Source organism: Symphalangus syndactylus, chromosome 20 (genome assembly GCF_028878055.3).
Source record: "Symphalangus syndactylus isolate Jambi chromosome 20, NHGRI_mSymSyn1-v2.1_pri, whole genome shotgun sequence".
Taxonomy (NCBI): Eukaryota; Metazoa; Chordata; class Mammalia; order Primates; family Hylobatidae; genus Symphalangus; species Symphalangus syndactylus.
In genome coordinates, this window is record NC_072442.2 from 35,193,535 (window position 1) to 35,335,474 (window position 141,940).

General features: G+C 46.8%; 4 protein-coding genes, 1 long non-coding RNA gene and 2 pseudogenes across 17 annotated transcripts; 3 read left to right on the forward strand and 4 right to left on the reverse strand.

The window, feature by feature from the left end:
- Positions 1–8,524: 8,524 nt before the first annotated feature.
- Positions 8,525–21,507, forward strand: LOC129470650 (leucine-rich repeat-containing protein 37B-like; annotated as a pseudogene).
- LOC129470655 (putative uncharacterized protein FLJ43944) lies at positions 10,808–12,286 on the forward strand. Its single transcript, XM_055258678.2, has one exon. It carries the CDS (start codon positions 11,616–11,618, stop codon positions 12,261–12,263), a length of 648 nt encoding a protein of 215 aa, XP_055114653.2. The 5' UTR covers positions 10,808–11,615; the 3' UTR covers positions 12,264–12,286.
- Positions 14,982–43,764, reverse strand: LOC129470651 (FMR1-interacting protein NUFIP2-like; annotated as a pseudogene).
- A 14,590-nt stretch (positions 43,765–58,354) lies between these two features.
- On the reverse strand, positions 58,355–67,005 carry RSAD1 (radical S-adenosyl methionine domain containing 1). Of its 6 annotated transcripts, none has more exons than XM_055258676.2 (10): positions 66,722–67,005; positions 65,981–66,114; positions 65,659–65,863; positions 63,285–63,650; positions 63,036–63,099; positions 62,261–62,408; positions 61,988–62,042; positions 61,204–61,307; positions 60,857–61,006; positions 58,355–58,488 (listed from the first exon to the last, which is right to left on the reverse strand). In XM_055258676.2, exons 1-9 carry the CDS (start codon positions 66,854–66,856, stop codon positions 60,889–60,891), a joined length of 1,329 nt encoding a protein of 442 aa, XP_055114651.1. In that variant the 5' UTR covers positions 66,857–67,005; the 3' UTR covers positions 58,355–58,488; positions 60,857–60,888. The 6 variants fall into 6 exon arrangements, with proteins under 6 accessions (XP_055114651.1, XP_055114650.1, XP_063484333.1 ...); XM_055258675.2 differs by lacking the exon at positions 58,355–58,488 and adding an exon at positions 59,777–60,573; XM_063628263.1 differs by lacking the exon at positions 58,355–58,488 and having other exon boundaries at positions 59,777–61,006.
- A 3,685-nt stretch (positions 67,006–70,690) lies between these two features.
- On the reverse strand, positions 70,691–119,689 carry ACSF2 (acyl-CoA synthetase family member 2). Of its 7 annotated transcripts, none has more exons than XM_055257535.2 (17): positions 119,448–119,664; positions 118,849–118,923; positions 84,340–84,535; positions 83,841–83,969; positions 83,524–83,577; positions 82,929–83,047; positions 82,646–82,811; positions 81,981–82,076; positions 81,682–81,839; positions 81,325–81,416; positions 80,940–81,016; positions 74,171–74,278; positions 72,729–72,880; positions 71,512–71,653; positions 71,314–71,424; positions 71,051–71,119; positions 70,691–70,838 (listed from the first exon to the last, which is right to left on the reverse strand). In XM_055257535.2, exons 1-17 carry the CDS (start codon positions 119,573–119,575, stop codon positions 70,788–70,790), a joined length of 1,923 nt encoding a protein of 640 aa, XP_055113510.1. In that variant the 5' UTR covers positions 119,576–119,664; the 3' UTR covers positions 70,691–70,787. The 7 variants fall into 7 exon arrangements, with proteins under 7 accessions (XP_055113510.1, XP_063484336.1, XP_055113512.1 ...); XM_063628266.1 differs by having other exon boundaries at positions 71,097–71,119; positions 119,448–119,621; XM_055257537.2 differs by lacking the exon at positions 118,849–118,923 and having other exon boundaries at positions 119,448–119,689.
- On the forward strand, positions 76,271–80,745 carry CHAD (chondroadherin). Of its 2 annotated transcripts, none has more exons than XM_055257540.2 (4): positions 76,271–77,255; positions 79,371–79,534; positions 79,800–79,945; positions 80,190–80,745. In XM_055257540.2, the coding sequence occupies exons 1-3, from the start codon at positions 76,482–76,484 to the stop codon at positions 79,939–79,941; spliced, it is 1,080 nt and encodes a 359-aa protein (XP_055113515.2). In that variant the 5' UTR covers positions 76,271–76,481; the 3' UTR covers positions 79,942–79,945; positions 80,190–80,745. The 2 variants fall into 2 exon arrangements, with proteins under 2 accessions (XP_055113515.2, XP_055113516.2); XM_055257541.2 differs by having other exon boundaries at positions 80,282–80,705.
- LOC134735161 (uncharacterized) lies at positions 106,409–112,657 on the reverse strand. Its single transcript, XR_010117946.1, has 3 exons — positions 112,609–112,657; positions 109,296–109,351; positions 106,409–106,715 (listed from the first exon to the last, which is right to left on the reverse strand). It is a non-coding gene; the product is annotated as an uncharacterized lncRNA (long non-coding RNA).
- Positions 119,690–141,940: the final 22,251 nt, after the last annotated feature.

Genomic DNA, 141,940 nt, shown 5'->3' on the forward strand with positions numbered 1-141,940 from the left:
TCATTTTTTATTGCATCTATTTCATTCTTCTCTCTTTTCCTCTTTATTAGTCTTGCTAGCGGTCCACCAATTTTGTTGATCTTTTCAAAAAACCAGCTCCTGGATTCATTAATTTTTTGAAGGGTTTTTTGTGTCTCTATTTCCTTCAGTTCTGCTCTGATTTTAGTTATTTCTAGCCTTCTGCTAGCTTTTGAATGTGTTTGCTCTTGCTTTTCTAGTTCTTTTAATTGTGATGTTAGGGTGTCAATTTTGGATCTTTCCTGCTTTCTCTTGTGGGCATTTAGTGCTATAAATTTCCCTCTACACACTGCTTTGAATGTGTCCCAGAGATTCTGGTATGTTGTGTCTTTGTTCTCGTTGGTTTCAAAGAACATCTTTATTTCTGCCTTCATTTCATTATGTACCCAATAGTCATTCAGGAGCAGGTTGTTCAGTTTCCATGTAGTTGAGCAGTTTTGAGTGAGTTTCTTAATCCTGAGTTCTTGTTTGATAGCACTGTGGTCTGAGAGAGAGTTTGTTATAATTTCTGTTCTTTTACATTTGCTGAGGAGAGCTTTACTTCTAACTATGTGGTCAATTTTGGAATAAGTGTGGTGTGGTGCTGAAAAAAATGTATATTCTGTTGATTTGGGGTGGAGAGTTCTGTAGATGTGTATTAGGTCCACTTTGTGCAGAGCTGAGTTCAATTCCTGGATATCCTTGTTAACTTTCTGTCTCATCGATCTGTCTAATGTTGACAGTGGCATGCTAAAATCTCCCATTATTATTGTGTGGGAGTTTAAGTCCCTTTGTAGGTCACTCAGGACTTGCTTTATGAATCTGGGTGCTCCTGTGTTGGGTGCATATATATTTAGGATAGTTAGCTCTTCTTGTTGAATTGATCCCTTTACCATTTTGTAATGGCCTTCTTTGTCTCTTTTGATCTTTGTTGGTTTAAAGTCTATTTTATCAGAGACTAGGATTGCAACCCCTGCCTTTTTTTGTTTTCCATTTGCTTGATAGATCTTACTCCATCCCTTTATTTTGAGTCTATGTGTGTCTCTGCACGTGAGATGGGTTTCCTGAATACAGCACACTGATGGGTCTTGACTCCTTATCCAGTTTGCCAGTCTGTGTCTTTTAATTGGAGCACTTAGCCCACTTACATTTAAAGTTAATATTGTTATGTGTGAATTTGATCCTGTCATTATGATGTTAGTTGGTTATTTTGCTGGTTAGTTGATGCAGTTTCTTCCTAGCCTCGATGGTCTTTACAATTTGGCATGTTTTTGCAGGGACTGGTACCGGTTGTTCCTTTCCATGTTTAGTGCTTCCTTCAGGAGCTCTTTTAGGGCAGGCCTGGTGGTGACAAAATCACTCAGCATTTGCTTGTCTGTAAAGTATTTTATTTCTCCTTCACTTATGAAGCTTAGTTTGGCTGGATATGAAATTCTGGGTTGAAAATTCTTTTCTTTAAGAATGTTGAATATCAGCCCCCACTCTCTTCTGGCTTGTAGAGTTTCTGCTGAGAGATCAGCTGTTAGTCTGATGGGCTTCCCTTTGTGGGTAACCCGACCTTTCTCTCTGGCTGCCCTTAACATTTTTTCCTTCATTTCAACTTTGGTGAATCTGACAATTATGTGTCTTAGAGTTGCTCTTCTCGAGGAGTATCTTTGTGGCATTCTCTGTATTTCCTGAATCTGAATGCTGTCCTGTCTTGCTAGATTGGGGAAGTTCTCCTGGATAATATCTTGCAGAGTGTTTTCCAACTTGGTTCCATTCTCCCCGTCATTTTCAGATACACCAATCAGACGTAGGTTTGGTCTTTTCACATAGTCCCAAATATCTTGGAGGCTTTGTTCGTTCTTTTTTATTCTTTCTTCTCTAAACTTCCCTTCTCACTTCATTTCATTCATTTCATCTTCCATCGCTGATACCCTTTCTTCCAGTTGATCGCATCCGCTACCGAGGCTTCTGCAATCTTCACGTAGTTCTCGACACTTGGCTTTCAGCTCCATCAGCAGCTTTAAGCCCTTCTCTCCATTGGTTATTCTAGTTATCCATTCGTCTAATTTTTTTTCAAAGTTTTTAACTTCTTTGCTATTGTTTTGAATTTCCTCCCGTAGCTCGGAGTAGTTTGATCGTCTGAAGTCTTCTTCTCTCAACTCGTCAAAGTCATTCTCCATCCAGCTTTGTTCCGTTGCTGGTGAGGATCTGCGTTCCTTAAACGGAGATGCAGAAATCACCCGTCTTCTGTGTTGCTCAGGCTGGGAGCTGTAGACCGGAGCTGTTCCTATTCGGCCATCTTGGCTCCACCCCACCTTACCACTTTTCTTAGTTGATTTCTTGAGGCTAATTTCTTGAAGCTAACTAAACTGAGACTGTCCTTCCTCTTTGGTAAGTCTGTTTTATTCAGATGGGCAGACAGTGTCATTTTTGAGTGACGGTTGTAAAACAGTGACAGTCCAGGCTTATTACTTATAGTCATGGCAAATAAAAAGTCAAAATAAATAAATGCCGAATTTTTTCTCCCCTCTTCAAATAGAAAAGAACGTCCTATATCATTAGGAATTTTCCCATTACCTGCTAGAGATGGATTGCTTACACCTGGTACTCAGAAAGGAGGAGAGACCCCTGGATCTGAGCAGTGAAAATTTCAGGAATTAAGTCAACCACGTTCTCATACCAGCCTGAAGGTAAGCTTTATGGTGATGAAATTATGTCAGTTTATATTTCACAAACTTTCTTATCCTAATTGAAGTGCTAGACGACCACAGTATAGTAAAATGTAATCATTTGTATACATTTAGTTTGTAAAATTGGTTTTTTAAATTGGAAATGAGCTCTTCCCAAAGGGTGTGTTTTTTACTATTTTATTTCAAATTATATAGGAAAAAAAGTGAAGCATTGTGTCATCTTGATTAGTATAGTAATGACAGAAATTAATTTCTATTTGATTTAGGCTATGTGAGTTTAGAGTAGCGTGACTAGTGAACCTAATCATATTAGAATTGAAAATCGCTATTACCAGAAAGTCTTGGTTCATGTTAGAGGCTTTCCAATTTAGTAGGGTTTCACTTATAGAAAAACAAAACAAAACAAACACACTGTTCCTTCTTTAAAATCACTTTATAGCGTAGTCTACAAAAATGCATTATGTTTAGCTACAAAGGCCTGGTGTAAATTAATTATAGATATGTTCTTGACCAAGAACTTGTCATCGAATAAGTGATAAATATAAACAATAATATGTGCTGAGTGGATATGAGCTAATAATTAACTTTTAAGAATATTTGAAGTTATGTTCTGTATATTTTAAAATGAAATATTCATAATATTAATGATAAAAGATCTTTTGTTACCTTATGAAATCTACTCATCACGAAACAGGCCACCTGCAATGAATAGAAATAAGTTACATGTATCTTATTTCCTTTTCCTGCTTTATTTTCCTCCATAATACTTATCATGGTCTAAACATGTAAAGATGGCTCTTACCAATGCTTCTAAAATACTGTCATTTACTGTATTTAGTTGCCTCTAGACTCTTCCCTAAGAACATAAATTCTATGAGGTTTATTTACTGCTGTATCCGCCTAGCACTTGGAAAAGTGCCTAGCACATTATAGGTACTCACAACATGTTTGTTGAGTGAATGATTTGTTTTAGATGTTAGAAAGAATCTTTGGGGTCAATATAAGTGGCCTTTCTCTCAACTCTAGAATGTAGAGGCATTCAGAATCATTCTATTGACCTTTGAAATGTGCTCAAAACAGTAAGCAGTCGATAAATATTTGATAGGTTTTCTCCCACTGAAAAGCATTTTTAACAACAGGGGTTATCTTACCTTTTCTCCGTTCTTGCTCAATTTGTTCAAAGCTAATAGTGCTCAGTATTAGCCCACAGGGATGTTACTGGGCAACTCTCTTTTTTTTTTTTTTTTTTTTGAGGCAGAGTCTTGCTGTGTCGCTCAGGCTGGAGTGCAGTGGCGAGATCTCGGCTTACTGCAACCTTGGCTCTCTGCAACCTCCTCCTGGGTTCAAGCAATTCTCCTGTCTCAGCCTCCCAAGTAGCTAGGATTACAGCACCCACCACCACACCTGGCTAATTTTTGTATTTTTAATAGAGACGGAGTTTCACCATGTTGGTCAGGCTGACCTCGAACTCCTGACCTCAGGTGATCCACCCGCCTCAGCCTCCCAAAGTGCTAGAATTACAAGCGTGAGCCACTGCGCCTGGCTGCAACTCTTTCTTTACTCCTGTACCACAGTGGGTCTTTTAGCCTTCCTGTAGGTTTAATAGATTTTCCAAAACACTCATCTCTCAATCGCCTACTTGCTATGTCTGCTTTCCCAAAACAAAATTAAGTAGGAGGGATAATTTTGTACAAAAAAAAGTATCCCATATGGTAACTATATTTTAATACTACCCAAAAGTGCATCTTAAGAGATTATTATAATTCTCTTTATTTTTTAATCCACTGATAGGTTATGCCAGAACTTTACTGACAAGTTATAAACCGATTAACAAATTATTAACAAATTATTAGTATAGACTTAAGCAGAGGAGTTTCTCGTGTCCTCGCTAGAGGAGGACTTGCCTTAGTATAAGGCAGGTACTCACCAGATAAAGACTCAATGAATAAGGATTTCCAGGAATGGGGTGGAGCTTACAAAATTGCAAAAGTCTAGTTTGTAAATCATACTACTAGTTGGGATGTACAGTATTTTATTTTTCACCTAAGCCCTTGTCATTCACTAGACAACTTTCTACTTTACCAGGGCTGGAAGTCAGGGGTTTAGGATTCACTTGTGGGCTATGCCACAGGCATGTCACATGCCCTGTCATTTTGGTTTCTCTGTATAAGAGGAATTGGACTAGACTTTAATTTAAAATATCATTTCTCCTGAGATTGGGGATGACCTAGCCATCTTAGGGCATGTTGTGACTTCATTATGAAAAAATAGAAGGTGTAAATTTATAATTAACATTAGTGTTACTACCATAATTTTTCTGTGAATAAGGTTAAGGTGAAAATGTCCCGTGAGAGAACGACAGAAAACTTTGTGGCAGAAGAACAGCAGATAAGGGGATTTGCCAGTGATTGTAAAGTTATGGCCCTTCTTTGTTGGTGTATTACAAATTTCTCACTGTGAGAGACCTGTGGTGAGTGAGGTTGTAAATAATCTAATAGATTTTCTAAGAATGATGCACCTAGAAAAATGTACAAGTTCTTAAAAAGAAATATTTATACATATTCTTGATTCATCACAATCTCATGGAGATCGACAAACAAGTCATGGAGATCGACAAACAAATAAATGAAATAATATAACCTCAAGTATTGTTAAAGAAAGGTAAGTAAAGAGTAATTAGTAAGGATGGGTACTCATTTTAGGGTATGAGAGAAAGCCTCTGGAAGATGACTTGCATCCTGACATGGGGATGTGCAGGTGCATGGAAAGGTCTGGAGGAGTATGTATTGAGGAAGATGAGATGGCAATTGTGAAGGCCCTGACGTGGGGAAGCACTTCAGCATGTTTAAGTGGTGGTTTTCTCTTCATCACACTCAGACTTTCAGTCCTACCTACTGCACCAACATGCCTTCTGTCAAGGGTGCCAAAAGAATCCATCGTTCCAAATATAATGGAAAATTCTCAGTCTTCATCTTACCTTTTAGTAGCATTTATATATTTGAATATATTCAGCTTCTTGAAATACTTCCTTCAATTTGCTTCCATGATTCCCCGTGGCAAACACACACTGATTTTCTTCACAATTCCTTCTCCATTGCTGGTTTCTCTTCTGCTTTTGGGCCTCTAAATGTTGGGGTACTCGTCTCCCCTTCTTTTTACTTAATCTGGGTAGATCAAATTCCATGTCTGTAAATGCCATCTATGCATCAGTGCTCACAAATTTGAATCTACAACGCATATCCCTTCCCTAGATTCTAGACCTCTGCATCTAATTGCTTTTCTTTATAGTTTCCTCACATATATATGCTTTACCTTGCCTAGATCACCACCAGTAAAAATACCCTAATTCAAGGCCAGTCCAAATACCACAGTTTACATGTAGTCTCACCGACACTCTAGAGACTAACACCCTGTTGATTGTCCTCAAATCGAGTTTAGAGATCAGTTCAAGAAGAAAGCAGAGGAGTTTTGTATTGCTTCATTAACAGGAATTTCATACCGGGGAAATGAAAAAGATTCTGAATTGATACTTGCTAATTTTATTTCAGAAAGTGGTAAAATAGCTGTGGAGAGCAGACCCAGTGAAGAGATTGTAGATGTCAGATGGGAAGAAGTACACAGTTAATTCAAGTATGTGGAGATAAAAACTCAAAGGTAACAGGGCCGGGCGCAGTGGCTCACACCTGTAATGCCAGTGCTTTGGGAGGCCAAGGCGGGTGGATCACCTAAGGTTGGGAGTTCAAGACCAGCCTGACCAACATGGGGAAACGGTGGCGCATGCATGCATCCCAGCTACTCTGGAGGCTGAGGCAGGAGAATCGCTTGAACCAAGGAGGTGGAGGTTGTGGTGAGCCAAGATCATGCCATTGCACTCCAGCCTGGGCGACAAGAGCGAAACTCCATCTCAAAAAACAAACAAACAAAACTCAAGGGTCGGATAACATAGCCAGTGTAACCATAATTCAAAAGAAGCAGCAGAATTTGGAGGATAATTTGTTTCATTCTCAGGAAAATGTGAAACTCTGAAACTGCTTTTTGAGTGCAGGGTATTTCTGGGGCTTTTCCTAAAATCTTGACCCTTGGCTCTGACCCCTTATTTGAAGTTTGGAGAGCAGAACTGAGGACTGTATTACTACAGTTGTGGACACAGGAGAAGTGTTAGTCTCCCCCGGCCCCAGGAGTAAGGGATGCTGGGCTGCTTCAACACAGGCCTTTTTAGAACTCCTTTCAAACAAGATACCAGAGAAGCGGGAAGAATGTAACTGACCTTAAGACTGATTGTGCTTCGGCTTTCAAAAACTATAATGCCTTTCAAATATGGCTTATTGCTTGGATCTCATTATCTCCCATATACCTTGGGTGGACTATTTTGCTGAAGATCTTTCTGTCAATCATTTACAATCGTGCTGCAAAATGAGGTTTCGGTCAACAATAGACCACATATGTGATGGTGGTTCCATAAGAGTATAAAGGAGCTATCTCTGTACAGGCATACCATTTTTATCTTTTTGTTGTTGTTATGGAGTCTCACTCTGTTGCCCAGGCTGGAGTGCGATGGCACCATCTCAGCTCACTGCAACCTCTACCTCCTGGGTTCAAGTGATTCTCCTACCTCAGCCTCCTGAGTAGCTGGGATTATAGGCACCCGCCACCATACTCAGCTAATTTTTGTATTTTCAGTAGAGACTGTTTTTTGCTATGTTGGCCAGGCTGGTCTCGAACTCCTGACCTTAGGTGATCCACCCACCTCTGCATCTCAAAGTGCTGGGATTACAGATGTGAGCCGCTGTGCCTGGGTGCCATTTTTATCTTTTATACAGCATTTTAACTGTACCTTTTCCATGTTTACATACACAAATACCTGCCATTGTGTTACAGTTGCCTTTAATACTCAGTACAGTAACATACAGTACAGGTTTGTAGCCTAGGAGTCCTAGGCCATGCCGTATAGCCTAGGTGTGCTGTAGGGTACAGCACCTAGGTTTGTGTAAGTATACACTATGATGTTAGCACAATGGTGAAATCACCTGACACATTTCTCAAGCTCCTTACATGGCAAGCAACGCATGACTGCATATGAAAGCTCTAAAATAGGGATTAAATTTCTAAATTAATCTCAAAACAGTCATTATTTACTATTTATGGATTTTTTTTAAAAAGCAAAAAAAAAGTTTCATTTCAGTGGGAACTTAATTTGGGGTTAGAGTGTTTCACTTAACTTTTACCCCAAAGTTGCAAAGTGTTTTGAAGTTTTTCCCTGTAAAATAATTATTTTAATTCAATTTAAATAAAACCCACCAAGGAAACTTCCAGCTTTAAGAAGTCTAGCTTCCTGTGAAATGTGAGAGGAAGTTAGCACTGATTTCAGAAATCTAATTATAACAATAGATCTATCCCTAAATGAGGCGAATCTTGGAATCCCTTCAATTTTATTTTATTTTTTTGAGATGGAGTTTCTCTCTTGTTGCCCAGGCTGGAGTGCATTGTTGCGATCTCGGCTCACTGCAACCTTTGCCTCCCAGGTTGAAGCAATTCTCCTGCTTGAGCCTCCGGTGTACCTGGGATTACAGGCATGCACCACCACGCCCAGCTAATTTTGTATTTTTAGTAGAGACGGAGTTTCAGCATGTTGATCAGGCTGGTCTGGAATTTCTGAACTTAGTGATCCGCCCACCCCGGCCTCCCAGAGTTCTGGGATTGTGGGTGTGAGCCACTGTGCACAGCCCCCCTTCAATTTTAAAACCATCACTATGCACCCTATGCCTGTGCTAGGCACTTGAATAAGATGAAGCACCTTCTTGGAGTTTACCTGCTGATAATTGTTCCAGACAGTAATAAAATAGGTAAGAATGGCTGAGGGGGAAGTCAGCTGGGTTCTAGTTATAGTCACATTTCAGGAAATTATTTAACATGCTGACTTTAACAACCTAAGCCTCTTCTCCATGTGTGTACACAGGGTAGATCTCTGAAGGGTGGCGCTGTAACTTCTAGGGTAATGGCTGTGTTGAGTTAAGGCAGGATGACAGTTCATCCTCCTCCCATGCTAGTGCAAAGGGCTCTTCACTCGGATTAAAACCTCTCCTAGACTGAATCGCCCACCCCCAACACACCTCCTACAGAAAATTTGAAGTCCTGGCTTATTCCCTGGTAGCCCCTACCTAACAGGGTGGTGAATTAATTATCAAACATGCAACAGTTTAGCGAAAATGGCAATATTTTGGAATAAATGACTGTAACGTGGGTCCTGCCTGCCACCCTAACAGGTGCCCATTTTGAAGGTCAGTTTCTCTCGCTGGAAGGAAGAGTATTCTTGGATTTCACCTTGGAGGAGGAAGAAGTTAGGCTGCCAGAAGTGAACTAGCACTTCTTTTTTTTTTTTTTAAGACGGAGTATGGTTCTGTCGCCCAGGCTGGAGTGCAGTGGTGCCATCTCTGCTTACTGCAAGCTCCGCCTCCCAGGTTCATGCCATTCTACTGCCTCAGCCTCTCCGAGTAGCTGGGACTACAGGCGCCTGCCACCACGCCCGGCTAATTTTTTGTATTTTTAGTAGAGATGGGGTTTCACCGTGGTCTCGATCTCCTGACCTCATGATCTGCCCACCTTGGCCTCCCAAAGTGCTGGGATTACAGGCGTGAGCCACTGCGCCCGGCCTGTGAACTAGCACTTCTGCAGATCCCAAGGCGACGTCCCATGACTTCCTTGGGAAGCTCTGCCGCGCCCCCAACCGACCCCACCCCACCCCATCACACCACAGCAGGCCACTGGAGTCCTGGGACCACCCCGGCCTGAGGCCCAAATCCTTCCTCACTAAGGGGAGGGGAGGGGTGCTTGGGTGGGATTGTGACATAAGATTGCCCTGGTAACATGGAGCAGATCTGGACCCGAGCCTAATAAAGGTGGCATAATGGTGTCATAAAGACAGGGCGGGGCACACGCTCATAAGGGGCATGAGCATCTCCGGGCTGCCAGAATGGCTCCCGTTGAGTGCGCAGCACCAGCCTGTGTCATGTCTTGGCTGCGTTTCTGGGGCCCATGGCCCCTCCTTATGTGGCAACTGTTGTGTCTACCAGTCAAGGAGGCTCAGCCTCTGGTGTGGGTCAAGGACCCGCTCCAGCTGACCTCTAACACCATGGGGCCACCTGAGCCCTGGTCTTCCCGCTCCTCCCACCTCTCGTGGGAATCTCCCCATGCACCTGCTCCCCCAGCAGCCCCGGGGGACTTTGATTACCTGGGGCCCTCTGCTTCTTCGCAGATGTCAGCCCTGCCCCAGGAATCGACTGAAAATTTGGCTCCATTCCTGGACACGGATTCAGCTGGAGAGCTGCCCCTGGGCCCAGAGCAGTTCTTGGCTGCACATCAGGATTTAAATGACAAGCTGACTCCGCAAGAAAGGCTCCCAGAGGTGGTTCCACTGCTGGATGGGGATGGGGATCAGAACCAGACCCCAGTTCAGCTTCCTCGCCTCAAAAATAAGGTTCAAACTGCAGATCTAGATCGGGCTGCAGGTCATCAGGCAGATGAAATACTTGTTCCACTAGAGAGTAAGGTTTCAAAACCAACCAAATTTGTTTCGCCCAAGAACCTGAAGAAAGATCTAGCTGAGCGTTGGAGCCTTGCTGAGATTGTTGGGATTCTACACCAATTATCCAAACCTCAGCATCAGAAACAGACTTTGCAGGATGAATATTCGAGTATGGACACACTGTATCCCGGCAGCCTGCCTCCAGAACTCCGGGTGAACGCAGATGAGCCTCCAGGGCCACCTGAGCAATTTGGACTTTCTCAATTCCATATAGAGCCTGAAACTTAAAATCCAGAGACCCTGGAAGACATCCAGTCCTCTTCACTCCAGGAAGAAGCCCCAGCGCAGCTTCCACAGCTCCCTCAGGAGGTAGAACCTTCAACCCAGCAGGAGGCCCCAGCTCTGCCTCCAGAGTCCTCTATGGAGAGTCTAGCTCAAACTCCACTGAATCATGAAGTGACAGTTCAACCTCCAGGTGAAGATCAAGCTCATTATAACTTGCCCAACATAACAGTTAAACCTGCAGATGTGGAGGTTACCGTGACTTCAGAGCCCAAAAATGAGATAGAATCTTCCCAAGCCCAGAAGGAGGCCCCAATACAGCCTTCAGAGGAGGTGGAACCTTCTGCAACCCAACAGGAGGCCCCAACTGAGCTGCCAGGTCCACCCATGGAGGCTGAACTTTCCCCCAGTGAGCAGGAGCAGCCAGCTCAGCCTTCTGAGTCTTCTGGGGAGGTTGAATCTTCTCCAGCCCAGCAGGATGCCCCAGCTCAGCCTCCAGAACATTATGAAGTCCCAGTTTCACCTCCAGGTCACCGTCAGACTCAGCATTCAGATTTTCCCAATGTCTCTGTTAAGCCTCCAGACATGCAGCTCACCATAGCAACAGAGCCTAGTGCAAAGGTGGAAACTTCTCCAGTCCACCAGGAGGCTACAGCTCAGCTCTCAGGTCCAGGTAATGTAGAACCTCCCACCATCCAGCACGGGGGCCCACCTCTGCCTCCAGAGTCATCAGAAGAGTTGGACGTTTAGCAATTCAATCGGAGACTTCAGTTCAATCTCTGGAACCTATTAATAATGCGAACCTCTCTCCAACCCAGCAGGAGGCTGCAGCTGAGCATCCACAGACTGCTGAGGAGGGTGAGTCTTCTCTAACCCAGCAGGAGGACCCAGCTCAGCCCTTAATGTCCCCTGAGCAGTTTTGACATTTGAAAGACCAGCAAGACATTATAATTCAGCAGCTAAGTAGACCTGAAAAGTATGAACTTCCTCCAGTCCATAAAGAGACCACAACTCAGCCTCCAACTCAGCTCTCCTCAGACTTTGGAAGTTCACTGAATGATGAAGCAATCGGTTCACCTCTAGATGTGTCATATCTACATCTAGATAGGGAGCTTACCAAACCTACAGCTGTCACTATGGGGGAAGAACCTTCTCCAGTCCAGCAGGACAACCCTCCTATTCCCACTGAACAGGCTGACTTTTCTCTAGCCCAGCCTGATCTCCCTTCTCCGCCTCTGCATTCTCCTGAAAAGATTGAATCTCCCATCCACCAAGAGGCCACAGCTCAGACTCTAGATCCCCCTAAGGAGGCAGAACCTTCTCCAGTCCACCAAGGGTTCCCAGCTGAGCCACCAGAGCCCCCTAAGGAGGTTGAACCATCTGCAACCAAGCAGGAAGCCTCGGGTCATCCTTGGAAGTCCACTGAAGAGGTCAGTCCTCCACCACAGTGGGAGATACCAGCTCAGCCATCAGAGCCACCTGAGAAAGTCGAACCATCTCCAGTCCTACAGCAGGCCCCAACTCGGCTTTTAAAACCACCTAAAGAGGTAGAATCCTCTCCAGTCCAGCAGGCAGTCCCTGCTCAGTCTTCAGACCCCGCTATGGTGATAGAACCCTCTCTGACCCAGCAGATGGCCCCATCTTTGCCTCCAGAGTTCCCTCAGGAGGTAGAACCATGTGTAACTCAGCAGGAGGTTCCAGCTCAGATTCCAGAGTCCCCTATGGAGGCGGAACCTTTCTCTGACCAAGCAGGAGGCCACAGTCCAGGCTCCAGAGTCCCCTAAGGAGGTAGAACCTTCAAGGCAGCAAATGGTCCCAGTTCAGCTTCCAGAGCCACCTAAGGAATTTGCTGCTCAACCTCCAGCTCATTATGAGGTGACAGTCCCAACACCAGGCCAGGATCCAGCTCAGCATTCAACATTGCCCAGTGTCACTGTTCAACCTTTGGACCTGGGACTTACCATCATTCCAGAATCCACGACAGAGGTTGAACTTTCTCCAACCATGCAGGAGACCCCAATTCAGCCTCCTAAGAAAGTTGTACCCCAACTTGTAGTATGTGGAGTGGTAACAATTCCAACACCAGGTCAGGATCAAGCTCAGCATCCAATGTCACCCAGAATTACAGTTCAACCTTTGGACGTGGGACTTACCATCACTCCAGAACCCACTACGGAGGTTGAACATTCTACACCCCTGAAGAGGACTATAGCTCCTCCAAAGCACCTTAAGGTGATACTTCCACATCCAGACCAGGTTCAGACTCAGCATTCACAACTGACCGAAGCCACAGTTCAACCTTTGGATCTGGGGCTTACCATCACTCCAGAATCCACAACAGAGGTTGAATCCTCTACAGCCCTGACGACTACAGCTCCTCCTCCAGAACACCCTGAGGTGACACTTCCACCTTCAGACAAGGGTGAGGCTCAGTATTCACACCTGACTGAAGCCACAGTTCAACCTCTGGACCTGGAGCTTAGCATAACTACAGAGCCTACTACAGAGGTTAAACCGTCTCCAACCACGCAGGAAACCTCAGCTCAGCCTCCAGACCCGGGGCTTGCCATAACTCCAGAACCCACTCCAGAGATTGGACATTCCACAGTCCTGGAGAAGACTACAGCTCCTCATCCAGACCAGGTTCAGACTCTGTATCGAAGCCTGACTGAGGTCACAGGTCCACCTACAAAGTTAGAATCTTCGCAGGATTCATTGGTGCAGTCTGAAACTGCACTAGAAGAACAGAAGGCCTCCACAAGCACCAACATATGTGAGCTCTCTACCTGCAGAGATGAGACTCTGTCATGTGTTGATCTCAGCCCAAATCAGAGGCTCCACCAAGTGCCTGTGCCAGAGCCCAACACCTACAATGGCATCTTCACCACCTTGTAAGAATCACCTTTCCTCAATCATCCTCTGTGTCTTGCCTGACATGGCAGCCTTTTCCTGTAGGCCTTCCTGGGCCTTCTTTATCTCCCCAAGCCGTACTGACAACTGACTTTCTGCTTTCACCTTTGCTTGTCAACTCTCCCTTCTCCTTCTCCTTTAATGTTAGTTAGACCCATTCTCCAGTCTTTTACTCATTTTCTTATCCATTCTTATTTAGCCCCATCACATCATTGCTTAACAGCTGCTCTGCTCCTATTTTCGCTTCACCTTTTTTTTTTTTTTTTTTTTGAGACAGAGTTTCACTCTTGTTGCACAGGCTGGAGTGCAATGGCACGATCCTGGCTCACTGCAACCTCCATCTCCTGGGTTCAAGTGATTCTCCTGCCTCAGCCTCCTGAGCTGCATTGAGGCTGTCTGCAAGACAGTCAAGCTGCATTGCAACACTGCATGTCTAACACCGTACATTGTCGTGAGTCCAAATTGCCTGGTGATAAATTGTTACATTATTTTAAGTATTTGTTTTTAAATTTTTATTTTTAATTGATGAAATTTTAAGCTAATGATATAATTGTTTTATTTACTCAGTCAGATTTAAACTCCCTCAACTTCTGAACTACTCCCTTGCTGGGAGTCAGGTTCTCAGTTATTATTACAAAATTTAATAGTGGAACAGTTCCATATGCATAAAGGACCAAGAGAAAGGAATGGGAGGTCTAGGGAATAACATGAACATCCACACACTGTGTACTGTGCTCTGTGCTTGGTGCTTTGCCCCCAGTGATAATTTCTTCATATAGTGCAATGTAGTTTATAAGCTGGATTTATATTCATGAGGTCTCAAGTACTCTCTGCCTTTTAGGACAGATGTAGATCTGGTTTTGTTTTTATTTTTGTTTTTACAATTTTATAAGAGTAGAAGAGATGCTGTTTTATTTGAAGGCTGAGAGCTTCTGGTTCCATAACCAGAAATTGCTACCTGGCTCTTCTAATGGAATGGAGGGCTTTTCCATTTTTAGTCCATCCAACTCTGAACTTGCTCTGAATCTCAAACTTTTCTAGTCACAGAACAAATGCTCAAGTGCTTTCAAGAGTTTTTCTGTAGATTAGGTTTATTAGCACCAACTTCATGACTTCTAAAATGTGACTTCTTGAATACAGGTATCTACCAGTGATATGGGGTGGATAATTAATAATGCTTGGCTACTTCTATAAAGACAGTGTTGCCTATTTTTCAAAATTTTTTTTTTTTTTGTCTTTTTTTTTTTTTTTAACAATTATATTCTTCCCTTCTCCCCAAGACATGGGCAGAAAAGTATTGTTAATCTCCTTTTACAGATAAGGAAAAACAAGATCAGAGGTGCTGAGTGCTGTAGCCTAGTGCCAGGTCTTCTGTCCCTGATTCTTGGTTCTCCCCAAGCCCATGTTTCTCTTTTCTCGCAATCTTTACTTCTTCCACTGGCCTTCAGCACCACCCAAAATACTTTTACTTCTGGAAAAGAAGCCCAGCTGCACACTGGCACACTTGACCTTCATGCAGTCAGAAGCTTTGGATGATTCCCCATCCAAAATATTAGTGATGAAATGAAAGCAAAGGAGGCATCTGACAAAAGTTGCTTTTTCCCTTCTGCATTTAGGACTTCAAGTAATGTTTATCCAGAAACTGCTATCATACCATAGATTCATTGTATATTTAACAACATAGGCATACAATCTGGTAAATTAACAATCTCTTAACCTACACCCTGGATCCCTGCCCAAATTTAAGAAAAGAACTAAGGTGGACACAGTGTTTTTTTCCATGTCGCATCTTCTGTGATGGGGTTGTGATATGTGGGAGCAGAGAATGGGGTGGGTGGGTGGAGCACATGCCAGACAAGGATCTATCAGCAATGGGAGGGGGCATCCACTTTAGCATCTCCACCCTGCTACTCTCAGAGGACCGCCTTTCATTGCATTCAGCTGTGATGGTAGCAAGAACACGGGCACACTGAGGATGAGGAGAGCGGGCCCTTGTGCTCTCTCTGCATATGAGGCAGGACAGCACAGGGTACGGAGCAGTCTGCAGAGAGGCCAGCTCATCAGCTCATCAGGGAAGCACTTGTCTTCCACCTTGGGCTTTGACCAAGCACTGGGCAATTGGCCCCTGGGGATCAACGGAATAACCCTAAGCAGAGTGACTCTATGTCACACTATGGAATGTTCCAAGTAGGTGGCCATGTTTTCAAAAGATGTCTTTTCCTCCTTTCATTGTTGCCATTTCGTAGGTTTAGGTTGGGTGTAGTTTCTCCTCTCTGAATGGCACTCGGACATTTGCTGACTCTTACTCTGTGTGACTGGGGCGTACAGCTATGGACTGAGTATCAAAGATGATCAGGGATCTTTCATGATGAAAACAGTCTCTTCTGACAGCTGAAGAAGCATCTGTAGGGAATCCAGAAGGAGCGTTAGTGAAGGCGTTGCAAGCCCAGAAGCAGCACACAAGCACTGAGCTGACTATTGAGTTGGAGGCGCCCTCAGACAGCAGTGGCATCAAGTTGTCAGGCTTTGGGAGTGAGCAGCTAGACACCAATGACGAGAGTGATGTTATCAATGCACTAAGTCACATCTTGCCTTATTTCTCAGAGAGAAATCTAGATGAAGAATCGATAATGTTACCATTCGCTAAACTGCTTTTTTCAAATGTACGAGATGGAGATAGGCTCCTGAGTATTTTGAAAAACAACAGAAAGAGCCGCTCACAGTCCAGCCTTCTAGATAACAAATTTAAACACCAAATATTTGCAAATAAACTAGAAACTGTTGAACCACAGGAAAACAGCCTGGCAAAGATTCACAGTTAGGCAAAAACCTGCAGAGAGTGAACAGAGTCCTCATAGGCCCAAGGAGCATCCAGAAAAGACACTTCAAAAAGGTGGGAAAGCACAGCACTAGAAAAGAACAGGATGCCCAGGCATTTGTGGACAATGCTGCCAAAGAAAAAAGGCTTGAGAGTCCAGCCCCAAGGGAGCTGGAACAGCCTCACATAGTGCAGGGGTCTGAGAAGGTAGCAGGAAACACCACCTACGCCAAGCCTTTGTTCACCCAGGAGCATAAGGCAGCAGTCTCCTCTATGCTGAAACCCTTCTCCATGGGCATGCCTTCTGCCTCTAGCCCTGCAAAAGCCCTACCTCAGGTCAGAGACAGATCGAAAGACTTAGCCTACACCATTTTAATTTTAGAAATGGCAATGGCTAGGGTTAAAAACATGGAGGCTGCTAAACCAATCGCACATTCCAGAAAAAAATACCGCTTTTATAAAACTCGCTCCCATGTGGCCCACAGAACACCCAAGGCCAAAAAGATTAAAAAGTTTAGAAAGGGCAGTTATCTCAATAGACTGATGCTCACAAAGAGGCCGCCGTTCTCTGCAGAGAAGAGCCTCATAAATTCACAAGGGGTTTTTTCATCCTTAGGAGACCTGAGTCCTCAAGAAAACCCTCTTCTAGAAGTATTTGCTCCTTCAGAATGTTTTAGAGAAAACACTAACGTAAAAGACACAGCTGTAAGAGATGCCATTGAAGAAAACGTTTTTATGGAAAACATTGTTATGCCAGAAGGCACCATCTCTGAAAACACAAACTACAATCATCCTCCTGCGGCAGCTTCCACTGGGACTGCATTCAACTTAGAGCCAACTGTTACACACACTGAGACAAAATGGGAACAAAACAACGCGGGTACTGACCTGTTCCCCGAGCCCAAAAGGTTCAATGACCCATTGCTCTCCTCCCCAGGTGGTCAGTTTGAAATTCAGCTAACCCAGCAGCTACGGTCCCTCATCCCCAACGAGGATGTGAGAAGGTTCATGTCTCGTGTTATCTGGATCCTGAAAATGGAATGTTCAGAAACCTATGTGCAAATGACCTGTGCCAAGCTCATGTCGCGAACAAGCCTCCTGATGAAGCTTCTCAGCAAGTAGCAGGAAGCAAAGGCATCCAAGGCAGAATGGGATACGGACCAATGGAAAACTGATAACCAATTAATGAGAGTGAACAGAAAGAGCAGAAGTCGAGTGAGGTGAGGACCACACAGAAACATGAGACCCAGATTTCCCATCATTTAGCATATGCCAGGACAGTGCCCACATAGGAGAACCTGGGACTCCCAGGCGATAGCTTGTCTTGGCCAGGTAACTTAGGCCATGACAGTGATCTCCCACTTTGCTCATGTAGACAGTGAAATAGATTACGGCACAAGATGAACTGTAGCTCGGGGGTGGTAGCTCACACCTGTAATCCCAGCACTTTGGGAGGCCGAGGTGGGTGGATCATTGAGGTCAGGAGTTTGAGGCCAGCTTGGCCAACATAGTGAAAGCCTGTCTTCACAAAAAATACAAAAATTAGCTGGGTGTGGTGACACATGCCTGTAGTCCCAGCTACTTGGGAGGCTGAGGTGGGAGGATCACCTGAGCCCAGGGAGGTCGAGTCTGTAGTGAACTGTGATCACACCACTGTACTCCCGCCTCGGTGACAGAGTGAGATCCTGTCTCAAAAAAAATAAAAAAGAACAAAAGAACCTGTAAGCTACTCAACTGGAATACTGGGGTTTTGAAAGGTTAGCTTGCATTCTTTTTCTAATTGTTCTTTCTTTTTTTTTTTTTTTTTTTTTTTTTAGCTCATGAAAGAAGTTCCAGGATATGGCTATAACAACAAAGTCATCTTGGCAATATATGTGACTGTAATACTAACAATTTGGATTATAATGATTTGTCTGATTGAGGTAAGGACAATAATTAATTCTGGTTTTCAGAATACAATCCTGTCTTTGTGTGGATTCAGAACCCACAAACTGAAAACCAATGTCACTTTCCCACTTGACATTCTTCTTCTGTCGTTTAAGGCTGAGGTATGCTTTGTTCGTTTACTGCAATGTATATTCTAGGATTTTTAAAGGATCCCCGCTTCCAGGAGATCTCTGTGAAATGAAACCAAGTTAATTCCACTAGACTATTTTAAGAAGTTGATAGAATAGCAAACTTTCTCCCACCCAAAACTATGTCAACAATTGGATGTACTCACCGAGTCACCCCTCACTCTGCCACTAATTTATTTCCTTGTTGCTTAAATGATGAGAGACATATAATCTCCACCCTCACGGAGTTGTCATCACCCTGGAGAGGAAGAAGGCAGCCAAAAGAGAGAAGTATTGTCTTGTGGACTTATTAGATTCACATAGTATCGTCCTTCTCCAGTGTGTAAGGCGTAGTCTAAATAGGTCCAGTTAAAGCACTACACGGTAGCCATTTTTAAAAAAATTTTTTGGTCACATTTTTAATTTCATGGGGGAGGGGGAATGTCTCATACTCCAGCCCTCCTGAGCTTAGTCCCTCTGTGAGACGTGTCACCATTTCTTGGGCACCATATGAGACATTCCCCCTCAGATTAGAGATGCTCAACCTGCATCAACATATCTAAAGCCTGCATTTGGCTACTCTGGGGCGAGTCCTGTTTACAGTGCCCATTCCTGGAGCTTGCCTCTTTTTGCCTTTTGTTTGATTACGTGAGGTATTACTTTTCCCAACAGGCCAGTGCTAGCATATTGGAAGAGTGATTTAATAAGGTGGCAACCTTGACGCTATGCTCCTAATCCAACCTTATTTGCCTCATTTACCGTTTCCATTATTGTGGTAGCCCTCCATTCCAGCCAGAGCAGCCCCTCACCATACCCCAGTCACACCATCCCCATTCTGCTCTTTTCTGTGCCTTTGTCCATTAAAATTCCCTTATTTCACTCTGCCTGTGGGAGTCCTGTGAAACTCTCCAAAGCCAACTCAGTTCGTCTTTCTGCTTGAAACCTTCCCTAAATAGACCAGGTGCAGTGGCTGACGCCTGTAATCCCAGCACTTTGGGAGGCCAAGGCGGGTGGATCACGAGGTCAGGAGATCGAGACCATACTGGCTAACACAGTGAAACCCCGTCTCTACTAAAAATACAAAAAAATTAGCTGGGTGTGGTGGCAGGCGCGTGTAGTCCCAGCTACTTGTGAGGCTGAGGCAGGAGAATGGCGTGAACCTGGGAGGTGGAGCATGCAGTGATGCAAGATCAGGCCGCTGCACTCCAGCCTGGGGGACAGAGTGAGACTCTGCCTCAAAAAAAAAAAAAACAAAAGAAAGAAAGGAAAAACTTCCCTGAATATTCCAGCCCTCCTGAGCCTAGTCCCTTTGTGAGATTTGTCCCCATTTCTTAGACACCATATGAAAGACTTCAGAGGCTGAAGTGGGAGGATTGCTTGAGCCTGGAAGGTCGAGGATACAGTGAGCTGTGGTCATACCACTGCACTCTAGCCTGGGCAACAGAGTGAGACCCGGTCTCAAAAATAGCCACCACTGAAAACTATCTTGGGATTTGAATAGGATTACCTTAAATTTGTAGATTAATTTGAGAATTGACATCTGTACGACATTCTAGGAACATGGTATTTCATGTCATGTATTCATTTCTTGTTAATGTCTTTCAGAAGAGTTTTAGGGTTTCCATCATATAGATCTCACACGTCTTTTGTTAGATAACAGATCTTTGTATTTTTGTTCCTAAATACTTCAGACATTTGTATTGCCATTGTAAATGGGATCTTTCTTCCATTTTCTAGTTAGTTATTGGTATTATCTGAATTGATATTATCTGAATGGTATATATCTGAAAAGTATTTGAGGTTTGTGTGCTGCTCTCTTGATTTTGTATCTAGCCACCATACTGAATTCTCATATTACTTCCAGTAAAATCTTAGTTGATTCTCTTAGGCTTCTTTGGCTAACATTTATTATTTTATATGCAAATAATGATAGTTTTGTCTCTTCCTTTTCAATACTTACACTCTTTCCTTCCTTTCCTTTTTTTTCTTTTTTCTTTCTCAGGGCCTTGTTGTCACCCAGACTGGAGAGCAATGGTGTGATCTAGCTCACTGTAACCTCAAACTCCTGGGCTTAAGGGATCCTCCTGCCTCAGCTTCCAGAGTGGCTGGGACTACAGACAGGCAGCGAATTTTAAAACTTTTGTTGTAGAGACAAGATCTCGCTATGTTGCCCAGGCTGGTTTTCCTGCCACGTTAGAGCAGGTTTCCTTTTTTTCATACTTTTAAGTGTTTTTTTTTAGTAGGAATTCTCCATTGAATGTTAGCTAAGACAGTCAATAAAATGCATTAAGTGCCAGCTGCATGCAAGACCCTAAGTTAGATACAGTCAGCCCTCTTCATCAGCAAGTCCACATCTTCAGATTCAACTAGATGAGGCTGAATATTTGAAAAAAGAAACAATAAAAATACAAAGAGAAAGTTCAGTATAACAACTGTTGCCATTATACAATATCTATACATTTTATTAGTGATGTCCTAAAGTACATGGGACCAGGCACGGTGACTCACACTTGTAATCCCAACACTTTGGGAGAACAACCTCAGCAGCATAGTGAGACCTTGTCTTTAATAAAAATAAAAATAAAAAAATTAGCCAGGTGTAGTGGTATGCACCTGTAGTCCCAGCTACTCAAGAGGCTGAGGTGGGCAGATCACTGGAGCCCAGGATGTTGAGGCTGCAGTGAGCTGTGATTGTGACACTGCACTCCAGCCTGAGTGACAACGGGTGATCCTGTCTCTCTAAGTAAGTAAATAAATAATGTATATGGGGGGGGTGTGTTGGTTATATGCAAATACTGCACCATTATATGTAAGAGATTGAGCATCCACAGATTCTGGTATGGTGCGGGGGCGATATCCTAGAACCAGTCCCCCACAAGGTAGCAAGGATGACTGAACTGTGGAAGAATCAAAGCATACAATTCCTGTCTTCAAAAAAGTTTCAGGTAGATGAGACTTAAAATGAATAAAAGGAATGAATACGCATTTGGAGATAGTGGTTGTTGTGATAGATAACCTTAACTGTGTTTTCTTCCAAAACAGATTCTTGCCCACAAAAGGGCATCAAAGGAACATGAAGAAGACTCATCAGTGTGAGACCCCTGAGCCCAAGTTAAGGCATCTGGATGGCCTGGAGCCACGTTTTTAAAATTTTATTATTTTTTTTTTTACTTAAATCAGTAATTACTTTGTGGTTGTGTTCCTCAAAACGAGGATTCTTAACAATAAAAATAGCTTGTTAAATCATTTTTAATGGTAATTAATTGGTTCCTGAAGATTTGACTAAAGAGAAAACTAGGCCAATCTAAGCAGAGTCCAAATGAAGTAGAAAGTCCATAGAGAATGGGCAAAAAGGAAGTTGTGGAACCACAGACACAGTAAAAGGAAAAAATTGGCCAGGCGCAATGGCTCACACCTGTAATCCCAGCACTTTGGGAGGCTGAGGTGGGTGGATCGCTTGAGCCCAGGAGTTCGGGCAACATTACAAAACCCCCAATGTGTACAAAAAATACACAAAAAACATGAGCCAGGCGTGGTGGTGTGCACTTGTAGGCTGAGGTGGGAGTATCACTTGAACCTGGGAGGTGGAGGTTGCAGTGAGCTGAGGTTGAGCTGTTATACCCCAACCTGGGTGACAGGTTGAAAGATGAGGCCTTGTCTTTAAAAAAAAAAAAAAAGGGGGGAAGACAGCAAAGAAAAAACTTTATTTTTGTGACAAGGACTCTTTCTGTCTCCGAAGCTGGAGTGCAATGGCATAATCATAGCCCACTGCAGCCTCAAACTCCTGGGCTCAAGGCATCCTCCTGCCATAAAGGCCTCCCAAAGTGTTGGGATTACAGACATAAGCCACTGTGAGGCTAGATTTTTTTTTTTTTTTTGAAGCAAGATTTGGCTCTGTCACCCAGGCTGGAGTGCAGTGGGGCAATCTTGGCTCACTGAGACCTCTGCCTCCCAGGCTCAAGCGATCCTCCTGCCTCAGCGTCTCAAGTAGTTGGAACTACAGGCATGTGCCACCAAGCCTGGCTAATTTTTGTATTTTTTGTAAAGAAGGGGTCTTGATACACTGCCCAGGCTGGTCTTGAATTCCTGGGTTACAGTGATCCACCCACCTCGGCCTCCCAAATTGCTGGGATTACAGGTGTGAGTCACCACGACTGGCCAAAAAAAGTTAAGTGTTAAAATCAAAAAGAAAATTCACCAAGCCATTTTGCATACTTTTCTGGAAAGATACAGATACATATATATATAGAGAGAGAGAGAGAGAGAGAGAGAGATCTGGACTGGACACCTTATACTATCAGTTGGGTATAACTTTGTTGCAGAAAGGACAAAGAGAATTGATTAGAGTTAAGGCACATATATAGGCACATATATATGTGTGTATATATATGTGTGTGTGTATATATGTGTATATATTTTCCCAATTCTTTTTTTTTTTTTTTTGAGACGGAGTCTCGCTCTGTCTCCCAGGCGGGAGTGCAATGGCGCGATCTCGGCTCACTGCAAGCTCCGCCTCCCGGGTTCATGCCATTCTCCTGCCTCAGCCTCCCGAGTAGCTGGGACTACAGGCGCCCGCCAACACGTCCGGCTAATTTTTTGTATTTTTAGTAGAGATGGGGTTTCACTGTGTTAGCCAGGATGGTCTCGATCTCCTGACCTCGTGATCCGCCCGCCTCGGCCTCCCAAAGTGCTGGGATTACAGGCTTGAGCCACCGCGCCCGGCCTTCCCAATTCTTTATACCACTCCTTTTTATTAATTTTTATTGAGATTTAATTTATACACCATAAATTCACCCTTTAAAATAAGTGCAGAATTTAGTGGGTTTTAGTATAGTATTCATAAGGCTGTACAGCCATCACCACTATTTAATTCCAGAACATTTTCATCACCCCAGAAAGAAGTCCCAGAATCACTGGCCCTACTCCCCATTTCCTCTCCTATTTCCTGGCAAGTATTTACTTACTTCCTATGAATTTGCCCATTTGGGACATTTCATATAAATGAAATCATACAATACATGATTTCACTAAATAAGACTTTTGTGTGTGGCTTCAAAGAATTTTTAAAAATTGAGGTAAAGTAGGCATAACATAAGATTTACACTCTAACCACTGCCCCTTCTCCCCACCTTATTTTTTTTTTTTTTTTTTTTTTGAGACGGAGTCTTGCTCAGTCGCCCAGGCTGGAGTGCAGTGGCATGATCTCGGCTCCCTGTAAGCTCCATCTCCTGGGTTCACACCATTCTCCTGCCTCAGCCTCCCGAGTAGCTGGGACTACAGGTGCCCGCCACCACACCCAGCTAAATTTTTTTTGTATTTTTAGTAGAGATGGGGTTTCACCATGTTAGCCCCCACCTTTTTTTTGAGACAGGGTCTCACTCTGTCTTTCTGGCTGGAGTGCAGTGATGTGATCATGACTCACTGCAACCTCAACCTCCCCGGGCTCAGGTGATCCTCCCACCTCAGTTTCACAAGTAACTGGGACCACAGGCACACACCACCAAATCTGCTAATTTTTGCATTGTTTGTAGAGACAGGATTTCGCTAGGTTGCCCAGGCTGGTCTCGTACTCCTTGACTCAAGTGATCCTCCCACCTCAGCCTCCCAAAGTGCTGGTATTACCGGCATGAGCTACCACACCTGACTGTCTCTAACCACTTTTAAGTGTACAATTCAGTAGTGTTAACTATATCCACACTGTTGTACAACAAATCTCCAGAACTTTTTCATCTTCCCAAATTGAAACTCTGTACCTATTAAACACTAGCTCCCCATTCTCTCCTTCTCCCAGCCCACGGTAACCACCCTTCTACTTTCTGTCTTTATGAATCTGACCACTCTAACTAAGTACCTCATATGAGTGGAATCACACAGTATTTGTCCCTTGGTGACTGGCTTATTTCACTTAGCATAATGCCCTCAAGGGTTCTCCATGTTGTAACATGCGTCAGAATTTCCTTCAAGGCTGAATAATATATCCGTTATATAGATCAATCACATTTGCGTTATCCATTCATCAGTTAATGCACATGTAGGTTGTTTCCACCTTTTGGTCATTGAGAATAATGCTGCTGTATACATACGTATATGCGTTTCTGCGTGACCATTTGTTTGCAATTCTTTTGACTGTATGTATGAATAGAATTACTGGGTCATATAGTAGCTCTAAGTTTAACTTTTTGAGTAACTGCCAAAGTATTTTCCACAGTGTTACACCGTTTTACTTTCCGCTAACAATATATAACGGCTCCAATTTCTCCAAATCCTCCCCAACATTTTTTATTTTTATTTTTTTTAAACAATTACAGCCATGCTAGTGAATGTGAAGTGGCATCTCATTGTGGTTTGGGTTTTAATTTGATTTTAATTTTTAAAATCAAAAGAATATACTTGGTCTGAGGTGGTGGCTCACGCCTGTAATCCCAGCATCTTGGGGAGCCAAGGTGGGTGGATCACCTGAGTTTAGGAGTTCAAGACCAGCCAGCCAACATGGTGAAACCCCCTCTCTACGAAAAATACAAAAATTAGCTGGGCGTGGTGGCAGGTGCCTGTAATCCCAGCTACTCAGGACGCTGAAGAAGGAGAATCACTTGACCCAGGAGGTGGAGGTTGCCATGAGTTGGAATCGCACCACTGCACTCCAGCCTGAGAGGAGACGCTGTCCAGAAAAAAAAAAATATATATATATATATATGTATACACACACACTATATATACATATATATATATATACACTTTTCTAGTATAATAAAATTATTTTACAAAAGAGGTCCATTACTAGGCCGGGCACGGTGGCTCACGCTTGTAATCCCAGCACTTTGGGAGGCCGAGGCGGGCGGATCACGAGGTCAGGAGATCGAGACCACGGTGAAACCCCGTCTCTACTAAAAATACAAAAAGTTAGCCGGGCGTGGTGGCGGGCGCCTGTAGTCCCAGCTACTCGGAGAGGCTGAGGCAGGAGAATGGCGTGAACCCAGGAGGCGGAGCTTGCAGTGAGCCGAGATTGCGCCACTGCACTCCAGCCTGGGCGACAGAGCAAGACTCCGTCTCAAAAAAAAAAAAAAAAAAAAAGAAGTCCATTACTAACACACACTTGCATGCAAAGCACAAGACACATCTAAGGGCCGGGCGTAGTGGCCCATGCCTGTAATCCCAGCACTTTGGGAGGCCGAGGCGGGCAGACCACTTGAGGTCAGGAGTTCAAGACCAGCCTGGCCAACACAGTGAAACCCCATCTCTACTAAAAATACAAAAATTAGCCAGGCATGCTGGTAGGCACCTGTAATCCCAGCTGCTCAGGAGGCTGAGGCAGGAGAATCTCTTGAGCCCGGGAGGTAGAGGTTGCAATGAGCCAAGATCCCACCATTGCACTCCAACCTAGGTGACAGCAAGACTCCTTCTCAAAAAAAAAAAAAGGAAAGTACTAAAATTAAGTTGCCAAGAATTTACATGTAGTCCTTTCTACATACACGACATAAATACCTGACACTTCATTCATTCCCTTCATTCTCCAGCCGGCCTCCCCCAGAAAAGTCTGGCAACGATTCTGACCATCGGGCACAAGAAATTACTTTTCAGTTTATGTTAGGACAACCTACATGGGTTTACATTTGGCTTAATATATAATACTACCCTACTTCTCAAATAAGTATTTAAGCATTTATTTAAAAAATGGAAACTTTTCGATTCAACCACATTTACTACTCTAGTCTCTCTGAGAAACACATGACATGCCTTACATCCTTCTCCTTTTTTTTCTTTTCCTTTTTTTTTGAGACGGAGTCTCGTTCTGTTGCCCAGGTTGGACTGCAGTGGCAGGATGTCGGCTCACTGCAAGCTCCACTTCCCGGGTTCACGCCGTTCTCCTGCCTCAGCCTCCTGAGTAGCTGGGACTACAGGCAACCGCCACCACGCCCAGCTAATTTTTTTTTTGTATTTTTAGTAGAGACGGGGCTTCACCGTGTTAGCCAGGATGGTCTCAATCTCCTGATGTGATCTGCCCGCCTTGGCCTCCCAAAGTGCTGGGATTACAGGTATAAGCCACCGAGCCTGGTTTTGTTTTTTTTTTTGAGACAGGGTCTCTCTCTGTCGCCAGGCTGGAGTGGAGTGCAGTGGTGCGATTTCGGTTCAGTGCAACCTCCAACTCCCTGGTTCAAATGATTCTCCTGCCTCAGCTTTCCGAGTAGCTGGGATTACAGGCATGCACCACCATGCCCAGGTAAATTTTTTTTTTTTTTTAAGAGTTGGGAGTTTTGCTCTTGTTGCCCAGGCTGGTGTGCAATGGCATGATCTCAGCTCACTGCAACTTCCGCCTCCCGGGTTCAGGCGATTCTCCTGCCTCAGCCTCCCAAGTAGCTGGGATTACAGGTGCCCACCACCATGCCCGGCCAATTTTGTATTTTTAGTTAAGACAAGGTTTCTCCGTGTTGGTCAAGCTGTTCTCAAACTCCCGACCTCAAGTGATCCGCCCGCCTCTGCCTCCAAAAGTGCTGGGATTACAGGTGTGAGCTTGTCCCCACGCCCAGGTAATTTTTGTATTTTTAGTAGAGACGTGGTTTCACCATGTTGGCCAGGATGGTCTCGATCCCCTGACCTCGTCATCTGCCTGCCTCAACCTCCCAAAGTGCTGGGATTACAGGCATGAGCCACTGCGCCTGGCCTGCCATCCTTTTTCATAACCCAAATAGCTTCTACCTGCTCTTCTAGTGTGCTATCACTAGTGGCCATTCTTCTGTTCATCTATTGAATATCTGTGCTAGCACTTTTCCCATGCACTAGGAATGGGAAGTTGTGTAAGACTAGGATCCTGCTTCAAGGATTCTCCCAGTGCTTATAGGTCAAAACTGCAGTCACTTACATCTTCCTTCTCTCCCTAAATAAGCATATATCCCTTTGGTAGACTTACTACTTGCTACTCCACTTCAAAAGTGAAGTTATACAGGTATCGGAATACAAGTTTTTTATATTTTGACACATAAATTTATGAATTGCCTGAAGTACCTAGAATGTAATGGGACTAATAAATCTTAGCTCCTTTCTTTACTAATCCAACTAAGATTTTCTACCGAGTGGGTTGTCTAAATTATACCTATTTCTCTTCTTATTTGGGGAGTAGATTCTTCTGTCAGGCCTTGTAGGGGAAGGATCATAGTTGTTATATGGGTAGTTAAGATTACAGAGCCTTATTTATTCTTTAAAGACTTACTTAGCATCTAATATGGCTCATACATTAGGCATGGAGATACAAAGATAAATAAGCCAGATACCGTTGTCATCGTCATGAATCTTAAATTCTAGTGAGGGAGATTTTCATTCATGTTTTAGTAAATTATGTTCCATAATGTCTAATATCAGACTCGCATCCTGGACATAGTGTAGTATGGGGAAGAATTACGGGCTTTGGAATTAGGCATGGATTTGAATCCCAGCTTTGGTTGTGCTTGCCACTTCATAACTCAGAAAGTTACTTAACCAAGCCAAATTTCTTTCTTCAACTGTAAAATGGTATTACAAGTACCTTCCTCAGCAAGGTGCTTAGAACAATAACTGGCTCTTGGTTTAGCATCACCATTCCTGTCCTATAACCAAACGACTTGGTCTACCTCAACCCTCCACTCCCACCTCGGAAGAGAACTCAAATGCTAAATAGTATAAGCTCGCCCTTTCTTCCTCAAGATACTTTTAAGAATAAGGACATCTGTTAAAATTATATAAACACAGTCTAATTCTACAAAAACACACCTTTCCTAATATTGCCTTATATAAGATTAATGCATAAAAGTGGCACAGAAAGGTCAATTTTAAAATTTAATTTTATTTATTTATTTTGAGACAGAGTCTTGCTCTGTCCCCCAGGCTGGAAGGATCTCGGCTCATGGCAACCTCCACCTCCCCGGTTCAAGCGATTATCCTGCCTCAGCCTCCCAAGTAGCTAGGACTACAGACACCCACCACCACGCCGGGCTAATTCTATGTTGGCGTTTTTTTGGTTTTTGTTTTTGTTTTTGGTAGAGACTGTGTTTCACCATGTTGGTCAGTCTGGTCTTGAATTCCTGACCTTAAGTGATCCACCCTCCTTGGTCTCCCAAAGTGCTAGGATTATAGGTGTGAGCCACCGTGCCCAGCCAACACCACAAAATATTAACATGTCTTGCTAGTGAATTTTTTTTTTTTGAGACGGAGTCTCACACTGTCGCCTGGGCTGGTGTGCAGTGGCATGAGCTAGGCTCACTGCAACCTCCGCCTCCCGGGTTCAAGTGATTTTCCTACCTCAGCCTCCCAAGTAGCTAGGATTACAGGCGCCTGCCACCACACCCAGCTATTTTTTGTGTTTTTAGTAGAGACGGGGTTTCACTATGTTGGCCAGGCTGGTCTTGAACTCCTGACCTCGTGATTTGCCTGCCTCAGCCTCCCAAAGTGCTGCGATTAGAGGCGTGGTCCACCGCGCCTGGACTCTGGCTAGTGATTTTTAAAGAGCACTAGGGATGTAGACTGAATGATTCATTATTTGTAAAGAGTTTAGAACAATGCCTGGTACATGGTAGTCACATAAATTATGTCATTAAGACCAAAACTTTCAGCCAGCCACGGTGGCTTACGCCTGTAATCCTAGCACTTTGGGAGGCCAAGGTGGGAGGATTGCTGGAAACCAAGAGTCAAGACCCACCTGGGCAACAACTTATCTTTACAAAAAAGTAAAAATAAAAAAAATTAGCCAGTCACGGTGGCATACACCTGTAGTCCCGGCTACTCAGGAGGCTGAGGTGGGAGGATGGCTTGGGCCCAAGAATTTGAGGCTGCAGCGAGCTATGATCATGCCACTGTACTCCAGCCTCAGTGATGGAGTGAGATTTCATAATAAAAAAAAGAAAAAAATACCTAAATTTTCTCATCTCCTACTATAAATATATGAAACTGGAACAGATTCATATATTACTAAAATAATTCATGTATTTCCAAGAGAATGACAGTTATTTATCTCTTACCATTTGTAGTAATGCACACAGCTTGATTCCACTGCAGATAGTCATATCCATCCTGTTTTTCTGCACACACTCCTATGCTCTCTTCTGTCTGGTTGTCCCACAGTTTCAACTCTGTAAATGAAGTAGTAAGGTCATTTCATACTTTTAAAAATATAACATGGCAGCCGGGCGCAGTGGCTCACACCTGTAATCCCAGCACTTTGGGAGGCCAAGGAGGGTGGATCATGAGGTCAGGAGATTGAAACCACGGTGAAACCCCGTCTCTACTAAAAATACAAAAAAGTAGCCGGGCGCAGTGGCGGGCGCCTGTAGTCCCAGCTACTCCGGAGGCTGAGGCAGGAGAATGGCGTGAACCCGGGAGGCAGAGCTTGCAGTGAGCCAAGATCGCGCCACTACACTCCAGCCTGGGCGACAGAGCGAGACTCTGTCTCAAAAAAATAAATAAATAAATAAAATAAAGTAAAAATATAAAATGAATGATACCTAACAGCCTCTAGCCTAAAAAATAGCAATCTCACCAAAATTGTTTTTTTCTAAATAGTAACAGCAACCATGATTGAGTCCTTGCTATACTCCAGGCACTGTTCTAATTATTTTATATCTATCTTTCTTACAGCAATCTATGAGGTAGGTGCTTTTTCTTTTTTTTGAGACAGAGTCTGGCTCTGTCACCCAGGCTGAAGTGCAGTGGCGTGATCTTGGCTCACTGCAACCTCCGCCTCCCAGGTTCAAGCAGTTCTCTGCTTCAGCCTCCCAAGTAGCTAGGATTACAGGCACCCGCCACCACACCTGGCTAAGTTTTGTATTTTTAATAGAGATGGGGTTTCACCATCTTGGCCAAGCTGGTCTTGAACTCCTGACCTTGTGATCCACCTGCCTCGGCCTCCCAAAGTGCTGGGATTATAGGCATGAGCCACTGCGCCCAGCCAGTAGGTGCTATTTTTAACATACCCATTTTATAGGTGAGGAAAATGAGGCACGAAAAGAAAAAAAGATTAAAAATGGCTAAATAACCTGATCCTGATTACCTGGCTGATGACTGGTGGAACCAGGACTCAAACCCAGGCATTCTGACTCTAGAATCAATCAATTTATCTGTCTATCTATCTATCTATCTATCTATCTATTTTTTTGAAATGGAGTTTCATCCTTGTTGCCCAGGCTGGAGTGCAATGGCATGATCTCAGCTCACTGCAACCTCTGCCTCCCGGGTTCACTCCATTCTCCTGACTCAGCCTCCTGAGTAGCTGGGACTACAGATTCCCGCTACCACCCTGGCTAATTTTTTGTATTTTTAGTAGAGACGGGGTTTCACCATGTTAGCCAGGATGACCTCGATCTCCTGACCTCATGATCCACCTGCCTCAGCCTCCCAAAGTGCTGGGATTACAGGCGTGAGCCACTGCACCTGGCACAAATCCCCTTTCTATGCTCTATTGTATCTTTACTTCATACCCTCAATTGTACTTAACACTCAAATTTTTAAAAATCCATAGTACGCTTAAGGTTCCAAGTAATTGCTCAATCTAAAAACTTCCTGTATAAAAAAAGCCCTTGACAGAAGCTGCTGCCATGTACTTGGACTTCCCAGCCACCAAAACCTTGAGTCAAACACCTTTCTTTGCTGGGTGCAGTGGCTTACACCTGTAATCCCAGCACTTTGGGAGGCCAAGGCAGGTGGCTCACAAGGTCAGGGGACCAGCTTGACCAACATGGTGAAACCCTGTCTCTACTAAAAATACAAAATTAGCCAGGCATGGTGGCATGCACCCATAATCCCAGCTACTCAGGAGGCTGAGGCAGGAGAATCGCTTTAACCCAAGGGGTGGATGTTGCAGTGAGCCGACATTGTGACACTGCACTCCAGCCTGGGCGACAGAGCAAGACCCCATCTCAAAAACAAAAAAAAAAAAACCAAAAAACAAAATAAAAACACCTTTGTTTATATAAATTAAATAAATAGCGCACCATTCTTAAAGAAGTGACATAACACACTCTCTTACCCACTATTTCCAAATTAAGTTGCTGAAGGGCTTATTTTTGAAGTCAGGAGAAATGCAGAGAACTTCCAATTCTAAGCCCAACCTCAACTACTCAGAGAGTACTACGGAACATTTGAAAACTACACTAAAGCACAAAGAAAATAATACAGATGTTCTTAGAGGATATTCCAGTAGCCCAACTGATTATTACTTCTTTTAGAATTAACTTTAAAAAAGAAAAACCCTTCACTTATAAAAGATCTTCAAATCTAATTCAAGTAAAGAAAAATGAGTGGCCAATGGACCACTAATGGACCAATCAACATTTGGCAGGAATTCAAAGAACTTGCTACTCTGGAACCTAATTAAACTGAGTATTATTTATTGTTCTAGAGGGGTAAAAATTTTAATGCAAATCTGATTAATTTCCAATCATGTCCAAATACAAAACTCAAGATGACACTTTACCTAAAGCAAATTTTTTCATTAATACCAGCAAAACTAAATATAACTACACCCATATAGGGGTATTCAGCTTATCTAAATACCACTGATTTCATATTCAGTTAGCCTATGGGTAGGGAAAATGCATAAAGAGTAAATTCAAGTTAACACTCCCATTTAAAAATGGCCTGCAATTCCACATAATAGAAATTGTACATAAAAACTATTAACCAGTTACCTAATGGAACATATCCCACACACTTTGTTGTTTTGTTTTGAGACAGGGTCTCACTCTGTTGCCCAGGCTTGAGTGCCATGGTGCAAACATAGCTCACTGCAGACCTGGATCTCCCAGGGACAAGTGATCCTCCCTCCTAAGTCTCCCAAGTAGCTGGGACTACACATTGTTGCCCAGGCTGGTCTCAAACTCCTGAGCTCAAGTGATCCTCCCACTTCGGCCTTCCAAAGTGCTGGGATTACAGGCATGATCCACCACACTGGGCCTCCCACAGTACTTTACAGGTGGTAAGAGAACATAACACAACCAGATATCCTCTCAGGCTCACACAATGATCACCAGTGCAAAATACTTCGGTGAACATTTTCTAGTAATAGTCTCTAGAGGGCAGATGGCACAGAAAACAATACCAAAAAACCCAACTCTCCTGGCAGAGGTTAACTAATGTATAATACATGTCTTAAAAAACGAAGCATTTATCTTTTTGCCCTAACATTCCTAAAAACAAACAACTCCTGTATTTACCTCCAAAGAGCAGAGCTGGAGAATAAGTGAAATCAGGTAAATGTTATCTGTGAAGATTCCTATTTTTAAACTTCCATTAAGCAATTCTACTACTTCCATTTTTAAGGAAGTAAAATGATATTAAAAGGACATCTATTTATTATACTCAATGTCTTCCAGCTTGCAGATAAGGAAAGGCATGCAGACTAGGAAATTTGCTTAAAAGTCACATAAATCGCTTTGTTATTCATCTCTGAGGCAGTATTTCTTCCAGAGAGAATATGGTAATTACCCAATTCCAACAATCTGGTATAGTCCCCTTTCCCTGCAATTGCAAGTCACTGCCTAAATGAGCCATTGTTAAAATGGGAATGTGCACCATATATTAAGTGTGTACATGCATGCATGAAGTACGCATTTCTGTTAGAGAAAGGAGGAAGAGGTAGGAAAGTACGGGAAGACTGAAACCCACTGTTCTCAAAAGCAAAAGGATATAAACATCATCGTTAAACCTCATTATTTGCTCTAAGGATTTAGATTACAGTTATGCCATACAGCGAATTTTTCTTTAAGACACAAACAAACCACATTCTAAGAAAGTGATTAACATGAGGCCTGGCATGGTGGCTCACACCTGTAATCCCAGCACTTTGGGAGACCCAGGCAGGTGGATCACCTGAGGTCAGGAGTTTGAGACCAGCCTGGCCAACACGGTGAAACCTCATCTCTACTAAAAATACAAAAATTAGGCCGGGCGCGGTGGCTCACGCTTGTAATCCCAGCACTTTGGGAGGCCGAGGCGGGCGGATCACAAGGTCAGGAGATCGAGACCACGGTGAAACCCCGTCTCTACTAAAAATACAAAAAATTAGCCGGGCGTGGTGGAGGGCGCCTGTAGTCCCAGCTACTTGGAGAGGCTGAGGCAGGAGAATGGCGTGAACCCGGGAGGCGGAGCTTGCCGTGAGCCGAGATCGCGCCACTGCACTCCAGCCTGGGCGACAGAGCAAGACTCCATCTCAAAAAAAAAAAAAAAAAATACAAAAATTAGCCAGGCGTGGTGGCAGACACCTGTAATCCCAGCTACGTGGGAGGCTGAGGCAGGAGAATCGCTTGAACCTGGGAGGCGGAGGTTGCAGTGAGTCAAGATTGCCCACTGCACTCCAGACTGGGCGACAAGAGTGAGACTCCATCTCAAAAAAAAAAAAAAAAAGAAAGAAAGAAAGTTATTAGCGTGAAACTTGAAAGATACCTGGTTCCCTTTAAACTTGGGCTTTAGGGCTATGAAAAGGAGAATCCCAAGAGCCTGGTCTCAACTATGTTAATCATACTTGACACTGTAATTTGTCTAACTTATTTTCCAGTTACAAACTGGCATCCATTACTCCTTCTAAGACTTATCAGACTCCTCTTCAAAAACAGTGCTTCTACTCATTTTAATCAAATCAGAACTATTAAATGAGCTCACTAATAAAGACACATATGATATAAAAAGCAAAGGAGAGGCTGGGTGCGGTGGCTCACACCTTTGTAATCACAGCACTTTGGGAAGCAGAGGCGGGTGGATCATGAGGTCAGAAGTTTGAGATCAGCCTGGCCAACACGGTGAAACCTGTCTCTACTAAAAATACAAAAATTAGCTGGGCGTGGTGGCGCATGGCTGTAATCCCAGCTATTCGGGAGGCTGAGGCAGGAGAATCACTTGAACCCAGGAGGTGGAGGTTGCAGTGAGCCGAGATCGCACACTGCACTCCAGCCTGGGTGAGAGAGTGAGACTCTGTCTCAAAAACAAATAAACTGTGTGTGGTGGCTCACACCTGTAATCCCAGCACTTTGGGAGGCCAAGGCGGGTGGATCACAAGGTCAAGAGATCAAGACCATCCTGGCCAACATGGTGAAACCCTGTCTCTACTAAAAATACAAAAATTAGCCAGGCGTGGTGGTGCGTGCCTGTAATCTCAGCTACTCAGGAGGCTGAGGCAGGAGAATCACTTGAACCTGGGAGGCGGAGGTTGCAGTGAGCTGGGATTACGCCACTGCGCTCCAGCCTGGCAAGAGAGTGAGACTCCATTTCAAAGAAAAAAAAACACAAAACAAAACAAAAAGGCAAAGACAAAAAAGCCAAGGAAGGAGAACATATGTTCAATAAAATTTTTTTTCAAGCACTCGGTCAAGAGAAAATAAAACATCAACACCTTTAAGCAAGTTCTCCTCACTTCTATTCTTTGAACCAGGTAGGTCAATTATGTTTGTATTTTTAAAAAACCTTTTAAGTTGGAAAAGTGAACATTTCTTCTAAATTTTAATCATAGTAGTTCCAAGGACCCTGAATTAGTTTGACGCCAGCTGCTTATCCACATTGTCATTCTCTTAAAATACTCTTAATATGAACAACTAATTCTCTTAAAATTCTCTTAATATAAACAATATACTAAATTGGCCAATAAAAATCTTTGTATAGGAAACAAATGAGTTACCTTTAGTGTGACATACAATAGCAGCCCTCAGGTCAAAAGAACCCCAGCTATCATTCCTTTCTAGGCCTCTCTGGTATTTCTGTTCTTTGGTAGAGCCTAACAAAGTGTTCGCAGAAGCCAGAGGATTTTCACTTTCTATCTCGTAGTGCTTTGAGAGAAACACTAAAGCACCTTGACTACTGGTGTCTGCTTTCTGCAGGTCACCTATATGAGTGGGTTCCAAGGATAAGGCTCCACTCTCACTAGTAGTCCCAGATTTTAGAATGCTACCCAGAACTTGAGGACTAGTCCATTTCTCCAGGTCGTAAGCCTTGGGAAACACAGGATGCTCAGTTTCTGAGGGAATTATTTCAGCACCCTGTGAAACCAAAGTGGCAGGATATTCTCCTTGAAATCTCACCTCCATCACTTTATGCTCTGATGACTTCCCAATAACAGTCTCAGGGCCAGCACTGGGTTCATTTATAAATGGTAAACCCCACTGCTTCTGGAAGATATCTCCCAGGCTTTGCTGATCTGTCTGAGAGGGCAGATCCACTTGTGCTGTGCTCAACAGCATAGTTTGCGTATTTGAAGGATAAAAAGGCTAGTCTTAATTTGCTCAACAGCTGCTGAAGTTAGACTCATGTCCTGGAGAACTGAATCTGTCCAAGAAGAGATGGGTATTAGCAGCAGTAGTTAGCAGTGGCTGACCCCCTGGAGGATAAACATTTGCATCAGTCCCTGCTAAAACAGGCCCATTAGAAAAGTTGGCAGAAGTAACAGATTTCAGCGCTGACATAGGAACCTGGGATAAGCGACTTGATGATTGGGTCTGAGTTTCCCTAGTAGATGATGATGATGATGAAGATGAAGTCAGTGACACAGAAGAGTTCTGTATAGTTTTGTTGAGGTTTTCCTTAACTTTGCTTGCATAACTTATTTTAGGAACTATTTTAGCCCTGCTATTGTCCACTGGAAAAACTGGGGGTGGTTTAAATAGGGTCCACGAGTCCTCTTTGGAGGCAACAGCTGAAGCATGCTTTCCTTTGGGCCGATCATCAAACTTTTTGCTGCTCACACCAGGTTTACTATCTGAGCTTTTCCGAAGCATATCACCCACAGCAGGTTTTCCTCGACTTCTTCCTCCAGGCCCAGTTTCATACTTCCAAATGGGCTTCGAACCGTCTACTCGATTTCCCTTTTGTTCACTATAGTCAGGCTTGAAAGTTTCAAGTCCCTGTTTTAAGGTTGGGACACTGGTCTCTTGTTGCATTATTTTTTCCTGCTCTATATTAAGATTTTCACAACCCTTGGCACTACTGCACCTAGCTTTCCTTTTTTTAGGAGTTGTATATCCGCTCTCAGATCCACTACCATAATTATCATCATTATCTGCTCCTTTACCCATATAACCATCAGTAATATAACCAGAATTATTTGTTACCACACCATTTGGAATTGGTATAATATCAGACTTATCAACAGACTGATTCTCTCCAGATTTATTTTCATAAGACTTCTCATTCTTTTTGTCCATACTGTTTTTCTGAAATTCTTGGTTTTAATTCCTGCTTTTCCAAAGGTGTTGGCCTTTACAGTCTGCTTCAGGCTAGTGTCTACAACTTACTGGTTGCCACTGAGGACCCTGGAAATAGGGTTGGTGGCTTCATCAGAACTCAGGTTCTTTAAAGATATTTCTCTTTCTCCAGCATTACCGTTTAGTTCACCATAGCCTAGGGGAGGGAAAAAAAAGGGATTAAAAAAATCACAACATGTAAATTACACTAATACCTAACATTTAAGAACTGTTTATTTACTGTATGCTAGACACTATGCTATGAGCTGTAGCTTTATATTATTTCACATCTCTATGAGAAGCCACCTGTAAGCCCCATTTTACAGACTAGGAAATGCAATCTCCAGCTAAGCAAAGCAAGAGGTAAAGCTCAGCCAAGATTCAAACCAAAGTCTGAGGCCAGAGAAAACAAGACCTCTTAAGCGGTATGCGAAATACCTCTCATCTAACAGAATCAATCTACCCATCACTCTCACAAGGCTGTTATAAAATTTTCTTTTTTCGAGACGGAGTCTCGCTCTGTCACCCAGGCTAGAGGGCAGTGGCCTTATCTCCGCTCACTGCAAGCTCTGCCTCCCGGGTTCACACCATTCTCCTGCCTCAGCCTCCAGAGTAGCTGGGACTACAGGCACCCGCCACCATGCTCGGCTAATTCTTTTTGTATTTTTAGTAGAGACAGGATTTCACCGTGTTAGCCAGGATGTTCTCGATCTCCTGACCTCGTGATCCGCCCATCTCGGCCTCCCAAAGTGCTGGGATTACAGGTGTGAGCCATGCGCCCGGCCTAAAATTTTCTTTACAATTCAGAGCAGAGATGCCCTCTGGGCAAAAATCAAGTTTTATTGAAACAGTAATTATTACAAGGAAATTAAAGACTTCATTTCTACAAAACCATAAATAGCTGGTAGTCACTATCAGCAGTTTCCAACGCATCTATCAGACAAATATCTAACACTTGTGAACTTTTTCTAAAGTATTCTTAAATTTCATTTTGACATTTCCCAGATATTAGATCATATTGTTAATACGTGAAACCAAAATATCTATGTACCAATGTTTCCAAACTTTATAAAACATATTTTCTTCATTTTACATTTAAATAAACAGACTTTAAGAGAGATGAAGTAAATTGCCCAAGTCAAAGTGACAGAACTGGAAATCTGACCTCCAGTCTATCTGCAATCCATGGTTTCCCACCACTATGCAATACTGCCTTGACTCAAAAGATGCGATGAGAAAATATTTACTAACAAAACTACAATAAAAAGCATCCAATTTTTTAGTGTTATGGTATTCAGGTTTAATTAAAGATCTTCAACTGCCAGTGGATCATGTCTGTAAACATAGCACTTTGGGAGGCCAAGGCAGGTGGACTGCTAGAGTTCAAGACCAGCCTAGGCAACGTGGAGAAACCCTGTCTCTACTACAAATACAAAAATTAGCTGGGTGTGGGGCATGTGCCTATACTCCCAGCTGGGGGTGCTGAGGGAGAAGAACAGCTTGAACCCAGGAGGTTGAGGCTGCAGTGAACATGCACTGAGATGGCACAACTGCCTTCTAGCCTGGGTGATAAAGTGAGACCCTCTTTCAAGAAAAAAAGAAAAAAAAACCTTCAACCACCATAAAAAGTCAATTCTATTATAAGTGATTCAAATAGTTTTCCACTGTAACAAAATGGTGCTATTAGTTATCTACCTTTTTATGAAATGTTCACAAAAGCATCTTGAGGTCAAGTCATTAGAAACAGATATACAGGTCGGGTGCAGTGGCTAACGTCTATAATCCCAGCACTTTGGGAGGCCAAGGTGGGTGGATCATTTGAGGTCAGGAGTTCGGGATCAGCATGACCAACATGGTGAAACCCCGTCTCTATTAAAAATACAAAACTGGCCAGGCATGGTGGTACATGCCTGTAATCCCAGCTACTTGGGAGGTGGAGGCAGGAGAATGGCTTGAATCTGGGAGGCAGAGGTTGCAGTGAGCCCAGACTGGGCCATTGCACCCCAGCCTGGGCAACAAAAGCAAAATTCTGCTTCAAAAAAAAAAAGAAAGAAAGAAAAAGAAAAAAGAGAGATACACAATAGAAGGACACTCCACACACATTTAAGGCAGCAGAAATGAGGAGTCTAATAGGAATACTGCTATTTTTATAAGTCTGAGAACCATTGTTCCAAAATAACTTAATGTAGAAGTCTATTAGATTCACAACAGGACTTATTCATTCCACATTAGAAAAAAAGGTACAAATACTAAAACTGAACAAATAAAGGCATTTTCTTCTACTGTATGAAAGTAACCCAAGAAAACATACTCAAGGCATAATCATTCCTAAAACAGACTGGCACAAAACTTGTACCATGAGAGAATACATCTTATAAGAGTTATTTTTTTCTTTTCTTTTTTTTTTTTTTTTGAGACAGACTCTCGCTCTGTGGCCCAGGCTGAAGTGCAATGATGTGATCCCAGCTCACCACAACCTCCACCTCCCAGATTCTCCTGACTCAGCCTCCCGAGTAGCTGGGATTACAGGCATGCACCACGATGTCCAGTTTCGCCATGTTGGCCTGGCTGGTTTCAAACTCTTGACCTCAAGTGATCTGCCCGCCTGGGCCTCCCAAAGTGCTGGGATTACAGGTGAGACCCACCACACCAGCGGCCTCTTAGATTTCTTAGAACTCATAAGAGTTCTTAGATTCCACAGGGTTACATTTTTAAAAATTTTTTGGCTGCTAGAAAACCTATGACAGCCAATCAAATCAAATTCTTGGTGGCACAATTTTAACTATGAAACAGGAAGAAAGAGATTATTGCTTAGGATGTTTTCTAAAAGCTTTTTTCCTCAGAAAAATGCCAGGTGCAGTGGCTCACATCTGTAATCCCAGCACTTTAGGATCCCAGGCAGGTGGATCACTTGAGGTCAGGAGTCTGAGACCAGTCCGGCCAACATGGTGAAGTCCTCTCTCTACATAAAAAAAAAAAAAAAAAATTAGCTGGGCGTGGTAGCGTATGCCTGTAATCCTAGCTACTCAGGAGACTGAGACAGGAGAGTCGCTTGAACCCAGGAGGCAGAGGTTGCAGTGAGCCGAGATCATGCCACTGCACTCCAGCCTGGGCCACAGAGTGAGACTCTGTCTCAAAAAAAAAAAAAAAAAATGCATGAAGTTCCTAAATAAAGGCTCTCATCATTTTTAACAGATATAACTTTATTTCCTTACCTAACTCTGGAGGGAATACAAAGACCTACCTATATCATTTAACATGCTAACAGGTTAAACAAAGGTTTATATCCTTGGGCCCATCAGTCACAACTTTTCAGATTTCAGTTAAAGATGAGCAATCTGAAATAGCAAAAAATCCAATCTCCAAACTGAGCTGAACCAAAGCTAACTAGAATAATTCTTCCTAAGATTACTAGTATGTAGTGACTCAGATATTGGAAATCACCAAACAATGAAAAAACGGCTTAGAAGCCACTGTGCTCCCACCTGCAAGTTTTAATAACAAAAAAAGAAAAGAAAAGAAAATCTCGTTTAATTACATAAAGTTTTTCTCATGACAACCTTGTTGATATGTATGAAGTATGCTGGGAAGAAATTCTTTTTAAATAGTAGATATTTAAGAAAAATGTAAACATTATAGAATAAATTTATTAAAGGACTTCTAGCGCTTTTATTATTTAGGGCTGCTTATACTAACCCTACTTCCAAAAGACTCAGCAAAACTTGAGTCCTGATAAATCCAGCTTTTCAATTACAAACAAATTACTCAACACATTTGGCCTTCTCTTGCGCCCTCTTCTGGATAAAAACTGTTCCTCTTTAGGTTTGTGAGTAATGTATTACCAAAGCCTACCTCAACATGTTACAGACAAATTTCAAAAATATTGTAATGTTTTCTTGGTTATTACCATTATGCATGTCAAAGCAACAGTACTGTGACCAAACCATACACTCGCCCCAAATTGTTTACATTCTGTCAAAACTGCTAATTCCAGTTTCCTCCTCTTTATCCACCCCTTCCAAGATAAGAAATATTTGGAGGAATACCACCTTGAATGGTTCAGGGGTTGCTTCTTTATGTAGAGAGAAGTCCGGCAAGAGTATATTAACCTGACCGATGAGATACAATTTTTCAATCTCAACACTACTATTGCCTTATGCAGCCATAATATGGTAGTGTTTTCTCATCTTTTGAACAAGATCTAATGCTAAAAAATCTAGTTATATAGTCCCTAACAGTTTTTAAACTGTTCCAAATCTTTAGGATTAAATACCTAACTCGTGTGTATGTGTTCACTTCTATTGCATACTATCGGGTCCCTACGAAGTCCCAAAATGGAAAATCTAACATTCTAATTTCAGTCTTCAAGTTACAATCTGCAATAAAAAAGCACTTAGTTTTTCTCCAGCTCTCAACAATTCCTTCTATCAAATCTGATATGCTGGGTTTAAGATATGCTTTCTTAGGCCAGGCGCGGTGGCTTACGCTTGTAATCCCAGCACTTTGGGAGGCCGAGGCAGGCAGATCACGAGGTCAGGAGATGGAGACCACGGTGAAACCCCGTCTCTACTAAAAATACAAAAAAAAAAAATTAGCCGGGAGTGGTGGCAGGAGCCTGTAGTCCCAGCTACTCAGAGAGGCTGAGGCAGGAGAATGGCGTGAACCCGGGAGGCGGAGCTTGCAGTGAGCCGAGATTGCACCACTGCACTCCAGCCCGGGTGACAGAGCAAGACTCTGTCTCAAAAAACAAACAAACAAAAAAAAAATACAACAAAAAAGATACGCTTTCTTACGCTTCATTTCTCTTCGATTCATAAAGAGCCCTTATTTTTTAAAATCTGCGTGGATTATAAACTTTTAAACTCACTTCTCGTGAAATACTTTCTTACATGACTTCTACCCTCAATTTCTCGTTTGTTAAGATTAGTTTGGGGATCAATATCGATTTTTAAATATGGAAAACACCTTTCTAACATGGAGAGAAGCCCCATCCGAGGCAAGATGGTAATCTAACCTCGTGGATGAGCCACTTGGGTTCACCCTTAAGGACAAGAAAGAGGGGTCAAAAAGCTCGCACTCTTCCCCATCCTAACATTTTTTAAAATCCCTCACCTCAAAGACACTACCCAAGCTCAGAAGGTAAGTGCTGGGTGGGGAGGGGAATGGAACAAGGTTTTTGGATTTTTTTTTTTTTTGTAGAAAATGAGCTGCTAGAGGCCGGGCGCGGTGGCTCACGCTTGTAATCCCAGCACTTTGGGAGGCCGAGGCGGGCGGATCACGAGGTCAGGAGATCGAGACCACGGTGAAACCCCGTCTCTACTAAAACTACAAAAAATTAGCCGGGCGTGGTGGCGGGCGCCTGTAGTCCCAGCTACTCGGAGAGGCTGAGACGGGAGAATGGCGTGAACCCGGGAGGCGGAGCTTGCAGTGAGCCAAGACTGCGCCACTGCACTCCAGCCTGGGCGACAGAGCGAGACTCCGTCTCAAAAAAAAAAAAAAAAAAAAGAAAATGAGCTGCTAGAAAGAAAAGGCCCAAGTGAAAGCCTCAGAGGCGGAGTCATGAGCGAACCTGGCAGGAGAAGAGGTTCCTGTGGCAGAGAAACTCGTGACCGGGGAGCTGGGTTCCCGCTGGGTACCCCACCCGGCCTCAGGCACCGCCTCTACCCAAAATGAATCCCCCTGCCGCGCCCCCCAGCCCCCTCAGCTCCGCTTCGAGGCCGGCTCCCCGGCCCAACTGCCCGCGCCTCCCGCCGCACCCGGGAGCGGGAAACGCAGCCGCTGGCGCGCGGGACCCTGCGCAGGCCGCTCCCCTCGTGGCCGCTTCCCTCCCCCACCCCAACGGCCCCCGCCGCTCACCCCAGGGACCCGCCCGAGGCCACGCGCCGCCACCGGGTTACACAACCCTGGCCGGCGACGGGGAGAGGGGCGGCCGCGGAGCCGGGGGCGCCGGCGCCCCCACAGTGCACAGGGCGAGGCTGCGGCCAGTGGTGATCCCGGGTCACCCGGCTCCGCCGCCCTGTGTGGCCCTCGACACCCTTCCCCCTCCGCTCCTCAGTGGGCCGGAGTCGGTGACAGAAATAGGCTTCCAACATGGCGGACAGGAAGCGGCCCCACGAGGAGAGAACATTTCAGCCCCGCCAGCTCTCAGGGGAGCGGGCACGGGGTGTCAGCCTTGGGAGGAGCCGCGGGACAAGACTGCGGGGTCCGGCGCCCAAAAAGGGCGTTTAGTGGTGGAAATGACCCGTGAGATGAGGGGTCCCAACAGCCCCCACCCCGAGACGGGGAGCCCCAAGGCCACAGGTGGGCTTGGGGTGGCAGGTGAGGGGCACTTCCTCAACTCGGCCTACCTACCCACTCCTCGCCGCCTGCAAAATGGTCTTGCGACACCATCCGAGTCGGGATTCGCTAGGCCTTCCGGAGTTACACCTCGAGGGATTTTTTTGGGGGGTAGGTATACCCCATCTCAGGGCCCCCAAATTGAGATAATTCCAGGGAGGCAGGGAGGTGAATGGGAAAAGAATAATGAGGTTTGGGCTTGCAAGGCTGACCCAGCGGGTCTCCCTTCAGCTGGGGCCAGGAAGGTCACGCTGGCCTGGCTGGGCCTCTCCCATGCTGGAGGGAAGGAGAGGGAGCTGCAAACCCCATTGTTCAGCCCTAGCTCTAGAATGAAAGGGGCATCCCCAGAGCCAGAGGGGACACACACACACACACACACACACACCCCGACCCCGTCCGCGCTTTGCGGATCCAGCCCCACCCCCATCTCCCCCGTCCTCCACCCCCCAACCCGCTTCCCCCACCCGTCCTCCCTCCCAGACCTGTTTTCTTCTTCGGCGTTTCCTGGTGCTGCTGGAGGGTGTGTTTCTGCCCATGTTTCAGCGGCTTTGGCTGGGCCTTGGGGCTGCCCTTGGCTCCCTGTTGCAGGTATTGGTGAGGCTGCTGGTGGTGATGGTTGTGGCTGTGGTTGTAGAAATAATAGTGGTGGTGGTGCGGCTGCGGCTGCTGCTGCTAAGGGTGATGGTGCGGATGGTGGTGGCTGTGATGGTGCTGAGGCTGTGGCTGGCCAGGCTTCTCCTCCATTGAAAGTGGCTGGGACTCCCTGGCTGAGGCTGCAGGCTGCTGCACCGTCACAGTCTGAGACCGCTTCTCAGGGCTCACTCAGTGTATCTGAGCGCGTCTCGCCAGCACACTGGTTAACCGAGCGATTCTGCGAGATTGGCAGCCACGATCCAACAATCAGGAACCACGCTGTGCCGCAAGCCCCGCCCCCAGCTCAAACCCTCTTTCCTTCCCCTTCGCCGCTGCCTCCTAGCCAACGCCACTTACCCTGTGCAATCTCACAGGGCTGGGCCTTCAACGTCAGCACTATGGCTCTCTCTCCTGTCGCTTTCTCTCCTTCACCACGCAGTTTGTGAACAACACTTTCTACACTCCTCGCCGGCAAGCAACCTCGTGTTGAGGGTAGCAGATTCCACTGGAGATTTCACTGGCGCTGTGAGCCATCTGCTGGCTTTGCACCTCTTAGAATCTGGTGTTTTTTTGTTTTTTGTTTTGTTTTGTTTTTATCCTTTTCCAGGTAACCAGAAAGGGAAGCTCAATTCCCTTAACCCCGAGACCACTAAAGGGGCAATACAAAAAGAGGAAATAAATACATTTTTAAGCATACAAGAGCTTCACAATCCAGTAGATCATTTTGTATTCTGGATTCATTTTGCTTTGTATTCATATGCTAATCTCTGCCTTTCCACAAAGGGATTATAGGGTTCCACAATGGGGTATCTGTGTAATTTTCCAAAAGGGCACAAAGGGTTTAAATCATTGTTTCTTTGTAGTTGGAGGCAAGGGAGAGCGGGAGGAATGAAAATTTACACTGAAGGGTTTTTTTTTTTTTTAATTAAACTCTGCAGGTGAGGTCAACTGTGGAACCAAAATAGGTTTTAGAATGAGAAGTTTCAAGAGCAAAGGAAGGGGAGAAAGAGCACTTAAAAGTTATTAAGTGGGGTTTTTTTGGCACTTATGGAAAAATTGAAATTAAAAGAAATATTCTGTAGCGTTTTGTAGTGTAGATTTAACTTATCCTGCATTACCGCATCACAGTATGATTTTCAAAAGCAAATGTTAGAGCCATGATAGTGGTTACTCAGGAAGGAAGAGGGTTGTGATGGGGAGGGACACAGGTTACTCTGATAATATTTCATTTTGGGGGCTAGGTGGTGATTATACATACATTTGCTTGGTAATTATTTGTTAAACTGAATATACAGGTAAAATGCACTTTTCCCGATGTATGTTATAGGTTGGGGGATTTTTTTAATTGTGAAATATTCATAATATAAAATTTACCATCTTAGGCCGGGCGCGGTGGCTCACGCTTGTAATCCCAGCACTTTGGGAGGCCGAGGCAGGCAGATCACGAGGTCAGGAGATCGAGACCACGGTGGAACCCCGTCTCTACTAAAAATACAAAAAAATTAGCCGGGCGTGGTGGCGGGCACCTGTAGTCCCAGCTACTCCGAGAGGCTGAGGCAGGAGAATAGCGTGAACCTGGGAGGAGGAGCTTGCAGTGAGCCGAGATTGCACCACTGCACTCCTGCCTGGGCGACAGAGCGAGACTCCGTCTCAAAAAAAAAATAAAAATAAAATAAAATTTACCATCTTAATAGTAAGTGTACGGTTCAGGTGCATTAGGTACATTCGTATTGTTGTAGAACTATGACCATCATCTATCTCCAGAACTTTTTCATCATTCCAAACTGAAACTTCATACCCAGTAAAAATAAATGTCCTTTCCCTCCTCCTTCCATCCCTTGATAACCACTGTTCTGTTTTCTGTCTCTACGAACTTGACTATTCTAGGTACCTCATATAAGTGGGATTGTACTGTATTTGTCTTTTTGTGACTAGCTTTTTTGCATAATGCCTTCAGAGTAGCATACATCAGCATTTTCCTCTTTTTTAAGGCTAATATTCCATTATACATATATACCACATTTTGTTCATTCACTCAGCAACAGACATATGGACTGTTTCCTCAATGTATGTTACGTTTTTGAATTTTTAAAATGTGGCTTGAATTCCTACAACAGGACAACATTAAAGGAACAAGAAGCTTAAAAGCAAAAAGTTTATGCTATGAAATTAATGAATGTCAATGCAAAAGCTTATTTAAAACATAAAAGCTGGTTTCCAACAAAAAATGTCATTGAATCCTGAAAACCATGACCAAATTTTGGCATGTTCTGTATAGTGGGGATTTGTGTTGCCTTGCTAAATTTTATTTTATTTTATTTTGAGATGGAGTTTTGTCCTTGTTGCCCAGGATGGAGTGCAATGGCATGATCTCAGCTCACCGCAACCTCCGCCTCCCGGGTTCAAGCGATTCTCCTGCCTCAGCCTCCTGAGTAGCTGGGATTACAGGCATGCGCCACCGTGCCAGGCTAATTTTGTATTTTTAGTAGAGATGGGGTTTCTCCATGTTGGCCAGGCTGGTCTCGAACTCCTGACCTCAGGTGATCTGCCCATCTCAGCCTCCCAAAGTGCTGGGATTCATGAGCCACCAGGCCCAGCCAGCCTTGCTAAATTTTAAAGAAATCCTCTTTGGGGGTACATTTATCCAATTTTGAGAATGAAAACCCTAATAATAATATCATATCACAATAAGTCTTTACTATTGGATAATATTCTGCCACGTTCCCAATTATTAAAGAAAAAACAGGTCAGGTGTGGTGGCTCACACCTGTAATCCCAACGCTTTGGGAGACCAAGGCAGATCAGTTGACTCAGCAGTTAGAGACCAGCCTGGGCAACATACAGAGACTCTCTCTCTACAAAATTTTTTTAAAATTAGCCTGGCATGGTGGTGTGTGCCTGTAGTTGGGAGGCTGAGATGGGAGGATCACTTGAGCCCTCAAAGTGGAGGCTGCAGTGAGCTGTGATTGTGCCACTGTACTCCAGTCTGTGCAACAGAGCGAGACCCTGTCTCAAAAAAAAAGGAAGAAGAAAGAAAAGTATATATACAATTTAGGATTATGTTGGTATTTTTTGTTGACTTAGACATTTAGTTGGAAGGCTTGAATTTCTGAGTTCCAAATTCCCTGTCTAGGTTTTCTACATTATACTTGCAGGCAAACCAAAAGCACTCATTCTGTATTTCTGATTTATCATACTTTTGCCTGCCTTAGCTTTTCACTTACAGTTGTACTGACTGAGTTTAAGCAACCAAATCTTATTCTCAGATGCTCTAGTTACTATGAATGTTGCCTTAGTAGTATGCAGTAGTATGCAGAAAGGCTTACGATATAATGTAAGAAAAAATGCAGAATATTACATTCTTGTATACACTAGAATCATAATCTTGAAGAACATGAATTTTAAAAATAAGAATGGAAGGCTGGGCGCGGTGGCTCACGCCTGTAATCCCAGCACTTTGGGAGGCCGAGGAGGGTGGATCACCTGAGGTCAGGAGTTTGAGACCAGCCTCAACATGGAGAAACCCCGTCTTTACTAAAAATACAAAATTAGTCGGGCGTGGTGGTGCATGCCTGTAATCCCAGCTACTCAGGAGGCTGAGGTAGGAGAATTGCTTGAACCTGGGAGGCGGAAGTTGCGGTGAGCCAAGATCGCACCATTGCTCTCCAGCCTGGGCAAAAAGAGCAAAACTCCGTCTCCAAAAAATAAATAAATAAATAAATAAATAAATAAATAAATAAATACATACATACATAAAAATAAATAAGAATGGAAATACAACAGTAAGACAGACCTTTTTTCTTCTTGATTTTTCTGAAGTTGTTTTATATAAAATATAACTGGGATTTGCCATGAATGTGAAATATTCCATTATAATAATGCCCTAGGCTGGGCGTGGTGGCACACTCCTGTAATCCCAGCACTTTGGGAGGCCAAGGAGGGCGGATCATGAGGTCAGGAGATCGAGACCATCCTGGCCAACATGGTGAAACCCCGTCTCTACTAAAAATACAAAAATTAGCTGGGCACAGTGGCACTTGCCTGTAATCCCAGCTACTCGGGAGGCTGAGGCAGGAGGAAAGGCAACCTCTGGGGTGTCCTGGGTGTCAGGGATCTGGGAGGCAGGTGGGGCAGTCCCTGCCCGGATTAGTCAGCCACTCGAGGAATGGGGCCACTCCTGCCTGACCTGCTGCGAGAAGGCAGGGAGCACTGGTAGGAGGAGTCACATAGTGTGGGTGCCCACTGCCTGGAGGCTGCCAGTGGGCCTCATGGTGCACAGCCTCCCAGCCACCCAGGAGGTGACAAATTCTATGCTGAGCCAGAGGGAAAAATTTCCAGGAGTCAGGGCTGTCTACTGAAGTTTGAGAAGCACAGGGAAATGACGGGTCTCTCTCTGTCTTGTCAGGCACCAGGAATTCCTGTTCAAGACCTGTGTTCTCTAGAGCCAGCATGCCCAGAGCACTGTGGAGTTAAGAACATGCTACCCCAAAATCTGCTGCTCTGGCTTATTGACTATTTTGAGTTAAAGGCATTTGAAAAATAGCAGGTGCAAGAAGATCATGTGAACCTTCCTTCTGCTTTTTTTTTTTTCTTAAAACAGGGTCTCACTCTGTCACCCGGGCTAGAGTGCAGTGGCACGATCATAGCTCACTGCAATCTTGACCTTCCCAGGCTCAATTGATCCTCCCACTTCAGCCTCCTGAGTAGCTAGGACCACAGCTGCACCACCACACTCAGCTATTTTTAACATTTTTTATAGTGATGAATGTCTCACCATGTTGCCCAGGCTGGTCTCGAATCTCTGACTCAAGCAATCCTCCTTCCTCAGCCTCCCAAAGTGCTGGGATTACAGGTGTAAGCCACCATGCCTGGCCCCTTCTGCTTTTTTTTTTTTTTTTTTTTTGAGGCAGAGTCTTGCTCTGTTGTCCAGGCTGAAGTGCAGTGGCGCGATCTTGGCTCATTGCGACCTCCGCCTCCCAGGTTCAAGTGATTTTCCTGCCTCAGCCTCCTGAGTAGCTGGACTACAGGCACATGACACCACGCCCAACTAATTTTTTGTATTTTTAGTAGAGACAGGGTTTCACTGTATTAGTCAGGATGGTCTTGATCTCCTGACCTCCTGATCCGCCTGCCTTGGCCTCCCAACCTTCTGCTTCTTAAAAGCAGTAGATGGCCAGGTGCGGTGGCTCATGCCTGTAATCCCAGCACTTTGGGAGGCCAAGGTGGGTGGATTACCTGAGATCAGGAGTTCGAGACCAGCCTGACTAACATGGTGAAACTCTGTCTCTACTAAAAATACAAAAATTAGCCCGGTGTGGTGGTGCATGCCTGTAATCCCAGCTACTTGGAAGGCTGAGGCAGGAGAATTGCTTGAACCCAGGAAGCGAAGGTTGCAGTGAGCCGAGGTCGTGCCTCTGCACTCCAGCCTGGGCGACAAGAGCAAAACTATGTCTCAAAAAAAAAAAAAAAAAAAAGCAGTAGATGAAATTCCCATGTAAAAGACATCCCTTCTATACTAGAGGAAAACATCATTCTTATTATCAAGGATGGGAATTTGAGGCTGAGGTAAATCTATACAAACCAACCTCCTTAAACTAACCATTATCTTCCTAGTCACTTCTCTACCCAATTAACTACCCTACCCCAAGCACAACAGCCTGCTCAGATTTTCATAATTTACTACCCTTTGTCCAAGTCAGTCTTTGAGTGTTCAACTCTATACCTTTTTTTTTTTTTTGAGACAGTCTCACTGTGTTGCCCAGGCTGGAGTTCAGTGTTGCAATCTCTGCTCACTGCAACCTCTGCCTCCCGGGCTCGAGTGATTCTCCTGTCTCAGCCTCCCGAGTAGCTGGGACCACAGGTGTGCACCACAATGCCTGGCTAATTTTTGGGTTTTTTTTTGTTGTTTTTTTTTTGTTTTTAGTAGAGATGGGGGTTTCACATCACCATTTTGATCAGGCTGGTCTTGAACTCCTGACCTCCAGTGATCTGCCTGCCTTGGCCTCCCAAAGTGCTGGGATTACAGGTGTGAGCCACGGCGCCTAGCTGAGTGTTCAATTCTAACTGCAACTTTCGGTCTTCATTTCCTTATGAAGCCTCCTGTGCCACACGAAAACTGTATTAAATAAATTTGGGTGTTTTTCTCCTGTTAATCTGTCTTATGTCAGTTTAATTCTGAGTCCCAGCCAAAACCCAAGATGGTAAGGGATAAAATTTCACCTCCCTTACAACTGTAAATTCCAATGAAAACACTAATAGTGGCTGGGTGCGGTGATTCACACTTGGCAATCCCTGCACTTTAGGAGGCCAAGGCAAGCAAGACGGGTGGATCGCTTGAGGTCAAGAGTTCAAGATCAGCCTGGCCAACATGGTGAAACCCCACATCTACCAAAAATACAAAAATTAGCCAGGCGTGCTGGTGAGCACCTGTAGTCCCAGCTACTTGGGAGACTGAGGTGGGAAAATCGCTTGAACTCAGAAGGTGGAGCTGAGATCGTGTCACTGCACTCTAGCTTCGGCGAAAGAGCAACTCTGTCTCAAAAAAAAAAATAAAAAGAAAAAGAAAGCACTAATAGTAACATCTACCACATTTGTCAAATGCACATTTTGTGGCAGGAACTGCTCGAGACTTTTTCCATCCACCCATCATCGCAGACCTTAGGACTGCCTTGCAAGGAAGGCATGGTCTCAGTCCTGCTGTCAGAGCTGAAGAGGTGGAGAGATTCATAGGGAGAAAGGCTTCACTAAGGGAAGCCAGCCAGTAGGGAACACTGGCCCCCTCCTAGGGGCATTGCCGTGGCAGCCCCCCAACCCCACTCACACTGCAGGATCCTGATCACCCTTTCACCCCCAGCCCCAGCCCCAGTCCTGAGAAAGCAGGGAGAATGGGCTGCGGCTCAGGCTGGATGTGAAATGGGAGCTCTGACCCAAGAGGAGAAGGCAGGGCCAACTGGCTTCGGGGGACACAGTGGCCAAGGGCCACCACCCTCCTCTCACTCACCCACTGCACAGAGAGCCTGGTGTAGGAGGCACTCTCAGACACTGGCTGGTGTGGTGATTCTGGAACATGTCTGAATGTCAGGCTCAGGGGAGCATTTTAAAAAATACAGACTCCTGGATACAGCGATTTGGGTTCTGTAGATCTGAGCTGAGGTGTGGAGGTGGAGGGGCAGGAATGTGCAGTTTGGAGCCTCTGAGAGTTCTGATGCATAGACAAGTTTAAGAATCTGGGGTTGATACAACCCCCTCACCAAGAGTCAAGAAAACTAGAACTTAGATGACAGATGTGTTCTTCCTAGTTGTATAGTAGGAAGTGACAGTCAAGATTCAGATTTGAACCCAGGTGGGCCTAGCCACCAACATTAGACTGCCCCTCTTGGGAGGAGAAGGCCAACTTCAACACCAACCATATCTCTGGAGATGGGACTAACGTCTGAGCCTGGGACTAACAGAAAAAGCCTCAAGGCAAAAGATGGACTTAAATATATAAATGTAGTTGAAATTTCTTGAAAACTCACTTCCAAAAAAGTAAAAATCCATGAAAAATAAAAAGGATAGAAAATTAGAAGCAGTATTTGCAGCAAATAATACAGAGAGTTAATATACCTATCATCTATCCATCTATTTGTTCTCTCTTTTTTTTGTGTGTGTGAGATGGAGCCTCGCTCTGTCGCCCAGGCTGGAGTGCAGTGGCATGATCTCGGCAACCTCCGACTCCCTGGTTCATGTGATTCTCCTGCCTCAGCCTCCCGAGTAGCTGGGATTACAGGCACACACCACCACACCTAGCTAATTTTTGTAATTTTAGTAGAGACAGGTTTCACCATGTTGGCCAGGATGGTCTCGATCTCCTGACCTCATGATCCACACGCCTCGGCCTCCCAAAGTGCTGTGATTACAGGTGTGAGCCTGTAATCTCTTTACCTTGATAGTCCATTCAACTGGATCAAGATATCTTCCAGGTTTTAATTGGCTAAATAAGCAAAGAGCTTAACTGTGCACACAATAATTAGTAAACGAATATTTAATGGAGAATGTTTAATCTGGTCAGTAAGGCTTTAAAATGTAAATTACAACAATGTACCATTTAAAACTATTATTATTAGATATGTACATATTGTCAAAGTCAAAATGAAAATGTAGAGATGAATCTCTAAATTTAACATTTTATCTCAGAAGCAACAATTGCAATTTGGGGCATACACACAGACTGGGTGGTCTTTAGTACAGCCAAAGAACAAAGAGAGGTTTGGGGGTTTTATGAAAAGGAGAATTGTTTTGAAAGATAGTTCACTGGTGCTAGTAAGGTTTTGGGGATGGCAAGTGCTGACTGGTGAGTGAAGGTAGTGGGTAAATCTAGCCTTAGAGTTGCAGCAGGTTGTTTCAGTAACCATCAGATAAAACTAGTTTCAGGTTTTAAGAGGCAGTTTCAGCAGCCAAGCTTGTGGAAAATGTACTTATTGAAGCGAAGTTATGTGTCCCAAGTGCTTTTCTCCCCAACCCATTGACTCTGATTTAGTTGAGTATGGCAAGAATGACCCAATTTGTACAATCAACTTTCACAATATATACATATATAAATTTGTAGGAAGGGATTGGGAAGGATATATATGGTGGCAGAATTGTCTAATTTTCCTTTAATATCAATTCTTTCCCCCTTAAAAAAAATTAACTAAGCACTTGTATTATGGGGGGAGCTGGGGTTGGAGAAGCTGCAAAATGCTCAGTTTAAAAACTACACTGCACAGCCTCCCTGTGGATAAGGGTGGCCAATTAGAAATAAACTGATATCAGGCCGGGTGCAGTGGCTCACGCCTAGTGCAGTGGCTCACGCCTATAATCCCAGCACTTTGGGAGGCCGAGGTGGGTGGAGCACCTGAGCTCAGGAGTTCGAGACCAGCCTGGCCAACATGGTGAAACCCTGTCTCTACTAAAAATACAGAAATTAGCTGGGCGTGGTGGTGCACAATTGTATTCCCAGCTACTTGGGAGGCTGAGGCAGGAGAATCACTAGAACTGGGAGGTGGAGGCTGCAGTGAACCAAGATCGTGCCACTGCACTCTAGCCTGGGCAACAGAGTGAGATTCCATCTCAAAAAAATAAAAAAATAAATTTAGAAAAGAAGGCGATATCATAGGGTAGGGGGACTTTAGGGAAAGCTCTTTAGAGAGAGGCTGATTCATCTGGGAAAAACCATGGCATTGCTCCTCCAGCCTTCTCCTTATTGCCTAGAATGCAGGCATGATGGCTGGAGCTCCAGGGACAACATTAGTCTACGTGGAGACCTTAGGGACGAAGCCATAAACTGAAAATGGGTTCTTCATGACTAATGAGCATGGGCCCACCATGCTAGCCCTGAAATGCTATGTGCAGACTTCTTTTACGTGAAGAAAACAAATCCTATCTTGTTTAAGCCTATGCTATTTTGGTTTTCTGTTATATGCAATTGAACCTAAACTTAACTGATACACACACCAAACCTCTGTGGAAGTCTTTCACACTTTAGTTTAGTTTCTTTTTTTTTTTTTTTTTTGAGACGGAGCCTTGATCTGTCACCTAGGCTGTAGTGCAGTGGCACCATCTCAGCTCACTACAAGCTCCGCCTCCTGGGTTAATACCATTCTCCTGCCTCAGCGCCCCCACCCAGTAGCTGGGACTACAGATGCCCAAAACCACGCCCGGCTAATTTTTTGTATTTTTAGCAGGGACGGGCTTTCACCGTGTTAGCCAGGATGGTCTCGATCTCCTGACCTCGTGATCCACCCACCTCGGCCTCCCAAAGTGCTGGGATTACAGGCATGAGCCACTGCGCCCAGCCCACACTTTAGTTTCTATGCTATGCTCTTGCTTGCATTTATTATTTTCATCTTTTACAATAGACATGTGTTTGTGTATTACTTGTATAAACATCTGTTTTGGAGTGCCAGCCCCACCACTTCCTAGCTCTGTGACCCTGTGCAGTCAATTTCTCTGAGCCTGTTTCCTCATTTGTAAAATGGGCATGATGATAATAGAACTTATCTCATTTGGTTATTGCAGAGCTTAAATTAGCTAATGTACATAAAATTCTTGGTACAGTGTGTGGCTTACAGCTACTGCTGTACTACATTTTGCTACCACCTAGGCACTGGTGGTGGCAGAACCAATTAGAAAAACCCAGGACATGTTGTTGAGTAAAAAAGCAGGTTGCAAAACTGGCATGGAGGTGTGATCCCTTTTGTGAAAAATTATTTTTATGTCTACATCTATATGTATATCTATGCAGATTATACATATAGATAGATGTGTATATCCAGAGATGCCTGGAGGAATGGTTGGCCAAATGTTAGTAGTGGTAAATTTCTGGTTAGTAGAATTTTTGCTTTCTTCTAAATGGTTGAAAGATAGCATGTATTAACTTTTGAGCAGGAAAATAAAAAAAAAAAAAAGAAACAAAAATCCTTTGGAAAACAATGTTCCGGTTCTCATGCTAAGAATCATTAAAGCCTTCGTACCTTTTGACCTATCTCACTCTTGAGAATTGACCTAAGGAAATAATTCAAATGAAGGAAGAAGCCATATACACAAAAGCATGCACTACAGCAATATTTATTATAGGAAAATTGAGCAACCATGTAAGTGACTTACATTAGGGTAATGATGATTAAATTATTCACTCATTGGAACGTTGTGCAACAATTAGAATAAGATGATGACCATGTAGCAATGTGGAAAACTGCTTATGACAAGAGAACTGAAAGGGGCAGAATGCAAAATTAGATCTGGGCTAGGGTCACATCTGGGTAAATATATGGCATGCATTTGGACTAGGACTGGAAGGGAACACAGGCAAATAAGGCAAGTAAAAACAAGGTAATTTGTTGGGACCACTGATTATGAGTGATCCTTTTTTCTTTTTCATTTAGAATTCTGTCCAATATTTCTATTTTGTTATTTGTTTCATAATAATAATTTTAAAATTGGCCTTAAAAATCCCCTCAGGGAGAAGGGGCAGCAGGGAGAGAAAGATAAAAGGGAGACCTAGGATTCTCCCAGGAGGGGGTCAGCTAAGTAAGAGAAACTCAGACGTAATGTACAAGACATGGAAATTAGACTGAGTTCCAGCTCAGTCTTCTACCTAGGTGGTCCCAGAGGTTGTATCCCCTTTGCTTTCTGACTTGGCAGTGATCAATCAGATGGACAAAACAGTTGCCAAGGCAGTACTGATGATAAAGCTAGGATCAAGAATGCTCTTTAGGCCGGGCGCGGTGGCTCACGCCTGCAATCCCAGCACTCTGGAAGACCAAGGTGGGCGGATCACGAGGTCAACAGATTGAGACCAGCCTGGCCAACATGGCGAAACCCCATCTCTACTAAAAATACAAAAAAAAATGAGCCAGGTGTGGGGGAGTGCAATTGTAGTCCCAGCTACTCGGGAGGCTGAGGCAAGACAATCGCCTGAACGTGGGAGGCGGAGGTTGCAGTGAGCCAAGATCAAGCTGCTGCATTCCAGCCTGGGGGACAGAGCAAGACTCTGTCTCAAAAAAAAAAAAAAAAAGGAATGCTCTTCAAGTTGGAATCATCTGGAAAAATTGATCACGCTTGCTATTGATGTGGTTGAGAAAAGAGCACTAGCAGGCTGGCAAAAGTGGTGTGAAATGGGCAGGCTTCCTGGCGGGTAGTCTGGCATTGTGTATCCAAACAAAGGATGTGCAAATCCTTAGAGTCAGCAATTCCACTTCTTGAGATTTAACCTAAACCTAAGAAAATGATCAAACCATTGCATAAAAATATTTACATAACATGTTCATCACAGAGTTTATATTTATCAAAAATTAAGCGGGGTTCAGTGGCTCACGCCTGTGATCCCAACACTGGGAGACTGAGGCGGGAGGATCACTTGAAGCCAGGAGTTCAAGACCAGCCTGGGTGGCTGGGCGCGGTGGCTCACACCTGTAATCCCAGCACTTTGGGAAGCTGATGCAGGTGGATCACGAGGTCAGGAGTTCAAGACCAGCCTGGCCAAGATAGTGAAACCCCATCTCTACTAAAAATACAAAAATTAGCCAGGCACAGTGGCAGGCACCTGTAATCCCAGTTACTCCAGGAGGCTGAGGCAGGAGAATCGGTTGAACCTGAACAGCAGAAGTTGCAGTGAGGCTAGATCATGCCAATGCACTCCAGCCTGGGTGATAGAGTAAGATTCCATCTCAAAAAAAAAAAAAAAAAAAAGACCAGCCTGGGCCACATAGTGAGACTGCATCTCTGTAAAAAATTTAAAAATTAGCTGGGCACGCTGGTGTGTATCTGTAGTATCAGCTACAAAGGGGTACAGAACTGAGGTAGGAGGATCACTTGAGCCTGGGAGGTTGATGTTGAATTGTTTGAACCTGGGGGGCAGAGGTTGTAGTGAGCCAAGATTGCACCACTGCACTCCAGACTGGGCAAGGGAGCAAGACTCTGTCTCAAAAAAAGAAAAAAAAAAAGGAACTGGAGGCTGAGTGCGGTGGCTCACACCTGTAACCCCCGTAATCCCAGCACTTTGGGAGGCCAAGAGGGAAGGATTGCTTGAGCTCAGGAGTTCAAAAGCAATGTGAGTTACATGGCAAAACCCTGCCTCTACAAAAAATTTAAAAATTAGCCAGGTGTGGTGGTTCCAGCTACTCAGGAGGCTAAGGTGGGAACATTGCTTGAGTCCAGGAGGTTGAGGCTGCAGTGAGCCAGGACTGTGCCACTGCACTCCACTCTAACCTGGGTGACAGAGATGAAAAAAAAAAAAGAAAAAAGAAAAAAAGAAGGAAAGAAAGAGAAAATAAAAGAAACTGGGAAAACAACATTTTTTGCCATAACCATGCATTAGTACACTATGGAGCCACACTGTGATCCCAACACTGAAAAATTGGATCTAGATATAAATTTACCATGGAAAGACACTCAGTACATATTAGCTAAGACAAGAAAGCTTCAAAGCAAGATGTGCATTATCCCATTTTTGTAAGATTGTGCATCTAAATACATTAATTTGCATATCAGAATTTCTGCTAAGATACACACCAGAATCTTAACAATGGCTAATCTTTGAATGGTGGGATTACAAACTGAATCAGACAGTTTAGTCTCAATTATGGTGCAGCAACCACTGGAAAGTCTACTGGTCTACAATGGCAGGGGTTAATTTCTCTCTACTGTTCATGTCTATTGTGGCTGGCTGCTCTGACCATCTTCTTCACCCTGGGACCTAGGCTGACAAACCAGCCTCCATGTGAACATTGCAGGTCACTGCAACAGACAGCTGATGGACCACCCACCGGCTCTTACAACCAGTGCTAGGCAAGTTTCATGGCCCTTCCAGGTTCAACAAGGTAGGGGTATATAATCCTCCCCAGGCCCTCAGGTGAGGATCATGCCAAGGAGGGGTAGCAAACATTTTGGACATGATACAATCTACCACACAAGTGATTTCATTCTATTATTTAAAGTTCTTTTCTTTGCGGAAGGGTGTGAGAGGAGAGGTGAACGGTCTCACGGGCATGATGCCAGCTACAAGGGGCTGGTGAGCTGATGTGGGAGGATCACTTGAGCCTAGGAGTTTGAGGCTGCAGTGAGTTGTGATCGTAACATTGTACTCCAGCCTGGGGGACACAGTGAGACCCTCACCCTCCCTGTCCCTAAATTTGAGAGGTCCGGACTTTGCCTAATTTAAGAGGCAGACCACTTGATCTGGACCTACAGCAAGGAGAAAACAACGATGGGACAGAAAGTTCTGGATGCCCAGAAGTGTTATGCCAGGCCTTCTACTTACGCTTATAGGACTTGAGTCAAGTTAGAGAGCCTCCATGAATGTCCCTATCTGTAAGATGGAAATGAAAAAAGCCGTCCTGTCGACCTCACACAATTCAGCAGTGGGGAGGGGTGGCTCAGTTGGAGGGCATTCAAATGATCAGTGCTCTGCCTGCACGCAGAGGGTTTGTTGCTTCAAGCTGTAACCACATAACCACTTGTACTGTAAGTCCCCAACTTCATCACCAAAGGGGGCTGTTCACCCCTTTTACTTGCGTCCAGGTAGGGCAGGTGAAAAGATGACAACCCAGGTCCCACTACGGGGGAGGAGAAGCCCCCTGATGGATGAGTCATGGAAGGGCTGGGATGTGGAATGAAGGCCCCCCTTCCCACTTTGTCACAGGACACTGGAAATAGCCATGTCCCCCTTTCCTCCTGCCCCCAGCTCCTGGCATGGAAGGAAGAAATGATTGTAATCAGGGGTTCTCAAAAGGGAATGATCATTAGGGCCATCTATGAGCATTGAAAAACTAGATTCCTGGGCTCCACCTCCAGGAGCTTCTGATTCATTTGGTGAAGGAAAGACCAGACTGAGTCACAGGTGATCTGTGCCACCCCCACTTGGCCCTGGCTCCTACCCAGCTCCTCTGCACGGGCCTCATGAGGTGTCGTGGCAGGGAGGGCCCGGACGTCTCAAGTGGCCCAAGCCCTGGCAGCTGGGAGAAACCTGAGTGGTCCCAGATTATCTGATGGTGCACCTGCCTCGGCCCCGTGCTCGCTTCTTGAATGTCAAGATCAGGGGAAGTCTCAGGAAGCAGCTCCCCGAGCAGCACGGGTCACCCCACAGGCTGCCCCAGGGCCAGGCTTTCCAGTGCAGCAGGGGCAATGGAGGTGGTAAGAAAAGGGTATCTCCTTTCCTGCTCCTAGTCCCTCCGAACGAAACGTGCCCCTGGCTCCCATGACCTGCCTGCACACCTTGACTGAGAAGCCTGGAATTAATCTCTTTACACATCTATCAACATGGCAGTGAGTGCCTTGAGGGCCAGGACGGGTCTTGTTCCTCCCTGTCGCCCAGTGCAGTCCCTGGCACACCATTTGTGCTTGCTTAATATTTCATGAATAAAGGAGAGGTAGTAACACTTACCATGTTACCACAGGATCAAGAAGGACTGATATTCACACCCACTGGGCACAGGGAAATGCACGTGCTTACCTGAGAGGTGGGGAGGCCCCATTCTTAGTCACTCAGCTAGAGGCTGAGCTTAGCATGCCTCATTTGGCAGTGATACTAGATTACTTCTGGCATCATGGTACCCTATGACATAAGGTATGAAACTTATGGAGCCTCTTCCCAGGAAAATGCCCCTCCCCACTCCGTCTCACACATGTAACATACAACTTCCAGGTTAAGGGTATCACAATGGCTCACATCTGTATCCCAGCACTTTGGGAGGCTGAGGTGGGAGGATCACTTGAGCCCAGGAGTTTGAGACCAGCCTGGGAAATATAGGGAGACCGTATCTCCACAAAAACTTAAACAATTAGCCAGGCATGGTGGTACACACCTGTAGTCTCAGCTACTTGGGAGGCTGAGGTGGGAGGTGGGAGGATCGCTTGAACCTGAAAGGTCACAACTACAGTGAGCTGTGGTCATGCCATGACATTCCAGCTTTGGCGACACAGTGAAGTCGTCTCAAAAAAAGAAAAAAGAAGTATCATCCCTTTAAAAAATGGAAACCTCTTTTTTTAATGGAGAAAGGCTAAAATTATCTATAATGATTATATGTAGTTAATGAATTTATTTATTTTGAGACAGCGTCTCGCTGTCACAGGCTGGAGTGCAGTGGCACAATCTCGGCTCACTGCAACCTTCGCCTCCCGGGTTCAAGTGATTCTCCTGCCTCAGCTTCTCGAGTAGCTGGACTACAGGCGCATGCCACCACGCCCAGCTAATTTTTGTATTTTTTTTTTTTTGGTAGAGAAGGTGTGTTGCCATGTTGGCCAGGCAGGTCTTGAACTCTTGACCTCAAGTGATCCACCTGCCTCAGCATCCCAAAGTGCTGGGATTACAGGTGTGAGTCACTGCGCCCAGCCTGATGTCTACAACTTTTAAATTATTCAGAAAAAAAATTATACAGACATCTAAAGATGAAGTAAATGTGGCCAAAAATTAACAATTGATGAATCTATAGGGTAACCACAAAGTATGGAAACTTTTTTTTATTTTATTTTTTGGAAGCAGAGTCTTGCTATGTTGCCCAGGCTGGTCTCAAACTCTTGGGCTCAAGTGATTCTCCCGTCTTGGCCTCCCCTAGTGCTGGCATGAGCCACCCCATCTGGCCTATCATATTTTTCTATAGATTGAAGATGTTCTTGATGGCATTATGAATATTTGCCTATTTCCAGACTTTACAGCTACATAGTAGACAAACGATATAGGGCCTCCATTGAACTATTCTTTCATCTTTTCTGTAGGTCTGAAATCCTTCAAAATAAAATGTAGGGAGCGGGGGAAGGAATCTCAGCCCTAGGCTAAGCTTCTAGTCCTGAAATCAGGATTCCATGCTCTAGGAAGGAGCTCAAAGGAGAGGACCACAGTCAAGACAGGCTCCAGATGTGTTTATTAGGCTATTTAAATAGAACCATGTGACCATTTCTGTAGGTAAAAGGACAAAGAAGAATTACAAACACTTTGGGTCTTTCCTGAATTCTCTCCCCTTTCTCTGGTCAACTCCACCCACCTTCACTCTCAAAGGAAAGGCACAGGGGGAAGGAAGTCAGTGAGGGGACTCAGGAGAGTCTGCGTGGCTCCTACCACCCCAAACATATTCTGGTTTCCTGAAGTAAGAGACAAGGCTTGCTCTGATCTTTCCCAGTTCTCAGAGTCCAGCAGGCCGCTGTGCTGGACACATACATGGATCCACCAACATGTATCAGTCCTTCTGTGTTCTCTCCTGCATGGTAGAGGCTGGAAGCCTAAGAACTATATTCCTCAGAATTTCCTGCCAGCCAGGATTTGCTTTAAAGTCCACTAATGAGAGGCACGTCTAGAAACCATGATTCCTTTTCCAGCAGTGGCAGACAGTAGGCATGAGGTTTTGTAGCATCTTCTGAGCACTTTCCAGTACATCATCTGCTTTTGTGCTGCTGGAAGCTGAGACCATCAGCAGGAGTTTTCTGTGCCTCCTGCATGTTGCTGATTTCTGACAGTTGTTACTGGCTTTCTCCAATTTTCACTTCTCTGTCCCTTTCAGTGGTTTTATAAATACCTCATTCCTATAATAGATCCCTTCCTGCTTATATTAATAATACCTAGAGGGGACATGGTTTTCCTGACTCATCCAGCTGTCTTAGGACCTTACTCCAAAGTAAGGAAGGCTTCTCTTGGGGAGGTAGTTGCCTGTAGAAAGATTTCCAAACACTGTTCATTATTTGATGCCAAAAAGGTAAACAGAAGCTGATGTGGGTGGTAGGCAATTCCCAGCCACGGAACACATGCTGGCCTGTGAGTCCTGAGAAGCTGAATGGGATGCCAGTTCACCGACCAGAAATGTCCTCCCATCTACCTCACTGCTGCCATTCCCCTGGGGATGCCAGGGCTGGCCAATGACCACATGCAGCAGAGACGGCACCCGACAATGCAGAAGAGATGTCTGCAGTACCGACCGGCTCTCAAAACCCACCTGGCATTACCCTGGAACACAGGAACATTTTGTCATCCTCCTGGCACAGGGGAGGGGGTTCTCTGCTGCCAGGCCTCTTGGAGCTGAGGCAGGAGCGTCAGCAAGAGAGAATCTAGCACAGCCAGACCCTCCCAGGAACACCGAAGACCCCTGGAAAACCAAGAGGCCTGAAGGTGACTACTTCATCTTACCGATTTCAAGCCCATCCCCCAGCAGGGCCAAGCCCCCAGCACCTGCAGGCCCCTCCTTACCAGTCAGTCTTTCTCACTTCTCCTGGGTCTGTGGAGAGCTGTAGTCAGGGCTCCCTGGGATGCCTCAGACCCCTCTGCCCAGCACCCCCAACACACCTGTGATCCAGCTGCAGTAGGCCCCGCTCCAGCAGCTCCTGCACCTCCTTGTTCGCTCCAAACACGTCCCACAGGGTCAGCTGGGGCTCAAACTGCTGCCAGTGCTGGGGAAGCCAGAGGGTCAGAGGTGGGGAGCTGGCCTGGCTACTCAGGGCCATGTAGTTGGGGTGTGGTGAGAGGTGGGGGAGGGTCCAGTCCAGCATGGAGATCTCAGCAGCTGACATGCGTGAAACCAGAACCAGGCCAATGGGCCAGCAGGGAGGAGGGCACCTTCACTCCTGTTCCACTGAGGCTGGAACCCAGCTTCCAGCCAAGCCAGGCCTTCCTCTATGCCTCCTCTCTTCCCTCCCCTCTCAGCCAGCTCTAGCCAGGGCTTTATGGCTCTGCTTTATCCAGAGCAGCTCTGGGTTTGCTTGATCGTTATCTACTGTGCTTCCTATGTGAGGTTTCAGTGCTCCCTAAAAACAAGTGGAAACCCTTTATCTATCTATTGCTTCACAGAGCTCAGAAAATTGAGGTTGAGAGAGGTGAAAGGATTTGTGTCCAAGGTTGCAGTAAAACGAGGGCTGGAACTTGGGTCTCCGCAGCCCTGGTCTAGGGTTCTTAGCTATGCACCACTGCTCACTGCTTCTGCCTATCAGGCCTCAGCTGGACCCGGGCCCCACTTCTAGCTGCCAATCTCACAGAAATTGGAAGTATATGTGTGTGGGGGGGGTGGCAGGGAGGGGGCATTGATTCTGCAAGACTTAGGAGGGAGTGGTGTGCAAGAATCCCAAGTCCTTACCTGGTGAGTGATCCCCACATCGGTGCGTAGCCCCAGGGCCAAAACTTCCTCCAGCCTCAAAGAAAAATCATCAAGGAGTCTTAGACAGGAGGCCTGTGTTCCTCCCATTCTCCAAATTCTACACTGGGATGCATTTAGAAGAGGCTAACAGGGACCATACAGTATGTGGCAAGGCAGGGGCCAGGGCAAGACAGGAAATAAAAGATGTACAAATAGAGGTGGTCTTGGGGTATGGGGACCCTGGGGGAGAGCCCTGTGCCCCTGGATGCTCACAGCTCCAGCCTGCCCAGGGGGACACGCTTCCGGGTGCCATGGCCAAACAGCATCACCTCCTTCATCCAGTTGTCAGGCTCCAGTGTCTGGATTCGAGCCTCCCGGGTGTGGCCTCCAGCCCCCTGGGGCATAAATCGCCCATGGGCCCCTGACAACATCAACAACCATCCCCACATTAATACTATGTGCTTACCAGATTTAAATCATGTAGTTCCTGCAGCAACTGCCTCTAACACACTGGAAATGTAAATTCTTTTTCTTTTCTTTCTTGTTTTTGTTTTGTTTTGTTTTGTTTTTTTTTGAGGTGGTGTCTCACTATGCTGCCCAGGCTGGTCTTGGATGCCTGGGGTCAAACGATCTTCCCACCTCAGCTTCCCAAGTAGCTCAGATTAGAGGCACGCGACACCAGGCCCTTTTTTGTTTTTTCTTTTTTTTTTTTTTTTAAATCATATATCCCAAAATGCCAAGACATATAAATTCTTGGGCTCTCCTCTAGCCCTGTCCAATTGGGAATTCTGAGGGTGGGGCCCAGCAGCCTGGCTTTTAGCAAGCCCTCCAGGAGATTCTCATACACACTAAAGGCTGAGAACTGCAGTGCAAGGTGCGACATTAAGCCCCTTACAATTCATGCTCAACAGTTCTATAGGGAGGTATTATTTTTTGCCACATTTTACATATGAGAAAATAGAGGCTTGGAGAGGTTAATGTGGCCCAAGTTCACACAGCCATGACATTCCTCTCCTGAGTCATCTTTTCTGTAGTTCACGGGACTCACCAGGCCCAATGCCAAGGTACTGACCACACTGCCAGTAAGTCCAATTGTGGGTACTGAGCGCTCCCTGTGGGGAGGGAGGAAATAGTGCAGAGTGAAGAGGGCGGGCCTCGTTTTTGACTCAGGTAAGGGGCCCCAGGTTAGAATGTCCCACCATCTCAGCCAGGATCCTTCTCTTCAGAAGGTCACAATGCCCTGGTCACACTGCAGTCTGCCCATCCTCCACCTCCAGCCATCAGCCCCAGAACTTACATTCCGGGCAAAGTTGGAGACCTCATACTGGTGGAAGCCAGCCTCCCGAAGAACGGCCCGGCCCCTCTGGTACATCTCAGCTGCGAGCTCCGGGTCAGGGGCTGGAAGGGTACCCCGCTGCACCTGGGCGAAGAGTGCGGTGCCCCGCTCCAGGGACAGCTGGTAGAGGGAGAGGTGGTCATCACAGTGGTGCAGCAGTTCCTGCAGCTGCCCAAGCCACGGCCCCACCTTCTGTGCTGGCAGCCCCAGCATCAAATCCACAGACACGCGCCCGGGAAAGAGGCGCCGGGCCTCTGCCAGCGTCCGCAGAGCATCGCAGGCTGAGTGCGTCCGTCCCAACAGCCGGAGCTCAGTGTCATCTAGGGACTGGGAAAAGAGGGTGGGTGTAAGCATACCAGCAGCTCAGAGAGAGACAAGAACGCTCACCCCATTGTAGACACTGATACAGGGAGAATGCAGCATGTGGCAGGCAGCTGGAAGGCAGGAGGGGGAAGGTCAAGCTGGCACCAACAGCTGCCGTTCACAGAAGGGTCGCTATGTGCCAAGCTCTTTTATGTGGTGTCTAATTTAATCTTTGTAACCCTCCAATATTAGTTCTATTTTACAGATGAGAAAACTGAGGTTCAGAGGTGTTAAGTAACTTGCCCAAGGCCATACAGTTGCAAAGTTCAACCTGGAATTTAGGACTGTCTGACTCCAAAATCAACAGTCTTTATTTACTTTACTTTTCAATTTTAAATAATTCTAACCTATAGAAAAGTTGAAAGAAAATCACAAAAAAAACCCTTCATCTAGATTCACCATTTGTCCATACTTGTTTCTCTTTAAACATACATACCTGTTATTATGCTGAATCATTTAACAGTAAATTATAAACCAGCACTGTCCAAAAGAACTTTCTGCAATGGTGGAAATGTTCGTATCTGTACTGTCCAATATGATAGGTAGTAGCCACATGTGGTTATTTAAATTTAAGTGAATTAAACTTAACTTGCCACATTTCAAATGCTCACTAGTCTGTGGCTAGTGGCCACTATATTGAATAGCAGTTATAGATATTATACTCCCTAACCTCTAAATACTTAGGTGTGTATTTCCTAAAGAACAAGGACATTCTCTTACATAACTGCAATCCAATTACAGAGTTCAGGAAATGCAACACTGACACAACACCATTACATAATACATTGTCATATTCAAATTTGGCTAACGGTCCCAATAACATCTACTGTAGTAATTTCCTCCTTCTTCCCCAGTCAGGGGCCACACATTGTATTCAGCTGTCTCTTGTCTCCTTTAGATTCTCAGCCTTTCTTTGTCTCTCATGACACTGGCATTTTTGAAGAATACAGGCCAGTTGTTTAAAATGAAGAATTTAATGAATTTAAATAAATTATGATTATTTAAAAATTACAGTATTTAAATGAATTATTTAAAATGAATAATTTCTGGAGATTGGTTGTATAACACTGTGCTTATAGTTAACAGTGCTGTACATTTAAAAACTTGTTAAGAGGGTAGATCTCGTGCTGTCTGTTCTTACCAAATTAATTTTGTAAAAGTCTCTTAATTCAGGGTTTCCTGACAATCAGATTCAAGATATGCACTTTGGGGTAAGAATATCTTAGAAGTGATGTGTTTCTGTCAGCATATTCCATCAGAACAAAGCCCACAACCCGGAAGTCCTACGGAAATATCAGAGGTCAACCTGAGAGGACTAGGTTTCTCCCTACTTAAAAACCTTCAGTGGCTCCCTATCATTACTAGGACAAAACCCACACTCCTTGGTAGGCACCAAAGGTTTTGGACTCTACCTTGCAGCCTTGTCTCCAGCCTCTCCAGTCACAAGGAATGACTCACAGCTCCCCCAAAACATGCCAGGCTCTTCCATGTCCTATGTCGTTTCCTCCACACCCCCTCACCTGGTGAACTCCTCCTCTTCATTCAAACATCATCTCCTCCAGAGAAGTTTCAGTGATTTCATCAGAGTGACCTCCCTTCAGGCTGTACTCTAGAAGCCTTTTATAGAGACCCCCTTTACAGGTGACATTTACCATGCTGCAATAATTTGGCTACATGTCTGCATCCCCCGTGTCTCCAGTCATGTAGCGAACCTTTTTTGACCACCTACTATGTGCCAGGCACTATGGTAAGTGCTCGAAATAGAAAAGCCACACCTGATCCCTTTCTCATAAAGTTTGTGGTCTATGACAGCAGCAGACAATTAAGGAGTTACAAAAGTGTCGCACTAGGCCCTACTGTGTCCCTGGCACCCAGAAGGTGCTCAATGTTTGCCCAGTGAATGAATGTGACCAAAGAGGAGATGGCACTGAAGGGAGGGGTGCACTGGGATGGGGTGGGTGCCATGGGTTACCTGGAGGCCTATAGACAACCTGTTGACCCCTGCTGCCCCGAACTCTGCCAGTCTGGAGCCCGGAGCTGAAGTAGGATTAGCCTCCAATGTGACTTCCGAGTCTGCAGGCAGGTGGGCTGTCTGTGCCACAGCCTCCAGGACAGCAGCCACCGTGTGGGGACTGGCTAAACTGGGGGTCCCCCCACCGAAGAACACAGACTCCACCCTGGGGAAAGAGGATGGAGAAATGAGACCTGGGGGAGCCCTCCGGGTTGCCTGCACCTATGCCCCACCACTCCTCCAAATATTTCCCAAAACGCTGCCTACAGCCCCCACTACCCACCATTGCACCCCGCTGAGCCGCAGCAGCGTCTGCGCTTCGGTCACCAGACACTTCTGCATGGCAGCCTCCTCCACGCGGCGAGGGATGTACTTGTTGAAGTTGCAGTAACTGCAGCGCTTCTCGCAGTAAGGCCACTGGGGGCAGTGAGTGCATGTGCGCGGTGAGAGCTGCCCTGGCCACTTCCAGGGCTCAGTAGCACACATCCCCGACCCCACCCCCACCCCATCCCGAGGTCCTTCCACAGTAGCTAGAACAGCTAAGCCACACAACTCCCCAAGGCAGGTCGCACTGGGGTGATTACATCCACTTCAATGTGAGAAAACTGAGGCTCACTCCTTTGTTAGGCTGCCTCTTCCAACCGGCAGACGTCAGGAAGGAACTCAACCCAAGCTCTTTCTGGGATCATATAAGTTTCATACAATTTTCCTATGGGCCATTTCCCAGCTACCGAATCAGAACACTGCTCTTAGAAAAATTTTTTCTTGCTAAGAGGAAAATTTTTATGAAATTTGAACCATTTGGTCAGAGTCACCGAGCCGGTGAGTAGGAGAGACTTCAGGTTTCTGGACCAAGTCATTTCCCTGCCAAGGCACAAGGTCCCATCCCAGACCTCGTACGGGGGCACGGAAACACGGCAGGCAGGTTCACAGAGTGACAAACCGCCACCTGGGTTTTGGACCGCCACGGTCACAGCCACGGCTGCGGCCACACACCGTGGGCTCCGCCCCCGACCCTACTCACGTGTACGTAAAGCGCCGCGCGCCGGCCCGCAGGCTCAGGACTCGGGGACTCTCCTGCGTTCTCCACGCGGTGGCCCCTCTGGGCCGCTCTGGCTGCTGCCGCCCAGACGCGGGCCCGGGCTCCGGGGAACGCCATGGCGCCCAGCGTAGCGCGGGGCACGCACCCCAACAGGAGACGCGCGCAGGGTTCACTGTGAGTGCGCAGCCGGCGGAAGGAAGAGGGGCAGCGTGACCGCGCAACGAGAAGGCCCGGGCCCGGGGCTGCGGCGCCACCTGCCGGGCGCCCGGGCGCTCACCGCGGCCGCCTGTCGGTTCTTTCCCCAGGCCGCACGGGGCGGGCTGCCTAGCTTTTGGCACCTTGTACCCGGGCGAGTTCCCGGACCCATCCAGGAGCTCTTAGATCGTTCAGTCAATTCCTTGACATTTGATGTGCCTGGCTCAGAACTGGGCGCTGGGGACATCTAGGTGCATAAAGCCAGGTTGCATTCTGACAGGAGAGAGGCAAGCCAACCGGCCAGGACAGGCAAGACGTATTAATTCCCTGCCTGCTGGACACCAGAGCCGTGTGCCTCAGTGCTGAGGTCATCTGTTGTAAGAGTGTGGGAGTCAGTAGGGCAGAAGAGACACTTGGGCTGGATCTTTCTTTTAATTTCATTTACAAATATTTGGGAGAGGGGAGGTCTTGAACTCTTCGGCCTCAAGCGATCCTCCTGCCTCAGCATCCAGAATAACTAAGGATTACAAGCATGAGCCACCACCAGGGCTATGCACGGGATCTTGGAGGAGCAGAAAATCCCAGGGGCAATTGGCTTGGCTGGGAGAGTAGGCTGTTCTGGGTCAGGCCAACCCAAGCATCTGGAGGTGTACGTGCTGGGAGGACAGTCAGATGGTGTGTGCAGGAGAGAGGGGGAAGGCGCAGGGGAAGACCTGGGGAAGCAGGCACCTGAACAACTGTCCCACAAAGCAGAAACATCACGGGCTTCAGAGGCAGGCGGTGCATGACAGTTCTCCCAATGGCATTGAACTGACCTGGTTCTCCCCTCCTTTCTTGCTTGTAGTTCTCAAGAATAACTGTAGACGCCTGTAATCCCAGCACTTTGGGAGGCCAAGGCGGGCAGATCACTTGAGATCAGAAGTTCAAGACCAGCCTAGCCAACATGCTGAAACCCCGTCTCTACCAAAAATAGAAAAATTATCCAGGCGTGGTGGTGGGCACCTGTAATCCCAGCTACATGGGAGGCTGAGCAGGGAGAATCCCTCGAACCTGCGAGGCCGAGGTTGCAGTGAGCTGAGACAGTGCACTGCACTCCAGCCTGGGTGGTGGAGAAAGACTGTCTCAATAAATAAATAAATAAAACTGTAGAGGGTGCAGAGAATGCAACATCCTGAGGGAAGGAAGGACTGGCCAGCACAGCCATGCTCTGTTCCAGTACCTCTAGAAAAAGGATGTCCTTCAGCACTTCAGCCCAACATGTCACATGGCCCCAGGGTATAAAACCCAGGGCAGAAGCCGGGCACAGTGGCTCACTCCTGTAATCCCAGCACTTTGGGAGGCCGATGCGGGCGGATCACAAGGTCAGGAGATTGAGACCATCCTGGCTAACATGGTGAAACCCTATCTTTACTAAAAATACAAAAAACTAGCCAGGTGTGGTGGTGCGTGCCTGTAGTCCCAGCTACCCGGGAGGCTGAGGCAGGAGAATTGCTTGAACCCGGGAGGCAGAAGTTGCAGTGAGCCCAGATGGCGCCACTGCACTCCAGCCTGGGAGACAGAGTGAGACTGTATCAAACAAACAAACAAAAAACAGGGTGGGCTGGTTTCTGGGGCCCCTCAGCTTCAGTACAAGTCCAGCTGGCTGGGCGTGGTGGCTCATGCCTGTTATCACAACACTTTGGGAGGCCGAGGCAGGTGGATCACCTGAGGTCAGAAGTTCAAGACCAGCCTGGCCAACATGGCGAAACTCTGTTTCTACTAAAAAAAAAAAAAAAAGCTGGACACGGTAGTGCACACCTGTAATCCCAGCTACCAGGGAGGCTGAGGCAGGAAAATTGCTTGAATCCCGGGGTTCACACCACTGCACTCCAGCCTGGGTGAAAGAGCGAGACTCCATCTCAAAACAAACAAAAAAAAAAGTCGGGCATGCGCAGACAGCAGTCCATCCCCCATCTGCCTCAGCAGCTTTCCTGAGCCTTAGGGGTCCAGCTCCAAATGAATCCCAGCCTTCTGTTGTCCCTTAGTGCCTACCTATAGGTAATAAACACGTTGCATGTCACTTGTGTTTGCCTCGCTGGACTCAGCGTTATGTAACTTGTGGGTGTTTGCCTCACTGGACTCTGACAAGTTGGTAACCAGTGTGCAGTGAACCTGCCTAACAGACAGCTGGGTTCTGATCCACCTGTGTGACCTTGAGCAAGATACAGAACCTCCCTGAGTTTCTGTTGGGTCATTCATGAAGTGGGACCAATGGCTACTTGAAAGGATTGTTGGGAAGATTTGGAGAGAAAATAATGTGAAAGTACCTAGCGTAGAGCCTGGTACTGAAAATACCTTAAACATATGTTCATTTCTTAAAAAGTCAAGAGGAGGCTGCTGCTGCCTTGGGCAGGCATGCTGGGAGGTAAGGGGGCAGGCACGCTGGGAGGTAAGGGGGCAGGCAGGAGGCAAGTTTCCATTCCTGTGAACTGGGAACCTATGTGCGTTTTGGAACCCAGCTGTTTTTATTTCTTGGGTCAAGATACAACCTGCTTTATCTGGCCCTGCCTACTAGGGATGCCCCAGGTTCACCAATCAAAACAAATAAAAAATAAAAATGAGGTTGGTTGTGGAGGAAGGGGGCTGGGGGATGGCAGATAATAGTTAAAGAGTATAGGGTTTCTTTCTTAGGTGATGACAATATTTAAAATTGACTGTGGTGATAGTTACACATATTTGTGAATATACTAAAGACCACTGAATTCTATACTTTAAATGGTGGATTGTCCCAGCACTTTGAGAGACTGAGGCAGGAGGATTGCTTGAGCCCATGAGTTCTAGACCAGCCTAAGCAACATAGCAAGATCCTATCTCTACATTTAAAAATTAGTTAAGACATGGTAGCACATTCCGACAGTCCCAGCTACTCAGGAGGCTGAGGTGGGAGGACTGCTTGAGCCCAGGAGTTCAAGGCTGCAGTGAGCTATGATCATGTCGCTGCAGTGAGTCACTGCACTCCAGCACTGCACTGTCACTGCACTCCAGCATGGGTGACAGAATGAGATCCTGTCATGTCACTGCACTCCAGCATGTCACTGCACTCCAGCATGGGTGACAGAATGAGATCCTGTCTCTAGAAAATGGGGGAGGGGGAGTGAACTGGAGAGTATGTGAATTACATCTCAATCAAGCTGTTATATATATAAAAAAAGAATACTTTTTGCTAGACTAATCTGGCAACAATGTGAAAAAGAATTAAATTAGAGTAGCTTAAAAATAAAAAATTGGGGCCAGGTGCAGTGGTTCATGCCTGTAATCCCAGCACTTTGGTAGGCTGAGGCAGGCGGATGGCTTGAGGTCAGGAGTTTGAGGACCAGCCTGGCCAACATGGTGAAACCTCGCCTCTACTAAAAATACAAAAATTAGTTGGGTGTGGTGGTGGGTACAAGCAATCCCAGCTACTTGGGAGGGTGAGGCAGGAGAGTCACTTGAATCTGGGAGGCAGAGGTTGCAGTGAACTGAGATTGCACCACTACACTCCAGCCTGGGTGACAGGGCAAGACTCCATCTCAAACAACAACAACAACAACAAAAATGGGTTGGTATCTCAAAGGGATACCAAGGGTGAAGGTTAAATTAAGTATATAATCCACATCAAGGTGCTCTGCACTCTCAATGACAAGGAATAGGAGGTCTGAAAGTGCTAGTTTCCCTCAGTGTCTTCCCTTCTCCATCCCGTAGTAGCTGCCAAGAGAGCCCACCAGCAAGAGGCCAAAAAAAACAGAAGCTCTTTATGCCAAATCACAAGGACAGACAGGGGAATGTGGGGGATGGACAGGAGGAGGGCCTGGGCGGACCCTTCCTCCCGCTTTATTCACAGATTTAGATGTCTTTCCATCTGCTCTCGAAGTTTGAATTTCTGGATCTAGAGGAAAGAAAAAGGAGTTAGGGTGACCAGCTGTCTTGGTTCACTCAAGAATAAGGGGTTTCTCGGCTCTTAGTGCCAAAACAGGAAAAGTCCCCAGGCAAACCAGGATTAGGTGAGCCGGTCACCCTACTGCCAGCCTCTCCACATCCATTGCTGGAGGAAACAGAGGTGCCCAGGCTGCCCTCCCCAGTCTCCTCCACCTTACACACCTTTCCTGAAATGGTGAGGGGGTAGTTTGTGACAAACACGATGTACCTCGGAATCTTGAAGTGAGAGATCTACAGACCAGAGGGAGGGAGGTAAGGCGTGAGGCTGGGCAAGCTCACAGGGGTATGGGAAGGGGACCAGGGGCTGGCCTGGCCGGAAGTCAGCTTCGTCAAGGGCAGAGCAATCCCCACCCCAGGCTGGTTGGCAGAGGAGTGGGTGAGCAAAGAACCGAGCAGCATCAGCTTGGTTGGGCGGAGGCTCCCACCTTCCCTTTGCAGAAAGCTTTGATCTCCTCCACTGTGGTCTCCTCCCCGTCCTTCAGCCGAATGCAGGCACAAATCTCTTCCCCCATCCGATCGTCCTTCACTCCCACCACCTTCCAGGGCCACAGAAAAATATCAGACATCACCGTGTTTATGTGTGTTTCTTGTTTCTGGGGACTAACCTGAGCCAGGTGCCTCACCTGCACTTCCTGCACCTTCGGGTGCGTGTGAAAGAAGTCCTCGAGCTCTGCGGGGTAGATGTTCTCACCACCCCGGATGATCATATCCTTAGAGCGGCCCACGATCTTGCAGAAGCCCTGCTCGTTCATTGTGGCGACATCTCTGTAAGGAAAGCCCAGGGGCAACCTGTCATCTCTGCCTTGTTCACTCACTTGCCTGCTCACTCGTGAAACATTTATTGACCAGCTACTATGTGTCTTCCACTGCTCTAGACTCTGGGAGACATAGCAGGAACAAGACACAGTCTCTGGAATTAATAGTCTAGTAAGGGGAGGGGAGGCAGGCAAAACCAGCCAATACTTATAACATATTCTCTCTCTCTCAACACATCTATACATATGCTTTCCATGACTGGCTTCTTTCCAGGTCTCAGCTCAAATATCTCCAGACATCTTCTCTGTCCACTCAGCCTAAGGGAAGCTCCCCTCCCCACCACAGCCACTTTCTCTCCTATAACCCTATTTCATTTTCTTGGTGTTTTTTTGTGTTCATTGTTTTTGAGATGGAGTCTCGCTCTGTCACCCAGGCTGGAGTGCAGTGGCGCAATCTCGGTTCACTGCAACCTCCATCTCCTGAGTTAAAGCGATTCTCCTGCCTCAGCCTCCCGAGTAGCTGGGACTACAGGCGCATGCCACCACCATGTCCGGCTAATTTTTGTATTTTTAGTAGAGGTGGGGTTTCACTGTGTTGGCCAGGCTGGTCTCAAACTTCTGACTTCAGGTGATCCACCCGCCTCGGCCTCCCAAAGTGCTGAGATTACAGGTGTGAGCCACTGCGCCTGGCCTATTTTCTTGGTGTTATTTATCGATGTTGGGCATCATCTGTCTTCCTCCAAAAAGCAAGATCCTTCTCATCTTACTTTCCTGTGGACCTCCAGCGGCGAGAACGGTGCTAGCACATAAGGAATTCCAATAAGAATTTGCTGAGCTAACAAATGAGCAACTGAATCTGGACTCAGATTTTGCAGCTGCTGGTGTAGGGTGATGACCCAGTTGCTTTCTTCTGTGCTATGTATGATCATCCCCACCGTATACATTTTGGAATTAAGACTCCAGCATGTGAGGGTTCATCTTGATACCCACATCCTCACGATGCCAGGTTAATGTTCCTGGCTAAGCCTCAAGACCTCCAGCCTCCCCTCAGCAGCCAGAGCTTCCACCCCGCCCTGTCTTCTCACCCTGTCCAATACCACTTGTCCTGATCCACTGCTTCCTCTGTCTTCTGAGGCTCGCCCCAGTAGCCCAGCATGACGCAGTACCCTCGGATGCACAGCTCCCCGGGCGTGTTCAACTCTGCCAGTGTTCCTGCCTCCATGTTCATGATCCGGGCCTGGGACAGGATGGCCTCAGGTTGGGGCTTCCTATCCTCTTGCTTCAGGATAGGTGGTCCTTGGAAATGGAGAGAGCTTTGCCTGCCCCCAACCCCCCAACCCAACCACCTGGAATGAGGCCCCCTGGCTCTGCTTATCCCCATCCAGAGAAGGGAGACAAAGGCTAGAGTCGACCCAAAGCCAGTCAGAGACCTGAGCTGGGCATGAAAGAAGAGCTGAGTCCCAGGCTGGGAGTGCTGAGGAAACAGAGCGGGCAGGCAGCTGCTGCAGACAAAGAGGTTTGTGGACTGCAGAGCCAGCTGAAGAATTATCAACCATGCAGAGGAGAAGGGAGTCGCCTCTTACTTCCCATTAAGCAGCAAATAAGCCAAAGAGGGTGGCATGGCAACATCTTGTGAATAGGAGAGGCAGAGTCTGAAAGCCTGGTAGAGAAAAGAGCCATGGCCACCATGCCAAGGAAAGCTGAGCCTCTGTGTGCCTCAGCGTCTGTGTCCATGAAATGGGGTGAGTGATGCCCACCTCTGTTTCCCTTCCAGGTGGGCATCCTAGTGAGAGTGGCAGTGCAGCTGTAGCACAAACGGGAGGGGGCTCACATCCCTACTCAATCCCTGGGTACATGGCTGCTCTGGCGGGAGGGCAGGGCAGAGTCACACCAGGACAGTGGTCAGCCCCAGGGGAAGCACTGCTTTTGCACAGGGGCAGCGTTCCCCCAGGGGCGGGAGCAGAAGGGTGCAGGGAAATCAGGAGCCAGCTGGCACAGCCCCAGTGTTGGAGCAGGAAAGGAGGCATGGCTAGGCATTTGAGATTGAGATGCACTCTGGGGCAACCTTTGAGGGGCAAAGGGACCTCCCCAAAGGGATAGGCTGCTTGGGAAATGAAGCGTTTACGCCAAGCAAGAAGAGGAACTCTGCTAAAGCGAGAGGTGAGGACCACTGGCAGAAAAGAAGCTGTGTAGGAAAACTCTCTGTGCTCTGGCTCCTCTTTGAGGCTACCCTGGCTGCCCTGAAACAGACAGTGGGCTTGGCAAAAACACACCTCAGACAGGAAGGGAGGCCGCGGAGAAGTTCAGCTGGCAGCCGCTCACAGCCACTGTTCCAGCTCTTCCCCTTTCATGCTTAGCCCACAGAGAACACTCCGGGCCAGGCCTAGCATGCCCCTGCTGCTGGGGGGCTCTAGGCATCCTGAGTGAGCCATTTGACTCTCTCACTGAAAGCAACAGATGTCCCAGCTGGGTGCACCCCAGTTGGGTGACGGGAGGTGTGACTTCGGAGTCTTGGTCAGGGGCTTACCTCCGTGTGAGGCATAACTCTGCCCACGCTTTCTGCCTTCTGCTCCACAGTGTCCTCAGGGAAGTTTGAGAATGTCACGGGACTGTTCTCTGTGGTTCCATAAGCAACCTAGAGGGTCCAGAAAGGGTGTTTGAAGAGGGCTTTCAGCACGTGCAGAGGGATCGGGTGAGCTATCTGAGGAACTGGGAAGGAATTCATAAAAGAAAAGGGAAAGTGGAGGGCAGCCGAAGGTGGAAACAGAGACATCATTGGTAGGGGCCTGGGGTCTGGATGCAGAGGTGCTGGGAGTGAGCAGACTAGATCTCTGCAGGGCCCCAGATCTGAAAGAAAATTGAGAGCAGGGACACCATTCTCTTCCAGTTGGAGCTCTCTCAGTGCCCTGTTTCCCTGGAGCAGCCACCTGTCTATGCCTGTGGCTCCGGTATTACCAACACCCCACACTTCTCCCCTCATCCCCTGGCTGCCTTAACCCCACCTTCCTGATTTCAGGCCACATCCCCTGCCCCTCCCTTCCAAGCTGAAGGCCCCATAAACTTGATGAGAAAGCCAGCCTGCCTTGGCCCAGCTAGGAGTGGCACAGACATAACCCCACCCCTGCATTCTGCAAACCCTGAACAAGTGCCTGGCCTTGGGGCAGGCGTCCCCCAAGCTCTGCAGAGTTTCCCGTGAATTTATTTCCATCAACATAAAAATCAGCCTAAGCAGTGATTTTAAAAACCAGTGGTACCCGCCCCCCTACCACTTCCCCCATTTCCAGTGGTTGGAAAGCCTGAGCAACAGAAAAACCAGAAGCCAGCCTTGGAGAAGCCTAAATACCATCAAGGAATGGTCTAGGCCAAGTATGACTCCCTATCCTAGAGGCAAGGGGCAGAGAGGTTTGGGAAAAGGGCAGGCCCTGGAAACCAGGCCGCAACACGAGGGTACTGGGTAAGGGAAGAGAGGCTGGTTACCCCGTATCCTAGGTCCCCTTTAATCAACGGACACCAGATCTCATCCATCCTCCTCCCTGCACCAAGCTTCCCCCCTATCAGCTGCTCTGGCTCTGGCACGGCTGGGGTTTGGTTCAATGTGGGTTCTGGTTTCTCCTTCCACCCCTCATCACAGACAATATCCTGTGCCAGGCAGCTTGGAGCTCACCCTGAGGCCAGAGCTGTGACCCTGCCTGCTCACCCTCCCCTTTCCACAGGAATCCGGACATCGTGGCTGGCAAGTGGGCACACAGAAATCTGGCGGGCTGGGGCGGGACTGCCCACAGAACTTAGGGTCTGGCAGCCAGAGCCGTCCAGGGCTGGTCCCTCGACCTGCCCCACCCACTCCCGCACCCGTCCTCACAGTCCTGGGGCCACTGCCCGAATGTGGCCTCTGCCAAGTACACCTCGGCGCCACTCAGCCGCCACCCTGAGACCCCTCAGGGGCGGGTCCTGACCACTAGGGTTGGGGATGAGGGATGGAGATATTTCGGGGCGATGAAGGAGGGGGGATGGTGCGACTGTGCTTGTGGCCTGTGGTTTCCAGGTGTGTTTGCCATTCCTGTGGGCCACTCGCCCCCACTTCCCACTTTTCTGCTTAGCCTTCAGCGGTGGAAAAAGGGGATGGGGGCGCCGGGGACAGAAAGGCAAGCGGGGTTGGGAGGGAGGGGTGGGGGCGCGCCCGAGGGTGGGGAAGGAGCTCGGGTCTCCCCAGGGCCAGTTTCGGCGCGTCGAGTCCGAAGTGGGAGCCCGACGCCGGGGCGGCTCTCACGCTCGGCCGGCGCCGCACAAGCGCCCCATTAAAGCGCCGCCAGTTGGCCCACCGCAGGGAGACGCATCCGGCTGTCCGGCCCCGCTTCCTCCCGCCTCGCATCCGTGGCATCCGGCCGAGCGTGTGTGGATGGCGCGGCGTGGAGGCTCAAACTTGAGCAAACAAATAAGTTCAGGGAACGCCTCCCTCTCTCCGATGTAAACTCGGGGCTCCAGACATAACCATTCCCCCTTCCCAGAAAAGCCACGGGAAAGGCGGTAGGCAGAGGATCAGCATAAGAGAGCAGGGGGCTGGAGCTGGAGCTCGGGGGCCACGGTCCCACCCCCTCATGCACGGTCGCCGGCTGGGGGACGCGCCCCGCCCCCCTCCCCGTGGAGGGCGGGGGCGCATCTCTGGGCGCGAGCGAGTTAAGCCCAGTAGCCTCGATGCTCCACGTAGGAGCTGGCTCGTCTGCCGGCTGCGGTCAGGGCCACCGTATAAAGAGGGCGGCAGACCCGAGCGCCCAGGACTCGCCGCTGCCCGCGCCCCGCCGCCGCTGCTGCCCCCAGCCCCGGCCCCAGGCGTCCCAGCCATGGTCCGCCCAATGCTCTTGCTCGGCCTCGGCCTCCTGGCTGGTCTGCTGCCGGCGCTGGCCGCCTGCCCCCAGAACTGCCACTGCCACGGCGACCTGCAGCACGTCATCTGCGACAAGGTGGGGCTGCAGAAGATCCCCAAGGTGTCAGAAAAGACCAAGCTGCTCAACCTACAGCGCAACAACTTCCCGGTGCTGGCTGCCAATTCGTTTCGAGCCATGCCGAACCTCGTGTCGTTGCACCTGCAGCACTGCCAGATCCGCGAGGTGGCCGCCGGTGCCTTCCGCGGCCTCAAGCAGCTTATCTACCTGTACCTGTCCCATAACGACATCCGCGTGCTGCGCGCAGGCGCCTTCGACGACCTGACCGAGCTGACCTACCTCTACCTGGACCACAACAAGGTCACTGAGCTGCCCCGGGGGTTGCTGTCCCCGCTGGTCAACCTCTTCATCTTGCAGCTCAACAACAACAAGATCCGTGAGCTGCGCGCAGGCGCCTTCCAGGGAGCCAAGGACCTGCGCTGGCTCTACCTGTCGGAAAACGCGCTGAGCTCCCTGCAGCCCGGGGCCCTGGACGACGTGGAGAACCTCGCCAAATTCCACGTGGACAGGAACCAGCTGTCCAGCTACCCCTCGGCTGCCCTGAGCAAGCTACGGGTGGTGGAGGAGCTGAAGCTGTCCCACAACCCCCTGAAAAGCATCCCGGACAATGCCTTCCAGTCCTTTGGCAGATACCTGGAGACCCTCTGGCTGGACAACACCAACCTGGAGAAGGTGAGCTCCTGGCTGTGGGCTCTGCCCTGGTTCCTTCTTCACTTCCTGGAGGCCCCAGGAGCCAGGGCCACAGCTGGCACCATCCCCTGTCCCCAGGTTCCCTGTCCCTCTGGCTATCTCCGAGGTGAGCAGCTCTGCCACCTCCCTTCCTCAGCTTGTCACATCCTTACCCTCATCCCTGTCTGCTGCCAGTCTCGGTCACTGCCCTCCTAGGATTCTTACATATAAAAGGAGTGGGGCTGCCCTGGCCCCACAAATGGCCCCCTAGGACCGTCTCCAGTGCTCCCAAACCCCCAGCTGTGAGCAGCAGCCACCTCTTCCTGTTGGGCCTTCCACCACTCCTCTGCTGTTTTTCCCGTCTCCAGTAAACCTACCACCCCATAAAGGAAGGTTTGTTTATTGAGGAGCCTTCCAGAGGAGCTGGGCAGATCAGGCCCACAAAGAGACCCTGTTCCTGGTGGGGGCTGTGCATGTGTGCTAAGGGGGAGTGGGGGACTGGGGCGTGAGGGGAAGCAAATGCCTGAGGAAGACATTCTCCATGCCCCATAGAGGCCCCGGTGGATGGCCCTGCCCAATCCACACAGACACAATTCACTGCATTCTCAAGTCCATTGCAGCTCAGTAGGCATGGGACCAAGGGCTCCCCCAGGATGCAAGCATCATGCCCATGGGCTCCATGAAGGGGCAAAGGCAAGACCACTATTGTCAATCCTTGGCACAAGACCCCAGGTGTCTCTCCACAGAGAAGACTGACATGACTCACTGTCTCCAGACTGCTAACTGCCGTTTGCCCTCCCCTGTCACTTAGACCCATCTTCTGTCTGCATCCTCACTCATTCCTTTCTCCCCTGGGGTGCCCAGTGTCTGGCCAGGTTGGGGCTACTTTGGATCAGAGCAGAATCCCTTCTCTGGGACTGGAAAAATCACCCTGGTACAGGGGCTTCAGCCAGGAGGTTTGGGTGGGGGCCAACGAGGTAGAGGAGAGTCTGGTTACTGGAGACCTTCACACCTCAATGTGGGCCACAGGAAAGGGTGCGGGCGTGCAGATGTGGGCAGAATCTCACTTGGGCAGCAGCCAACCTTTGTCTGGGTGGAAGGAGCCTGCTCAAGCCTGCCCTTCTTCAGCCCTGCCTCTCCCCAGCTGAAGTTGGAGTCTCCTGTGGCCCACCAGTGCCAGAGCGGTCTTTCAGTGGGCAGCAGAGCAGCGAATCAGGGGCTGGTTTGGGGCAGGGGAGGCCAGACAGGAATTGTGGCGCCTGGGCAAAGGTGTGGGCACCAATAGAACATTTCCTCTGGAGCCGTCCAACCTGGCCAAAGGCTCCACCAAGGTGGCTTCACAAATAGCGTCTAGCTGGCAGTGGGGGAGCAGTGAGGACAGAGCTGGGGAAAGTCCTGGGACCCTGGGACTGTGGGGAGCCTGGGCCCACTGCCCACTCCACCAAGCACAGACCAAGTTCACTGTGTACCAGTTTGGGTTGCTGGGGCCAAACTCTGGCAGCCCTACAGTCCCCGTGTTTGTGCAGGGATTGTGGTGCCAGGGGAAGAGGAGCTGGGTGTGGTCCTGTGGCTGCTGTTTACCCACTGCTGTGACCCAGGGCAAAGGACTGCGCTTTTTCCGTTTGCATATTGAAAATAACACCACCTGGCCGGGCGTGGTGGCTCACGCCTGTAATCCCAGCACTTTGGGAGGCTGAGGCAGGCTCGAGGTCAGGAGATTGAGACCATCCTGGCTAACACGGTGAAACCCCGACTCTACTAAAAAAATACAAAAAAATTAGCCGGGCATGGTGGCGGGCACCTGTAGTCCCAGCTACTCAGGAGGCTGAGGTTGGAGAATGGGGTGAACCCGGAAGGCGGAGCTTGCAGTGAGCTGAGATCGCACCACTGTGCTCCAGCCTGGGCAACAGAGTGAGACTCTGTCTCAAAAAAAAAAAAAAAGAAAAGAAAATAACACCATCTGTCTCAAAGTGGGTTGTGTAGATTGGATTATCTAAGACCACTTGGTCATACTGCTTTGAAAACTGGGAAAGTGCTATGGCTCAGGTTCAGGGAAGGACCCTGTCCCTCTGGCACTCGGGCGCTTACTCATTCACTCATGACCACTTTGCTCCCCAGTTCTCAGATGGTGCCTTCCTGGGTGTAACCACGCTGAAACACGTCCATTTGGAGAACAACCGCCTGAACCAGCTGCCCTCCAACTTCCCCTTCGACAGCCTGGAGACCCTCACCCTTACCAACAACCCCTGGAAGTGTACCTGCCAGCTCCGGGGCCTTCGGCGGTAAGAACACCCCCATGTCGCTCCCAGAGCCCACCCTCATGTGATAGAGGCACATTAGCCCTGCACTAAGACATGCTGGACATGCATCCTAGATCTGCTACCTAATAAGCATGGGACCCTGGGAGCCTCAGTTTCCCCATTTGTAAAATGAAGATGAGCTTCAGACTATCCTGTGGCCAAGTCAATCCTGGCCCCATAGTTCACTGCCCTTCCCCGCAGCACTCCCACCTTCTTCCCCAGCCCCAGCAAGTTTCTGTCTCTCCAGGTGGCTGGAAGCCAAGGCCTCCCGCCCAGATGCCACCTGTGCCTCACCTGCCAAGTTCAAGGGCCAGCACATCCGTGACACGGACGCTTTCCGCAGCTGCAAGTTCCCCACCAAGAGGTCCAAGAAAGCTGGCCGCCATTAAACAGGTGGGGGCTGGGTAAACAGGTCCTCTATGTCCCTCTTTGGTGATTCCAGCAAGTGAGCTGGTATCTTCCAGGATACCCCCTGCCCCTGGAGGGTCAGGCAGACCCTCCATTTTTACAGAGAGAGGAGGGGAGGACTGGGTCCCCTTTTGAAGGGAGGAAAAGGTCCTGCCCAGGACTTCCACCATTTTCTCCAAGCATGATCTGGGTTGTTGGAGTACTGACATCGATCCTTGCCTCCTTGCAGGTTCTGACCCAGCCAGTCCTGGTGACTGGCCTCTGCCTTCCACCGGAGAGACTACTGACCTTCCCACCTCCACCCCTACCTTCTCCCCACAGCCTCTGCTGATGCACAGAGCTGCCTACACCTAGACACGTCCTGGCAGGGGGCCTCTGGCACTCCACTACCAACCCAGCTCCACCCAGCAGTGTCCTGGGGAGAAGGAAGGCTGAGCCCCTCCCCAGCCTTCATGCCTTCCCCACCCTCCAGCTTCTCTCGGAGAAGCTGTTGCTGAGATGCCCCCCCCACAAGTCAATCAGAACCACAACAGGTTGGTCATCAGGATGGCCACCCTCGCAGGATCATCCTTCCTCTGTTCCTCTTTCCCTGCCACGTGGAAACAATCAGCAGATCCTTGCCCCACCCCTTGCTTCCAGAAAGGGTTTTAAAGCCCATGCCCCAACTCTGCCAGCCCCCACCTGCCAGGACATTCTAGCAGGACATCGGTGCTTTGCTGCCCATCTTCCCATGCTGCAATTTCTTCCTGAGATTTCTATAAATATAAATGTATGTATGTATTATATTTACTCCCCTATCTCCTTCACCCACCAGGTGCTGATGAGGTCAGACTATCTTTTCTCACATCTGCTTTCTGGAAGGAGGGCTGGCTGAGAGGGTCTCCTTTGAACATCTGGCCTGGGCTCATCCCCATGTCTGTCAGTCTGTTGTCATCCCAGGCCTGGCCTGCCCACAGCCCGGGCCCCGGTCACCACTCACCACCAGGTCCTTCATATTTATCTTGTTGATGATGGCTCGGATCAACTCTGGAGGTGCAGGGGACCCAGCAATGACACCTGAATCAGAGAGAGGGCTGACACAGCTCCCCACTTGTCCAGGCCCAGTGGAGTCCTTTCACCTACAGCTCATTCAAGGGAGGAACATTCCTTTTTCTCCCCTGACCCCAAGCCTTTCCTACACCTGGCAGCTGTCCCTGGGCTGGTGTCCAGGGACACTAGGGATCTCCCTCCCTCCCACCCACATTTTTACAGTGTCCTTCTTGCCCCCTAAATAAAAGACTGGGAGCATAGCTAACTCACCTGGGCCATTCCTGTGGGGGAAGCAGCCCCCTCCCCAAGCCTGGCTGCCCTTGGCCCCACCCCACCTCCACACATGGTCGAGATGTCATAACTGGAGAAGTCTGGCTGGTTCAGAATGTCCACGAACATCGTGGGGGTACCATACAGGAAGGAGCCTCTGTATAGGAGGAGGTCTCAAAATTAGGCTTGGAAGTGGAAGGGAACTCCCTCTTCTCACCCAGCCCACCATGAAACTGCAGCAAAGGAAACAGGCAGGAGAAGCTCCTGAGGCAGGAACTGGTCCTCTCCTGGGGGTCCTCCACTGTCCCCATCCTCAGTTTCCTGGCTGGAGGGAGGAGGCAGCTTGGAAAGGTGTCAGGGCCCAGGAGTGAGAAACAAGAGGGTTTTATCAGCCCACAAGTAGCCTGTCCACCAGTGCCCACCTCTCTCTGCTGATGGCCTCCAGTGCCTTCTTGCCATTGAAGATAGGAGAGGCCAGGATGAGGGTGGCACCATACATCAGACACATCATTGTGCCTCCCACGGAACCCAGGCAATGGTACAGGGGGCTGGGCAGGATCATCCGCAACTGCTCTGGTGTCTGGTGATGGAGACAGGAAGCTGGGTCTGTCTTGGAGCCAGAAGCCAGTTCCTCTAGCTGGCAAGGGGAGCCCAGCCAGCCCCCCACCCCTGCCTGAGCCACCCCTCCTGCAGCCTTACCCTGGGCCTAGTGCTGCCTCACCTTCTCATGCAGTTTCAGGCGCTCTCCTAACATGCTGGAGTTGTTGACAATGTTGTAGTGGGAGAGGGTGGCCCCCTTGGGGCTGCCTGTTGTCCCCTGACAAGGCAAACAGGGCATGGCTTGGCCTCTTTCTCATCTCCTTCCCACCCTGGGCCACTGCCTTGAAGAGCACTGGACCAGGAATCAGGAGACAGGGATTGTTGCCCCAGATCCATCTGTTCAGCATATTTGCAAAAGATCTACCATGATGCCAGGTGTCAGGGTCCAGCAATGCAGAAGATAAGGTCTCCGTTCTCATGCCACTTACATGGCCCAGAGAACTCTGCCACCCACAAGCTGGCTTGGGCAAATTCTCTCTCTGGCTTTCTGATTCCTCATCAGCTAAATGAGGGGCAGCCTGTAGCAGTTCTAACGTGTGTTGGTTCAGTGAATCTGCCACTGCACTGGGAACAAGAGGGCTGGAGTGGAGAGGGCAGGGGGCTAGGGGAGGAAATGCGACAAGGACTCCAGGTGCTGATATTTTCCAGGGCAGAGAGGACAGCTGAAGGCCAGTCTCAGTAAAGAATGCATGCTCTCCTCTGCTGTCTCCCCATCCCCATGGAAGTGTCACAGGGGCAGGGGGCATGTGTCCACCTGGGCTTGGGGCCTGCAGACCTCTGCCCTACCGAGGTGAACTGGATGTTGATGGGGTCATGGCAGGACAGGAACTGCTGGTTGTACTGGAGCTGGTCCAGATGCTGCTGTGTGCTGCCAGCCACCACCACTTCATCCAGGAGCAGGGTCCCCGGCAAAGGGGCATCCACCGAGATGACTGTGGTCAGATCTGGGAGCCTGGGGGTGGGGACGATGGTGAGAGACAGGGGCTGAGGGAGGGGGCAGGGTGGGTAGGAAGTGAAGGAATCAGGGATGCTGAATGATGCACCACCCACTAACCCGGGACACACCCACCTCTGACTCTTCAAGGCCCCTGGCTGGGCATTCTCCACCTCTGGACAGATCTGCTTCAGGATGTTGTAGTATTGCTGGGTCTTGAATTGCTTGGGGAACACAAGGGCCTTGCAGCCCACCTGTGGAAGGGGAGTCCCCCACCTGCAATCAGCGGGGAGCCCCAGACTAGAGCTCTGGGGAGTCCTCACTAATCAGCTGCTCTCATACAGATGCACCCGCCTCTGACACACACACCTCCAGCACACTCACAGGCACCACACTCCAAGACAAATGCACACATGTACCAGCCCCAAGACACACACACCACACCCTGAGACACATATGCATCACATATGAGAATTGACACACACACTCCTCTGCCCTGACACACACATGCCCCCGTCCCCGAACACTCACACCAGGTTTGTGTCTGACCAACCACCCTCTCCATGGAGTTGGGGCCACCTTCCAACCACGCATGGCCTAAGGAAGGACACTCTGCATGTCACCCGCCCATGCATGCCCTAGCTCACACCGTCAGACTCTGACAAGCATAGTCTGTGCAGCCCCCTGTGCCAGGCCCCAGCCGGGCCCCTCCCCGATGAATGAGCTGTACCTTCTTGAGGACATACTCCAGTTCCATAGCCTGGTAGGCTGGGTTCACAGACACCTGGTGGAAGCGGCAAGGGCATATCAGTATTCTAGGCAGACCCTGTCCCTCCTGCTGCCCCTCCGCCCCCAGGAGGCATAGAGGCAGCACTCTACACTGCCCTAACTCCCGGAGGCCTCCTTGGTGGACCTCAGGAGAAAGCACTACCTGGTTTGAAACCAACCAGGCACTGGTTTGATCCTGGGGCTGAGGGCCTGCGGGGCTCCCCTTGAATGATATTCCCTCCAGGCACACCAAGCTGTGCCAAGCAAGCCCCTCCTCACCAGAATGATGCCCGCCTGGGCGGTGGCCAACTGCATGAGCACCCATGCATAGGAGTTAGGTCCCCACATGCCCAGCCGGTCACCTTTGCAGAGGCCGATGCTCAGGAGGCCAGAAGCAGCTTTGTCCACCTAGTGTAAAAGATGGGGCACAAGGGGTGAGAGGGGGCAAACAGGAAGGGGCCCAAGACTCCCACCTTCAGCCCTTAGCCTGGGAGTTCTCATCACAGTCACTGGGAACAAAGGGACAGGCAGATGCCCAGCCTCAGTGGGTCTGCCCTGGAGCCTGCATAGTTAACAAGTGCCCCAGGAGCTGCTGATATAGGAGGCGTCAGACCCCTTGTGCCTCAGTCCTGTCTCCTTCTCCTGCCATCCTTTGGGGTTCTCTGGCAGCCCTAGCACATTGCCCCATAGCCAGGTGTCCCTGCTCCTGGTTCTGCCCAGCTAGGGCAACTTGGGAGCTAGTACTTGCTCACTTTGAGGTTTCCAGGTCAGGACCCACCTCCTCCTTGAGTTGGGCAAACGTCAACCTGACGTCTTCATGGAGGACGACCAAGGCCTCTCGTTCTGGGACCCTCTGTGCTGTGGTTTCCAGGCACTGGCCCACAGTCTTGCTGTTAAGATGCTTTTTTGTGCACCCCTGAACGTAGCTGAGGCCTCCGATGGGCAGGGAGACCATGCGATCCACCTCTCTGGAACTGTAGGGAGAGGAGCTATGGGTTTAACTGTCCCAGGTCAGCCTCCCTGGAACCAAGGGCATGGCACACCCAGCCAAGCCAAGGTGTAGGCTGCTGACAACGTGTTAGAGACCACTAGGTTTTCTCCAGATCTTCTTGTAAGCCTAAAATCCCCCAGACCCTTTTCCCAACCTCAAGCCCAATCCCAAGGCAGCAGGACAGGGACAAGGTTACACCAAGCTGGAGCAAAGGGCCCTCCTTCACCTTCCTGGGAAAGGTGAGATGCCCTAGTGAAGCCTGGGAGAGCCTACCTATGCAGACAGACAGATCTTACAAAGCAGGACCATGCCTTCGCCCCCAGCCCCTGCCTCCTGGAGAATAAACAGGTCACTGGGGTCCTTCCTGAGGAACCAGGGAAGCATGCCTGGACCCTGGGCTTGAATCCAAGGCCTTGGGATTTTAGACTCCTTGGTGGGCCAGTTTTTCTCCTGAGGGCCTGAAAGCCAAAGACAGAATAGGAAAGGGATAAAGGAGAGGGCAGATGGAGGCCCTAAGAGAGGCAGATGGAGGCCCTAAGAGAGGCAGCTGGGAGGCCTCTGTTATTCCACAGGCCTGTAGGTGTCCAGTGCCAGGTGCTAAAGATCCTGGGCACCTGCAGATGAAGACGAAAGCCCCTATATGCCAAATGGCATCTGGGCTCCAGCTCCCACTCTCAGATGATGTCACAAGACAGGCAGTTTCTGTCTCCAGGGAATTAAGAAGCTGGCTGAAAGCAGCCAGTTAAGGCAAAGGGGCCAGATGTCAGACAAGCAAGGGGCACCAACAGCCTGAGAGTACTGAGCTGAGGATGTCGAGTGGAGGAAGCAGCCAGCTAGGGACCTGGCTCGGGTTCTAGTCTGGGGCCGGGACTCTTCACCTCTCACATGTGGCTACCTATCCATCTCAGGGCACAGGTGGAAATAGTTCTGGGTAGAGGCCTGGACAGGCACAAGAGTAGTAACCTATTCCCCACTTTTCTCCATTGGCCTTTCAGGAACTACCCATCTCCTCCCAGCCCTGCCAGGTAAGAGACGACCCCCGAGTAAGGGCACATCAAGCTGGAGGAGAACCTGCACTTCCATTACTGCTCCACTGAACTTTCCCCACCTTTTATTAACTGTGGCACCTGAGCCGGGCACAGCGGCTCACACCTGTAAAGTCATGCCAGCACTTTGGGAGGCTGCAGCAGGAGGATCACTTGAGCCCAGGAGTTCGAGACCAGCCTGGGCAATATAGGGAAACCCTGTCTCTATGAAACATTTTAAACAATTAACCAGGTATGGTGGCGCATGCCTGTATTCCCAGCTACTCTGGAGGTTGAAAGGGGAGGATCACTCGAGCCTGGGAGGCAGAGGTTGCAGTGAGTCATGGTTGCACCACTGCACTTGAGCCTGGGTGACAGAGAGAGGCCCTGTCTCAAACAACAAACCAATAAAACCCAGTGGGACCTGGCAAGTTATCTGTTTACTCTTCGGCTAGAAGGGGATGAAGAGACCGCCTTGCCTATTCCATAGGGGGGCCATGAGGTTCAAGTGTGAACAGGCTGCAAAGGTGCTTTGGGAATGGTGAAGTGCTGTGTAATCGACAGGCATTTTACCGTCCATTCATGGCATTTATCGACCACGCATTCAACACACATTCAGTGAGCACCCGTATGTGCCAAGTACTATGCTAGGACTAGAGATAGAACAAGCCACAGTCTTTCCTCTAAGAAGCTCCCTGTCTCGGGGGGAATTAGACATATTAGCTCTTCATGGGTGGGAACAGCCTAGAAAATTAGGAAATGGAGACATGAGGCAGACTGTGCGGGGAATCCCAGCCCATCTGAGGCCCATTCTCTGTCCCCTCAAAGCTGGGTTAAGGTAGCCTCTCTTAGACCTGGGTGCTGGGGCCACCCACACTATGGCCTCCTCAGCCCTACAGAGTAATTAGCCAACATTTATTCCTCCAACAAATATTTAGGAAACACCCACCACAGAGAAGGCCCAATGGTAAAAAATGAACAAAACCAAATACAGTCCCTGTCCTTGCAGAGCTAAGGGTCTGGTGGGAAAGAGGGGAGTGCAGTCAACCTTAGTAATGATGAACGTATGTCTAGAAAGCTGAGATAAGGAAGGGGCCATGGTCCTAGGAGCACCTGTAAGAGGGAATCTGGGATCACCTGGGGCTCCAAGGAAAACTCCCTTAAGAAATTTATGCCTAAGCTGAGAGCTGAAGGGTGACAAAGTATTAATCGTCAGAGAAGGGAGAGGAGGGCTTTTCCAGCAGAGGAGAGCTTGTCTCTGTTGCTGGGGGGCAGAAAATGAGAGGGAGTGCTGTGAAAACGGGAGGGTGAATGGAACTTGAACCCAGCTGAAACCAAAGAATCTAGAGCAGAGGACATTGGGCCTGGAAGAATGAGGAGAGCCCCCAAACTCCAGGTTCTGGGGTTGGGGTTTTCTCCACCCATGGGCCCAAGTGGACCCACATCATTTATGAAGTGAAGAGGGATGGATGGATGTTGGAACCAGGACCTGTGTTTATGGGCTGATCCCTCCCTTGTCCCTCCAGGGACATCAGAAGGAACCTTCTCAACCAGTGTCACTCTCTCCTCCAAGTGACTTTTTCAAGATGTGGTCCATGGAGAGCTGCTTCGGAATCATCTCAGGATCTCACAAAGAACGCAAATTCCTGGGCCCCTGCAATGCCTACTCATTGCAGAGCTTCTGGAGAGTGGACTGGGGGAATCTGAATTTTTAACAGAATCCCATGTGATTCTGATGTGGGACTGGGTGAGAAGGATTCTATGGATCACACTTTGACAACCACTCTCTTGGCAATCTAAGCCACCCCAACCGCCTTTGACTCATCTATTCAAGCAAGCTTTAGTGAGCACCTACTATTGCCAGCCCTGTGCCAGGTGCTAGGGATACAGGGACGGATAAGACACTGCTCCCAGCTCTCTAAGTAGTCACAGTGTGGTAGGAAGAGAAACGTATGTAAACAAATCATTTCAACTCTCAGATTAAGACTATTCGGTAAAGAAGAGAACCAAAGGAAGACAACCTACTCTCTCCTAGGGGTACATGGGACACAAGTGGGGTTCTTTCCCCACACTCCCCACATCTCAACTACCAAGCTCAGCTCCTCCTGCTTCTCCCCCTTGTAATTTCACTCAATTCCACATGCCTATGAAATCTGTGGGCCCTCAGGGTCTACTGAGATCTGCCAAGGTCTAGAGTGGAAAACTGGTCCTCTTCCCATAACACTAGTGACGAAGGAAGATGCTGCACATCCCTCCAAACCTCCACGCCCTCCTGGCCAGAGATGGCCACCAATGGTGTGGTCCTCAGCCTAGGGAGCCCCTGGAGCTTCTACCTGGAGTCCACCAGGGACTGCCTAGCACATATCCAATGATGGCCTGGAAGGTCTGGAAGCCAGAGCACACCTCCTATGGGAACAGAATTTGCTCTGTTCACATTCCCACCTAGGTCTGAGTAAGAGCTCAGAAACTGTCACCTAGAGCAGGCCAGTGAGGACACGCAGTCCTAGGAATAGGATGTGACTCCTGGACTTCCCCGGGGTCTTTTTTTCAGTTTTTTTTTTTTTTTTTTTTTTAATTTTCATTGTTTGTCCGTTTGAGAAAGGATCTCACTCTGTCATCTGGGCTAGAGTGCAGTGGTGCAACCATGGCTCACTGAAGCCTCGACCTCCCAAACTCAAGCAATCCTCCCATCTTAGCCTCCCAAGTAGCTGGGACTACAGGTGTGTGCCACCACACCCAGCTAATTTTTATTTTTATCTTTTGGTAGAGATGGAGTCTTACTATGTTGCCAGGACTGGTCTCGAACTCCTGGGCTCAAGTGATTCTCCCACCTTGGCATCCCAAAGTCCTGGGATTATAGGTGTGAGCCACCACGCCTGGCCACCAGGCACCTTTTTTATTTTATTTTATTTTTATTATTTTTTTTTTGAGACAGAGTTTTCTTTCGTTGCCAGGCTGGAGTGCAATGGCGTGATCTCGGCTCACCACAACCTCCGCCTCCTGGGTTCAAACGATTCTCCTGCCTCAGCCTCCCGAGTACCTGGGATTACAGGCATGCGCCACCAGGCCCGGCTAATTTTGTATTTTTAGTAGAGAGATAGAGTTTCTCCATGTTGGTCAGGCTGGTCTCAAACTCCCGACCTCAAGTGATCTGCCCGCCTCGGCCTCCCAAAGTGCTAGGATTACGGACGTGAGCCACCGCGCCGGGCCACCAGGTACCTTTTTATCAGAGGGTGCAGTGTTAAGGATGAGGCTGTTCCCACCTCTTGCAGGTCACCTGTCTGCTTGGCCAAAGCAGTGTGATTTACCTCAGCTTCTCTCTTCAGGGTTTCTGTGCCAAGGCTCCAGGTCACTGGCCCTGAGTAGAAACTGAGGAGTACACTGCGGACAAGAGCCTTCTCCTCCATAAAGGACAGGAAGTCAGCCTAGGGGTTTGGATCTCCCAAGGGTGAGACAACCCCTAAGTTAAATGCACGATGATTACTGGGGTTGGAGCATGTCAGGCAGTTTCTAAAGGGGAAAAGTTTGAAGCTGTTCAGGACTCCTGACGGGGCACTCCACAGCTCATTCTGCAGCTGTTGTGCTAGGAAGATCACGTAATCTTCTATTGATTGTTCATGCCTTGTGAGGGACACTTTCTGGGAGGAACAAATTTCAGGGCAGAAGGAGCAAAACTGGGTTGCTCTATAAATGGGCGAGGCAGCCACTACCATCCCACTGGAGGGTCTGTCATGACAGGGGCTGATGGAAAGGCTGTTTTCTTAGACTCCTCACCTGGGAGGTGAGGACAAGTGTCACAGTGAAGGAGGAACACTGCTGATGCTCTGAAGCTCAGGGGACAGGGGGAGAATGCACGAGGCCAGGGACTCGAAGACCCGAGGTCTCATTGCAGGTGTGCCACTGGCTGGGTGGATGATGGGTGTCTCATGTCACAGCTCCTCCGCCCACCCTTGATTTTAGCTACAGCTGCTGGGGCAGCCCCTTGGGAGTCTGCTGCCTGCTCAGGAACTTCCTCAATATGGGAGTCCCTGGTTCTTCAGGTCAGCCCAGCTGGGAAGAGGAGCTCATGCCTCCATGGACAGCAGTCAACCCTGTGGGGCTGAGCTCCAAGTCTCCTCTTTTCTGGGAGGTATCTGTACCTTCTCAGAGGTCCAGGTGAATGAAGCTCTTGTTGCCTAGGGTGATGATGTTAATAACATCCCCTCATCAGCTTCCCCACTCCCTATTTGCTCTCTCTACTTCCTATCCCCACTTCCTAGGATCACTCTCCAAAACAAATTACATGCAGCCAAGTCCTTGTTCTCAGGAGAATTCAAATTAAGACACAGGATTTCTCCTTTCTAAAGCTCACCTTCCCCACCTATAAAGTCTGGGAACTGGCCAGGCATGGTGGCTCACACCTGTAATCCCAGCACTTTGGGAGGCCGAGGCGGGTGGATCACCTGAGGTCAGGAGTTTGAGACCAGCCAGGCCAACATGGTGAAACCCCATCTCTACTAAAAATACAAAAATAAAACAGGCGTGGTGGTGCACGCCTGTAGTCCCAGCTACCCGGGAGGCTGAGGCAGGAAAATCTCTTGAATCCGGGAGGCAGAGGTTGCAGTGAGCCAAGATGGTGCCACTGCACTCCAGCCTGGATGGCAGGTGTTCAGCCTCACAACAAGCATCCTCCTATTCTCACAATGACCAGGAGTCTCATTTAGTTTGGAACTTGGTTTTCCATTATTCACCATGGTTTTCAGACCAAACAGTGGTCTCCTAGAAATTCCAGTTGGGAAATCAGCAGGCAGATTTATGGGGAAAAAAAATCCACTTCAATTGGCATATGTGTTTTCTCCTGTGTCTTCACAGCAGCTCTGACAGGTGGTGTGACAGAAACCCCAATAGGTCCTTCGTCTCTCATGACACACCCTCAGACATCTAGCTGGCCACATTGTGTGGAATAAAGAGCAGGTTTCCAAGCTTCCCCGGCAGCCGGTCTGGCCAGATGGTGAGGTCCTGGCCAGTGGGGTTTAAAGAGGGGTAGTGTGTGCAACTTCGGAGAAGAAACTTTCAAAGGAAGAGACATCTTCTCTTCTTTTTCTTCATCAGGCTGGAATGCTGCTTGTGATGGGAAAAGAATGGTAGCATTTTGGACCACATAGTGATTCTGGGCACAACAGAGCAACAAGAGAGGAGCCTGGTGCCTGGACAGCAGGAGCTACCACACCAGTCACAGACTGGCTGTCTCCCAGATAAAGAAACTCCCATCTCCTTTCTTTTTTCTTGCTTTAGAAAATTAAATTATTTATTTTGAGATATTTGTAGATTGATATGCAGATGTAAGAAATAATATCGAGGCCAGGTATGGTGGCTCATGCCTGTAATCCCAGCACTTTGGAAGGCCAAGGCAGGGGAATTGCTCAAGCCCAGGAGTTTGAGACCAGCCTGGGTGACAGAGCAAGACCCTGTCTCTTAAAAAAAAAAAAAAAATTTTTTTTGAGACAGTCTTACTCTGTCACCCAGGCTCGAGTGCAGTGGTGTAGTCATGGCTCACTGACTGCAGCCTGGACCTCCTGGGCTCACGTGATTCTCCCACCTCAGCCTCCTGTGTAGCTGGGACTACAAGTGTATGACCCCATGGCTGGCTATTTTTTTGTATGTTTTGTAGAGATGGGGTTTTGCCATGTTGCCCAGGCTGGCAATTTTTTTTTTTAATTAGCTGGGCATAGTAGCATGCACCTGTACTCCTAGCTACTGGGGACGCTGAGGCAGGAGGATCTCTTGAGCCTGGGAGTTCAAGGTTGATCACACCCACTGAACTCCAGCCTGGGCAACAGAGCAAGAGCCTGTCTCAAAACAACAACAACAACAACAAACACACACACACACACACACACAAACCCAAAACAACAATAACCACAAAAAACTACAAAAAAGAAACAATACAGAAATATCTCATGCACTCTTCACCATCAATATTCAAATTTTCCCAATGTTAACATCTTGCAAAACTATAGTACAATATTATAGCCAGGATATTGATATTGATAATAGTCAAGACACACAACCATTCCCTTGCCCCCATCTTCTTTCAGTCACTCTCAGTTTGGGTTTCTTTGAGACACTCTAATATAATCCTACAAAAACGCAGGTGAGGCCGGGCGCGGTGGCTCATGCCTGTAATCCCAACATTTTGGGAGGCCGAGATGGGTGGATCACCTGAGGTCAGGAGTTTGAGACCAGCCTGGCCAACATGGTGAAACCCCGTCTCTACTAAAAATACAAAAAATTAGCCGGGTGTGGTGGTGTGTGCCTGTAATCCCAGCTACTCAGGAAGCCAAGGCAGGAGAAGTTTGAACCCAGGAGGTGGAGGTTGCAGTGAGCTGAGATTGCACCACTGCACTCCAGCCTGGGTCACAGAGCGAAACTCCGTCTCAAAATTTAAAAAAATGTTTAAAAAAATGCAGGTGAGTATCATGAACTCCCATTCCACAGGTAAAGAAGCTGAAGTACAAAGAGGTCAAGTGGCTCACATGGATGACGAACACCCGAGCCAGGAGCAGAGAACCCGGTGCAACTGCCTCAACGCTACAGCCACGCCTGCCCACGCCCCACGCTCAGATCTGGGAGAAAGGAGTGGGCATAGGTGATTCCTGTTCCTTCTGGTTTGGAATTTATCTCCTATCTGATCATCAGAGATAATATAACCTCAATTTTATTATTCCACAATTTCTACTAACTGATCCCAAGAAACTGGGACCAGGGTAGGGCAGGGTTGAGTTGGAAACAGGTGGCTCTTCCAAGGAATTAAAAGAGTTCTACAAACTCATATCAATGCAATGTGCTCATAAACATAGGAACCACCCATCATTTCGAAAGAGGGAGCATAAACAAACCAATTCTCCTTCCTTGCCCACACCACAAATGCCTGGGGCATAAAAGATGGCCACTTCTTTTTCTTTCTTTCTTTCTTTTTTTAATTTTATTTTAAGTTCTGGGATACATGTGTAGAACGTGCAGGTTTGTTACACAGGTAAACGTTTGCCATGGTGGTTTGTTGCACTTATCAACCTGTCACCTAGGTATTAAGCCCTGCATTCATTAGCTATTTACCCTGATGCTCTCCCTCCCCTGGCCCCATCCCTCGACCCAACCCTTCTTTTTTCTATTTTTTCATTTTGTTTTGAGACTCACTATGTCACTCAGGCTGTAGTGCAGTGGCACAATTACTGCTCACTGAAGCCTCAAGCTCTCAGGCTTAAGAAATCTTCCCATCTTAGCCTCCCAAGTAGCTGGGACTGCAGGTATGAGCCATGGTGTCCCAACTTCTATTATTAAAGGGATTTGGTTTTAGGAATTTTTTTTTTCAATGCAACATGGGAAGCTTAAGGAGTTAGAGGAAAAACAGCAGTGCCAGTTGTTCTCAACTCAGAACTAAAGTAACTACTTGGAGAGGCATCAGCTACTTAGCATGGGTGTTGTAAAACCCAAGGCTCTCAGGGCCCAGGTGGGACTAAGGCCAGATAGGAGCCTTGAAGAAACAAAGCACAGCCCCGCCTTAAAGGTGCTGGCAGAGGGCTGGCTCCTGAGACCTCAGGCCCAGATCTGAGTAGAGAAGTCACGAACAAGAAATTTTATTTTTTAAGAATTCTCTTGACTTTTCAATGTTGGCAACTAACGTGTTCACTGCTTTATCCCAAGTGCCTGAGTGCCAGGAACATAAGAGGTGCTCAGATGAATGACCAACGGAATGAATTAAAAATAATGCACATGATGACTCAATTAAAAAATAGTAGACATCTTGCTAAAGGTAATCTATGAATGGCTAACAAGCAGATGAAACACAAATTAAAACCACAATGAGGTACCACATCATGCTCACTTGGAAGGCAAAAAAATAAAATCAAATCAAGGGCCGGGCACGGTGGCTCACGCCTATAATCCCAGCACTTTGGGAGGCCAAGGCAAACAGATCACCAGAGGTCAGGAGTTCGAGGTCAGCCTGGCCAATATGATGAAACCTTGTCTCTACTAAAAATACAAAAATTAGCCAGGTATGGTCATGGGTGCCTGTAACCCCAGCTACTTGGGAGGCTGAGGCAGGAGAATCGTTTGAACCGGAAAGGCGGAGTTTGCAATGAGCCAAAATTGTGCCATTGCACTCCAGCCTGGGTGACAAGAGCAAAACTCTGTCTCAAAAAAAAAAAAAAAAATCAAAAAACAAAATAACAAGTGTTGGCAAGCATGTGAGGACATTGTAATCCTTGTATATTGCTGGTGGGAATGTAAAATGATTCAGCTGCTTGGAAAACAGTGTGGTGGCTCTTCAAAAAGTTAAATATAGAATTAGCATATAACCCAGCAATTCCACTCCTAGTTATAACATATGCCCAAAAGAACTGAAAACATGTGTTCAAACAAAAACTTGGGCCAGGCACAGTGGCTCATGCCTGTAAGTCCAGTACTCTCTTGAGGCCAAGGTGGGAGGATCACTTGAGCCCAGGAGTTTGAGACTAGCGTGGGCAACACAGTGAGATTCCATCTCTACAAAACAAATTTAAAAATTAGCTGGGCGTGGTGGTGCACACCTGTAGTCCCAGCTACTCTGGAGGCCTAGCTACTCTGAAGGATCACTTGAGCCTGAGAGGTTGAGGCTACAGCGAGCTACCATCACACCACTACACACCGGCCTGGGTGACACAGTGAAATTCTGTCTCAAACAAAACAAACAAAAACCCGTACATGAATGTTTACAGCAGCACTATTCACAATACCCAAAAGGCAGAAACAAACCAAATGTGCAGCAACAGATGAATGGATAAACAAAATGTGGCATATCCATCCACACAATGGAATCTATTATTTGGATTACAGGGGTCATCTGGGTATGGAACGTCAGGTTTGGCAGAGTGGAGACTTATATCCAAGCTCATGGATTTAAAACCTGAAGTTCATTGCCAGGACTATGATAGCACAGGAAGGGAATGTGGAAGGCACATACAGGACCCCAAAGAGAGTCCTCACCATGGATGAACTCATTAAGGACATTAAGCGTCGATAGTACTATGAGAAGCTATGCTGACAGTGACATCAGGAGAGCTCTGAAACCTGCCAGCAAATCCACAACATGGAAATGGCTCGCAGGATCACCTTTTTTTTTTTTTTTTGAGACAAAGTGTCACTCTATCTCCCAGGCTAGAATGCGGCGGCGTGATCTTGGCTCACTGCAGCCTCCGCCTCCTGGGTTCAAGTGACTCTCCCACCTCAGCCTCCTGAGTAGCTGGGATTACAAGTGTGTGCCACCACACCTGGCTAATTTTCATATTTTTTGGTAGAGATGGGGTTTCACCATGTTGGCCAGGCTGGTCTCAAACTCTTGACCTCAAGTGATCCACCTGCCTCAGCCTCCCAATGTGCTGGGATTACAGGCGTGAGCTGGATCAACTTCTTGATGCCAAAGAATTGGGCAGATCTGTGGTGAGGCTGCTGTGGCCTGTGGATAGGACACCCAGTATGAAAACCCTTGGCCAGTTTGTGTCTCCACCTCTTGTCTTTCTACAACCAAATTTTCTGTTACCCATTTTTAGGATAAACTCAATCGCATATATGCAAGAAGGCCTCCACTTAGAAAAGGCCTCCACTAAGAGAAGCAATCCCATTAGTCAGCAACGGACCCTCTCATTTATTAAGTGAAAGAAGAAACTGAAGGTAAAAGCTTTCTAGCAGTAGAATGGTGTTTGCTGGGGGCTGGGGAGGGGGCAATGGGAACTTATCGTTTAATGGGTACAGAATTTCAGTTGGAAGAGATGAAAAAGTTTTGGAGGTGGGTGGTGCTGATGCTTGCACAAAAGTGTGAGTGTACTGTACTTAATACCACTAAACTGCAAACTTCAATAGTTAAGATGGTAAATTGTATGTTATGTGTATTTTACTACAATAAAGCAATTTTTAAAAAGGAAATGAAGTAGCCAGGAGCAGTGGCTCACGCCTGTAATCCCAGCACTTTGGGAGGCCGAGGTGGGAAGATCATGAGGTCAGGAGATCGAGACAATCCTGGCCAACACGGTGAAACCCCGTTTCTACTAAAAAAAAAAATACAAAAAATTAGCTGGAAGTGGTGGTGGGCACCTGTAGTCCCAGCTACTCGGGAGGCTGAGGCAGGAGAATGGCGTGAACCTGGGAGGCAGAGCTTGCAGTGAGCCGAGATCGCGCCACTGCACTCCAGCCTGGGTGAGAGAGTGAGACTCAGTCTCAAAAAAAAAAAAAAAAGGAAATGAAGTACTGATACATATTACAACACGGTGGAACCTTGAAAACATTTATAAGTGAAAGAAGATAGTAACAAAAGACTATATATTGGACCAGGCGTGGTGGCTCATGCCTGTAATCCTAGCACTTTGGGAGGCCAAGGCAGGCAGATTGCCTGAGCTCAGGAGTTCAAGACCAGCCTGGGCAACAGGGTGAAACCCCATTTCTACTAAAAACACAAAAATTAGCCGGGCATTGTGGTGGGCACCTGTAGTCCCGGCTATTCGGGAGGCTGAGGCAGGAGAATTGCTTGAACCCAGGAGGCAGACGTTGCAGTGGGCCCAGATCACACCACTGCACTCCAGCCTGGGTGACAGAGCGAGACTCCATCTCCAAAAAAAAAAAAAAAAAAAAAAAAAAGACTACATATTGTATACGTTATACAACTTTGAAATAATTCCAAATACATACATAGTTTGTGAAAAAGTTGTTAGAATCAAAATGGAGTCACTTGTGTCAAACCCTGACAAAACGGAGCCAGGTAGGAACATGCAGGGAGGGTTCTGGTGCATGACTACCTGATAACAAAGGATATCACAAGAGACTTTGCCGAAACCACAACCTTGCACAAAGGCCACCTCAATCTTACACACACAAAAAAATGCTTCTGTGAGGACATTTGCCCAGCAACTGCCTGTCCAGCCCTGGACTCATGCCACCCTTGTTTTTGATCCATGTAGCTGAGGATAACTGTTTCAAGACAACATATGTAACCCTCATTTTACCTTTAAAGATCCTTGTCTTCCTTTATCCCCGTGAATATGCCCATAGTTTACTGTGGTATACATATTCCTCATTGCAATGCTTATTCCCAATTAAACTCATTATACTTGAAGAATTTTTTTCTGTTTATTATTTATGTTGACATTTGCTATGGGAGTGACATGTTTTGCTGTGACAAGAACATGGAGTGTACTCCCCTGCCCTTGAGAATGTGACACCATCACACCTTATCAGACCCCATTTGTGAGCTATTGACCTCAACTACTGGACTCTAAAATACAGTCATGCACTGCAAAATAACATTTTGGCTTATGATGGATGGCATATACGACAGCGGTCCCGTAAGATTATACTGTAATACTGTATTTTGACTATACCTTTTCTACGTTTAGATATGTTCAGATACACGAACACTTACCCTTGTGTTACAATTGCCTACAGTCTTCAGGACAGTGAATGCTGTACAGGTTTGCAGCCTGGGAGCACAGGCTCTACCACATAGCTTAGGTGTGTAATAGGCTCTACCATCTAGATTTGTGTAAGTGCACTTGATGATGTTTGCACAACGGCAAAATCGTCTGATGTATTTCTCAGAATGTGTTCCCGTTGTTAAGCAACGCCGGACTGTACATATAAACCCAAGAGTTTGACAGACACTTTGAGACCTTTGGCTGTGGCAGGGCTACACTCTGTCTGACTGCTTCTCTGAAGAGTGAAAGCTCTGGCTGAGCTAAGGCCACACCCTATTAGCCTTTGAGCTAATTTCCAAAGCTTCACCCAACTCCGGTACACTCTCTAGCATGGTCAAGCCATCTAGCTGAGAATCTCTCTATAAAGGTACGCCTCAAGCTTCAGTCAGACTACTTTCCATAGAGGCTTGCTTTCATCCTAAGTGAGCAATTAGAATTTAATAACTGTATTCTAACAGACTGGAACTCACTCACTATGTGGCTAAGAGACCTCCTCTATTGAGTGTATTCCCTGTGAGATTTGTTTTCTTATTCTCCCCACTTTAAGCACTGTGAACAAAAAAAGAAAAAAAATCTCTTTTTATGGCAATAAACTGGGTGACTCGTGAAATCATACTTTGATCATCTCATTATTATTATTATTATTATTATTATTTTGAGACAGAGTCTCACTCTGTGGCCCAGGCTGGAGTGCAGTGGCGCGATCTCAGCTCACTACAACCTCTGCCTCTGGGGCTCAAGAGATCCTCCTGTCCCAGCCCCGCTGAGTAGCTGGGACTCTAAGTGTGCACTACCACATCTGGCTAATTTTTGTATTTTTGGTAGACACTGGGTTTTGCCATGTTGCCCAGGCTGTTCTTGAGCTCCTGAGCTCAAGTGATCTACCTGTCTCAACCTCCTTAAGTTCTGGGATTACAAGAGTGAGCCACCATGCCTAGCCATCCTTATTTTAATCATACAAGACAGTATGATTCCATATATATGTCCAGAATACGTAATTCTATAGAGACAGAAAGCAGATTAAGTGGTTGCTTAGGGCTGGGAGGGATGGGAAGACAGAGAGATAATAGCTACAAGGGCATAGGGTAACTCTGTGAGGTGATGAAAATGTTCTAAAATTTAATATAGTGATGGTTACACATACCTATGAATATAAGCCATTGAATGTACACTTAAAAAATAATGTGCATAATCTACTCCTAGGTATATATCCAATAGAAATCAAACATGTGCTCACCAAAGGACAGGTACTAGGATATTTGTATTTTTCCAATATTTAAAATACCCAAATGTCCACCAACAATGGAATAGATAAATAAGTGGTGACTTATTTGTAATTATACAATAATGAGAGCAAAGGAACTATGATTATGCCCAGCGATCTGAATGAATCTCATAAAACAATGTCCAGTGAAAGAAGCCAGATTTTAAAAGGTATACTGTCTAATTCCATTTATACATACAAAATAGGCAAAACTAATCTATGCTGTTAGAAGTCAGGAGAGCGGTCAGTTGGTGAGGGTCAGTGACTTAAAGAGGTCACGGGGGAACTCCTGGTTTCTGGTCATGTTCCGTGTCTTGATTTGAGTGCTGGTTACGTGGGTGTATTCAGTTTATCAAAAGTGCATCAAGTGGGCCTTAAAATATGTGTACTTTTCTGTCTGGGTGTGGTGGCTTTGGGAAGCCGAGGTGGGTGGGTCACTTGAGGTCAGGAGTTCGAGATCAGCCTGACTAACATGGTGAAACCCCGTCTCTACTAAAAATACAAAAATTAACCAGGCATGGTGGCACATGCCTGTAGTCCCAGCTACTTGGGAGGCTGAGGCAGGAGAATCGCTTGAACCCAGGAGGCGCAGATTGCAGTGAGCCAAGATTGTCTCCAAAAAAAAAGAAAGGTGTACTTTTCTGAATCCGTCATATATTTCAACAGGAAGTTTAAAAAAAAAAAACCTTCTAGGGCTTAAGCTACTGCCAATATAGTCATAATTAATAAACTAAATTTAGCAACATTGTAGTACCTATTTAACATTCTGTCAGAAAAATAAAAGCAGCATATAACACGTCTGTGCAAAATATATACATTAATAAATAAAGCTGGGCAAGCCAAGAACACACGGGCGGATCACGAGGTCAGGAGATCGAGACCACGGTGAAACCCCGTCTCTACTAAAAAAATACAAAAAAATTAACCGGGCGTGGTGGCAGGCGCCTGTAGTCCCAGCTACTCAGAGAGGCTGAGGCAGGAGAATGGCGTGAACCCAGGAGGTGGAGCTTGCAGTAAGCCGAGATTGCACCACTGCACTCCAGCCTGGGCAACAGAGCTAGACTCCATCTCAAAAAAAAAAAAAAAAAAAAAAAAAGAAAACACATCTGTTCATGATCTCTGTCTTAGAAATTACTCAAGAAAATAAACAGTCCCAATGTTGAATGTCATGGGCTTTTCCTTCCTGAGGATGTGTTTTCTGGACAGTCATGGTACAATGTGACTGTTAGCCCTGCCAACCTGTTTCAGATATGGGTACATGTTCTACAGGTTCAGGAGCACCGAGCAGCTGATGACACATAGTTGTTCATTTAGAATATGGCTTACTGAATGCAAGGCTCCAGCAAGATCCAGAGGGCAGCTTTACAATTTTTTTTTTTTAAAGATAGGATGGGGTCTTGCTCTGAAGCCTCGGCTGGAGTGCAGCAGCATGATCACAGCTCACTGCAGACTTGACCTCCCAATTTCAAGCGATCCTCCTATCCCAGACTCCTGAGTAGCTGGGAACACAGGCATGTACCAGCAGACTTAGATAATAAAAAAAATTTTTTTTGCAGAGTCAGAATGTCTCCCTATGCTTTCCAGGCTAGTCTTGACCTCCTGAGCTCAAGCATTTTTCCTGCCTTGGCCTCCCAAAGTGTTGAGATTACAGACGTGAGCCACCATGCCCAGCCTGTAGACGCTTTTGATGACACGTCGGGAATGTAATGATTCTGCTTTATGAAAAAGATAAGCACTCTCAGAGGGGAAGGCAGAGATGGGTAAATCTGCAGGGTATCTGAAAAGAAGAGAAAGGGAACGCTGAGTATCTCCTCAGTAATGCAATCATACAGGTTTTCGAGGCAAACTGTCCCAGCAATGTGTGGGAGATAAGGACTTTTATTCCTGTTTTAAAGATGGAGAACGTTGAGATGAAAAAGTTAAGCAACTGGTCCAAGATGCTGCTAAAAAGGTTGATTGACAGCCTCATGTAATTCAGGCATGGTAGCTCCCTATAATCCCAAAACTTTGGGAGGATGAGGCAGGAGGATTCCCTGAGTCCAGGAGTTCAAGACCAGCCTGGGCAATGCAGTAAGATCCTGTCTCTATACAAAATTTAAAAATTAGCCAGGGGTAGTGGCATGCACCTGTGGTCTCAACTATTCAGGAGGCTGAGGCAGGAGGATAACTTGAGCCCAGGACTTAAAGGTTGCAGTGAGCTGTGATTATGCCACAGCACTCCAGCCTGGGCAACAGAGTGAGCCCCAGTCTCTCTCTCAAAAAAACAAGCCACATTATCTAATTGCAAACATTTTTCCACTAAAACAGACCAAGTGACACTTACACACAGAAGATAATAATGACCAAATCTGCCACAAAGCCACAGAAGATGGAAGACAAATGGCCAGTAAGCATAGGAAGAGGTGCCCATGTCACAGATCAAAGAAAAACAACCATGAGGCATTTGTTCCCCAGGAGATAAGCAAAGATGAAAAATACGGATATTATGATGCCTGCAACTTATTTTCAAATGGTGGCAAAAGTGTGTGTGTGTGTGTGTGTGTGTTTGCAGAGAGAGAAACTCGGGGGCTGGGGAAGATATCTAGTCTCTGATCCTTTAGCAGCTGATATTTCTTTTTCTTTTCTTTTCATTTTTTTTTTTTTTGAGCTGGAGTCTTGCACTGTCGCCAGGCTGGAGTGCAGTGGTGCGATCTCAGATCAATGCAACTTCTACCTCCCTGGTTCAAATGATTCTCCTGCCTCACCCTCTGGAGTAGCTGGGACTACAGGCATGCACCACCACGCCCAACTAATTTTTTTGTATTTTTAGTAGAGATAGGGTTTTGCCATGTTGGCCAGGCTAGTCTCAAACTCCTGACCTCAAGTGATCCATCCATCTCGGCCTCCCAAAGTGCTGGGATTATAGGTGTGAGCCACTGTGCCCAGCCAGTGGCTGATATTTCAAACTCAATTCCTTTTGATCATTTATCTAAATTATTATACCACCAGGGCCAAAAAGCTGCTATTCCAAAAATTATATATAGATATAAAATAATTCAACCTGTCTGATACTGTAATAAATGAAACATTACAAGAAGAGAAAATAGAACAAATCAGTAATCCTCTACCCAAACCAAAGATTGCTGTCTTTCTAGAGGAGTCTATGTTTAATTTCAAATTTCCATGATAGGCACTTTTGTCAAAGAATATTCATAAGCAGTACTAGAAAGCAGTTGCAGCTAAATAAGAGTTAATCCTTGTAACCCAAGTAGGTTCATGTTCTTGCTGGCTTTATGCAATCAGTGGGAAAGGTTATTTTAGGATAAGCTACAGCACTAGATGATCACGCTGCATTCAATAGGGCCTAAAAAAAACTCCCCAAGTAGAGAAGATTAATAAAATGGCTATGAATTTCAACATAAAAACAAGAGTTATTGATTATATGGAATGTTGGCAAGGATGTGGAGAAATATACCAGAGTGTAAACTGGTATAAGATTTTTAGAAGGTGGTAAGTACAGAGGCAGGAAGCCTAAGAAACTTAAACTTTAGCATGCCCCCCAGCCTGGCCCCTCCCTACCACCCTAGTGCTGGGCATGCCTGGAAATTGAAGAGGGAAGGCTGGTTGCAAATCAAGAAGCATAAATGCAAAATCAATGCACTTATCTGTCAGCATTTCTGACAATTTGCTTAAAGAGAGCTCAAAAGAGAATCTTCAAGCTCGCAGCAATTGGTAGCAAATTCTTTTCTTATTCTAAATCAATCTTCAGTTTGCACAAAATCTGATACTTAAGAGCTTTTTATTCTTGTTTAGAAAGAGGGCATCCCAAACTGTGTTAGCTTCAAAACTTGTAAATCTGGATTCCTTCTGATTTGGTAATATCTATTAACATTCTGAATATGCATACCTTTTGAAACAGGTCTGCCATGGAGAATCTAAGGGGAGAAGATGTTTGGCCTCCTGGCAATTCTACTTTTAGGGATCTATTCTAAAAAGTAACAATAACAAACAAAAACCTGGCAGGGCGCGGTGGCTCACGCCTGTAATCCCAGCACTTTGGGAGGCTGAGGGGGATGGATCACAAGGTCATTAGATCGAGACCATCCTGGCCAACATGGTGAAACCCTGTCTGTACTAAAAATACGCCAGGCATGGTGGCATGCACCTATAGTCCCAGCTATTCGGGAGGCTGAGGCACGAACATCGGTTGAACCCAGGAGGTGAGATCGCGCCACTGCCCTCCAATCTGGGAACAGAGCGAGACTCTGTCTCAAAAAAAAAAAAAAAGAAAGAAAACCTAAAAAATGTCTAAAGGTATGAATAGAGACATTAATTGCTGCTTAGCAAAGAACTGGGAAAAAATTATTCCTATGAGTAAGAGATTAGATAACTAAATTAGAGAGCATATACAATGCAACACTATGCCATTAAAAAATGAAGACATGGTCAGGCAAAATGGCTCACGACTTATAATCCCAACACTTTGGGATGCCAAGGCAGGAAAATCGCTTGAATTCAGGAGCCCAGGCCAGCCTGAGCAACATATTGAGACCCCGTCTCTACAAAAAAATTAAAAATTAGCCAGGTGTGGTGGTGTGCACCTGTGGTCCCAGCTACTTGGGAGGCTAAGGAAGGAGGTTCGCTTTAGCCTAGTAGGTCAAGGCTGCAGTGAGCCATGAATGTGTCACTGCATGCCAGCTGGGTGACTGAGAAAGACCCTGTCTCTAAAACAAAACTAAACTAAAAGGCCAGGTGTAGTGGCTCATGGCTGTAATCCCAGCACTTTGGGAGGCCAAGGTGGGAGGATCACTTGATTCCAAGGGTTTGAGATCAGCCTGGGCAATATGGCAGATCCTGTCTCTACAAAAAAAAAAAAAAAAACTGTTTTGTTTTGTTCTGTTTGGGACGGAGTTTCACTCTTGTCACCCAGGCTGGAGTGCAGTGGTACAATCTCGGCTCACTGTAACCTCCGCCTCCGGGATTCAAGCGATTCTCCTGCCTCAGCCTCCCAAATAGCTGGGACTACAGGCATGCACCACCACACCCGGCTAATTTTTGTAATTTTAGTAGAAATGGGGTTTTGCCATGTTGGCCAGGCTGGTCTTGAACTTCTGACCTCAGGTGATCCACCCATCTGGGCCTCCCAAAGTGCTGGGATTACAGGTGTGAGCCACCGTGCCCAGCCAAAAAAAATGTTTTTAGTTAGCCAGGCATGCTGGTGTGTCTGTGTCCCAGCTACTTGGGAGGCTAAGGTGGGACAATTGCTTGAGCCCACAAGGTTGAGGCTGCTGTAAGCCATGATTGTGCCATGCACTCCAGCCTGGGACACAGAGCAAGATCCTGTCTCAAAATAAATAAATAAATATAAATAAATAAATAAAGACACTATATTTAATGACATGGAAAATGTCTAATACACTGTGAGTGATAAAGCAGATTTCGGAAAAATGTGAGCTGATGTTTATTTTTTTTTTGTTTTTTTTTTTTTTTTTTTTTGAGACGGAGTCTCGCTCTGTCCCCTAGGCTGGAGTGCAGTGGCACGATCTCGGCTCACTGCAACCTCCGCCTCCCGGATTCACGCCATTCTCCTGCCTCAGCCTCTCCGAGTAGCTGGGACCAGAGGCACCCGCCACCACGCCCGGCTAATTTTTTGTATTTTTAGTAGAGACGGGGTTTCACCATGGTCTCGATCTCCTGACCTCGTGATCCACCCGCCTCGGCCTCCCAAAGTGCTGGGATTACAAGCGTGAGCCACTGCGCCCGGCCGTGAGCTGATGTTTATTGCTGTGTCCTCATGCCAGCTCTCTTCTAAAGACTCTGCATGCCTGATCTGTGATCTTCATTACCACTCCCTGACCAAGATTCATACCCATTTTACAGATGAAGGAATGAGGCTCCAAGAAATGCAACACCTCACCCAAGGCCACAGAGCATGTAAACAGCCAACCTGGGATTCAAACCCAGGACTGCCTGGCTTCCAAGACCCCAATATAATACAACATGAATCTTTTCAGAGCTCTGTGACTTAAAAAGGACCACCAGGCCAGGCATGGTGGCTCACGCCTGTAATCTCACCACTTTGGGGAAGCCAAGGTGGACGGATCCCTTGAGCCCAGGAGTTCAAGACCAGCCTGGGCAACATGGTGAAACCCCATCCCTACAAAAAAACACCAAAAAAAATTCAGCTGGATGTGGTCATGCACACCTGTGGTCCCAGCTACTGGGGAGGCTGAGGTGGGAGGATCACCTGAGCCTGGGGAGATCAAGGCTGCAGTGAGCACTGTGCACCACTGCACAGCCTGGGTGTCTCACATGATTCTCACATTACTCTCAGATCATTTCTTTTTAAGGATGAAGAAGCGAGGAGTTCATTTTCTTAAGGTTCTGACCCTGATGGCTGGCAAATCTGGACCCTTTTCCAAGAGTACTGCTCTTTACTCTGCAGCCCATCCACATCCTGCCCTGGGGGCCCTGCAGGCTGATGGGAAGCCCTCTGAGTGCCTCCAGCCCATAGGGAGCCCCTCCCAGGATGGCCCCTTCAGCAGCTGCCCCTATTAGGCCTCCTACTTGGCAATCCTTGAGCACACACTGATTTTCCATCTCCTTGTGGTGTCTGATTCTTTTTCTTTGCTGCCTCTTCTCTCACTGTTCTGCTCTTGTGAGCCAGCTCACCTCTCCTGGCACCAATCCATAGTGGCTTTGCACCCTACCTGTGCAGCCACCTGGTTGGACCAACCTGGAAAGCCTTCTGCCCCAGCATTAGCCCTGCCCAGCCCAGCCTTGCCTACCAGCAGGAACTGGACAGAAAACATGAGCCAGCTGGTTCAGGGCAATGCAGGTGAAATAGCTGTGGCATTCTGTGACACTCAGGGCTGGCAACTAAAGTCAGGGGCTAGAGGTCACTGGGCACAAAGGAATGCATGATTCTGACATGGTCGTGTAGAGACCACAGGCAGAGCTGGGCTCTGAGGGAGCCACAGTTGGCAGGGAGGATTGCAAATGCCTGGGCGAACAGGTCTGCCATGGAGAACATAAGAGGAGAAGCTGTTTGTTTTGCCTCCTGTTACATATTACCTGCTGGGTAGAGGTTCTTGGAACCTGGGCCAGAGGTTTACAGGTGGACCCTGCCCCTGTCGGGGGGTGGAAATGCCTCAGGCCCTGGGAAGGCCTCTTCAGAAGCCACTGGGGAGGGAGAATGAAGGACTCAGAATCTTGAGTTGTGAGGGGCCCAGAGACTGCAGGAACAGTCCCCATGCTGAGGCCACCCCCTGCTTCCCGGGGAGGGTGTCATACTAGCTAGCCACCAGTGAGGCTTTCAAAATGAAATTGAAAGCAATATCCTGTTTTGTTCCAAGCCATGGACTGACCTCTGCTCCTTGCCCCCAATAGGAGGCTGGTCCCTAGGTCCACAAAGAAACATACATCATCAACAAGGCTAAAAGACAAGCAACGGCCTGGATTTATAAATTTCATTTTATATATAAAAGACAAAGGATTAATATTTAGCCTGTGTTTTAAAAAACACAAATCAATAAGGACAAATAATCTCACACAATAAATGGGCAATGAATAGGAACAGGACACAGAAGACATTACCAATAAACATTTTAAAAGATGCCCAATCTCACTGGTAATCAGGGAAGTATAAATTAAAACCACAACGAGATACTCTTTCACCCCCACCAGAGTGACAAACTCATTTTTTTAAGCAATAGTGTCTATGTTGCCCAGGCTGGCCTCAAACTCCTGGCCTCAAGTGATCCTCCCACCTCAGCTTCCCAAGTAGTTAGGACTACAGGGTCGTGCCACTGAGCCCAGCAGCAAACAATTTAAAGTCCAGCAATGCTAAATATTTGCAAGGATGTGGGAAAATAGCAAAACCTGGTTGCTGCTGATGGTCACAGTAGCACAGTCTCACCAGGGCAATACCTAAAAAAGAACTCTTCAGCACAGCAATTTCACTGCTAGAGATATAGTAATAGGATGGACTGCTATACAGCAGGTAAAACCAATAACTTAGATCTACACGTCTCAACTTATGTCAATCTGAGATGAATAGATCTGTAAAACACATACTACTGTATGAAAGAAGAAGAGAGCTACGATACTATTTTTGCTGAAATTATAAAAGCATAATAATGCTGGACACGGTTGCTCATGCCTGTGATCCCAGCACTTTGGGAGGTCAAAGTGGGAGGAATGCTTGTGCCCAGGAGTTTGAGACCAGCCTGGACAACATAGCAAGACCATCTCTTAAAAAAAAAAATAGCTGTGTGGTAGCATGCACCTGTAGTTCCAGCTGCTTGGGAGGATGAGGTGGGAGGATCACTTGAGCCCAGGAGGTTGAGGCTGCAGTGAGCCATGATGGCGTCATTGCACTCCAGCAGCCTGGGAGACAGCAAGACCCTGTCTCTTGAAAAAAAAAGCATAAAATATGTATTGTTTATTGATACACACAAAAAATCCAACACTAAGAGTACTTATTACTCACATAACATGATTCTAAGTACTTTCCATGTTTAAACAAATATAAACTTTAAAAACAGATCAAATGATACAAGATATAGTCAGCCCTCTGTATCCACGGTTTCTGCATCTGTGGATTCAATCAACCTTAGATTGAAAAATATTGGGGCCGGGCATGGTGGCTCAGGCCTGTAATCCTAGTACTTTGGGAGGCGGAGACAGGTAGATCACCTGAGATCAGGAGTTTGAGACCAGCCTAGCCAATATGGTGAAACCCCGTGTCTACTAAAAATACAAAAATTAGCCAGGTGTGGTGGTAGACACCTGTAATCCCAGCTACTCAGGAGGCTGAGGCAGGAGCATCTCTTGAACCTGAGAGGCGGAAGTTGCAGTGAGCCTAGACCGTGCCGTCGTACTCCAGACTGGGTGACAGAGCGAGACTCCGTCTCCAAAAAAAAAAAAAAGAAAAGAAAAAAGAAAAATATTTGGGAAAAAAAAATTCCACAAAGTTCCAAAAAGCAAACTGCCACTGAGCCCAGCAGCAGACACTTTAAACTCCAGCAATACTAAATATTTGCAAGGATGTGGGAAAATAGCAAAACTTGGTTGCTGCTAGTGGTCACAGTAGCACAGTCTCACCAGAGCAATACGTAAAAAAGCTGAAAATGTCAACTCTTCAGCACAGCAATTTCACTGCTAGAGATATAGTCATAGGATGGACCGCTATGCAGCAGGTAAAACTAATAACTTAGATCTTGAACTTGCTGCTCACTAAGTACTATGTTGAATCCACACAAATGAAGTGATGTATAGATACTGTATTAGGTATTATAAGTAGTCTAGAGATTATCTAAAGCACATGGGAGGATGCACATAGGTTATCTGACACCATTTTATATCACAGGCTTGAGCATCCAAGGATTTTGGTATACAGCGGAGGTCCTGGAACCAACCCCCCATAGATACTGGGGGACAACTGTACTATTTATGGATTCAGAGACATGTTAAAAGTATAAAATGTGCTTCAGCACAACATATATTAAATTTATGATGGTGGCTCTCTGGTGGGGGTCGGCTGCAGGAGGGACAGAAAAGGGACTTCAACTTGATCTGTAGTGTTTTCTTTCATTTATAATTTTCTGAAAACAAGAAAGGTTAAATTTTTATTCTCTGTCAGACACACAGGTGTTTGTTATTTTTCCATGTATTTGTGTTTCAAATTTTTTTTCACATGAAAGTTTGAAGAGGGAAAATACAAGGGGCTTGATGATCTCCTACGAAGGGTGTCTACAACATCCAAAAGATGAAGCAACTTCTTGGCATGGGCAGGAGACCCACAGCACCTGTCACGTAAAGGGTCAAGGTCAAGACCAACTTTTTTTTCTTTTTTTTTGAGACAGGATCTCGCTCTGTTGCCCAGGCTGGAGTGCAATGGCATGATCATGGCCCACTGCAGCCTGAAACTTCTAGGCTCAAGTGATCCTCCTGTCTCAACCTCCCAGTAGCTAGGACTATAGGCAGAAGCCACACACTAAGCTGGGATTTATTTATTTATTTATTTAGTAGAGACAGGGTCTTGCTCTGTTGCCCAGGCTGGTCTCAAACTCCAGGCCTCAAGCAACCCTCCCACTCCAGCCTCCTAAATTGCAGGGATTACAGGCATAAGCCACTGTGCCCAGCCAAGACCAACATTTATGCAATAAGCAACAGCCCTGATCTGTCCATGAAATTCACATGCTGTACTCATAGCAAAGTCCTCAGTCCTCATTCAACATATTCACTCTTGTGTTCTAGCTCATTGGTCCAATGTATCTCCTAGCTCATGGCAGTCGAAAGGCAGGCTCTCCCTTCCCATCTCCCTTGTACACCACCCAAAGTTTCGTGATCTCATTCTTCTAGTCCATGTGCCACTCGCCAAGCCACGTGCCATGGGGCTGCATCCTCTTGGGGGGCTCCTTTGCCTAATTTGCACAGACACTAGGCTAGTGGTTGACCTTCCAGTGGTCGTTGATATGGGAGTAGAGATGGCCAATGCTTGTGCAGGAAGGACAATGCTGAACTGCTGAGTCTGAACCTGTAATAGCTGTTTTATCCTGAAATAAAGTTATAATTTTTATGTACCTGAATAAATAGGAGATATATTTATACTAGTTACAATGTGCAACTATTGTTCAAGACGAAGGTGCTGTTGTGACAAATAAAATCCCAAAAAGATCACTACTAAATGGTCATTTTCTTAATTGATGGCCATTTTAATGCATGCTGGCCATTAAAAGCACAAAAAGAGCCTCAGGAAAAAAAAAAAAAAGAACTGGCTGGGCATGGTAGCTCACACCTGTAATCCCAGCACATTGGGAGGCCGAGGCAGATGGATCACCTGAGGTCAGGAGTACAAGATCAGCCTGACCAACATTGCAAAATCCTGTCTCTACTAAAAATACAAACAATAGCTGGGCGTGGTGGCACACACCTGTAATCCCAGCTCTGTAATCCCAGTACTCAAGAGGCTGAGGCAGGAGAACTTACTTGAAATCAGGAGGCGGAGGTTGCAGTGATCCGAGATTGCACCATTGCACTCCAGCCTGGGCAACAAGAGTGAAACTCTGTCACAGGAAAATAATAGCAACAACAGGCCAGACGCGGTGGCTCACGCCTGTAATCCCAGCACTTTGGGAGGCCAAGGCGGGTAGATCACAAGGTCAGGAGATCAAGACCATCCTGGCTAACAGGGTGAAACCCCATCCCTACTAAAAATACAAAAAATTAGCCAAGCGTGGTGGCAGGTGCCTGTAGTCCCAGCTACTCGGGAAGCTGAGGCAGGAGAATGGCGTGAACCCAGTAGGCAGAAGTTGCAGTGAGCCGAGATCACGCCACTGTACTCCAGCCTGGGTGACAGAGCGAGACTCCGTCCCCCAAAAAAAAAAAAATAACAACAACAACAACAAAAATGAACTTTGACTAAGTCTCACATTCTATATAAGCAAAAATAAAATGAATCACAGACTTAAGTGTAAAATGTAAAACTTAAAAAATTTATAAAATCTTCTGGATCTAGAGCTAGGCAAAAAGTTATTAGGCTTGACACCAAAAGCATGATCCATTAAAAACAAACAAACAACAACAACAAAAAAAACTCACTGAGACCTGGGTGCAGTGGCATGCACCTGTAGTCCCAGCTACTTGGGAGGCTGAGGCAGGAGAATTGCTTGAACCCAGGAGTTGGAGACCAGCCTGGGCAACATAATGAGACCCCATCTAAAAAAAAAACCCCACTAAACTAGACTTAATAAACTAGACTTTATAAAAAAATTTTTAAATTGCTATATGGGCTGGGCATAGTGGCTCACGTCTGTAAAGTAATCTTAGCACTTTGGGAGGCTGAGGTGGGAAAATCACTTGAGCACAGGAGTTGGAGACCAGCCTAGGCAACACAGTGCAATCCCATCTCTATGAAAAAACTTTTTAAATTAGCTGGGCTTTGTGGCGTGTACCCATAGTCCTAGGTACTTGGAAGGCTGAGGCAGGAGGATCACTTGAGCCTGGGAGGTTGAGGCTGCACTGAGCCATGGTTGCACCACTGTACTCCAGCCAGGGTGAAAGAGTGAGGCCTTTCTCAAAAAATTTAAAAAAAAAAAAAGGATTAAAAAATTTTGCTCTGCAAAAGACCCTTTTAAGAGGATGAATAAAAGCTACAGAGTGGGGAAAAATATTTGTAAGCCACATGTCTGACAAAGGAATAATACTAGAATACATACAGAACTCTGAAACATTGAGCTGTTTAATATGTAAAACTCACTTTTGTGAGTTTTTGTCAAGGTTAATGAGTTGCTCCTCCCAAAAGCACTCCTTGGTTTCTGAGCAAAAAAAGTCAGATACAGGCCGGGCGCGGTGGCTCACGCCTGTAATCCCAGCATTTTGGGAGGCCGAGGCGGGCAAATCACCTGAGGTCAGGAGTTCGAGACCAGCCTGACCAACATGGAGAAACCCCATCTCTACTAAAAATACAAAATAAGTCGGGCGTGGTGGCACATGCCGGTAATCCCAGCTACTTGGGAGGCTGAGGCAGGAGAATCGCATGAACCTGGGAGGCAGAGGTTGCGATGAGCCAAGATTGCGCCATTGCACTCCAGCCTGGGCAACAAGGGTGAAACTCTGTCCCAAAATAAAAAAAAAGAAAAAAAAGATCTGTGCAGTTTACTCTATGTAATAATATCTTAAAGCCCCATGATCTTTCTACCACTCGACATAACCTCCCTGAGGAGTATGTGACCTATGAAAAACACCGACTACAAAGAACAAACTACAAACGACTACAAAGAGTAGTAAGGACGACAGTAAAAAAAAAAAAAATTTTTTTTTCTGAGACGGAGTTTTGCTCTTTCTCCCAGGCCGGAGTGAAGTGCTGCTATCTCGGATCACTGCAACCTCCACCCACTGGGTTCAAGAGATTCTCCTGCCTCAGCCTCCCGAGTAGCTGAGATTACAGGTGCATGCCACCATGCCCAGCTAATTTTGTATTTTTAGTAGAGATGGGTTTTCATCATGTTGGCCAGGCTGGTCTTGAACTTCTGACCTCAGGTGATCCACCTGCCTCGGCCTCCCAAAGTGCTGGGATTGCAGGCATGAGCCACCGTGCCCAGCCCAGTAAAGATTTTGAACAAGATACTCTATATTGGTGGAAGCTTCCATTCTCAGCATCTTGTTTTGTTATTATTATTATTATTATTATTATTATTATTATTATTATTATTTGAGACATGCTCTCACTCTGTCACTGAGGCTAGAGTGTGGTGGCATGATCACGGCTCACTGCAGCCTCGACCTTCTGGGCTCAAGCAATCCTCCTGCCTCAGCCTCCCAGGAAGCTGGAACCACAGGCACATGCCACCACACCCAACCAATTTGTAAAAAGTATTATCTGTAGAGATGGGGTCTCCCTATGTTGCCCAGGCTGGTCTCAAACTTCTGGGCTCAAGCGATCCTCCCACCTCAGCCTCCCAAAGTGCTGAGTTATAGGTGTGAGCCACTGCGCCTGGCCCATTTTCAGCATCTTGAATGGAACCACTGGTGTCTGTTTGTAAGTATGTACAGAAAATACATAAGAAGTGATAATTTGGGTTCAGAAAACTCTCTCAAGAAGACATAGAAGGGCCAGTGTGGTGGGTCACACCTGTAATCCCAACACTTTGGGAGGCTGAGTCCAGAGGATCGCTTGAGCCCAGAAGTTTGAGAGCAGCTGGGGCAACAAAGTGGAAATCTGTCTCTACCGAAACAAAATACAAAACATTTAGCCAGGCATGGTGGTGCACACCTGTAATCCCAGCTATTTGGGAGGCAGAGGTGGGCACATCACCTGAGACTGGGAGGTCAAGGCTACAGTGAGCCATGATCATGCCACTGCACTCAAGCCCAGGCGACAGAGTAGCCTGAAACACTTGGAGTCAGGAGGCATCCATGTTGCAGGTTTTCTTTTGAAATAGCTGGACAGAGACCCCAGGAGAAGAGTCCTAGGAGTCAGGGATGGGGGCTGAGTCAAGACACTTGTCCCTTGATAGGATTACTAAAACACATACAAGGCTAGATATTAGTTTTCTAGGAAGAAAACCTTTGAGGTAGCCAGGTGCATATGGTGGTTTGTGCCTGTAATCCCAGCTACTCAGGAGGCTGAGGAAGTAGGATTGTTTGAGTCCACTAATCCCAGCATTTTGGGAGGCCAAGGCGGGCGGATCATGAGATCAAGAGTTTGAGACCAGCCTGGCCAACATAGTGAAACCCCATCTCTACTAAAAATACAAAAAATTAGCTGGGCGTGGTGGCAGGTGTCTGTAATTCCACCTACTTGGGAGACTGAGGCAGGAGAATTGCTGAACCCGGGAGGCGGAGGTTGCAGTGAGCCCAGATCGCACCACTGTACTCCAGCCTGGTGATAGTGCGAGACTCTGTCTCAAAAAAAAAAAAGAAAAAGAAAAACATATTTAAGTGTGTGTGTGCGTGTGTGTGTATAAAACAAAACTTGATGCTTCTCTTTGCTCAGGGGACTACAGAATTACAGAATGTCAGGTTAGGAAGCTGCATACTCAGGGTTTGTAAGAGACCAAGTGAAATTTCACACACGTATGAAGGCTGCATACTTCAAATCACAGCCTTATTGGGTTTACGGATCAGGCTCAAACTCCAGCCTCTTTAGGAATCACAGAATGTTCTCCCAAAGGTAGAGCACATCTTGTCCAAACAGCCTATTTTACAAACAAACTAAGGTCTGCAGAGGTTGAGTAACTTGCCTAAAGCCACACTAAGTTAGGACGGGTAGGGCTGGGATTTGCTTTCCTGTCAACTAACTCCCAAGTGGAGGAATACATGCCTGTCACTGAGGTTTATAAAGCATGATTTGTAAGCTAGAAATACAACATGTTTAGTTCTAAAGGGAGAGGCACTGGCAGAATTGTTTCTACTCTTCATTATTAGGACACTCCCATGGCAAGATCAACCCAGAAGATGAAATTACAGTCTGCATGTTGGCCTGTTGAATGTATGATCAGCTTTATTCCCATCTTCAGCATAAGCTCAGGCCTGTCCACCCATCTCCAGCAGCCCCACCTTTGCTTAGGTAGTTTACCCTGCTGGAACCTTCTCCCTCCTACTCCCCAGACATAGTTACTATACTGTGGGCTTTAGGGTCACTGTAAGAATGGGCCAAGCCATCATTACACAAGCATTCCTGTAAAATAGCTCACCACTAGGACAGGTTGCTCACTGACCCATGCGATGGGTTGAACATGTTCTTGGTATCAAACTGTGTGTTAAGCATTTTCTTACGGGACCTCATTTAACCCTCACAACACACTATTTATACATAAGAAAAGTCAATGCCAGGTGTGGCGGCTCACACCTGTAATCCCAGCACTTTGGGAGGTGGCTGAGGCAGGCAGGTAACTTGAGCTCAGCAGTTCAAGTCCAGCCTGGGCAACATGGCAAAACACCATCTCTACAAAAAAATACAAAAATTAGTTGGGTGTAGTGATGCAGGCCTGTAGTCCCAGCTACTGGGGAGGCTGAGATAGGAGGATCACTCAAGAGTTTGAGGCTGTAGAGAGCTGTGATCGTGCCACTGCACTCAGCCTAGGTGATAGAGCGAGACCTTGTCTCCACCAAAAAAATAAAGAAAAAAAAAGTCAAGTTCGACTTAAGTAAAAAAACTACTCAGCTAGAAAGTGGTTCATTTGAATCCAGATCTGTCTGGCTCCAAAGTTTCATCTGTAGATTGAAGTAAAATAGAGGCTGGGATCAGCAGCTCACCCCTATAATCCCGGCACTTGAGGCCAAGGCAGGAAGATGGCTTGAGGCAGGGGTTTGAGACCAACCTGGGTAATACTTCATAACCCCATCTCTACAAAAAATTTTAAAATGATCTGGGTATGGTGGCACTCACCTGTAGTCCTAGCTACCTGGGAGGTTGAGATGGGAGGATCGCTTGAGCCCAGAAGTTTGAGATTATAGCGAGCTATGATCACACCAGGGTTCATAACGATTGAAGCACAAGTGAGATTTCACAGAAGTACAAAGGCTTCAAGCTGCAGACCTATCCTTTCAGGGATCAGGCTCTAACCCCAGGCTCTTTGGGAAGTCTCCCCCTCCCATTTCCACAAACCAGATTCCTCCTGCTTTGATTGACATCTTTAATGGTACTGCAAACTTTCTGCCTTGAATCAGTGTGTATGGACTTCCCCCGTAGACTCCTTCTAGAAAAATAGCTCTGTCAGTGAAAACAAACTTATTCATCTTTTTATTACCTTTACATGCTTCACAGTAGACTGCAGCAATGTACAGCATTCAAGGTAGAGGAGGGTAACTAAAACAGATTTATACCATTCACTGATTCCAGCAGCCAAGTTCACAGTTATTTTCTACTGTTACATTTAGACTGGAGGATCCCCAGTGGAATGCATAGGGATATCATTACCAAATCATTCATAAATCATGTTTTGGAAATTATGGGAAGAGTCTATTTCTTGTAACTATTTATTGTTACCACCCAAAACACTTCCAGGCTTAAAACAAGGCACTCCTATAGAAACAGCATTTTGTAGTTTTCCGTGTGTGTGTAAATTGGTGGTCACAAGAACAGAAAAATAGCTCAGCAGCTGTCTGAGCTATGTGATGTATGCAAAATGTATCAAGCCCAGAGAGACATGAGTGTGGGACTTCAGTCATGCTCCTTCCTTCCCAGGGACAATTGTTTAAAGGCATTTTGCTCCTAACTAGCTGTTTGACCCATTACTTTCATGTTAACAAAATTTGTGATACAAAGAACAAAGTATAATGAATCAATAGCTTGTATCATTTTAATGTACATTCTTGGTAAATCACTTACGAACTGTCTCCTTTCCATTTATTTATTTATTTAGAGACAGAGTCTCGCTCTGTTGCCCAGGTTGGAGTGCAGTAGCGCGATCTCGGCTCACTGCAACCTTCGCCTCCTGGGTTTAAGCGATTTTCCTGCCTCAGCCTCCCGAGTAGCTGAAACTACAGGTGCCCGCCACCATGCCCAGCTAATTTTGTATTTTTAGTAGAGACAGGGTTTCACCATATTGGCCAGGCTGGTCTCGAACTCCTGACCTTGTGATCCTCCCACCTTGGCCTCCCAAAGTGCTGGGATTACAGGTGTGAGCCACTGAGCCCGGCCTTCTTTTCTTTTAAAAACCCATTTGTAACTCCTGCTCATCAGATCATATATTCAGGGCAACTTGAGTCTATGCTCCTGGTTGCAGTCTGCAAACATGGCCCAAATAAACTCTCTACTTATATTACTTTTGCCTCAGATTTTTCCCTTAGGTCCACAGTCTTATGTGATCATAGCCATCCCCATGGAGGGTGGTCCACAAAGCCCACTTACCCCTCTATCCCTACCATCAGCACCAAGTCACTGGATCCCAAGCTCTGAGCACCACACCTAATTCTGAGAGGCTTTAGCCACTGATCTCTCTGCCTTCCCAGCTCTGAGTGTTCCCAACACCCTGGGTGCAGCTGCCTCATAGGCAGCCCCAGGCCAGCTTTAGGGCAGGTCTGGAGGAAGCCTGCTCAGCCCAGGTTTCTCCTTGAATTCCTTCCTTGGAGGTTCGCTGAAGCCCCAGACTAACCCATCCACCTTCCTTGGGCAAGGAGGCATGTGAACAGGGGTAAGGAGTTGGTCATGAGGAGTCTGGAGAGCAAAGGACAGATTTTTCTTTCCTTCTGGGGAGAAAGACTCTGGGCCGGGCGTGGTGGCTCATGCCTGTAATCCCAGCACTTTGGGAGGCTGAGGCAGGTGGATTACTTGAGGTCAGGAGTTTGAGACCAGTCTGACCAACATGGTGAAACCCCATCTCTACTGAAAATACAAAATTAGTTGGGCGGGTGGTGCACACCGGTAATCCCAGCTACTTGGGAGGCTGAGGCAGAAGAATTGCTTGAACCCAGGAGGCGGAGGTTACAGTGACCCGAGATCATGCCATTGCACTCCAGCCTGGGGCAACAAGAGTGAAATTCCACCTCAAAAAAGAGAAAAAGAAAAAGACTCTGGACAGCCCTGAGTCAAATGGAGAGGAGGATGTCCAGCAGACCCAAGGACTGGACATGTAGCTGGGTGGAAGTCACCATCTTGGCAATCAGCTAGGAGAAATAATTGGGTTCCGGAAAGAGGCCACCAAGGAGGGGATCCTCTCCTACTTTCAAATCAGTCAGAATTCCCACCCAGACACCAGTCAAGGGTTTCCAGGGACCAGCCCTGCCTCAAAGGAAAGGCTGAGAACAAGAGCAAGCTTTTTTTATTCATCAGCCCAACAACACAGCAAGAAGGTAGTAAGTGATGAATTAACCAGCTCAGAGGTTATGTAACATACCAGAGGTCATACGACCAACAGGGAGAGGAGCCAGGGCTGTCATCCAGGATAGTCTAACTTCAAAGTTCTTGCTCTTTTCTCTCAGGCAAAACAAGGATCTGGTAAGTAATAGGCCTGGGTGTTGGGCAACAGGAAAGCAGGCTGTGTGTGAGCAGATCGGAGAAAACAGAGGACAAAAGTCCAAGCGCATTCCTCACCATGGCACTTGCAACACCGAATAGTGCTCACCTTGATTTATTTCTTCTCCTATGAGGCCGCAAGTTCCTAGCAGGGTGAGGACTGAGTTCTGTGGCCTCTATATCCATAGCATGCGCTAGCATGACACAGAATCTGTTCTCAGGAATGTTTGCTGATGGTTTCAGCCCTGAGGCTTCTTTTTTCATTTTTATTTTTATTTTTTTGAGACGAAGTCCTTCTCTGTCCCTCAGACTGGAGTGCAGTGGTGCAGTCTCGGCTCAGTGCAACTCTGCTTCCCAGGTTCGAGCAATTATCCTGCCTCAGCCTCCCAAGTAGCTGGGATTACAGGCATGCGTCACCACGCCAGACTAATTTTGTATTTTTAGTAGAGATGGGGTTTCTCCATGTTGGCCAGGCTGGTCTAATTCCTGAGCTCAAGTGATCCGCCCACCTCAGCCTCCCAAAGTGCTGGGATTACAGGCATAAGCCACCATGCTTGGCCTTTATTTTTATTTATTTTTTTTTTTATTTTTGACATGGAGTCTCGCTCTGTCACCCAGGCTGGAGTGCAGTGGCACAGTCTTGGCTCACTGCAACCGCCGCCTCCCAGGTTGGAGCAATCCTCCTGTCTCAGACACCCTAGTAGCTGGTATTACAGGCACATGCCACCATGCCCGACTGATTTTTGTATGTTTAGTAGAAACGGGGTTTCACCATGTTGGCCAAACCAGTCTCCTGACTTCAAGTGATCTGCCTGCCTGGGCCTCCCAAAGTGCTGGGATTACACCCACCCAGCCTTTATTTTTATTTTTTGAGTCTAGGATTTGCTCTGCTGCTCAGGCTAGAGTGCAGTGGCATGATCATGGCTCAATGCAGCCTTGAACTCCAGGGCTCAAGTGATCCTACCGCCTCTGCTTTCCAACGTGCTGAGATTACAGGCATAAACCACCATGCCGGACCTGAGCCCTGAAGCTTCTGAAGGGGAAACGTAGGAGAGAAATCAGGTAAAACCACCGCAGTCAGACAATAAGGGTGCAAGCACAAGGGAGTGGAAGGGGCAGAAAGGAAATAGGCCAAACACTCAGAAAAATCATCTGTCTGGATAAATGAGTCTCCTCCTGACACAGCAATAAGAATTTCTCTGAAGCTTGGTGATCTCAGAGGTCCCGGGGCTGTAGCAGGTAAGTGACCTGTTTTGTTTATAGATTAAAAAAAGTCAAAGGTCAGAAATGTTGCCATGTGGCCTGATTTATTATTTATTTATTGGTTGGTTGGTTGGTTTTGTATTGGGCAGCCTCCTGAGCCAGAGTAGGCTGAGAGACTCCCCTGTGGCCTGATTTCATGTGAAGAAATATGTGCACTTTGGGGAGTAACTTTCCTTAGAGTCCTCCCAGCCTGAGGGGGCACCCATGAGTCCAGAAGAGAGGCTTAAGAGACTAGGGGGTCAGGGAAGGGCTGAACTTGTCTAGGGAGACCCTGGGAAGTAGTGAGTGACTTCCCAGGGTCACTGGGAAGAGGACCCCACTGTCCTCATCTCAATCCCATCTACTGACCAGCCTTGATCCACTTAGTTTTCTCAGCAAATTAGGCAGAGTGATGTTAAGGCATTGCATGATTTCTAGCATTCAGGAATCAGCAAGTTCAGAAAGCGTGATCTTGGAGTTCTAGCCAAAAAGGAGTCTGCATGTCCCTCCAACTCTTCCTACTTAGCCTTTTTAAAAACAAAAACAAATCTAGTTCTCTGAGACACAGCTTTGTTCTGACTTCTCCCTTTTCCATGTCCAGGCCCACACCCCATCTGATGTTGTTGAAAGTGCTGTCCTGACCATAGACTTAGTATCTGGCCGAGTTGAGTGGTAGGACAGGATCAGTGGTGCACAGGGCTCCCCAGTGGTGCTGCTGAAGCTAACCAGCGCTGATAACATGGGTGGCAGCCTGCTCTCTGTGTCTCAAGCACTTTCACATTTGCCATCTCTCGGGGTCTTCCCAGGGACTGGTCACACCGGGAAGGAAGCTTTACTTACTGTGCTGCTGCAGAGGCAGTGAAGCTACTGGGAACTGTAATCCTCTGTCTGCCAGCTTCCATCCCACCCCTTGCACTGAGGACAGAAGAAAATAGGCCCAGGAGTAGGCAGCAAAGAATGAAAGCCATGTTAGTGAGCAGCTGATGAAGAGACAGGAGACTGCTAAGTTTAGTGGCCTGGGTCGGGGAGACTGGGGCTGATCCCCAAGTTTGTCCATGAAGGGGTTCCAACTCAGAGGCAGTGTCCTGGGGGTACAGCCCAGGCCTTGGCACTTGCCCCTCCCCATCGGAATATTCTCCTTAAAGCCCACACTCCTTGCCCTCTGTGCCCATAAAGGAGAAAGAATCGAGAGTCTTTGACCAGAACTCGAAGTCACTGCAGCCACCAAACAAAGCCCCCCCACCCAAGTCCACCAGGCCAAGCCAGCTTTTCCTATTGCCTAGGTGTTGGTGCGGGGCGGGAGGGGGGCGGGGGAGGGGCGGGTATCTTCCCCCTAGTGCACTCGTCCAGAGGTGGGGCTTCCAGAAGCTCGGCGGGACCTCCAAGTTCCTCTCCCAGGGAACTGCCCCGCCCCCTCTCTTCCCGCGGGGGGCCAGTACCTGAGGAAGCGGACACCCTGCAACCTCGTTTCCTGCCAACTCCGAGAGAGGGCGGCCCGGGCCCCCAGCACCCCCGGACTCCCGGCGCACAGCCTCCCCAGGCGCAGCATCCCGACGCAGCCAGCCATGGCTCGCTTTGCCCTGCGTCCCTGCCCGAGTAAACTTTTAAAGTGAGCCGGGGTGGGGCGGGCGCGGAGCAGGAGTGGAGGCGGGGAGGGTGGCCTCTGCCTATGGGGTGCGGCGGATTCGGTCTCCGCCAGCGGGGCGGGGCGAGGCGCGGCGGCGGCTACTTCGCGCGGGACCACCTTCCCCTCGGACCCCGCGGCCCTCCCCCTCCCACCCTCAAAGAATAGCCCTGGTTTCCCCTGGATCCAAAGGCCCCAGCTGCAGTCCGAGACAGATCTTCCTCGCGACCATCCTCAGGGGCCTGGATGTTAGAGGCGCAAAAATTTGTTGATTTCCTAGAGGGAGAGCTAGCCGCACATCTGTGAGGGGCCAGATGGCAAGGTCAAGATCCATCCATCCCCTGCCCCCTTTAGCGCTCGGGTCACGTGCTGGCCCCGCTGCTTGCGAGCCGGGGGCCAAAGGAGCAGGCGCGAAGCGTCCTTGAGGTATGCCAGCTGGAGCAGAGGGCCCGCGGAGGTGGGGAGGCAGCCAGAACAAAGGGTGTCGCGGGTGAGCCCCTGCGGGACCTCTGGCGCCAGAGTCCCAGCTGAGGCCAGATGTCAGCTTCAGAAGGGACACTAGTTGTACCCCATCTCAGAGGAGGCATCCTCCCATCCCTCCTCGGCACCTCTGCCTTGACCTTCTGCACAGGGCTGGGGGCCGGACACTGTAAGGTGGCCTCAGGGACTGGGACCTGTGTATTTCATCCTCCATCAGCCTGTCTTGTGGCCTGTGGCACAGTTCCCTGTGCTGCCCCAGGTGTGAATGGAAAGCAACCCTATGCCCCTCCTTAGGGTTCCTGAGGCCCGGGGTGAGTGGGGTACTAAGACCTGGGCAGAGCTGCGGGACAGAGAAGGTGATAATCCCGCTCTGGTCCTGGCTAGGAAAAGTGGCACTGGGCACCAAAGAGTAGCACAGTTTATACCTGTTCCAGATCCACACTGCCTCGGCCTAGCCATGACTCTTCCTCTAGAGAAGCAGCTGGAGAAGAATGGGGCAAAGCCCTGGCAGTGTGACCTCTCCTCTCCTGACTGGAGGAGATGAAGTAAACCCTGCCGGGCAAAAGGGGTGGCTGAGAGTGGAGCCGGGCCTGAGGTGACCTTTGCCCTTATCTGGGAACTCTGGCTCCACTTCGGTCATGAGAAGGAGTCCATGCTGGGCCTCTTTATGATCTTGAGCGTGACCTCAAACCCTCCCTGGAACCCCGGTTCCTAGGGAGGGTCCCCACACTTCAGTTTCTGTGGGGTTGGGGCAGGAAGAGACAGAGGAACAAAGAGATCACACAAGGCTGGGCCTGCAAGGGTGTGCTTTCCTAATTAGACTGTCTTTGATAGCGGACCAGGGAACGTGGAGGGCTGGGGCATTCACGAGTCTGGGGTCCCAGCCCTGGCTGGCAGGCTCAGCCTCTAGCTTGCTGGGTGACCCTGGGTAAACTGTTGTCCCTCTCTTGGCCTATGAAGTGTGGGGTAGGTACGATCTTGTAGGTCCTTCCACTCTCCTGGCTAGTTTGAGGGTCAGTCCTAGAGTGGGAGAGAAGTGAGTTCCTCCTTGAACTTTGCTCCAGCCTCGGCTTTTCAAGACACTGGGCTTTCCTGACTCTTCCTAGGTGCACAGGCCATGGCATCATAGCCACCAGTTTCAGGGTATCTTTACATGCCAGGCTCTTCAAGACATTTTCTCTGACCCTCACAAACACCCTGCAAGGAACAGGCATGTTTTGGAATGTGTCTTTGTTTTTATGGATGAAGAAACTGAATCCCAAAGAGGTTCAGCTTCTTAAACATAGGCCAAAGCTCTGCCCGTAGTCTCTTTGTGGCTTTGGGCAAGTCACAGGGCCTCTCCAGCCTCATTATCTGTGAAATGGGGATAATAATACCAACTTCATGCAGAGGGCTGGGTAAGAATTGAGTAGGTGGCACAGAACTGGTAGTCGGCCAGTTTTCAGTGATCGTTTCTTTTTCCATCCTCTCCTTCCTCTCGTGTCTTCACTCTAAGACATTCCTCTGTGTAGGAATTGCAAACCTTTTATAGGAGGGGGAATTGTTTTACTTCTGCAAAGCCCTGGTAGGCACTGGTTCTGTGGATGGGGAGGAGGGCTGGGAGAAAGTCAAGACGGCTGGTGGGGAAGTCCGTGAGTCATGGTAGGGGAATCATGTTGACCCAGCATTCTTTGGCTAGTATAGGGAAGTGGGGAGGAGGGCAGTGGGCCATCCAGGCTCTCCAGCTTCCCTTCCCTTCCCTTTAACCAATTAAATTCCCCGTTGCTCCCCAAGGGGCCTTCTGCCTGAGCCATCACATCTCCTTCATGCTGCACGTGACTTGCATGATTTATGGTCCCTGTAATTTGGCTCATGCCATTGGCTACCATGAGAAAGCCCTTATTCCCGCCCCTTTGCCCATGTCCTGCTTCTGTGCTTCAAAAGCAGGCTCAAAATGTAAACACCATTTGTTGATTTTTTTTCTTTCGTAACATCAACCTGCAGAAGACCTAGTCACAGTTACAGAACAGAATGTAAATGTAAGTATCACTAACCTTGGAAGTTACATCTGATAGTAGTTGAGAGGGAAGGGGCAGGGGAGAGTATAAAATAAAAAGGTATGTCATTATGTACAAAAATAATAATAAAACTATAGTACCAGGACTTAGGGAGGAGAGATGGGGTGCAAGTACCCACTTATCAAACAGAAAATCTAAAACTGGCAAAATAATTATGTCATTTAGAGACAAGTAGCAGAAGATAAAACAAAAATAGTTACAATAGTTCAAATGATTCTCTTTGGACTTAAATAGATATTTCACCAAAGATATATATATATATATATGTATTCCCCAAAGAACTATATCTCCAGGCTGGGCGTGGTGGCTCATGCCTGTAATCCCAGCACTTTGAGAGGCCAAGGTGGGCGGATCACGAAGTCAGGAGATTGAGACCATCCTGGCTAACACAGTGAAACGCCGTCTCTACTAAAAAAAAAAAATACAAAAAAATTAGCCAGACTTGGTGGCGGGCACCTGTAGTCCCAGCTTCTCAGGAGGCTGAGGCAGGAGAATGGCGTGACCCTGGGAGGCAGAGCTTGCAGTGAGCTGAGATCGTGCCACTGCACTCCAGTCTGGGTGACAGAGCGAGACTCTGTCTCAAAAAAAAAGAGAAATGTATCTCCAAAGAAGATATACAGATGGGCAATAAGCACATGAGAAGGTACTCAACATCACCAGAAATTAGGGAAATTCAGATCAAAACCATCCTCACACCCATCAGGATGGCTATTATCTGAAAACAACAACAGGCCGGGTGCGGGTGCTCACGCTTGTAATCGCAGCACTTTTGGAGGCCAAGATGGGTGGATCACTTGAGTCCAGAAATTTGAGACAGGCCTGGGCAACGAAGTGAGAAACTGCCTGTACAAAAAGTACAAAAATTATCTGAGTGTGGTGGTGCGTGGCTGAGGCAGAAGAATCACTTGACCCCAAGAGTTTGAGGCTGCGGTGAACTGAGATCACACCACTGCACTCCTGCCTAGGTGACAGAACAAGACCCTGTCTCAAAAAATAAATAAATAAACGAACACCCACAAAAAGCCCAGAAAATAACAAGTATTGGTGGGGATGTGGAGAGATTGGACACGTGCGCATTGGTGGTGGGAATGTAAAATGGGGCCACCACAGTGGATGGTATGGTGCTTCCTCAAAAAAATTAAAAATGAGTTATATGATCCAGCAATTCTACTTCTGGGTATACACCCAAAATAATTGAAAGTAGGGACTCCAACAAACATTTGTGTACCAGTGTTCACAACAGAATTGTTCCCAATAGCCAAAAGACAGACACAACCCAAATATTCATCAATGATTGAATGGATAAACAAATGCGGTATATCCATACAATGGAATACTATTCAGCTTTCAAAAAAGGAAGGAAATTCTGACACATGCTACAATCCACATGAACTTTGAACACATTGTGCTAAGTGAAAAAGCCAAACACAAAAGAATAAATACTGTATGATTCCATTCATATGCGACACCTAGAGTAGTCAAATTCTTAGAGACAAAGTGGAATGGTGGTTGCCAGGGGTGGGAGGTGTGGTGGGGGAATGGGGAGTTATTATTTGTTTAATGGGTATAGAGTTTCAGTTTAGAAAGATGAAAGGGTTTTGGAGATGGATGGTGGTAATGGTTGTATAACAATGTGAATATACTTAATGCCACTGAGCTGTAACCCTAAAAATGGCTAAAATGATATATTTTATTTATGTCTATTTTTCCACAACTTTTAAAAAAGCTTTTCTTTGGGGCATAGCAGTGGGAGGAAGAGTGAGGGCAGAGAACAGGCTTTTGTTAAAAAAAGCTGTTTTTGGCCTGGTGCAGTGGCTCACACCTGTAATCCCAGCACTTTGGGAGGCTGAGGCGGGCGGATCATGAGGTCAGGAGGTCGAGACCATCCTGGCTAACACAGTGAAACCCCATCTCTCTTAAAAATATAAAAAATTAGCCGAGCATGGTGGTGGGCACCTGTAGTCCCAGCTACTCAGGAGGCTGAGGCAGGGGAATGGCGTGAACCCGGGAGGCGGAGCTTGCAGTGAGCCAAGATGGCATCATTGCACTCCAGCCTGGGTGACAGAGCAAGACTCAGTCTCAAAAAAAAAAAAAAAAAAAAGCTGTTTTCTTATATTATTTTCTAAGATGGTGTATATGATTCCTCTTAATAAAATTTTTTATTAACATGCCTGAGGGAGGCTTCAATCAGTTACAGGAACTAATGTGTTTGATGAGGTTTTCACTGTAAAAACATGAGTGCAAAGAGGTTACTTAGGCTTGGAATCAACTTCAGTGTCAGATCTGGAAAGAAACCAGCCCCAGTGCTTTTTCTGTCAATGACCTTGAGTAAATCCTTTTTCTCTGGTGTAATTTTTCATAGCTCTCTGTTGTAATTGACTGTCTCCAAGTAGTAAGTAAAAAATGGCCCTTTTAAAGAATTTCCTTCACTGTGTGTTCGAGAACTGAGCTGTCTAATAAGAAATGCAGTGGTCATGAAGCAGAGGTGGAAAAAAAATAGAGACCACTGGCAGCCACAGAAAGAAAAAGGGAGAGGAAGTTGAGAAAGGAAGTTTCAATTTTCAAAGATATTGAAATGACTTGGAACAGAATGCGTATATTCTGCAAATCAAGCCAATTAGATCCAGTAGCCAATATCGAAAAAAAAAGGCTAATAAAAATTGTTCTAAACATGGATGTTTCTCATTCTCAAACTCTCAAACTGAAAGTGAAAATAAGCCGGGCGCGGTGGCTCACGCTTGTAATCCCAGCACTTTGGGAGGCCGAGGCGGGCGGATCACGAGGTCAGGAGATCGAGACCACAGTGAAACCCCGTCTCTACTAAAAAATACAAAAAATTAGCTGGGCGTGGTGGCGGGCGCCTGTAGTCCCAGCTACTCGGAGGCTGAGGCAGGAGAATGGCGTGAACCCGGGAGGCGGAGCTTGCAGTGAGCCGAGATTGCGCCACTGCACTCCAGCCCGGGCGACAGAGCGAGACTCTGTCTCAAAAAAAAAAAAAAAAAAAAAAAAAAGAAAGTGAAAATAAGGAACTTGCTTTGAACTACTGTGTAGAGTCAAGTTATCTTTTAGTTATCTTTTTTTTTTAAGAGACTGTCTCACTCTCACCTGGGCTGGAGCTGGAGTGGTGCAGTAGGGCAATCATAGCTCACTGCAGCCTTGAACTCCTGGGGTCAAGTGATCCTCCCACCTCAGCCTCCTGGGTAGCTGGGATTACAGGCGCATGCCACCACACTGGGCTAGTTTTTCTTTTTTTGTAGAGATGAGGATCTCAATGTGTTGCCCAAGCTGATTTTCAACTCCTGGGCTCAAGTTGATCCTCCTGCTTCAGCCTTCCAAAGAGCTGGGATTCACAAGCAGGAGCCACCACACCCAGCTGGGTAAAATTATCTTGATCGTGACTAACAATTGCTGCAGGCACAGGCAGATGTGTTTTTAAATGATCAGTATTTTCTTGCTTATATCCCCAAAATTGAAAAACTCAGCCATAATCCCAGCAACTGCCAAAAAACTGTGAAAGCTTTGCTTTTGTAAGAGGATAGGACAAAAATCTTTATTTGGATGGTGTAATATTTTACTTTTCTTGGGTCAAAGTCAAGAACTAAAGTCAACTGTGAAGTCTTGGATAAAGACCCACTGTTAAACCAAATCTAATTTAACTTTCTTTTTTTATTCATTGGTTCAGCATTCATTCATTGAGTAACTACTTGCTGACAAGCATGATATGAATGAGACATGGTGTCTGCTCTCAATGAGCTCGCTGTCTAGGAGAAAATACCAACCCTGAGACTGACAATGGCCTGCAGTGCAGCCAGTGCTGTGTGAGCGAGGCTGGGGGAGAGGCACCTACCCAAGGTGTGTTGCAGAAGGCCTCCTGGAGGTTTGCATCTAGTCCTGAGAAAGAAGCAGTGTGTCAGTTTCCTATTGCTGCCAGAACAAATTGTACACATGTAGTGGCTTAAAACCCCAGAAATTTATTGTCTTACAGTTCTGGAGGCCAGAAGTCTGAAGAGTCTTACGTGATTAAAATTAAAGTGTTGGGCTGGGCATGGTGCCTCACCCTTGTAATCCCAGCACTTTGGGAGGCCAAGGTCAGGAGTTCGAGACCAGCTTGGTCAACATGGCAATAAGGGAGGAGACCACCCCTCATATTGTCTTATGCCCAATTTCTGCCTCCAAAGAAAGAAGAAATAAAAACTAAAACGCAAAAATGAAATCCACAAGCAGACAGCCCAGCGCCACACCCTGGGCCTGGTAGTTAAAGATCAACCCCTGACCTAATCAGTTATATTATCTATAGATTACAGGCATTGTATAGAAAAGCACTGTGAAAATCCCTGTCCTGTTCTATTCCATTCTAATTACTGGTACCTGCAGCCCCCAGTCACATAGCCCCTGCTTGCTCAATCAATCATGACCCTCTCATGTGGACCTCCTTAGAGTTGTGAGCCCTTAAAAGGGACAGGAATTGCTCACTTGGAGAGCTCGGTTGTTGGAGACATGAGTCTTGCTGAAGCTCCCAGCCGAATAAAGTCCTTCCTTCTTTAACTCGGTGTCTGAGGGGTTTTGTCTGCAGCTTGTCACGCTCCCCTTAGGTGGCTTAGGCCTGCCCTGTGGAGCATCCCTGTGGGGTACTCTGGCCAGCTTGAGTGATGCGGATCCTGAGAGCGATCCCGGGTAAGCAATTGCCCTCGTGGAACACCTCGCCAGAGCAGCGTGTGGCAGGCCCCCATGGAGGATCAATGCAGTGGCTGAACACTGGGAAGGAACTGGCACTTGGAGTCCAGACATCTGAAACTTGGTAAGACTAGTCTTTGGAACTTGCCCCACTCCGTTTGAGTGGAAGCGTGGCCTGATCACCCACAGTGTACCTGTACTGGCACTGTTTTTTGTTTTTGACTTGATTTGGATTGCTTGATACTTTGGTTTGGTTTTGGTTTTGACCTGGCTTGGATTTCTTGGTACTCTGATTTTGTTTTTGATTCTGGTTTGGTGTAAACTGTAAAAGTGTGTGTGTGCCCTTTTTACCTGTTCTTTGTTTTGTGGTGTGCATTTGGTGTGAGTGTGGTGTTTTGTCTCGAAGAAGCATGGGTCAGGCACAAAGTAAGCCCACCACACTAGGAACTATGTTGAAAATTTTCAAGAAAGGATTTAAGGGAGACTATGGAGTACTGTGACACCAGGAAAACTTAAAACTTTGTGTAAGATAGACTGGCCAGCATTAGAGTTGGGTTGGCCATCAGAAGGAAGCCTGGACAGGTCCCTTGTTTCAAAGGTATGGCACAAGGTAACCTGTAAGCCAGGGCACCCAGACCAGTTCCCGTACATAAACACTTGGTTACAGCTGGTTTTAGAACCCCCACCACCGCCCCCAGTGGTTGAGAGAACACCAGCATAAGCAGCTGGCAGAGGCAAGGAAAGACCAGCAGAGACAGAAAGAGGAAGAGACAGAGAGACAAAGAGGAAGTCAAGGAAGGAGAGAGAGAGAGATAGAGAGAAAGAGAGAGGCAGAGAGAAAGGCAAAATAAAAGTCAGAGAAAAAGAGACAGAAAATCAAAGAGAAAGAAAGAAAGAGATACACAAGCAGTTAAGAAAAAAAAAGTGTACCCTATTCCTTTAAAAGCCAAGGTAAATTTAAAACCTATAATTGATAATTGAAGGTATTCTCTGTAACCCTGTAACACTCCAATACCACTTTGCTGTCAGTATAAACAAGGGTGTATCCTGAAAGCACTGAGGCCTTCCTATCAAAAATCCTTAACCCAGTAACCCACGGATGGCTCAAATGCATTCAATCTGTAGCAGCAACTGCTTTGCTAACAGAAAAAAGTAAAAAAATAACTTTTAGAGGAAACCTCATTGTGAGCACACCTCACCAGTTCAGAAGTATCCTAAGGAAGGAAAAAAAAAAAAGGATGATTTAACATTAACCACTGAAAATTCCCTTAACTCAGCGGGTTTCCTAACAGTGGATCTAAATCTTAATTACCATATAAAGGTCCAACCAGACCTAGGAGGAACTCCCTTCAGGACAAGATGATTGATGTTTCCTCCCAGGTAATTGAAGGAAAAAAAAAGCCATCTATACCAATTCTAAGTTAATTTGGACAAAACAAGGTCTTCTTAATATAGCAAAGGATAATTAAAATCCCAAACTTACAAGGTTTTCAACAAAAGTAAAGTTTGCTAAAAGTTAACAGTGTAATATATATTATAGTAACTTCTAATCTTGTAGACTTAGTCTAGTCCACAGACATAAAAGAAGCTTGCTTTGGAAAAGAATGGTTATCATCTTCGAAAAAAAAAAGGGAAAAAAAGAGGGGGAAGAATTTATGTAAAAAGAGTGTTATATGGTAAATTCTTGTCCTGAAATAAATTAACTAGTTGTTTTTAAAAAAAATGTAATAAGTCAGAAAGTTAAAACATGTCAAAGAATTGTCTGCAAAAGTCGTGAAAGAAAAAAATGTTAAAAAAATTATGCAAGAAATGTTGTATAATTTAAAGGTAACTAGGCCTCCTGAATGTAAAACTATTGGAAAAAAAACAGTTTATGTGCAAGGTGTATAAGGAAAGTAAAATATACCTTTGGTAAAAGGAATATAAGGAGGCATAAGAATGTAAATTTTTACCTACATTAAAAGGTTAAAAAAATTTGTTCTGAAGGTTTAAGCAAGTTTTAAAACGTTAATTGTAAAGAAAATTCTGTGTGTAAACATATTAGCTAAAGTTAAAGGGGTATCATCCAGTTTTTCTGTGAACTGGACATTAAAGTAAAAACACAATGGGTTTTTCTTAAAGCACTAACCTGCTGTTTAACAAAGATTATAAAAGGTTAAAAAGAGTCTATAAAAATCTTACCTTATGGTCCAACATTAAAAATGGAATAAATATGTATACAAAGTTTTATTAAAACTAAGTTTAATATTAATAGCACACTAATATAAAGGTGAAATTTAGCTTATCTGGTATAAAAATCATACAAGAAACATTATTAAATATAAAATGGTGTTTGGCTTTCTTTGGTCTAAAAACTAATACAAATAGGTGCTAAAGGAAATTTCTTACTAAGAAGGCACCAAAGACTATAAAGTCCACAGTTGATGTCCCCACATTTAAAACAAAAAGTCAATTTCTTACAAATTATATACTTGGTTTATCTTCCACTTTCCTTTCCCTCAAAACTGAAAGTCTTTTAGCACAGGTACCACCCCTAGAATTTCCAGTAAACCAGCACCAGCCTGAAGATCACTTTCTTATCAAAGGGTGGAAAGAAGAAAAACTCAGGCTAGCCTAGGAAGGACCCTACCTCGTGCTGTTAACCTCCGAGACTGCTGTTCATACAGCGAAAAAGTGATGGACTCATCACACCTGAGTCAAAGCGCCACCCCCTCCAGGGTCATGGGCCACAGTCCCAGGGGAAAACCCTACCAAACTAAAGCTAAGAAAAATTTAACTCCTTCATCTATTCTATTACTCTTTCTTCTTTCCTTGCTCTATTGCTGACCATCTGGTTATTAACATAACCAAGTCGATTTAGCCTCAAACTATTGCATTTAATGTTTGCCTTGTTATACCCTGTGGGGACTTGCCAAGTCAAAGACAGCTCTCTACTTCAGAAAAGTACCTCTGTCCCTCTTGACTCTCCTCAGACTGGGCATTAGTAAATTAAGACCATTTAATCTGGGGAAATTTCGATAAAGACTCCAGTGTCAACCAGGAGTCTTGATCCCCAAGGTAGAGCTTTTATGCCATAGTTGGTCCAACATTCTCTGGACCACTAAAAAGCAAGGATGGACTGCCCCAACCGGTTTTTGTAATTTCCCAAAATCACTCATTTTACTAGAGGATCATAGAAGTTAAAGACTTAAAACAAACTTTGGCAATTAAGACAGCATACCAAGATGCAAATGCCTCATTGGAATGGATCAAACATTCCATCCACATGTTAAACAAAAGCAATTGTTATTCTTGTGCACATGGCAGGGCAGAGGCTCAGATTGTTCCCTTTCCACTAAGGTGTTCCTCCAGTCGACCAGGCATGGGCTGCCTGGTAGCTCTTTTCCAGGATTCTACAACCTGGAGTAACAAGTCATGCCAAGCTCTCTCTGCTATATCTGGCACCCTGCGGGTCAGCGGGTCAGCCCCCAAGGGCCATCCAGCCTCCGTCTCCCAACACTAAGTTCACTTCGTGCCTCTCATGACAGGGAGGAAACTTAGCATTCTTTAGAGACCTGAAGAGATGTAGCGAGCTTAAGAATTTTCAAGAGCTTATCAGTCAGCCCTTGTTCATCCCTGAGCGGATGTGTGGTGGTATTGTGGTGGACCTTTACTGGGCACTCTGCCGAATAACTGGAGTGGCACTTGTACTTTAGTCCAATTGTCTATCCCTTTCACCCTGGCATTTCATCAACCAGAAGGAGAAAAAATAAGGCATTGTAAAGCAAGAGAAGCCCCTTATGGGTCTTTCAACTCTCATGTTGATTTAGACACAACTGGAGTCCTATGGAGAATACCAGATCAATTTAAAGCTTGAAATCAAATAGCTGCAAGATTTGAGTCAATATTTTGGTAGGTGACAGTTAATAAAAATATAAATTGGATAAATTACATCTATTACAACCAACAGCAATGAGCTTTTCATGAGTTAAAAGGAAAACTCATGTCGGCCCCAGCCCTGGGGCTACCTGACCTGACAAACCCTTTACACCCTATGTGTCAAAAAGAGAAAAAATGGCAGTTGGAGTTTTAACCCAGGCTGTGGGGCCCTGGCCAAGGCCAATGGCCTATCTCTCAAAACAACTAGATGGGGTTTCCAAAGGCTGGCCCCCATGTCTAAGGGCCCTGGCAGCAACAGCCCTGTTAGCACAAGAAGCAGATAAACTAACCCTTGGGCAAAACATGAATATAAAGGTCCCCCATGCTGTGATAACTTTAATGACTACCAAAGGACATCATTGGTTAACAAATGCTAGATTAACCAAGTACCAAATCTTGCTATGTGAAAATCCCCGCGTAACCATTGAAGTTTGCAACAACCTAAACCCCTCCACCTTGCTGCTGGTATCAGAGAGCCCAGTTGAACATAACTGTGTAGAGGTGTTGGACTCAGTTTATTCTACCAGGCCCAGCCTCCAAAACCATCCTTGAACACCAGTAGACTGTGAGCAGTACGTGGATGGGAGCAGCTTCACCAACCCCTGCAAAGTGACTCTGAAGACGACGACAAGCCTTACTCCAGTCATACCCGGAAGCTGACTGGTCCACTCATGGCCGAGGCATGAGAAAACTCATCATGGGACTCATTTTCCTTAAAATTTGGACTTGTACAGTAAGGACTTTAACTGACCTTCCTCAGACTGAGGATTGTTCCCAGTGCATACATCAAGTCACTGAGGTAGGACAAAAAGTTGCTACAGTCTTATTATTTTATGATTATTATAAGGGTACTGGGACTCTAAAAAAAAAACAACTTTTTTGTATAATGCTATTCTATGCAAGGTATGTAGCCCAGGAAATGACCAACCTGATGTGTGTTATGACCCATCTGAGCCTCCCATGACCACAGTTTTTGAAATAAGATTAAGGACTGAGGACTGATGAAGGCTCATAAAAAATACGAGTAAGGTGTTAGCCAAAACAAAAGAAAGAGGGGTGCCCAAACAAGTCACCTTAAAGTTTGATGCCTGCACTGTCATTAATAGTAATAAGTTGGAAATAGGATGTGGTTCTCTTAATTAGGAAAGAGGCTGTATGGAAGAAAATAAGTACATTGGTCATGAATTAGGACTGTGTGGAAATAATGTGGATACTGTTCTTGTGTCATTTAGGCTACTTGGATAAAAAATAAAAAGGATCCTGTCCACCTTCAGAAAGGGAAAACTGGCCCTTCCTGTACCAGTGGTCAGTGTAACACCTTAGAACTAGTAATAACCAACCCCCTTGATCCTCACTGGAAAAAGGGGAGTGTGTAACCCTAGGAATCGATGGGGCTGGACTGGATCCTCAAGTAAATATCGTGGTTTGAGGAGAAGTTTATAAACCCTCTCCTTAGCCAGTATTTCAAACCTTCTGTGATAAACTGACTGTGCCAGTACCAGAAATTCCAGGAAAAACAAGAAATTTGTTTTTGCAATTAGCTGAGCATGTAGCCCAGTCTCTCAGTGTCACTTCATGTTATGTATGTAGATATGTAGAGGAACTGTAATGGGAGATCAATGGCCATAGGAAGCCTGAGAATTAGTGCCTACAGACCCAGTTCCTGATGAATTCCCAGCTCAAAAGAATCACCCTGATAACTTCTAGGTCCTAAAAGCCTCAATCATTAGACAATACTGTATAGCAAGAGTAGGAAAGGACTTCACCCTTCCTGTGGGAAGACTCAGCTGCCTTGGGCAAAAACTGTATAATAATGCTAAAAAACAGCCACCTAGTGGAGTTCAAACCACACTAAGAAAAATCCATTTAGTAAATTCCCAAAGTTGCAAACTGTGTGAACCCACCCAGAGTCCCACCGGGACTGGACAGCCCCCATTGGATTATACTGGATATGTGGGCATAGAGCTTATACCAAATTACCCAACCAGTGGGCAGGTAGTTGTGTTCCTGGCACTATTAAACCATCTTTCTTCCTACTGCCTGTAAAGACAGGCAAACTCCTGGGCTTCCCTGTCTGTGCTTCCCACAAAAAAAGAAGCATAACTAGAAAATTAAAAAGACGATAAATGGCCCCCTGAGAGAATCATACAATATTATAAGCCTGGTACTTAGGCACAAGATGGCTCGTGGGGATACTCGACTCCCATTTACATGCTCAACCGAATCACACAGTTACAAGTTGTCTTAGAAATAATCACTAATAAGACTGGCAGAGCCTTGACTATTCTGGCCTGGCAAGAAACTCAGATGAGAAATGCTATCTATCAAAATAGATTAGCTCTCGACTACTTGCTAGCAGCTGAAGGAGGGGTCTGTAGGAAATTTAACCTTACTTATTGCTGTCTAACATAGATGATCAAGGGCAAGTAGTTGAAGACATAGTTAGAAATATGACAAAACTGGCACATGTGCCCTTGCAATTGTGGCATGGATTTGATCCTGGGACCATGTTTGGAAAATGGTTCCCAGCATTAAGAAGATTTAAAACTCTTATAATAAGAGTTATAATAGTAATAGAAACCGACTTGCTGCGCCCTTGTTTGCTACCTGTACTTCTTCAAATGATAAAAAGCTTCACTGCTACCTTAGTCCAAAATGCTTCAGCACAAGTGTACTATGTGAATCACTATCGATCTGTCTTGCAAGAAGACGTAGGTAATAAAAATGAAAGTGAGAACTCCCAGTATTGAGTGAGATTCTCAAAGCAGGGGAATAAGGGAGGAGACCACCCCTCACATTGTCTTACGCCCAATTTCTGCCTCCAAAGAAAGAAGAAGTAAAAACTAAGAGGCAGAAATGAAATCCACAAGCAGACAGCCTAGCGCCACACCCTGGGCCTGGTAGTTAAAGATCGACCCCTAACTTAATTGGTTATGTTATCTATAGATTACAGACATTATATAGAAAAACACTGTGAAAATCCCTGTCCTGTTCTGTTCTGTTCTAATTACCGGTGCATGCAGCGCCCAGTCACGTACCCTCCATTTGCTCAATCGATCATGACCCTCTCACATGGACCCGCTTAGAGTTGTGAGCCCTTAAAAGGGACAGGAATTGCTCACTCGGAGAGCTCATTTGTTGGAGATGTGGGTCTTGCTGAAGCTCCTGGCCAAATAAAGCCCTTCCTTCTTTAACTCAGTGTCTGAGGGGTTTTGTCTGTGGCTTGTCCTGCTACAGCGATGCTCCATCTCTATTAAAAATATAAAAATTAGCTGGGTGTGGTGGTGCACACCTGTAATCTCAGCTCCTCTGGAAGCTAAGGTACAAGAATCGCTTGAAGCCAGGAGGCAGAGGTTGCAGTGAGTGGAGATCAATCACACCACTGCACTCCAGCCTGCGCAAAAAAGTGAGACTCTGTCTTAAAAAAAAAATTAAATAAATAAATAAAATCAAGGTGTTGGCAGGGCTAGCTCCTTCGAGGGGAGCCAGAGAAGAATCCATTCTTTGTCTCTTACAGCAGCTGGTGACTCCAGTTGTTCTTTGGCTTGTGGCCACATCACTCCAATCTCTGCATCTGTACTCACATTTCCTCCTCTTCTCTGTCAGATCTCCCTCTGTCTTCCTTGTTTTATTTTTTTGGAGTAGGTAGTGCCTTCCCTCATGGTCTTGGCATGCCTTTGATGAGCAAGGAAAGCCTTTCTCTGAAAACCCCCAGCAGACTCCTCTTGGGCTCCTCTGCTGTCACTGCTACCCATGCCAACAACTAATGCAAAGTGGGACATAGTGCTATGGGCATCAGCAGAATAGCTCACTTTTGGTCAGGGTGATCAGGTAAGACTTCTTAGAGGAGGTGGTATTTGGACTGGACTTTGAAGGATGAAAAGGATGGTGACCATGGAAAGGGAGGAAGGAGAGGACATTCCAAGCCAAATAGAATGAACAGAGGGGAGAAGGTGGGAATAAGGAAGAGATGAACGGTTTTACAGGAATGATTTTTTTTGAGCGCCTTCTATGGACTAAGAACTCATTTAATCCTTATGAAAAAATAACTTCTAGCTGGGCGTGGTGGTGCATGCCTGTAGTCCCAGCTACTCAGGAGGCTGAAGTGGGAGAATCCTTGAACAAAGGCGTTTGAAGTTACAATGAGCTGGCTGGGTGCCATGGCTCAGGCCTATAATCCCAGCACTTTGGGAGGCTGAGATGGGCAGATCACTTGAGCCCAAGAGTTGAAGACCAGCATGGGCACCATGGTGAAACTCCGTCTCTATTTAAAAAAAAAAAAGTTACAGTCACCTGATCACGCCACCACTGCACTTTAGCCTGGGCGAAAGACCAAGTCCCTGCCTCAAAACAAACAAACAAACAAGAAGAGGCTGGGCTCAGTGGCTCACATCTGTAATCTGAGCACTTTGGAAGGCTGAGGTGAGCAGATCACTTGAGGTCAGGAGTTTGAGACCAACCTGGCAACATGGTGAAATCCCATCTCTACCCAAAATACAAAAATTAGCCGGGCATGGTGGCACTCATCTGTAATCCCAGCTACTTGGAGGTGGAGGCAGGAGAATCGCTTGAATCTGGGTGGCGGAGGTTGCAGTGAGCCGAGATCACGCCACTGCATTCCAGCCTGGATAACAGAGCAAGACTCTGTCTGTAAAAAAATAAATAAACAAACAAAGAAACAAAATAGTTTCTTCTATAAGTGATTTATGATTGAGGAATCCAGGCTTGGAGAGATTAGGTAATGTGTCCAAAGTTGGTAGAACCAGATTTGATCTCAGTTCCATCTCAACATATGATGATTTTATTTATTCATTCATTGATTGCTTATTTATTTGTAATAAACTTTTCTATATTATAATTTATTACAAAAGTATTAAGGCTGATTTTAGCAAATTTTTAAGGTGAACTAAGTTAAAAAGTATGGATATTCATCTATACATTTTCCTAGGTTCAATATATATGAGCCTAGGATATTATATATATTATTATATATTATACATTAATATATCACATCTGTTAATGTTATATAGATAATTTTTATTTTCTCTTTTAAGAGAAGAAGAGTTGCTATACTGCCCAGGCTGAACTTAAACTCCTGGGCTCAAACAATTCTCTGCCTCAGCCTCCCGAGTAGCTGGGACTACAGGCATAAGCCATTAAATCTGGCTATTTTTACAAAAAAAAAGATCATGCTGGACAATTAATAGAATCAGAATAAAGTCTATAGATTAGAGAGTAGTATTGATCAGTGTGAATTTGTTGATTTTTACAATTGCCCAGTGGTTATATAGTTCCTTGTACTTAGAAAAAAAAAACACTGATATATTTAGTGATAAAAGGGCATCATATCTGCAACACACTCAAACAGTTTAGAAATTGTGTGTGTGTGTGTGTGTGTGTCTGTGTGTGTGTGTATGTGTATGTAGACAGAGAGACAGAAGGATTAAGCAACTGTAGTGAAATGGCAAATGGGAGATTTGGGTAAAGAGTACACAGGAGGGCCAGCCGTGGTGGCTCACATCTGTAATCCTGGTACTTTGGGAGGCCAAGGCAGGCAGATTACCTGAGGTCGGGAGTTCCAGACCAGCCTGACCAACATGGAGAAACCTCGTCTCTACTAAAAATACAAAATTAGCCAGGCGTGGTGGCACGCACCTGCAATTCCAGCTACACGGGAGGCTGAGGCAGGAGAATTGCTTGAACCTGGAAGGCGGAGGTTACGGTGAGCCGAGATTGTGCCATTGCACTCCAGCCTTGGTGACAGAGCAAGACACTGTCTCAAAAAAAAAAAAAAGAGTACACAGAAATTATTTTTGTTTTATTTTATTTTTATAATAGAGATGGGGTCTTGCCATGTTGCCCAGGTTGATCTCAAACTCCTAGCCTCAAGTGATTCTCCTGCTTTGGCTTCCCAAAATGCTGGGATTACAGGTGTAAGCTACCGCACCCAGCTCCAGGAATTCTTCTTTCTATTCTTACAACTTTTCTGTAAATCTGAAATAATGTCAAAATGAAATTCTGTTTTTAAAAAATGAGATCAGGCCACGTACCATACTCAATGATTTGCATGTTTTTACTTGACCATATGCAATAAACTTTTTTTTCCAGGTCAATACATACAGTTTCTAGTCATTCTCTTTAATGGCTGCGTAATTTTCCACAGTAATGTTCCATTGTATAAATACATTCTCAGTTTTTAACCACTCACTTCTTGATGGATTTGACTTTTTTTTTTTCCTGAGACAGAATCTTGCTCTGTCACTCAGGCTGGAGTGCAGTGGCACGATCTTGGCTCACTGCAACCTCCGCCTCCTGGGTTCAAGCGATTCTCCTGCCTCACCCTCCTGAATAACTGAGACTACAGGTGTGTGCCATCACACCTGGCTAATTTTTTTTTCTTTCTTTTTTTTTTTTTTAGTAGAGATGGGGTTTTGCCACTTTGGCCAGACTGGTCTCCAACTCCTGACCTCAGACCTCAGGTGATCCACCTACCTTGGCCTCCCAAAGTGCTGAGCCACTGGACCTGGCATGAGCCACTGGACCTGGCCTTTTTTTATTTTTATTTTTTATTTTTATTTTTGGTAGGGGGAGGGTCTCATGCTGGAGTACAGTGGTGCAATCACGACTCGCCGCAGCCTCACCCTCCTGGGCTCAAGTGATCCTTCTCCCTCAGCTTCCTGAGTAGCTGGGACCATAAGTGTGGGCCACTATGCCTGACTAATTTTATTTTTTTGTAGAGACAGAGTATCCATCCCTATGTTGCCCAGTCTGGTCTTGAACTCCTAGGCTCAAGCAACCCTCCAGCCTTGGCCCTCCATAGTGCTGGAATTACAGGCATGAGTCACTGTGCCCAGCTTCATGGCAATTCTTGCACATTTATCTTGCCATATGAACTTGACTTTTCCCTCTATGTGCATTTTTTTGTTAAAAATATTTATTTTAAAAAGTACGATTTTGTCATATCCCTCTATATGCTTTTTTTTTTTTTGTGAGACAGAGTCTCTGTCACCCAGGCTGGAGTGCAGTGGCACAATCTCGGCTCACTGCAACCTCCGCCTCCCCGGCTCAAGCAATTCTCTGCCTCAGCCTCCCGAGTAGCTGGGATTACAGGTGCCTGCCACCACGCCCAGGTAATTTTTGTATTTTTAATAGAGACGGGGTTTCACCATCTTGGCCAGGCTGGTCTTGAACTCCTGACCTCGTGATCCACCTGCCTCGGACTCCCAAAGTGCTGGGATTACGGGCATGAGCCACCGCGCCTGGCCCCCTCTATACGCTTTTTTTTTTTTTTTTTTTGAGGTGGAGTCTCGCCATGTTGCCCAGGCTGGAGTGCAGTGGCGCGATCTCGGCTCACTGCCAGCTCCACCTCCTGAGTTCACGCCATTCTCCTGCCTCAGCCTCCTGGGTAGCTGGGACTACAGGCACCCGCCAGCACACCTGGCTAATTTTTTGTGTGTATATTTTTAGTAGAGATGGGGTTTCACCGTGTTAGGCAGGATGGTCTTGATCTCCTGACTTCATGATCCACCCGCCTTGGCTTTCCAAAGTGCTGGGATTACAGGCGTGAGCCGCTGTGCCCGGCCTAGAAAAGTAACCTTTTGAGGAAACCTCATTGTGAGCACACCTCTCTAGTTCAGAATTATTCTAAGTCAAAAAAGCAAAAAGGTAGCTTACTAACTCAAAAGTCTTAAAGTATGGGGCTATTCTGTTTGAAAAAGGTAATTTAACACTAACCACTGAAAATTCCCTTAACCCAGCAGATTTCCTAACAGAGGATTTAAATCTTAATTACCACACAAAGGTCCGACCAGACCTAGGAGGAACTCCCTTCAGAACAGAACGATAGATGGCTCCTCCCAGGTGATTGAGGAAAAAACACAATGGGTATTCAGTAATTGATAGGGAGACTCTTGTGGAAGCAGTTAGAAGAATTGCCTAATAATTGGTCTGCTCAAACGTGGGAGCTGTTTGTACTCAGCCAAGCCTTAAAGTACTTACAGAATCAAAAAGACTCTATCTCAACCCTGACTCAAAAGGTTACCTACACCCTCTCTGAAGCGAATTTGCATAAGAACTGTTGTTTATGGGGATGCATCTTGATGGGGCAGCTGGGTTGTTATGAAATACTCAAGAACTCAGCCCAGCTCTAGAACTCGCCTCTGAGCACAAAGGCAATGTTGGGCACTCTGGTAAAGGACCACTAGAATCCAGCAGCTCGGACCCCTTTCTTTGTGGTCAAGAAAGGTGGGAAAAAGGGTGCAGGACTGCTACATCGGTGAGTGTAACTAATCCGATAAGCAGAAGTCCATGGGTGGTTACACACCCTGGAAAGGAATAAGCATTAGGACCATAGAGGACCCTCTAGGACTAATGCTCATGGGAAAATCACTAGGGGTGCTGGCATCTCTATTTTTTTTTCAGATGGGAAACATTCCCCCCAAGGCAAAAACACCCCTAAGATGTATTCTGGAGAATTCGGCCCAGTCAGAGTGTATGTGCCTTTTTCCCTGTCAGACTTGAAGCAAATTAAAATAGACCTAGGTAAAGCCAGGCGCGGTGGCTCACGCCTGTAATCCCAGCACTTTGGGCGGCCGAGGTGGGCAGATCACGAGGTCAGGAGATCAAGACCATCCTGGCTAACATGATGAAACCCCATCTCTACTAAAAATACAAAAAAAAAAAAAAATAGCCAGGCTTGGTGGCAGGCGCCTGTAGTCCCGGCTACTCGGGAGGCTGAGGCAGGAGAATGGCGTGAACCTGGGAGGCGGAGGTTGCAGTGAGCCGAGATTGCGCCACTGCACTCCAGCCTGGGTAACAGAGTGAGACTCCCTCTTAAAAAAAAAATAAAATAGACCTAGGTAAATTCTCAGATAACCCTGATGGCTATCTTGATGTTTTACAACGGTTAAGACAATCCTTTGTTCTGACATGGAGAGATATAATGTTACTGCTAGATCAGACACTAACCACAAATGAGAGAAGTGCTGCCATAACTGCAGCCTGAGTGTTTGGCGATCTCTGATATCTCAGTCAGGTCAATGATAGTGAGAGGTGACAGCGTGCTGGCAGTCCTCACAGCTCTCGCTCACTCTTGGCGCCTCCTCTGCATGGGCTCCCACTTTGGCGGCACTTGAGGAGCCCTTGAGCCCACCGCTGCACTGTGGGAGCCCCTTTCTGGGCTGGCCAGGGCAGGAGCCGGCTCCCTCAGCTTGCGGGGAGGTGTGGAGGGAGAGGCGCTAGCGGGAACCGGGGCTGCGTGCGGCACTTGCAGACCAGCTGGAGTTCGGGGCTGGCAGGGGCTTGGCGGGCCCCTCACTCAGAGCAGCCAGCTGGTGCCGGCCCCAGGCAATGAGGGGCTTAGCATCTAGGCCAGTGGCTGCGGAGGGTGTACTGGGTCCCCCAGCAGTGCCAGCCCACCGGTGCTGCACTCGATTTCTCACCAGGCCTTCCCACGGGGCAGGGCTCGGGACCTGCAGCCTGCCATGCCTGAGCCTCCCACCCCCTCCATGGGTTCCTGTGCGGCCCGAGCCTCCCCAACGAGCACCACCCCCTGCTCCACAGTGCCCAGTCCCATCGACCACCCAAGGGCTGAGGATTGTGAGCACACGACATGGGACTGGCAGGCAGCTCCACCTACAGCCCCGGTACAGGATCCACTGGGTGAAGCCAGCTCGGCTGCTGAGTCTGGTGGAGATGTGGAGAACTTTTACGTCTAGCTCAGGGATGGTAAACACACCAATCAGCGCCCTGTCAAAACAAACCACTCGGCTCTACCAATCAGCAGGACGTGGGTGGGGCCAGATAAGAATAAAAGCAGGCTGCCTGTGCCCACAGTGGCAACCCGCTCAGGTCCCCTTCCACACTGTGGAAGCTTTGTTCTTTCGCTCTTTGCAATAAATCTTGCTACTGCTCACTCTTTGGGTCCACACGGCTTTTACGAGCTGTAACACTCACCGCGAAGGTCTGCAGCTTCACTCCTGAAGCCAGCGAGACCACAAGCCCACCAGGAAGAACAAACAACTCCAGATGTGCTGCCTTAAGAGCTGTAACACTCACTGCAAAGGTCTGCAGCTTCACTCCTGAGCCAGCGAGACCACAAACCCACCAGAAGGAAGAAAATCTGAACACATCCGAACTTCAGAAGGAACAAACTCCAGATATGCCGCCTTTAGAACTGTAACACTCACCGCAAGGGTCCACGGCTTCATTCTTGAAGTCAGTGAGACCAAGAACCCACCAATTCTGGACACAATAGGATGACAACAGAGGAAAGAGAACGATTCCCCACAGGCCAGCAGGCAGTTCCCAGTGTAGACCCTCACTGGGACACAGAACCAGAACATAGAGATTGGTGCCACAGACATTTACTAACTTGCGTGCTAGAAGGACTAAGGAAACTAGGAAGAAGCCTATAAATTGTTCAATGATGTCCACTATAACACAGGGAAAGGAAGAAAATCCTACTGCCTTTCTGGAGAGACAAAGGGAGGCATTGAGGAAGCACACCTCTCTGTCACCTGACTCTATTGAAGGCCAACTAATCTTGATAAATTTATCACTCGGTTAGCTGCAGACATTAAAAAAAAAAACTTCGAAAGTCCGCCTTAGGCCTGGAGCAAAATTTAGAAACCCTGTTGAACTTGGCAACCTCGGTTTTTTATAATAGAGATCAGGAGGAACAGGCAGAACAGAACAAATTAGATAAGAAAGAGGCCACCGCTTTAGTCATGGCCCTCAGGCAAGCGGAACTTGGAGGCTCTGGAACACGGAAAGGCTGGGCAAATTGAATGCCTAATATGGCTTGCTTCCAGTGTGGCCTACAAGGACAATTTAAAAAAGATTGTCCAGGGCCAGGCGCGGTGGCTCACGCCTGTAATCCCAGCACTTTGGGAGGCCGAGGCGGGCAGATCACAAGGTCAGGAGATCGAGACCATCCTGGCTAACACGGTGAAACCCCGTCTCTACTAAAAATACAAAAAATTAGCCAGGCGCGGTGGTGGGCACCTGTAGTCCCAGCTACTCGGGAGGCTGAGGCAAGAGAATGGCGTGAACCCGGGACGCGGAGCTTGCAGTGAGCCGAGATAGCGCCACTGCACTCTGTCTGGCCTGGGCAAAAGAGTGAGACTCCGTCTGGGGGAAAAAAAAAAAAGATTGTCCAAATAAAAATAAGCCACCCCCT

What these genes read in the sequence shown, in the direction of transcription:
- LOC129470655 (XM_055258678.2), top strand. Translation starts at nt 11,616, where the DNA reads ATGGGGGAAGAACCTTCTCCAGTCCAGCAGGACAACCCTCCTATTCCC.
- RSAD1 (XM_055258676.2), bottom strand. Translation starts at nt 66,856, where the DNA reads ATGGCGTTCCCCGGAGCCCGGGCCCGCGTCTGGGCGGCAGCAGCCAGA. An exon ending in GGTTGTCTATAGGCCTCCAG is followed by an intron (nt 63,651 to 65,658) that starts GTAACCCATGGC and finishes CTCTTTTCCCAG; the next exon opens with TCCCTAGATGACACTGAGCT. An exon ending in CTACTGCAGCTGGATCACAG is followed by an intron (nt 61,007 to 61,203) that starts GTGTGTTGGGGG and finishes TTGGTTTTCCAG; the next exon opens with GGGTCTTCGGTGTTCCTGGG.
- CHAD (XM_055257540.2), top strand. Translation starts at nt 76,482, where the DNA reads ATGGTCCGCCCAATGCTCTTGCTCGGCCTCGGCCTCCTGGCTGGTCTG. An exon ending in ACAACACCAACCTGGAGAAG is followed by an intron (nt 77,256 to 79,370) that starts GTGAGCTCCTGG and finishes TTTGCTCCCCAG; the next exon opens with TTCTCAGATGGTGCCTTCCT. An exon ending in CAGCTCCGGGGCCTTCGGCG is followed by an intron (nt 79,535 to 79,799) that starts GTAAGAACACCC and finishes CTGTCTCTCCAG; the next exon opens with GTGGCTGGAAGCCAAGGCCT.
- ACSF2 (XM_055257535.2), bottom strand. Translation starts at nt 119,575, where the DNA reads ATGGCTGGCTGCGTCGGGATGCTGCGCCTGGGGAGGCTGTGCGCCGGG. An exon ending in GCCTGAAACTGCATGAGAAG is followed by an intron (nt 81,840 to 81,980) that starts GTGAGGCAGCAC and finishes CTCCATCACCAG; the next exon opens with ACACCAGAGCAGTTGCGGAT. An exon ending in GAGGCCATCAGCAGAGAGAG is followed by an intron (nt 81,417 to 81,681) that starts GTGGGCACTGGT and finishes CCTCCTATACAG; the next exon opens with AGGCTCCTTCCTGTATGGTA.